Consider the following 144,179-nt stretch of genomic DNA (forward strand, 5'->3'; position numbering starts at 1 on the left):
CCTAACATTATAATGTCCCCTCCATTTTCCCCACAGTTCAAGCCTTAGATTGCCACCCAGAAAGACGGCTCTACTCCTGGCACTCTATCTGCCTCCACAGTTTAAAGTCCTCCTCCTGGTAACAAACAAATATAAAAAATCCTAATACTCACCTCTCCCCATTCCTCTGCTGTCTCTCGTATCATCATCACATTGCTCCTACTGCTCCTTGATCAGAAACAGGGTCCAAATGGTGAAGTTGGGACAGTGGGACTAGACCCGGAATTCGGGACTGTCTCACTGAATCCAAGATAGTTGGGAGCAGGGGCGTAACTACCGTGGTAGCAGCAGTAGCAGCTGCCACAGGGCCCCCGGCCATTAGGGGGCCCGGTGACAGCCGCTACCGCTGTGGATTTTTTTTTTTTTTTAAATAGTCAGTTACGGGCCCCATTCACTTGCCGATCCTGGCTGGGCTGGGAACGGCAAGTGACACCGCAGGCCCCACAAACACTATCATTATACTCGGGGGTCTTTGCAGACCCCCGAGTATAATGATCAGCGGACCGGGAGACGTAAGGAACATAACAAACAGTGTTACTTACCTCTCCACGATCCTGCCTCCGGCCTCCCTCATTCGTGTCTGACGTCTCTGACGTCACATGACCCGGGTCTGCTTCCCGGGTCATGTGACGTCCGACGTCATTAATGCAGGACAAGAGCGGCAGCTGGCAGCCTAGGAGCCGAGGAACAGGTAAGCAACTGGGTTTTTTTTAAGTGTTTTTATTCCCCCGGGTCTCCGATTATTATACTCTGGGATCTGAAAAGACCCCAGAGTATAATAATTGTTTATGGATGTCCACAGAGGGACATAATACTGTGTGCAGGGGTCACTATTGGGGTTAATACTGTGTGCAGGGGACACTATTGGGGCTAATACTATGTGTGCAGGGGACACTATTGGGGTTAATTCTGTGTGCAGGGGCCACTATTGGGGTTAATACTGTGTGCAGGGGCCACTATGGGACATAATACTGTGTGCAGGGACTCCGATTATTATACTCTGGGATCTGAAAAGACCCCAGAGTATAATAATTGTTTATGGATGTCCACTATGGGACATAATACTGTGTGCAGAGACCACTATTGGGGTTAATTCTGTGTGCAGGGGCCACTATTGGGGTTAATACTGTGTGCAGGGGCCACTATTGGGGTTAATACTGTGTGCAGGTGCCACTATTGGGGTTAATTCTGTGTGCAGGGCCCACTATTGGGGTTAATTCTGTGTGCAGGGGCCACTATTGGGGTTAATACTGTGTGCAGGGGCCACTATTGGGGTTAATACTGTGTGCAGGGGCCACTATTGGGGTTAATACTGTGTGCAGGGGCCACTATTGGGGTTAATACTGTGTGCAGGGGACACTATTGGGGTTAATACTGTTTGCAGGGGACACTATTGGGGTTAATACTGTGTGCAGGGGTCACTATTGGGGTTAATACTGTGTGCAGGGGCCACTATTGGGGTTAATACTGTGTGCAGGGGACACTATTGGGGTTAATACTGTGTGCAGAGGACACTATTGGGGTTAATACTGTGTGCAGGGGCCACTAATGGACATAATACTGTGTGCAGGGGCCACTATTGGGGTTAATACTGTGTGCAGGGGACACTATTGGGGTTAATACTGTGTGCAGGGGACACTCTTGGGGTTAATACTGTGTGCAGGGGCCACTATTGGGGTTAATACTGTGTGCAGGGGACACTATTGGGGTTAATACTGTGTGCAGGGGACACTATTGGGGTTAATACTGTGTGCAGGGGACACTAATGGACATAATAGGGTTCTGAGGAGGGGGTCGGTTGAGGTCTTCGGCGTCGGTTTGGGGGGGGGGGCATGTCAAAAGTTCACCACGGGGCCCCGCCATTCCTAGTTACGCCACTGGTTGGGAGGTATGTTATACTGCAATCTATGGTGCAAGATGAACTTAATTCAATAGTGAATTACAAGGTTCCCTATGTAAATAGGAAGGAAGAGTTATAGCATTATACTTAAAGAAAATGAATGTACTTGACAGCGTCTCCTCCAGGTTTGTGTGGGCTCTTGGGAACAGTGCCTCAGTGGGTCTCTTTGTGGCAAACGCATAGTTCATACGTAAATTACGTGTGGCTTATTTTGGTCCTGAAAAAAAAAGCTTCCTAAAATTTAGGAAGCTTTTTTTAGACCTTGCCGTGCTTTTAGTAGCTTTTTTGGACCTTTTTTTTGTAAAAATAGCTTTAAAAAAAGCCAGGCTGTTTTCCCCTCCCATAAAGTGAATGGGGCGGGAAAAAAAGCCTTGCTGTTTCGATCGCTTTTTTTTGCAAAAAAAAGCTAGGCGTTTTTCACCTCCCATTCACTTCTATTATTGCATTTTTCAGGCGGAAAACGCCTAAAGAAAGGTCATGTCACTTCTTTTTTTCTGCTAGCTATTGAAAGCAATAGGGAAACAAAGCCTCCCATTGATTTCAAGGGGAGTGCTCGTATGCCGGCACCCATTCAAGTCAATGGGAGCTGGTTTTTACGCGCTCATTCTAAATGACTTTTACGTTTAGAATGAGTGGAGCGTATACTCCGTGTGCAGGCTCCCTAATTCAACTTTTGATGTTTTGAATGCAAAGTTCGAAAACTATGGGAGAAATCTGCAGCTTATGTCCCCATATAGCCCCTGCTTTATTGGCTGGAAGAAGACACCAGAGCAGCTAAACCAGAGCACACTGGGAGCGACCGGAGCACTGGGCACAGGGGAGTATGTGGCTTTTTTGTTTTAAAAATTACTTTTACACTGAAGGATCTTTGTTACTTTTGAATCACAACCGATTGAAATACCTACTCCTCTTTTGCAGAAAATGTAGCAGGAGATGCTGGCTTTGTTTGGAGGCCTAAGGGCCCCTTCACACGGCGTATACGCTCACTGCTTTGGAGCGTGTAAACGTTCCGTAGCAGCGGCGTCTAAAAGCAGATCGCATTGTTTTCTATGGGAGCCGGCAGACGCGCGCTCGCCATAGAAATGAATGGGCTGCTTTTTCCATTCATTTCTATGGGGAGCGCGCGTCTGCCGGCTCCCATAGAAAACAATGGGAACTGCTTTAGACGCCGCTGCTACGGAACGTTTACACGCTCCAAAGCAGTGAGCGTATACGCCGTGTGAAGGGGCCCTAAGAAGAGTAGAGCGGCACAATCTGTTTTATATACTTCCAAAGTCAATAGCGGGTTAGGCTTCCCACAATTACTTGTTGTGGGGTATAGGATAGGTCATCAATATCAGATCAGTGGGGTCTGACACCTGAACTCCACAACAATCAGCTGATTCAGAACTTTTTTTTATTGTACTCAGCTCTTCCATTACATCACACTGGGTGCGTGCGTCACGTACGGTCACATTGTTCTGCTGGTAAATTTAGCTGACGTGATGTACACAGCCCAAACTATTCCTAGGCTGCCCTGGACCCACTGACTCTGTGGGGTAGACCCTGGTCCACCATTAATATATGCTTATAACTTATATGCTTATAACTAGATCGACATCTGCAAGACACCATTCTAGTTAAAACTCATGCTGTGACTATGTTTTGTAAACTGCAAGCTACTTCAGGCCTACTGTTTACAAGACACCGAGGATACAGACAGAAGATGTCTGCTTCTCGGTGCAGGTGGGCAAGATGATGTCATTGTGCCTCCTGCGCTGAGACACAGACGTCCTTTGCACAGGTCACGAAGAGAAGGCGGTGGCTCCATCAAGGGTTTGCAGGTATGGGGGAATATTTTTTTTTTTAGTGTAGTTGTGTGTATTTTAACATTATAAGGGAATTGTTAGGAAGTCGCATTTTACCAGGGGCACCTGAAAAGTTTGCAGCCCACCCATGAAATCATTTTCCCATGGTCTTTTTTGCGATGCAATATATGTACTCCACAGACATGCACCATGTGGAATTTGAGGCTAGAGCACCCGACGGCCCAAAACAGCCTCTTTAAATGGAGGGAAGGCTGAACCGATCAGCCAGCCCAGGTGCTTCAAGCCAGATGCTGATAGGCTGACACTAGTGTCAGTCAGCAGAAAGACCACGCCTATCGGCTGCAAGGGGATTAACCCCATGCATGCTGGACTGAACAGTTACAGTGGAAGAGGCTGCGACCCTGATATCATGGCCACACCTACTGCGCAGTCCTAATACGGGCTATTACTGAGAAGGGGGAACCATTACTGGCGTTGTTGGTATGTCAACATTTGGGGCACCACTTTCAATTTTGCCCAAGGTCACAGTTTGTCTAAAACTGCCCTAGTTGTTTTGCTTTGTTTTTTAATTTATTTTTATATGTAATCTTTATTTATTTATGTATTTATTTATTTTTTAGAGCCCTAATGGGCTTAAAGCTGGGTTCAATACTGTACATCTTTTATGCTTATACTGCAATACTATAGCATTGCAGTCTATGGTAAAATTGCTGTACTACTGTTGATTGTGTGATAATGAGTGGTCATATGCCTAACAATGTTGTAATATGTTACAGGTGCAGTGGAGCTGAAGCCTGGTCTCTGGCTCACAATATACTTCCATTTCATCTCTCACTCATAGAACATACAATTTTAATTCTATATTCGATATTTAAATTATCAAACGGGATCACCGGAGACTGGGACTATCTAACTATTTATCTATCTATCTGTCTGTCTATCTATCTATCTATCTATCTATCTATCTATCTATCTATCTCCTATCTATCTATAGGTCTAGCTAGCTAGCTAGCTAGCTAGCTATCTCTCTCCTATCTATCTATCTATCTATCTATCTATCTATCTATCTACTATCGATCTATCTATCTATCTATCTATCTATCTATCTATCTATCTATCTATATATCTATCTATCGGCTCTTTGATAGGGTATTTATGACCTAGGGATGTACACTGAGGAGAAAATACTTTCAAAAGTTTTCTATAGAGTCCAGTATTTTCTAGTTCAGGCAGTCACTATTTATATAGGTAGTGTATACCTTATTAAATCACATCTCTCCCTTATAGAATTAAACTAGTGTTTTACTTTTGGTAGTACATAAAGCAGGGATACAAGATGAAGAGTAATATTTAAAATAAATCAATCAGCACTGCAAAGCTAATCCACAGGAAATAATGTTTAGGAATGAGATGGAAATCCATTCATTACACAATTGACATAAAGGTGATTCACGATTTCTGTGCTAATGAAAGGAGCTGGCGCTACTGGTAGAAAGAAAGAAGTATCTATTCTGTTGTTATCAGGCTGTTTCCCTGATCCCTGATCCTTTAACTAAACTGACTTTCAGGTTGTGGCCCCACATTGGGGAAAGGCAGCATTTTTGTTGCAAATTTTGCTGTAGTTTTTAGGAAGTACTTATGCTTCTGCCTCTGCTAATCCACTCCTGACTTTGGCTCAAAGAAATCCAACAAAAAAAAAGCTTATTTTCTACAACGTGGGGCCCCAGACTCAATGTGGACATACCTGCTATTTCTAGGCTCAGGGTCGGACTGGGCCGCCGGAGCACCGGGGAATCCCCCGGTGGGCCCCGACTTAAAGTTTTCATTTTAACAATGCAGATGCATTGGTCGGGGCCCGATCGGGATGGCCAGGGGCCCCCAACCGGGTACCTGGCCAATGCATCTGTCTCCAGACACAGGGGCCCCTGTTAGCTGATGCTGAAGCTGTATACCATGTGCAGCTTCAGCCTCAGCTAACGGCCTCTCCCTTCACTTACCTGCAGCTGCTTTGCTGCTCTTCTGTGAGGTCTCATCCCTCCTGCCCGCACGCACTTCCTCTCTCCCCCTCCCCCACCTCCTCACACTGAATGCTCTTACATCGCAGCGTGTGGGGAAGACAGGAGTCGTCTGCTGAGTTTGCTACTGCTGGAATAGGTGAGTAAATTCTTTTTGTAAAATCTGTATGTTTAATATGTATGCATGTGTACATTTGTGTAAAGTATGTGTCCTGTATACTGTCTGAGTACTGTATGTTTGTATACAGGTATGTGTGAGTATATACAGTATGCTATAATGTGTATGTATATATGTGTGTGTATATATAGTATTCATACAAGTATATATGACTTATATATGGTATAGGAATGTATATAAATGTATATGTGCTATAGTATTGTATATGTATATTGTATATTGTATTGTATATGTGTGAGTATATATGGTATATGTATAAGGCCTGGTTCACATCTGCATTCGGTGAGTTTGGGGAGTCTGCATGGGAACCCCCCTTCCTCCCCCCCGAACGGATTATCAAACGCATTAGCAAGCGGTGTGCAGTGAAAGTATGCGGACCCCATAGACTATAATGGGGTCCATGTGCTTTCCACGCGGTGTCCGCATGAGTCATGTGGACAGGAAAGTAGATTGTGAAGTACTTTTCTGTCCGCATGTTCTTTGCGGACACTGCACAGAAAGCACATGGACCCCATTATAGTCTATGTGTGCTTTCACTGCATACCACTTGCTAATGCGTTCGGTAGTCTGTTTGGGAGGGTCCCCATGCGGACTCCCCGAATGCATTACTGAACGCAGTGAGTGCAATCCCATCCACACATTGCAGAAAAACACACACGGCGGACACACTGCAATTTCCAAAACTGTTGCGGTTTTGGAAATCGCAGCATGTTACTTATATCTGCAGAAACACCTGCAGTTTCCCTATAGGTATAAGGCTAAGTTCACACAGGGTTTTATGCTCCGGAACCTGAGGCGGAGGCTGCCTCAGGTTCCGGACCAAAAAACAGGTAGCCTTGACTGAATGCCGGTGCACTGCACCGGCATCCAGTCACGCACTCTGCTCCAGATTAGGCACAATAAATGGGCCTAGATGGGAGGAGGGAGTGTCTTCAGGCCGAATCGTGAGGCGAAACGACCTGAAGAATGAGCATCTCGCTTCTTTTTCCAGGAGCTGGAACAAAACGGCTTCCCGAAAACATTACGGGGGACCAGTGAAGTGGCCATAAAATATTTGTCCCAGACAACCCCTTAAAACAGGTTGTCTATAAACTGGAGTGATCGCTGTGGTGGCCACCAGGGAGGTGTAAAATATTTTTTTTTTTTTTAAAGCCTACTCACCTGTCCCCCGCACCCCGTTGTCCCCACCTGTGTCTGTTTGGTCTCATGGCTTCATTTCTGGAAATCCTGTACCTAATTGGTCTCAGCAATCACATGAGGTGCAGGACTCCCAGCATGGAGGCTCCGGCACGAAACCGAATAGACACTACCGGCGGACAACGGAGCACCGGGGACAGGTGAGTATTCTTTTTTTATTTATTTGTTTTTTATTTTACACCTCCCTCCCAGCACATGGGTCGCTCCAATTCCTGAACAACCCCTTTAAAGGATTTAGCCATGTTTCTAATATTGATGGTCTGTCCTTAGGATAGGCCATCAATATTACATATGCGATGATACATACAACAGCCTGGACCTCTGCAGATCAGCTTTTCCAGGACACTTCAGCTACGGGTAATGGTAACATTTCTAGGAGCCATGCTGTTCACTTGCCATACAGGCTGTAGCAGTAGGTATATGTAGTGCACATGGTATAGTGCGTGAGTAGCATGGCTCCCAACATGTTATAACCTTTAACCACCCTGTCTCGGTACCGCTGATCTGCAGGGTCCTGGCGGTGGGCCCCTAGAAACAATTCCACTGGTGGGCCCTAGACACCCCAGTCCGATCCTGTAGGCTCACACCTGCATTTGGGTTTCCGGTCTGTTGGGAACTCTAGGACGTTTCTATCTCCATGTTTAAAGCAGAAAGGGAAACGAAATCCCTGAGCACTCACCGAGTGCAGATGTGACCCTAGCCTATATCTGTTATTGGATAAATGTAAGCATGTTTTTGTATCTATTCTTTGAATCTTTTCAGATTGATAACACTTGTGCATAGTTATTTATAGCTTAGGGACAGCAACAGGTTGTAATTTTATACATATATATATATATATATATATATATATATTATATATAATATGTGCCAATAAAGAAGTCTCTTCACAGTTTTTTTTAATACTGGTTTGAGTGTCTCATTTATATGTACAGTGTTGGCTAAAAGTATTGCCACCCCTGTAATTCTGTCACATAATACTACTTTTCTTCCAGAAAATGATTGCAATCACAAATTATTTGGTATTATTATCTTAATTTTATTTGTCTTCAACGGAAAACCACAAAAAGAATTGTCAAAAAGCTAAATTGGATATAATTCCACACCAAACATAAAAAAGGGGGTGGACAAAAATATTGGCACTGTTTGAAAAATCATGTGATGCTTCTCTAATTTGTGTAATTAACAGCACCTGTTACTTACCTGAGGCACCTAACAGGTGGTGGCAATAACTAAATCACACTTGCAGCCAGTTGAAATGGATTAAAGTTGACTCAACCTCTGTCCTGTGTCCTTGTGTGTACCACATTGAGCATGGAGAAAAGAAAGAAGACCAAAGAACTGTCTGAGGACTTGATAAGCAAAATTGTGAGGAAGCATGAGCAATCTCAAGGCTACAAGTCCATCTCCGAAGACCTGAATGTTCCTGTGTCTACCGTGTGCAGTGTCATCAAGAAGTTTAAAGCCCATGGCACTGTGGCTAACCTCCCTAGATGTGGACGGAAAAGAAAAATTGATGAGAGATTTCAATGCAAGATTTTGTCCGGCCCATTTTTGGAGTTTTGTGTAAAATGATCAATGATTTGACTTTTTTTTCATTCTCTTTTGTGTTTTTTCATTGCAAGCAAAATAAATGAGGATATTAATACCAAAGAGTTTGTGCTTGCAATCATTTTCTGGAAGAAAATGAGTATTATCTGACAGAATTGCAGGGGTGCCAATACTTTTGGTCAACACTGTATGCAACTTTTTCTTGTTTGGTGGCAGTCATAATATAGTAGCATATGTGAGATGAACCCCATAACATTTTTGATATGTGGTGCCTACTCAATGGCTTTTACACTTCTAGTCACCTTTTAGTGCTTTAACATTTTTGTTGAAATAGTTAAAAAAAGACATACAAAAAAAGTGTCAAAATTGTTGCCAATCATTATTATAATCAAGCAGTGTGCAGTAAAATGACTGGAAAAATACAGGGCAGGGGGGAGGCAAAAGGAAGAAGAAATACACATGCAAGTATAGTACTGACAAAAACAAAGTGGGTGGCAGCAGTAACACCACTTCTAGTTTTGGTGGCACCGCCAGTAGTCACAGGATTGTTGTACTTCATGTGAATGGAAATGAAGATTTTTATTACTTAGCTCATTCCTCTCAGTTACAGGAGGATATTGCATTCGAAAGTGATATGAAGTGATACGATCTTGAGTCAGGTATCCGTTTGGTCCTCCTTCTTTAATGTTGTAACACATAATTTCCCGCAGGTTATTTCTGGACTGTCAACCATGAAACCTTCCTCTGCTTCATTGTCAGAGATCCCTGGCAGTGATGTAGCACATGCTGACAAAGTTATATCTCCTACTCAGAGCAGTCATCCTCCTCTTTTTGATGAACTGGATGAGAACAGTCAGCATTTTTTGCAAGTAGAGAAGGCAGAGGGGTAACAGAAAGACATGATTGTTGGTGATGGAGGCCTGAACTCGGAACCACTAAGACTCCCAGCTGCTCTGGGAAGGTGATTTATTGCACTTGATAAAGGGCCTAAGTGCCTGAAACACGTCGTGCCTTAATAAACATATTGTTATCCAATTGGATGAGCGCTTCTCCTTGCCAAACCTTCTGAAGATTTTGGTCCCAGTCTGTTGATGCCTCTACGTCCCAGTGACGTTTCTTCCAGCTGCTTCCCTCTCGGTTTCTAACATCTTTTTAACTGTTGGGGTTGTTGTGTCCTACACAACCCCCTAAGGTGAGCGGCTTTCCATTTGCTTACCTTTACTCATACTTGTGCTGAATTTACTACACTAGGGTCGGCTCGGTGCCGTATTTTTCTTCTTCTCTTGTCTGCAGCCTGGTTCATCACATTTCACTATACCATGCTGTTGGTACTACTGTGTGGGCATATAAAAAACACAAAAAAAATAGATTGAAAAAGGTCCCCAAGTAAAAAAAAAAACAGTGCCATTGCATCTTGCAATGTCAAAATCATTTTGATTTAATATCTGCTCCTATTAAAGGATAATTTATTATTTACTGGGACTAGTAAGAGCTTCATTGGTATACAAGTAATGCTCTTAGAGCTTGTACAGCTGTGATGTAATGTTTTGTGTTTGTACTGCAGCCATGGTAGTATGTACATGAACATATAATTCATATTGTTTGGCAGCACTGGCTTATCTTGTTTGCTGCATTGTGCATATTTTTCCCATGACATTTTTTTTATTAAAACATAATATGTCTGAACTATACTGTAAGATTGGGCTATGAGTAAGACACAGACGTGTCGAAACATGTCAGCCACAATGAAACCTATGCGGTTTTAATCACTTTTTTCCTACTTTTGCACTATTGTTCCTGTCTATGGAGTGTGTTTTAATCATTATGGATTAAAAGTTATTTTTTAAAGAAATATTCCTGGTAGAGCGGATCCTTCTATCAATTCATTTTGTCTGTACCTATACTGTAATTCACCTAATTTCATTTGGAGGCCTAAACCCAGAGAGAAGTGAGTTTTTTCACTATAGGGTCTCATCCAATTCAATCATAATATATGCCAAGAACTTCCTTGACATACAGTGGTGAACCTAGCCTCGCTGCTGCCTGAGGCAGATGATCAAGAGACACCCCCTCCCCTCCCCGGACTGAGGATGGTGAGTGCTAGTGGTAACATTACAGTGAATACAATGCAGTAACATTTAGTTACTTACAGGAGACGTCTGCTCACATTTCCTGTCTCTTCCCTTTGGACCGCCAAGACCACTTCTTCCAGCTGTGACTTGTCTCTGTAAAGTTTGCAACACAGACATCTTTGACATCTTCTCCACGCACCCGAGCCCCATATATATGATGCCCTTTCTATTCAAAATGTCTCCTGATGAATGCTTTTATAAATGTCCCTTGTACGCGGAATTATGTCCCACAGAGACCCCTGCAACCTCTATTATGCCTCACAGTGGCACAATAGACTGTGGGGCATAATAGAGGTTGCAGGAGGCCACTGTGGAGCATAATAGAGAATGTAGGGGCCGCTGTGGGACATAATAGAGGTTGCAGGCGCCAAAGTGAACACTGCAACCACTATTATGCCCCACAGTTGCCCAACCAACTATTATGCCCCACAGTTGCCCACCCAACCTCTATTATGCCCCATAATAGCCCACCCATAAACTATTATCCTTACTTATCTACCTTGCGATCCCTTGATGGAACCTCGCGCCAACGCTGCTGCTGCCTCCTCTTCTTCCACCAACCACACATAAGACGTCTACGTCTCAGTGCAGGAGGCGTGATGACGTCTTATCATTGACGCCTGTACTGAGACGCAGACGTCTAAGCTAGCTCAGGACAGGGCAGCTCAGATTTATTTTCAAAGCAGCTTGTCTTGGGCAAGTTTAGAAAAAATAAAATGGCTTCCCTCTGATAGTGCCGCCTGAGGCAGCCGCCTCACCTCGCCTCATTAGCAGTGCGCCCCTTTTGACATACCATAAAGAGAAAACTAGTAGTTGCTATGGGGCCTATGAAGAAGAATCCTACAACAATGGAGCACTTTTATTATTATTGTCTATCTTTGCACTGTCTTAAACTCTGAAGAGCAAAGTGTTTCTAGAAGCTTCATAATTCTGGCTCACCATGAGACAAATATTTGGCACAAAACATGTAACATGGAACAAATATAAATACGTTTTTTTCTTTGCTTCTTTCTCATCTTTTATATTATTAATAAATAAGTTAAATAACAGCAGACCCATCGTGGAACTGAAGGGTATACCATTTATAACAAAGGTCCAGTTTGAGCTTCAGTCACTGACCACAACTCTCCATGTATGATCCTTTAACTAGTTTCTAATCCAATTAGAAACTATATGTTCCAAGCCAATGAACCTGATTTTACCCATTAAACATCCGTCATGAACCAATTTAAAAGCAAAAAAAACCATGTGTGTCATGTGTCTTTAATCTCACCCATCATGACTCTAATATTCTTAGTTAATTTTCCACTTGGCATGAAAATGAATAACATGAGCTGTCCATAACTTGTAGGTCAGACACAAATATTCATGTATGCATTATGGCACACGCATATTGCATCCTAATCCTTATTACCAGACTGTAATTGCTTTTGTATTAATAATGAGATGTCTACAAAAGGAAAATCATCACTATTACAGACGATCCACCTGTTACACACTCACAATTTCAATCAATTATTTGGAGAGGGGAGAAGTATCTACAGTATTGAAGCTAATGGTACTTAATATAACATATGTGAACAAGACTTTGAAAGAGGTATTCCTATCTCAGCAATTGCAGTTAAAGCATACCTCCAGCTAGAAACAACCTTGCATAAATGAATATAAGAAACTTTGAAATATATTTTATTAAAGAAATATGTTTTTGTTTTTTTTTACTGGAGTTACCTACTACATATTAAGGTCATAACTGTACCTCTTCTCCGGTCTGCCATCTCGCCCTCTAATGGTGGTTCCAGGCCAGCCCACTGGCGGGAATACACCTTTATCTCCTCTACTTTAAGCTGTTGGCGCCCGGCTAAAGTTGTAGGCTGCCGGGCGCAAACGACTGGCAACAAAGCAGCAGCAGGTGTAACAGGAGCTCCAGTCGGAGTCCCAGGGGTAGCTAGCACTGCAGCCACAGATATCTCATCTCGGGCCTCCTCAGCTTATATTTTTTCACTCCAGACCCAAGCATCGGGGTTCTGGCTGACACCAGGTACTGGGGGAGTTGAGACATGTTGCGCAGCAGATAAAGTGCTTCACTCAGCGGGAGATACTCTCTCTTCACTACCATGACACACTCTGGAACTTTCCAGGAACAAACTTTTATAGAAGCTGGTGGGCGGTACTAACTACACACAGGATAGGTTGATGATCAGTCTCACCCAAGATGGCGGCGCCCAGGAGGCTCTGCTAACGCTATCCGTTAGGAGGGGCGGTCCAGCTGATGTTGCGGCTGCTGAGTAGCTTGATTTGAGTTCGAGGGCGGAGCTTGGCTGATGCGATAACGATGCAGGCCTTTCCCGCCTGACCGCTGGTTTGGCAGGCTGGCGGTTAACCTCTGCAGAGCTGTAGACTTTTGAATGGTGCAACTCCTGCTGAGGCTGGTCTTAACCCCTTGCAGGCTGGGCTCACGTGCACAGGCGATATTGCAGCAATAAGTACAGTCCAGTAACTGCTGAAAATATCTTTGGCTTGCAAAATGGTGGCACAAACTTAGCAAACAGTGCAACAGTCTACAGTATTTGCAGTTTTGTCCAGGCAGACTGGCGACATATAGTTCAGGGACATATAGTAGAATAGAGTCCACAGTATAATCCACAGGGTAAAGTCCTTTACACAGCCAGTAAAGATTTTTCAGTTCACCAGTCGTAGAGATGAGTCTCAAATTAGAGGAAAAAAGGAGGGGGGGTCTTACTGTGTTTTCTTTGGCTGAATAGCATGCACTGTAGTGGCCCGGAGCGATCCTCTGGGTCGACTGTAGGCTATGCGCGCTTACAACGCATGCACAATAGCCGACCTCGCAATAGGAGCGAGGCTCGCCTCGAAGACCAGCGATAACACGCATTTTTTTCATTTAAAAGATGTTGAGTAGCGTGCAGAAGCCCTGCATGCTATTCAGCCAAAGAAACCAAGGTAAGACCACCCCTTTTTTTCCTCTAATTTGAGGTGTTTTATGCTGACTCCTTGGCGTTATAGTTGTAATTAATGCTTGTATTAAGTAAGTCAGTATGTTAGTATTGGATAACAATGTATAAGGGCTTAAGTCACTTTGATCTATATTACAACAAAGATAAAATGTGTGACAGCTCATAAAATGTTCTGATTGCCAAATTGCATTTACATAACTTTAAATCTAGCATCATTTTGAATTTTAATTTGACTCAAGTTATTTGGGACTTGTGCAGTTATTAGTGTCATTTTCTTTCTGTAGATCTGATGAAGGAGTGGAGCTTATTGCTTTGCTCTATAATCCTGAAACGCGTTATCTTTTACAAATAAACTACTTGTTGAACAAAGCTCCATTTATCTGAACATCATTTGCTTCTGAGTGAGCGCAGAACTGGTGTGTTTGTTGGAATACCTCCAGTACCCATCTGTGCAAAATTTTATTTTGGGGTGAATAAGTTTGTCTCTTCAGACTCCAGAGTGTAGTAAGTGGAGGCCCAGGAAACATGATAAACAATTATACTCACCTCCCATTACCTCATCTGTGCATCTTTGAGGCATTCAGCGCTCCCTCAAGGTCTTTTACCATCCTCCTGGGTGATGTTATGTGTCCCAGGGTCACCGCTGAGGCCTGTTATTGGGTCTCAGATGTCACATGGGGAAGATGACACAATGATGCGTTAATGACCCTGAGAGAGCACAGGATGCCACAAGAATGCCCAGAGGAGGTGAGGGAAAGTGAGTATAACTGTTTATTATATTTGCAAACTTGCCCGAGTCTCCTGTTACTATACTCTGGGGTCTGAAACTACCTCAACATATAATAGTTGGTGAAGAACCCCCAAGGTTTCAGGTTTAAGGCTAGGGCATTGCATAGTTTAATTACTCTAGCTGTAAAGAACCATTTCCTATATAGATGTTTGAACCGCATTTTCTCTGCCCACAAAGAAAGACCTCTAGTCCTTTGTACACAATAAATTATGAACCAGTGATTTGTACAAATCATACATGTTTATACATATGTGTTAGATCATCTTTTTTTTCCAACAAGACTAATTTTTCTAGCATATAATTTAATAATCTTGTTGTCCGCCATTGAACCTTTTCTATATCCACTAAATCCTTTTTAGAAAGTGAAGTCCTAAATTCAAGCCAATATTTCAGGTGTTGTCCTAGAAGGGATTTATAAACAGGTAATATTACATTGAGATCCCAGGTTTTTATCTCTCATTTTATACCCTAAAATTATACTTGCTTTTGCCGCTGCCATTTCACACTGAGTTCTGCTGATTTAACAAAGACATTTAGAAGCTGTTTCATGCAACATGGTCCATCCTACCATTGTATTGTACACCACAGTAAGGCAGACATTCGGCGGCTCAGTGGTTAGCGCTCTACAGCCTTGCAGCGCTGGGTCCTGGTGTTCAAATTCCACCAAGGGTAAAAAAAACATTTGCAAGGAGTTTGTATGTTCTCCCCATGTTTGCATGGATTTCCATCCCATATTCCAAAGACATACTGATAGGGAAAAAAAAAATGTGCTGTAACTAAATACCATGGTCACTATGAAACAGACAACATGAGATGTACAGTGAAGAGACCATGGTTCCACAGCCTCTTGAGACAGCTGATCAGATACTCACCAATTTCTTAATGTTGACCTATCCTGACAATAAGTCATTAATAAAAAAAACAAAAACTGGACAACCCCTATATCAACAATTAAAACAAATTCCAATATCCGTAGCAACCCCAGTCAGTAAACAATACCTATACTGTTCACTCTTAACTTAATGCTTCACTCATCTCTATCATGATTTCCTAAAACTGTATATCAAAACCTGAACCTGCTCATATGCAATATTGTCACCTAGAACCATATTGTCTTTGAGTTTTCATTCTGTTTGTGATCCAATGATCGTTGGGTTTGGGCATGAAAGTCTTGTGGTGAGAACTTCAATTGGCCACCCCTAGTGGTGATACAAGAGACACCACCAGCTCCTCAATATGTGCAGGACATCCTGTGGTCACTTGAGTTGCCTTTCATGGCAGGGCTTCCAAATGGCATTTTTTCAGCAAACTGATGCTTAGCCACACACAGCAATGCCAAATGAGCATTTATGAGGCTAGCCGAGACACAGGCCCACTGCAACTTCTGTGGGCAAGTGTGACACAGGATACCATACAGCACCTGCATGTCTCCACGCCTAACCATGTGCCATCTTGATATCAGTATCAGTAGAGCAGCACCCCATCTACCTGGATGGCTTCAGACCTCTCTGGGCAGCAGAACACAGTGGTAAGAAGAAAGGAAGAGGAGGGCTTGTGATGAAAGACATTTGGGGCATTTTTTTTTTGTGGTTAATGGACAATAGCGCTGATGCAAGGTACCGAACTATCAGCTGTGAGCATGAGATCTCACCACCTACCACAGGAACTGCCACGTTATCATGATAGCTGACTATGTCCCCCACCTCTGCAAAAAACGTTTTTTTGCCTGTTATATCTACATGCTGTGACCCCCTCCTCGTGTCCTCCAACCACATTCGGCTGTATTATTAACATCACTCCGCACAGAGAACTAAATGATCCTGCAGTGTGTCTGTGCTTCTTTGTTTTTAGTTGCTCTGATTCCTAGGATTTCTCTATCTGCCATGAGCTTCTATGTGTTTTCTCTCTTGTTATATACTACTGTACCATCTATGAGACTGTATCACTGAAATTTCCCCATTGTGGGGCTATTAAAGGATTATCTTATCTTATCTTATCAGTGGAGGGAGGAATTACAATGACAGATGACAACTCTGTTATACTAATGAAGCTTCTGTTCGTGTAGAAACCCAGTGAAGGAGTGTAGGCAGGATTAGAGTAGTAGTCACATTTAGGCTCAATGTGGCTGTAGTTGGCTCCATTAGACATTTAATATTTCTCAGGGGTTGGTACAATGGTCACGAGGGGGCCTTTCGTCAAAGCGTCATAATGTTCGTGAGCCCCACATGCCTGCTAAGGCACAAGCACAGATATCAGCAGTTTCCTGGGAAGCCGCAAAAGGCCAAAAGAAGACTCACACCAGATGCCACAATTTAGCCCAGGAGAGGTATGTTTACACACCATCAAAATCATCTCAAAGCTTCATCAGCTCCAGTACATCAAATAGTATAGAAAGATGTTAAAGGGGTATTCCCATGTACATAATCATATCTATATTTGTAGATAATTAAAAAGTTAAACATTTTTGCAAATATAAGTAATTAAAAATTCTGCAGCGTTTTAAAGATTTTCTCTAACTTTCTTAGTGGTGACATCTTTTATCTTGATCAGTTGCCAGTGGATACGACCACTAATGCAGAAACTTTCTATGGTCTGGGACTTGTCAGGAACTCAGCTATGATTTTCTTATTGTAGCTGGGATATCAGGCAGGGACACTACATGTATCAGAAGATATCCCGGCCACAATAAAGAAATCATGGCTGATTTTCTGACCTTAGAAAGTTTCTCCATTGGTGGTCGTATCCATGGCAAACCGATCAAGATAACAGACTGTCACCACTAAGAAAGTTAGAGAAAATCTTTAAAACTCTGCAGAATTTTTAATGACTTACATTTGCAAAATTGTTTAACTTTTAATCATCTACAAATTAAAAAATAATTATGTTGATGGGAATACCCCTTTAAAAGTGCAGGAATACAACTAAATGCTACCGGTAGTGAATTCTTATAGCAGTCATCCCACCGGCACACTGCATTTCCAGTCTATACAGTAAAGATATATTTTTTTTTTAAACATACACAGTAAAAAGGAATGTTTTTTAATATGCACTCAGTCCGCCATTTGTTATCTAGTAGCCTCTGCCTTTATAATAGCTAGACACCCCTCTCATAATAGTGAAACAGCCAGGCAAAGCTTCTCCCATACACATCTTGGTTTTTGTGAGATGAATTAAGGAGTAATTTTTACTATTTTGGGCTACACATAATTTATTAATAATTTTGGATGATGAAAGGTTAAAAGGGGGTAAATCTTCCTTTATTATTCTAAGAATGTTTAGGCTATGTAATATATAGTACTATGCAAACGTTTTAGGCAGGTGTGCAAAAAATGTTGCAAAGTAAGAATCCTTCTAGAAGTGTTAATAGTTTATTTTGGTAACTAACAAAATTAAGTGAACGGACAAATGAAAACCTAAATCAAATCGATTTTTGGTGTGATCACCTTTTGTCTTTAAGGCTTTCCACAAAACCGCAACGTGGGGCCTTAGCCTAAACAGCATTGATTCTTCTAGGAACATTTGAACACAGTTTTTGAAGGAACTTGGCAGAGAGGTTGTTCCAAACATCTTGGAAAACTAACCACAGATCTTTGGTGGACGTGCACTTGCTCAAATCCTGCTTTGCCTTCATGTAATCACTCAATGATGTTGAGATCAGGGTTCTGTGTGGGCCCTGTCATCAATTCTAGGATGGCCACATCAAATCATGATTCAATTTAGATGCTTCTTCTCTTCATTCATTAAGTTTTGTTAATTGACAACGATAAACTATTAACATTTTTAAAGTAGTTTTTAAATTCCTAGTTGCTAGGAATGCAATAACCTGCTAGAGGTGTGTAATATCCTAAACCCATGCCCGTGTAACCTTTGCTTAAGGGGGTTGTCTAGGATTAAAAAACACAAAGCTCAGCCACTTTCAATTCAATGGAGCTTTGCTGCAATACCAGAGGTCACCTACAGTATTGACAAATGTGGCACTGTTTTTTTAATGAACGTGGTCATGTTTTTATAATACTGTATAACCCGCTTAAGGTGAATATTTACTATTGAATTCTTTTTTTTCATCTTAATGGGTTCAACATTTTGAGCAAATGTATTTGCTGATATATCTTTATAGTAGTTGGAGTCCTGATTCGCTGATCCAGAGCTTTAACTTCCCTGCCAGCTTAAGATCTTACTGCATACTGTTTTATCATTGAATTTAACACATAAGCAGTATGCGGGAAGCCTCCCTGATGGCTGCAGGCTGGCAGGATTTTATTCTTTATTTTTTCTGCAGTGAACTGGGTGCTCAAAAAAAGCTGATAACCTTAACTGTTATATGTTTATATCTTGGCCCTAAAATGACTTATTATTAAAATATGGACATTCATCTTTAACGGGGTTGTCCAGTTCCAGGCCAATATTAAGAGAAAAATATTACTGTTTTTTATAATAAAAAGTTGTACAATTTTCCAATATACTTTCTGTATCAATTCTTCACAGTTTTCTAGATCTCTGCTTGCTGTCATTCATTCTGCTTACTTTCAGTGACTAAAAAAATCAGTCCATGGTCATGTGATTAGCACACAGGTGCACAGCTTGTTACAGTCACAGCACAGTAAACATCTGCCCGGTAATGAGCTGTGCACCTGTGTGTCCATCACATGACCATGGACTGTATATCACATGACCATGGACAATTTTTATCCCCTGGAAGTAAGCAGAATGAATGACATTAAGCAGACATCTAGAAAGCGGTGAGGAATTGATACAGAAAGTATATTGGAAAATTGTAGAACTTGTTACAAACAATAATATTTGTTTCTCAATATTGACCTGAAACTGGGCAACCCCTTTAAAGGGGTTGTCCCGTCACAAGGATCCTATCTATAATGCTTGATAATGTGGATGTAAGACTTCCTAAATACATTACTTCAGCAAAACTGCTTTGTTTGGCCACTATCTCACTTTATTCATTTTTTTGTGGCCACAGCCCTGACCTAGCTGCTCCTGAGTCAAGTGATGTGTCTGCTGCTCTCAGGGGGGAGGGAGGAGGGGCTAAGTACACGGGAGCGAGCCTGGAGGGGGGGGGGGTAGTTTACCCTTTGGGGGACAGGTGAAGCCAGCAACATCGCTATGCTTCTGCCCTGCATGAAGCCAGCAGCGGCAGAAGCGATGCTGCTATTCCGAGGCGGGGGGGGGGCGGAGGAGCGGAATAACAGCATCGCTTCTGCCGCTGCTGGATTCATGCAGGGCAGAAGCATAGCGATGTTGCTGGCTTCACCTGTGCCGGCGTCTAACTCCCCGGCATCCGCTGTAATAGGCGGATGCTGGGGACTGTTATACGCCGGCACAGGCACATCGCTATGCTTCTGCCCTGCTTGAAGCCAGCAGCGGCAGAAGCGATGCTGTTATTCCGCTCCGGGGCCACATATGCAAAGCCAAGCGGAGCGATGCCTCCAGCCCTGCGTGCACACTCATACACCAGTCTAGCCTTCACAATGCAAATACAGACCCGCAGGGTGTCGGGTCTGTATTTGCACTGTGAAGGGTAGACTGGTGTATGAGCGCGCACGCAGGGCCGGCGGCATCTCGCCGCTTGGCTTTGCATATGTGACCCCGCCCACCAATGACGAGACAAAGCCGGAAGACAGAAGATTTTAGAGGAATGAAGACGGGTAAGTATGCGACGTGGGAGTACCCCTTTAAGTAATATGTTTTCTAAGTCTATTTGTTATACCATTACTATTCTTATCTATTTTGGTTCTTGGGTATTCTGCAGCATCTGAAAAATATCTACAGTTTGGTCCTGATAGATCTAATACAAATATATTATTTTTTTTATCTCTCTGTTTGGTTGGACAAGACCAGATCTATAGAACTGTTGAACAGGAAGTACTCTGTACCTGGAATGGAAAAAAAAACAGACCCTACCACCTAAGGATACGACACTCACCTCCTGATGCACTAGTGCTGACTTCCAGCCACTTACTGATGCAGAACATCATTGTTTGCTACCAGTATTGCAAGGAACCTAGCCATGTTACAGCTGATCTGCAGGAGTTCTGGCTTTTGGACTTTCACAGATGTAATATTGATGGACTATCTTAAAGATGGATCTCCAAGGATCTGGGACTACCAGTAGTATTAAACTTATTGCCAAAAAAGGGTATCCCCCACCAAAATCAAAGGTTTAAAACCTAACTTTTATTGAAGTACAATTAAAATAATAATAATAAAAAGGAGCCGTGTACAGCCCCTATGTTAAAGATAGTGTGTACCGGATACTAAAACCCACACACTGCTCCTCTCCCTAAACACCAGATATTACACATCTGTAATGTAATACACATTACACATCTCCGTGTGAACAAGAGGAGTCTTAGGGCTCCGTGTGAACAAGCCCTAAGACTTCCTCAGACTTCCCAATGATAGCATAGTTGAGTGGAATTTGCTGCTACGATCTTTTGGACTGTTTTAATTGCTGTACAGTGACTTTGGAAGAGACATCTAAAGTAGGCAGGGGCGGATCCAGGGCCCGGTCGGCATGTCCCGATTCCAATTGAGCTCAGCGTTAAAGCAGGAGCTGACAGCGCCTGCTTTAAACGCCTATGTATTCGGCTCATCGGCGGTAGGACGCCGATGAGCTGAATGCATAGGCGTTTAAAGCCGGAGCTGTCACAGCTCAGCTCCTGCTTTAACGCTGAGCTCCGGGCCTCCGGCATTTGTAGCCGCGATGTGATGACGTCATCACATCGCGGCTACAATATGTGTATGAGGGAGAGAGCTGCGAGGGAACGAGGAATGGTGAGTGTGTGTGAGAACGGCATGACACTGGGGCAGATGGAGGGGGGAGAACGGCATGACACTGGGGCAGATGGAGAGGGGAGAATGGCATGACACTGGGGCAGATGGAGGGGGGGAACGGCATGACACTGGGGCAGATGGAGGGGGAGAACGGCATGACACTGGGGCAGATGGAGGGGGAGAACGGCATGACACTGGGGCAGATGGAGGGGGGAGAACGGCATGGCACTGGGGCAGATGGAGGGGGGAGAACAGCATGACACTGGGGCAGATGGAGGGGGAGAACGGCATGACACTGGGGCAGATGGAGGGGGAGAACGGCATGGCACTGGGGCAGATGGAGGGGGGGAGAACAGCATGACACTGGGGCAGATGGAGGGGGAGAACGGCATGACACTGGGGCAGATGAAGAGGGGGAGAGAACAGCATGACCCTGGGCAGATGGAGGGGGGAGAACGGCATGACACTGGGGCAAATGGAGGGGGGAGAATGGCACGACACTGGGGCAGATGGAGGGGGGGAGAACAGCATGACACTGGGGCAGATGGAGGGGGGGAGAACAGCATGACACTGGGGCAGATGAAGGGGGGAGAACGGCATTGCACTGGGACAGATAGAGGGGGAGAGAACAGCATGACACTGGGGCAGATGAAGGGGGAGAATGGCATGACACTGGGGCAGATGAAGGGGGGGAGAACAGCATGACACTGGGGCAGATGGAGGGGGAGAACGGCATGGCACTGGGACAGATAGAGGGGGAGAGAACAGCATGACACTGGGGCAGATGGAGGGGGGAGAACGGCATGGCACTGGGGCAGATGAAGAGGGGGAGAACAGCATGACACTGGGGCAAATGAAGGGGGAGAGAACAGCATGACACTGGGGCAGATGAAGGGGGGAGAATGGCATGACACTGGGGCAGATGAAGGGGGGAGAACGGCATGACACTGTGGCAAATGAAGGGGGGGGAGAACGGCATGACACTGGGGCAGATGAAGGGGGGGATGGCATGACACTAGGGCAGAGACAGGGGGGAAATGAAACTGTGGGCAGATAAAGGGGGAGAATGGCATGAAACTGGGGACAGAGATAGAGGGGAGGACATGAAACTAGAGGTAGATGAAGGGTGTATATTAAAATTGGGGGGGGGGAGATATAATTTACGGGTGACTGTAGGAGGATTATACTGTGTGTAATCACATGAAAATTGAATGAGAATGGGTGGAGTCAACATAAAAGTGGGCGGGGCCTAATTTGTTGCGGCGCGCACCGCACGTTTTGTTCCCTCTTTCTAGTCTTCAACAGTTGGGAAGTACAGGTTAGAAGTGCAAGACCCCCAGTAAGTAGGGCCCCACCAAAGTCAATTGCCCAGGGCCCCGCAAACCCTGGATCCGCCACTGAAAGTAGGTGAATGGACCATGAATCTCAGTTGCAAAAAACCCCCCAAACAATTGAATGGGGGTTCGCAAGTGTGCCATATACACAGAAATTGGTATGTATGCTTAGAATTGAGCAATGGCAGAGCCTTTCCAGCAACCCAATTGTTCTGATCAAACGGGGTCCCCAGTGATCACACTCATAAGAGAACCCCTTTAAGTGTCTTTAAGTGTCGCACTTATCCATTTCTAGATCCATTACCATTTTGATAACTAACCATTTAACACTTACACTTAAAAAGAGAACCGACTGCACCTACATAAATACACTTAAATCTTTCTATTGTAATTTGAGACACTTCTAACTAAAGAAGATATAGCGAAACCTCACACCACATTTACTATGTAAATTCGGCCAAATAACTTTTCATTAAAGGTACATCTGTGCAAATTAATTAAACTGTAGTATGAGAAGATGATCCCTTTAACCCCGACTTGGTTTCTCTCCTAAATATGCATGTTGGAAAATTGAAAATCCCATGTTTCTGATTAATGTGGTTACCATGTTTCTGATGTCATTGGAAGATGGAAGGTATAAAAGGCTATGCTTCCATTGCACTGGACATGAGCAGGTAACCCTAAAGCTATCTAATACCAGCGCTACAATGACTACCACCAAAGGAGCTTCTTTTACAGGTAAGAGCAATTTAAAGAATAATGTGGTTACCCATTAATTTGCCAGTAATGATCACAATTGATGACTGCTGTTCTGTCCTTCCCAATATATTAGAAGATGAAGATTAACCTTAAAGGAATTTTGCAGCATTACAAGAGATGACTGATAACATTGTATCTGTTGGTCACATGGCCATTCTGCACCTCACTCCCATTCTTTTTAGTGTCAATGAGTTGCTGCGTTGCCTTGTGATCAATGGACATGAGGTCACTTACCGAACATAAAAAATCGTCCAATGTTTCTAACATTCAGTGAGAGGCAGAAACATGTCTCAATACAGGAATAAGCGAAAGAGTGAAAAAAAGGATTTCACAGAAAGGATCCAAATTTTGTAAATAAAATTTATTAGTGACACAAATATTGCCAGAAAATCTAAAGTTGGACGAAAGTTTAAATTAGGTTTTAAGTAATAGACTTTACCCAGTCTGTAATACCAATTTTACTATTGCTACCTATTTTGATTCATTGGTATTCTGCAACATCTGAAAAATCCCCTGTTGCTATATGAAAATTGTCAAATAGCAGATTGGCTCCTGATAGATCTAATACAAATATGTCCTTTTTTACCTCTCTTCTTGGTTGGATTTGTCCAGGTATATGTCTTAGTAGAATATGCAGCATTCAATTTTTGATAGATGGCTGCACAATTCCAAGGGGGACTAGCAGGACTCCTCATGTAGAAATTGTAAAGATTAGAAATTGGACAGCGCTCAAAAGATTTTTAAAGCGTTTGCCTTTTGTTGTGTCATATACCAGAATCTATAAGTTTCATATCTCTCACACGCCATGCCTGGCCATTATCAGGACCAACATCCTGACACCTACGAAAAAATGTAAAGGATCAGGTGGCACTACTGCATGGATATAAACTATGCTATGGGAGGTCAGGGGTAAATTCCATATACTTCACTGGTGGTGCTCACAGCAAGTAAAAAAGTCCATATGCAGTCCAATGGTGAGTGCCCAGCTTTTTCTATTTTCTGGACTGTATATCCTGACACCCACACCTATTTCTTTTATTTGCCAGATGACGGGCAGTTACATGTGAAATGTAGCTTCTCTATACCAGCCTCTGTATCCAAGAGATTATAGAAGCTGTTTTGAAATGTACGGATATTGCTATTTGACATAATGAAATGCAAGCTCTCGAAAAATCCTTTGGAAAGCTTTCTAACTTCTCCTCTATATAATGTCCAGTCTATGTCTATGTCCAGATATGTGTGTCACAAGATGACCAGGTTTTCAAAACAATACTCTGTCCTAAGAGGTCCATCCTATTTATGTTTCTATAATGACATCCAGTGGTTGTCTTGTGAATTGCAGCTTCATATGCATTTTGCTAGCATATTGTGTTATGGTATTGTGCAGTATTTTTCTCTTCACCAATTTTACACGGAATCTGCGGCAGAATCTCCTACAGAGACTCCAATGCAGATGTGAACATGACCTTAAATAGACATATAAAATAAGTTTACTAAAATCTATCAGTGCCTGCTTGTAGACAGATCCTAGAGGACTTAAAGCAGAACTAAACTTTCAAGCAACTTTAGAATCTCTGATAGCAACTGTCTCTTTAACAAATTCTGGTTCCTTTCTGTGAAACCCTGGACTGCAATTCACTTTATTTTCCTTATTTCTCTACTTCTAGCAGAGATCTGTACACTGCTTCACAGTGTAATGGTGGGTAGGCTCTTAAATAATGTGAGGCTAGGGGGTGGTCACATCAATCAGTTTTATCTATATCTGGGGACGGAGAGTCTCATATAGTTGTTTGGGTGCCAAGGAACCCTATACTGAGAACTACGGCTAACTAGAAAGAGGTAAGGGAAAGAGGAGGAAGCAAAAAGAGGGGTAGAGGGGTGAAGCAATCAGGGTTGTTTGTACTAGAGGGTGCAATCAACCATTACCACTATATGGAGAGCAAGGGGCTACCAGAAGGGGATGAAAGAGGATAGTCTAATCATCTATCCATGGTGACCAGCTCCTTAAATACAGTAATCTCCATGTTTCTCCAATAAAATTGAAGAAAGTTTCTCATTAATCATGTAACAAATTAGTCTCCATTTTCCTTCTGAGACATCAAGGTTAGATTTTATCTCCAGTTATAGACGTTTCATAAATAAATAGTACAGGTTAATATATGAAACGTTGTAATATATCTTAGTAAAGAAGTTCTTTTCCTCTTCAGGGAGAGTTACTTTCTCCATATTAGTCTGAGAGGAGGGGAGATTAAAAAGACACTCAGATAATTGCTGCTTCTACTATTCCTTGCTTTTTTTTTTTTTTTTTTAACTCTGTTGGGTTGGAAATAAGAGGCTACTAGTACACAGAGAGAAGCAATAAATCATTTAACCAAGGGGCAGGAGAATCCTACTCATCCCTTTCCTGCTCTATAGAGTTGTATGTGTGAGGTTGAATACGGAGGTAAACAAGCAAATGTAAAGGGGATCTATCAGCAAAATTATGCTGTATGAGCCCCACAGGCCTGAAGGCTATTCAGGCACCGTTAATGTTATTTTAACCCCCCCCCCCCCCCCCGTTTTAAAATAACCATAAGAACATATATGTAAATCATACCTATCGTGCACGCTGGGCGGTGATGCACAGTCCGACGTCATCTTCTGGCACGCCTTCCTCTTCTTTCGTCGACGCCCTCCGGTCCTGGCTCTTTCCCGTCTTCATAGTCCTCTTCTTCTGGCGGGATTGGTTCAAATCCGGCGCGTGCGCAGTAGCGCTCCCTCGGTGCCATTTTTCTCAATGGCAGTTCTCAATGGGATACTGAGCATGCTCAATAATTCCCCTTAGAACTACGCGAGCATACTGCGCATGCGCAGTGCGCTCGCGAACTGCCATTGATTAAAATGGCGCCGGAGCCTGCGCAGTGCTACAGCGCATGTGCCGGATTTGAACCAATCCCGCCAGAAGAAGAGGACGATGAAGATGGAGAAAAACCAAGATTGGAGGGCGTCGCCGAAAGAAGAAGAAAGAAGAGGAAGGCGTGCTAGAAGATGACGTTGGACCGTGAATCACCTCCCAGCGTGCACGATAGGCATGATTTACATTCATGTTTTTATTTTAAAACAGGGGGGTTTAAAATAACATTAGTGGTGTCTGAATAGCCAGAAGATGATGTTGGATCGTGCATCACCGCCCAGTGTGCACGATAGGTATGATTTACCTAGGTAAATATAGGTATGATATATGTTTTTATGGTTTTATTTTAAAATGGGGAGGGGGTGTTAAAAAAACATTAAAGGCTATTCACGTATATGTGAGCCCTTTTAAGATAAGGAGAAGTAGTTCAGCTTGATAAGAGGTGAAAGAAAAAGATCTGCTTAAGATATATGTCAAAGTTTCTTATATTCTACTGTTCTATTCATTTATGAAAAGTTGTTTAGAACTGGAGGTGCGCTTTAAGGTAAGATGGAACTTTAGTTATTATTCACTTAAAAATTGTTTTGTTGTACACTACACAGGAAAGCCACTGCTTGTGCTTTTGGTATTGAACATGTGCCTGACCAAAGAAGTGGTCTCCAGCCCAATCTGCACTCCGGGGAGTTTCCAATGTCAAGTTCTGCTCAGTGATCTATTTGAAAGAGCCATCAGACTTTCACATTATATCCATTCACTATCTACAGAGATGTTTGAGGACATTGTAAGTATTGGTGGGAACAAATATATGTGAACTTCACCTAGTTTGCCTTTCATACCAAATATAACCTTAGTTTTCAATACTATTACTTTTTCAAATAATGAGCTATTCGCCAAACTCTCTCATATTATATCCTTCTCAATTTTTTGATGTCAGCTCACCTTCTTGTTCTGAAATCCAACACTGGATGTATATGTTCTTACGTATACTGAAAAACTTTGCCTGGAGGCTTGAGTTGGATGCACGGAGGTTTTGTTGCCCTTCAGCCCAGGGTGTGGTTCAACTAGTAGAAGTAAACATCCAGCACGCATCTCCTTCGTTTATATAAAACTTAGCCTTTATTCATCCATATTCAAAAATAAGAAAGCATCCAAATTTAAATGTAAAAAACGCTCAGTGTGGCCAGCATGGAGGGAAAGCAAGCAGCGTCCGGCTGACGCGTTTCGGAGCCTCTAAATCAGCTCCTTACTCATAGCCTGACCCTGTGTGAATGAATGTCTCCATAAATAGTGGAGACTTACACATACACACCTGCGCTAATTAAAAAACATACCTGACTGCTTAGAGAAAAGGAAGTAAATAGCATGAAACATACATATACATATAAAATTCTCGATCACAAATGCTTGTTTACATAGTGGAATATTCTACATATAGTTATAAACAAAATAATAAATATAAACATATATATAGTCCTGGAGAATCCAATAATGGATCTGGTCAAATGCTGCCCTCAACAAAGATGGACAATATAGTTTCAAGATCCCTCCCACACCACGTGACACCATGAACCTATCAGGTGCTTGATACAGTTGTATGGGGAAAAGGAACTAAAAGACAAAAGACACAAAAAAACAGATAACCTGCATGATTCAGTATAACCTGATAACGGAGAAGCTGCATATATCAGCAAAACACATATAATCTCACCAAGCCATGTATGAATAAATACTAGAAGAACAGGATCCAACTAGATGATATCCCGTCTTAAAGGTAAGTAACGTGTTGGTGTCGTACATCCTTCTATAATGATCATATGTTTTCCTCACTACGACATTATTATAACTATTGGTTTGTTGTTTTTGATGTTTACTTTAGTTCTTTATGTATACTAATATTTTTTATTAATATTTTTTGATTTAGTTTATCTCTTATTTTTTATTTTTCATTTTTTGTTTTTTTATTTTTTTATATCTTATTTTTTTAGTGTATTTTTCTATCCTTTTGTGTTTTTTTAAGTTTTTTTTGACTTGTAGTGAGGAACAAGTACTATATGTCAATAAATCTAAATAAAAGGACATGATGTACAGTATTAAGTCCAAAAAGGACACAAGAGACACATAACCCAGGCCCTGCCTATCACTAATTCTTGTAAATGTAAGATAAATCACTTCTGTGATTCATACCTGCAGGTATCCTTGTTCCGAGTTTGAGAATCCAGAAGGCTTCTCTTTCTCGTACCAGTTGGTCCCAATTACCACCTCTTTTAGGCTTTACTACCTTTTCTATGGCTTTGAATGTAAATGGTTCTATATCTCCTTTATGAATGTCTCTAAAGTGTCTTGTTACCCCTGTGATTTTGGTTGAATTTTCGTTCAAAATAGACTGCACATGTTCCGATATTCTCAATTTAAGAGGTCTTATTGTGCTCCCAATATAATGTAAACTGCAAGTGGTACATGATATCATATATACCATATGATCTGTAGTACAGTTCATGTACCTATCAATTTTATAGTTCTTAGTTCCTGCAGAGTTAGTAAAATTAGAATTTTTATTTACATGTTTACAGACCTGGCATCTGTTGGTGCCGCATCTGTAAAAACCTTTTATATGTAACCAAGTTTCAGAAATAGAATTGTTGTTACTCAAGAATAGGCTTGGAGAAAGATGATTACCCAGAGTTTTCCCTTTCTTGGGTATGAAATTAACACCCTCCGAAACTATGTTCTTTAAAGTTTCATCCTGGTTAAGAATTCCTAGATTGTTTTTGATCACTTTCACAACTTGTTTAAAATCTACACTATACCTGGTAGAAAAATGTAACCTATTTCTATTTTGATTTCTATTTTTATGTTTATTTTTATTGGTTGTTAACAAAGATTTTCTGTCTATTTTGTTGACTATCTGTTTAGCTCTATTTATGGACCACTGTGAGTAGTTCCTCTCCTTAAATCGTTCACACATGACCTCCGTCTGTGAGATATATGTTTCGTTATCACTACAAGCCCTTTTCAATCGAATTAACTCTCCGACTGGTAGGGAACGCTTTGTATGTTCCGGATGAGAACTTCTAAAATGTAACAAAGCGTTACCTGAAGTCTCCTTGCGGTACAAATGTGTTTTAACACTTTTTGTTTCAGCATCTCCTATTAGCGTGATGTCTAAAAAGTTTATGGTATTCAAACTGACATTATGTGTGAACCTCAAATTGAGATGGTTGCTGTTAATATAATTAACGAATTCCTGTACTTTGTCTGAACCACCTTCCCACACAATCAGCAAGTCATCAATATATCTTCCATACCAGTGTATATGATCTCGAAAGGGGTTACTGGCATGGAAGATACTGTTGTTTTCCCACCATGACATCACCAGGTTTGCCAACGAGGGCGAGAACCTCGCCCCCATTGGCACCCCCCGAACCTGCAGATAGAAGCTGTCATCGAACATAAAGAAATTGTGATGGAGAAGGTACTCCACCACATCCATAACATATTGACAAATTTCTCCCGAAAAAGTGGAATGTTTTTCAAGATGGTATCCCAATGCAAGTAACGCCACATCATGTGGTATAGAGGGATACAAGGCCGACACATCACACGTCAGCCATTGATATTCCCCCCTCCACTCAAACCCATCAAAAATTCTCAGTATCTCCTTTGAGTCTCGTATATAGCCTGGTGTACGTACCACCAAAGGCTGGAGAATCTGGTCAACCCAGTCACACAATCTCTCATTTAGAGACCCTATACCTGATACTATGGGTCTGAGTGGAGGGGGGAAAACCCCTTTATGAATTTTAGGTAAGCCATGCATAATTGGCATCACTGGATTTTCATTAATAAGATATTTCGCCTCTTTGGCGGAAAAAACTCCCAATTGTTCACCATAAATGACAAGTTTGTGGAGAGACATGGCAAATTGATCAGTAGGATCTTTTGACAATTTTTTGTATGTGGATGTGTCCTCCAAAATATTGAGGATTGATTTTAAATAGTCATCCTTGTTAAGGACAACTATTTTTCCTCCCTTATCCGCCATACGAATGGTCAATTTGTCATTTTTCTCCAAACGATCAAGTGCTGCTCTTTCTCTTTTGTTCAAATTATCTTTATACATAATGGGAGTCTCCTGTAATTTTGTTAAATCTCTTTCCACAACCAAACGAAACTGTTCAAGAATAGGGGCTCTAGAAGATGAGGGATAAAATTGTGGATTTTTCACCCTCATTTTCATGTCCACCACATCACATGTTTTTGAAAAATTTCCTTCTAGTTCTTGTAGCTCGAGGAGACAACATTGTTCCCTGAACTGTAAGTTTTTATACTCATTGATATGAGACCTATTAATTGGAATGGAATAGTCATCTGGTGCTTCAATAAAATGTTTTCTTATTGCTATTAGTCTGATAAATTTATTTAGATCCATCAAAGTATTAAAAAGATTAAACCTGTTATTAGGCACAAAATTCAGACCATGCGATAAGAGACTTATATCATCAGCTGAAAGCATTGCATCAGATAAATTTAACACATTATGTTCATTTGACACATCTGAACTTGAGGATATAACCTTCTCATCCTCTTTCTCCCCAAGAAAAAACATCCCCTGATCCTGACTTAATGAACAGTCCTTTAATTTCGATATTTCCGCGTGAAATAACGCGGATTTCCGCTTGTGCTTGCGACCTCCTCTGTGCGATTTGCGTTTCCCTTTTTGTGTCCATTGTCCTGTCTATTGATTTCTCTGAGACTATGTCCCTGTGTCTGTGTTTGTTGACATCCTCCACTTGTAAAAAACTGTGAGAATCATGAGAGATATTATCATTATCCGAGAAATCCGTATCCTTGTCCGTAGAACTAAAGGATACTCTCCTTCTTGTTTGTTGAAATTTACGTTTCTTGTTCCTATGATTATTGTGGAATTTAAGAATTGATTATAACTGTGTTCAATCAGCTCTTAAAGGGGTATTCCCATGTATATAACCAATTTTAAATGTGTAGATAATTAAAAGGAAAACATTTTTGCAAATATAAGTAATTAAACATTTTGCAGAGTTTTAAAGATATTCTTGAAAATATCTTGTGGTCACAAATTGTTGTCTTGATCAGTTGCCAGTGGATACGACCATAGATGCATTTTCTAAGATCAGAAAATAATCCATGACTTCCTTATCATGGCCGGGATATCTTCTCATACATGTAGTGTCCCTGCCTGATAACAGCTACAATACGGAAATCATGGCTGGGTACCTGATAAGTCCCAGACCATAGAAAGTTTCTGCATTTGTGGTCGTATACAATAGCAACCGATAAAGACAATAGACTCTCACCACTAAAATAGTTGGAAAAAATCTTTAAAACTCTGCAAAAATGTTTAATTTTTCATTATCTATAAATATAGATATGATTATGTTCATCTGAACACGATAGAGGAGAGGTAGACAAATCCAAATGCTGCTGGAAAGGGTGGCTCAAGCTCTTAAAGAATTGGCTTAGCATATGGTCACCCTGTGATACCACATTTCCCCTATATTGACCACTGCTTTTATGATGGACATCTTTATGAAGGAATAGAAACTAGGAATGAGGTTTGTCATGACTTTTTGCTGTATAAGTATAGTGTCAGGGTGGTACAATAATCAATACTGTTGCCCATAAAAACTGGATTATTCTTGAAATCTGTCTAGAAGATGGAAAATGTTTTTTGGGAGTCAAAAGCCAAGCCTATGCTGTATTCATAAGCACTTACTTTTCAATAATGTGATTCCAGTATCCTGGAAAAGTGCTGCTATGCCAGAAAACAGCAGAAATTGTAAAGTGCCAACTTTTGTGCCATACCTACTTCGTTGATGTATGAGTTCCAAATGTGCACAGTAATATTCTCAGAGGTATCATAAAGAAGTAAAATAGTGAGTTCTACCTTTCACATAAAATAAGTAATATTACATTAGAAGTAGTTTAGAACCACTTTAGGGTTTACAAAAATATTACAAGTATGTTTTATTGTAAATTATGTTTTAGGAATAAAGAGCAATATTCTGTTCATTGCAGCTACTCGGATTAATGTCCTAAATATTCGTCAGTTATTTGTTCAAATTTTTTTTTTATAGGAACAACAATATGGTGAAGGGCGGCAGCTTATTATTAAAGCAATGAACAATTGTCATACCTCAACTCTAAATACTCCAGAGGACAAGGAGCAAACACTGCAGATGCAAGTAAGTGATCAGCAGTTTATTTAGAACTCCATAGTAGTATCCACTGTATTCTAGTATTAGGGCCTAAGAACAGTGTAATACAGTGTATGGACATTTAGGGTATGCTCACAGGGTGGCTTCAGACATCTGCCTAAAAAAAGCTAATTCAAAACTACCCCATGTAATGCACAGCAGAAAGGTGGTCGATGTGTTTCTAGTACAGGTTTGCCCATGTAGCTACAGTAGTGATTCTGCCTCTAAAGTTGTAGCAATATTGGGCAAAATATGTTCATCGTTGCTTCACATTGACAATGATGGGTGATAAATCGGGGCCAATTTTTGTACAGCATTTTGAGGTGGTACAGCCCCTTTAGAGAGTACCTTTCATTGATTTGGGCACAGGCAGTTCTATATACTGCTGGAAAGCCGACAGTGCACTGAATTCAGTGCACTGTCGGCTTTCCCAATCTGTTCCCCGGGTGAAGAGCTTTCAGTCCCGGTACCGTAGCTCTTTACAGTCAGAAGGGCGTTCCTGACAGTCAGTCAGGAATGTCCTTCTCCACAGCAGCACCTATCGCGCTGTACAGTGTGAGCGGGGAGGAACGCCCCCTCCCTCCGCTCACAGTGCTCGTCTATAGACGAGTATTATCAGGAGGGGAGGGGAGCGTTCCTCCCCGTTCACACTGTAAGGGTGCATGCACACTGAGTAACACCGGGCGTGTATGAGAGCCGTACACGCCGGCATTACAGCAGACTGCCGAACACTTCCCATTCACTTCAATGGGAGCGCTCGTAACAGCGGCGTTTACGAGCGCTCCCATTGAAGTGAATGGGAAGTGTTCGGCAGCCCTGCTGTAACGCCGGCGTGTACGGCTCTCATACACGCCCGGCGTTACGTAGTGTGCATGCACCCTATAGCACTATAAGCGCTGCTGTGGAGAAGGAGATTCCTGACTGACTGTCAGGAAAGCCCTTCTGACTGTAAAGAGCTGCGGTACCAGCACCGCTAGCTCTTCATCCAGGGCACAGATCGGGAAAGCCGACAGTGTGCTGAATTCAGCTCACTGTCGGCTTTCCAACAGTATATAGAACTGCCTGTGCCCCAATCAATGAAAGGTCTTCTTTAAGGATAGGCAGCCTACATTCTAGTTCCTTTAGTTAAGCTAAACTGAAGTATAAGACTCATTGCCTTTATGCTTTATGACTTCATGTGTGTTATCTTATCTCATTGCACATTTTTACTGTCTTGAATTGGTTTAACAGCACGAAGACTTGCTGAGCCTTGTAAATAAATTACTCCGTTCTTGGTCCCAACCTCTGCATTACTTATCAGCGGAGGCCCCAAATAACATAATGCAGAAAGTCAAAGAAGCAGAGGAACATACTAGGATCCTTCAAGGAGGAGTTGACAGAATCTCAGGAAGAGTAAGTACTTTTACACATTACTAGTACATACACAGTATGTTTTTTGTACTTTTAGACACAGATTCTTATGTACTTTAGCAACTCTACTAGACCCATTATTCTGAAAGCTGCCGGAAATCTTAATCATAGGTTAAATGTTACATTTCCGCTTACACTTGGTGGTAAACATCGACTTTTAGTTATTAAAATACTTATTTAATGTTCCACAAGGGAAGAAAATCATTGTGTGACAATCACAAGATTGCCAACATAACAAGCAGATGAATTTCATCAAGTTCTATTCAGACACATCTGCAGCATGGGGAGGTTCCCTTACAAGTGTCCCAGTAGAGCCCTAGGCTATAAGACAGATATTACGGTCATTTTGCTCCTACAGTATATTCTGTACTCACACTAACCCACTTTTGGTTTCAGATGCTGACTGATTTAGAAGACTTTTATCCTCAGTGGCTTGGTCCTGTCGATGTTACGGCAGCGCAGGGAGATCCCTACCTGTTTCCTGTCTACCATTTGCTTCACTGTTTTCGGAGGGACTCTCACAAGATTGACAGTTACCTAAAGATCCTCCGATGTCGCATAATAAATGGCAACTGCTAGGGAAAACAGTATCCTAAATTATATGCCAACGATATTTTTCTTAAAGAGTATTTTGCTTCTAGTATACGTCATAGCACATGTGTATAGCAGGTTAGTAATAAACTAGCCCTAAATTTATTATTATAGGCTGTTATTCCTACATCACTAGGGTACACCAGATCATTTTGATCAGTGCAGAATGAAGGTATCAAGGCTTTTAACCTTTCACTACCCACTGTACTGGAAACACTGTGCCATAGCACCCACTCACAGCACAACTTTTATCTCCTATAGTGATCTTCAACAATAAAACATGCACAAAGATAGTTGTTTCATCAGTGCTACAAGTGGTGGTTGGGAATCACTGTTGTGCAAGGCGTTACAGCCAACAATGAGGTCCAGGAAGTCAGACCCCTACAAATAAGGGAGTTGTGACATATCCTCGCAATATACTATGACTTATAATGGTAGCAAAATACTCCGTGACAGAATATTGGCTTTCAATTTTAGTATATTTGATCCAAAATAATTGATACATTGCATTATGTACACGGCAGGACCTAATAGAGGTTGTGCATGACACAGGGATTCAGAGAACAAAGAGAATCCATGTATTTTGCTCCACACCCTCAAGTGTTCATGGAAAGAAGATCTGTCTCCTCTCTGGACATGTCTGCTTTTAGGAAATACATGTAGTTCCCATGAAAAACCATTTCTAGAGTATACTTTCTAAGAGCTCTACATTATGCTACTCCTTTTTTATTCCTCCTGAATATACAATAAAGTGACAGGTGGGTGCTACCAGTCTCCTTATGAAAAGCTGTGCCCCTAAACTGTTTGGGTAGAGACACAACCTTACCGGAGAGCACTCAGTTACCACTTTATGTTAAATTCACATCTGTCCTAGGTGACCATCAGAATAATGGAAGTAAAATTGCAATTTCCGGTAGGAATAGAGGAACAGCACAATGTAGGAACACTGCTCCAGGATTGTTATTTCATGGGGAATACAAAAATTTACCAAGCATGACAGAGAGATGACAGGTCCCCTTTAGGATTGCAGTTATTGCTGACCGCTAGAGATGAGCGAGTACTATTCGAAACTCCCATTTCGAATAGCATGCACCCATAGGAAAAAATGGATGCAGCCAGCATACAGGGGGTTAAGCGGCGGCCGCCGGCAAAGTCTGCGTGCCGGCCGCTTCCATTCATTCCTATGGGTGCGTGCTATTCAAAACGGCCGTTTCGAATAGTACTCGCTCATCTCTACTGACCACACTTCATGACCTAATGATCACTAGCGGGTCAGTAATATTATGCCATATGAAGCAGATTACCAACACATCTTTCTTTTTTAGTGTACTTACTGCAATTTTGCAAGTGATACATCTGTTTTTGTTATAAAATAAACCATTTGCAATAACCAGTTTGTCATTTATCGAGTTTAATGTAATGCCCCAGGTTGGTGCCCATGTTAGGGAACTTCAGTTCAAGTACCTGCCTTATCTGGAAGCCATTTCAGCTTCTTCTGCCAATAAAACCAAACATGTGAACCTGAAAAAACGAGTATCTGTATAAATGTTTAGTTTCATCCTAAAGAATTGGGTTTCTAAAATCTAATCCATTTGTCCAGGAACTGAGGGCATCCTGTGAATTATTATATCTGCAGAATGCTTTGTTAATATTTTGCAGCAGATTTGCACCAATGTTCTGGCAGAAAAAATATGTTTAATCTCACCGAAAGAGAAAAATTTAATCTTGAGTCATATTGTAATCCACACAATATTACAGCAATACAACGCTTGAGAACATTTCTAAAGCAACAATGTCCGAAGTGGATCCACTGGATCTATATAGAGGAACGGTTTGAGGTGCTGATCTTCTCAGTGCTATGCTGGTTGGACTGGCATTGTGATAGTGAGCACCTGTAATATACAATCAATTTTATTACACAGCAATTAAACAATATCATATACACCGAAAAATGCTCTGTATCCCACCATACACAAAATAGCTTTCAACTATCTTTCCAAATTACTCCATATATATGTGCAGTGCTGGCCTAGTATGCGTGTTTATTTTAACAAAGGGAAATGCAGTGAGAAGTTGGCAGCCTAGGACTAAGTAGAATCCAACATGGCCCATGTAAGTCTGCTATCACGCAGATATTATCAAATGTATATGGTTAACTTAAAGAGGACCTTTCATGGGTTTGGGTACAGGCAGTTCTATATACTGCTGGAAAGCTGACAGTGCGCTGAATTCAGCGTACTGTCGGCTTTCCCGATCTGTGCCCCGGGTGAAGAGCTAGCAGTCCCAATACCGTAGCTCTTCACCGTCAGAAGGGCAATTCAGACACTCTGTCAGGACCATCCTTCTGTACAAGCAGCGCCAATAGTGCTGTGTTCTGAGAACGGGGAGGAACGCCCCCTCCCCTCCTGATAATACTCGTCTATGGACGAGCACTGTGAGCAGAGGGAGGGGGCATTCCTCCTTGCTCACACAGTACAGCGCTATTGGCGCTGCTTGTACAGAAGGACGTTCCTGACAGAGTGTCAGGAACGCCCTTCTGACTATAAAGAGCTACGGTATCGGGACCGATAGCTCTTCACCCAGGGCACAGATCGTGAAAGCCAACAGGGCGCTGAACTCAGCGCACTGTCGGCTTTCCAGCAGTATATAGAAATGCCTGTGCCCCAAACCATGAAAGGTCCTCTTTAAATACCTTAAAAGGGTTTATCAATGGGTTTTTACAATTAGTGGCTTATTCTTAGAACAGACCATAAATATTAGACAGGTGGGATCCTGACTCTCAGAACCTGCACCTACTAGCTATTCCATTGGCAGAATAGGCCAACTATTTGGAGCCTTATGCTATACAAACAGATTGACATGTAAATGGTCAGAAGTCCCCTAAAACAGTTGTGTGGTTAGTATTTTACTTTTATTTGTCCACTATTTGTGGACATTTTTGGAATCCATCTCCATATATATATTTTCTTAGTTTCTTGGTTAGTGTTTTAGTCTAGGGTAGATTTACTAATATTAAGATTTAGACAATGAAAACTTAGACTTGACAGCCTTAAGATACTCCATATTTACTAAAGCTGTAGATGCACCTTTCCACTATTTAGTCTATACTTATATCACCGATTGATTGGATTACTTTGAACAAGAATTTTGGCCTACATATGTCCTGTAAGTTCAATCATTTATTTTACATTGTTGATCATGTTTGGCTATGAAGTAGTTAAAGGAGAGAATTTTATATAAACCTCAGTAGAATATAAGTCATGGCTACTTCTTCAGTGCTGTCTCACCTTATTGTCCTTGTTGAACTGAGCGCCACTTTGTTCTTGGATGATATTATAAGGAATGAAGATGTCTAGATAATACAAATCTGGACGTCCAACTAAAACAATTCTGTCTTCACCCAAGTCTAGTACAAGAGATCTACTAGAAGACTGAAGAGAATACCAGATTAGTAACACAGTGGTCTCTAAAGTTGCAATGAACTCAGGATACAATATTTTCAACAATCGTCTTTTCTGAACCATTGTAACTTGAAACTGGACTACAATATACAATGACACATTAAAGGATTGTCTTATTTTAAAATCTCTTTGATCACAGCGAAAAGGACTGACTAATAAAATGTATATACAGTATATACTCGAGTATAAGCCGAGTTTTTCAGCACAGTTTTTGTGCTGAAAAAGTGCTCCTCGGCTTATATTCGGGTCATTACGGTAATTTTCTGCTAGCAGGACAGGATAGCAGACCCCGCCCTGGAAGGAGCGTGGTGATGCTGTGGGCCCCGGCACCCGCCCCGGTGTCTGGATGCCCGGTCTGTAAATGTAATGGTGCCGCTCTGCAGAGCGGTCGCCATAGAAACCGGCACCTCCGCTGTATTGCTTTCAGCAGAGATACTGAAGCTTATGCCTGCGATCTCTGATTGTAGGCATAAGCTATGGCATCTCCGCTATAAGTGTTACAGCGGAGGTGCCCTCCGGAGATGTTCTCCCCCCTCCGGAGATGTCCTCCCCCCTCCGGCCTGCCCCATACCTTTAAAGTTGCAGGCCGGCTCCTGCGCAGCGAGCTCGCAGGAGCCGACCTGTTCCGACGACAGACGGGAGCCTAATGAAGGCTCCCAGGCCTGTCATCGCTATATTACTATTACGGCTGGTCTATGACCAGCCGTAATAGTAATGTAGAGATTCTCCCATAGACGGCAATACACTTGTATTGCCGTCTATGGGACTTGCAATCAAATGACCGGAGGTTCAAGTCCCCCAGGGGGGGGGGGCTAAAAAAATTGTAAAAAAAAAATAAATTAAAACAAAATATATATAATAAAATAAATAAAAGTTCTAAATCCTTTCCCTAGAATACATATAAAGGCGGGTTCACAGCACCTGATCTCCGTTATGCAGGTTTCCGTTTTCTGTCGGCAGAGGACAGAAACAGACATTCAGTGTCTGTCAGTGAGCGTCTTCTGCTGCCCATGGCAAAACCGTTATGCATAACGGAGATTGGGCGCTAGTGTGAACCTGCCCTCAAAGTAGAAAATGACTGTGACACACATACACATTAGATATCCCTGTGTCTGAAAGTGCCCGGTCTACTGAATATAGGGTACCTGTAGTGCTTCTATTCCGTCTGGAAGGGGTTAATAGGCGCACTGCAGATACCCTATATTCAGCCAGGCTGAATTCCAACTGGGGGTAAAAAACCCAGTCCTCAAGCTCAGGGAAGGGGCAGACAGACAACCAAAACACCCCCTCCCCTTCCCCAGCATTTACTGCACCCAAGAACTCGGCCATCTTAATTCTTGAAATTTTCCAGTAGCTGTTGCATTTCCCCCTAGGCTTATACTCGAGTCAATAAGTTTTCCCAGTTTTTTGTGGTAAAATTAGGGGGGGGGTCGGCTTATATTCGGGTCGGCTTATACTCGAGTATATACGGTATGTTAGAAATCTGTTTTATCTCTGAGTTTGCGTTTAGCATGTGATATACAAGGGTTGCAATATAAAACAACACTTGTAATTGCTCACCACTTTAGGCAAGGAGATTTCAGCGACCAAAAAACTGGGGTGTCCTTCAGAAGGTTCTGCCACTATAGTGTAATCTGGTTTCACTGGAGAGCTGAAAAGTGGACAAAAACATAATTTCTATGAGATTTGTAAAAGTGAAGAAATCAATGGATTGTAAAAATGTATAGTACATAAACACAAACCTTTCAATTTCTGAGATAAGAGATTTGCTTGGAATGAGCTGGGCAGGTCTGGAAAGCAGAAATATAATGTGCCATAAGAATTACACAGTAGAATTATTGCATTGACAAAAGAGAAGTTGCTGTTTGGTTATGACAACCCCTGCAAAATGAAGCTGACAACTTCTCCCTGGAAAACAGTTGGAACACAAAGTCATCCCTGTAGGGAAAATATAGGCACCTTCTCAAAAAACAGTGTGTTCATGTACTACATACAGTAGGCAAATCTCTAGTTCAAAAAGGTGGATTTATGTTTACATGCCCTAAGAGAGAACAGAGAAATGAGTTGTCCGGTCCCTTTGTAGAGGATATTATGCTGAGCACCCGTTCATGCCCTTAGATATTCCAATGCATACACTATTTCCTTAAAAGAAGAGCTGTCAATCAAATGTACAGGGGTGGCCACTAAAACCTGGAGAGGGGCCTTTGGAAGCTCTGGCACACCTCCCCTGCAAAAAAAACCTTCTTTTTTAGGGAAAAATTGTGTTTTTGTAAGTTGACTCTCAATGGTACGATGGCGCCAGAACTTTGCCATGTGCTGTCAGAGAGAGAGAACAGAAATCTGACAAAATTCTGTAAAGTAGTGGGTCTAGTACACACCTATTATCCCAGTCTTGTAATCCTACTTGTTTACTTTGTACTTAGGGACAACATAGTAACCTTTACCTAAAACACTATTAAAATAATGATTTAGTCAAAACTTACCTTGTGTCCACTTCCTGGATCATAGGTTTGGACTTTGTTCTGATATTCTGCTCAAAGATAGAGCCCATAAATTTTCGATTTTTCAGCATTCGCCATTCTGAAAGAAAACCAGAGATTATTATGTATGTTTCCCCTTAATACTTCACAGTATCAACTGAGTTGTCATATAGTAAATAAACCAAGAGATTTAGAATCTGCCATACTTCAAAGTAGTTTCACATGCACTAAGAGAGTACATTTGAGAAGGTTTCATCTATAAGACCATAGAAAGGTCCTCTTTTAGCTGTGAAAACATAAGGGACGTGTTCAGGGGTCATAAAGGGGTAGAACAGCGATGAAGTGAATTACCTCTAGACAGTTCCATCTCATATTTGTTCTCTAGTCCTTCCATGGCCACAGTTATAAAGAATTCCCTGAAAAGTTCATTGTCCTGATTTAAAAAAAAAAATAAAATAAAAAAAAAACAGAAACTCACAGTAAAAATCAATCAAAAGAGGACATCATAGGAGACAGCAGCTTCTAGCCAAGAAATATTTGAGAATAAAGACATTTTTAGCTAGATTTTGTGGCTATGGGTTACCTTAATTTTCTCAAAGAACGTGCTGTGTATCACTATGTCATAAGCCGTGCAACCACTTCCACCTGTAAGAAATAATAAAAAAGAGCTAAGACACTCTGAAGATGTAAAGGGACCACATTCTACTATGCAAACTCACACAAAAAGCGATATAAGCATTCCGGAACTTTGCAAAGGCGGTTGACACTGTCCCTCATAGACGTTTAATGGGTACAATCAGGGACATTGGCTTCAAAAATATAGTTTGTAAACTGGTTCCAGAGAGTTGTGGTCAATGACTGCGTCTCAGTTTGGTCCTTTGTTATAAGTGGTGTACTCTAGGGTTCAGTGCTGGGTCTGCTGTTATTTATTAATGATATAGAACATGGGATTAAAAGCAATGTCTCTATTTTTGCAGACGACACCAAGCTACGTACCGTATTTTCTGGACTATAAGGCGCACATAAAATCCTACGATTTCCTCAGAAATCGTAAGTGCGCTTTATAGTCCGGTGCGCCTTATATATGGAAGCGGCGGCACACAAGGAGTTAAGCGGCGGCCGCCGGCAAAGTCTGCCTGCCGCTTCCATACATTGCAATGGGAGCGCGCTATTCAAATAGTATTCGTTCATCTCTAACTTCAATTGTAACTTCTTACAATTGAAGTTAGAGATGCGCGAATACTATTTGAATAGCGCGCTCCCATTGCAATGTATGGAAGCGACCGCCGCCGGCAAAGTCTGCCTGCCGCTTCAAACGATTCTACCATTAAAATAAGTTCTTTCCTCAGACCATGTCGGAATAGCCTTAAAGGCTATTCGTCTCCTACCTGTTAACATAGCCAGCCGCCGCCTTCTTCCCGAGCTGCGTCCTCCCCTTCTGTGTTGTATTCTATGGCAAGTGTGAGGTAAACTACACGGGTATTACTCCCATCAATAGGATAAAGATTACAACAGTGTCATTTCCAGAGAAATCCAATATTGGACCATAATCACACTACAATGCAGCCTAAGCTATACAAATATAGAATGCCAATAGCTCCTATAAGGCAATAAGCCAAATACCTGAAGTCATGTCTCCAACTGGTAAAGGTCAGCTAGCAACCACGATAAAGTACTGACAGTTAGGTAGACGGACCACCCCTATGCGTTTCGCCACTACAGTGGCTTCCTCAGGAGGTATTTGGCTTATTGCCTTATAGGAGCTATTGGCATTCTATATTTGTATAGCTTAGGCTGCATTGTAGTGTGATTATGGTCCAATATTGGATTCCTCTGGAAAGGACACTGTTGTAATCTTTATCCTATTGATGGGAGTAATACCCTTGTAGTTTACCTCACACTTTACATATTTTTTTGCCTCCTCCCATATGTCCTCAGCTATTTATGCTATAATTATAAAATATCAGTATATAGATATACATTTGTAGGGACATATTTTTGGAGGGGTACTGTTTGCCAACAGTATTTTATTGTTGGTACTAATATAGCCTTGCTATACTTATATAAGTATTATCCTATGCTATTATACCTACCTATATTCATTTTATATGGTCTAGCATAAGCACCCACGTTCTTTATTCTATGTGTCTATTTTTGTATGTCTTTGGCTTAAATCCATCTGCCCTGCTGTACATTATTGTTTTTAATAATAATTTGTTATCTAGTGTGTAATAAAATATTTTGATATTTTTTTATATTGATTGGATTACTGTCTCCTTGTATTAGCTTGTGCTTTTTCCATGTTGTATTGTGAGTTTTTTTCAAGCTAGTTTTTTGCGAGAACATGATGTGAGGTCTCTTTGTATGAAGTGTTGTCTTCTATGGGCCTCATGGATGACGCATGCGCAGTCGGCTCTGGCTGCGAGAGCCTGTTAGAGCCGACTGCGCATGTGTCATCCACGAGGCCCAAAGAAGACAACACAGAAGGGGCGGACGTAGCTCAGGAAGAAGGCGGCGCTGACTAAAGGTAGGAGACGAATAGCCTTTAAGGCTATTCCGACGTGGTCAAGAGGACAGAACTTTTTAATGGTAGAATCCCTTTAACTCCTCGAGTGCCGAGCGCTTCCATTCATTTCAATGGAAGCGTGCCATTGAAATGAATAGAAGCGGCTGGCACGTGGGGGGTTAAGCGGCCGCCGGCAAAATCGGCGTGCCGACGCTTTCCATCACATATAAGGCGCACCGGACAGCGCTGCGCCTTATAGTTCGGTGCGCCTTATAGTCCGGTGCGCCTTATATATGGACCTAGGCAGGACTATAAGGCGCTCATGGGCAATGCGCCTTATAGTCTGGTGCGCCTTATAGTCCGCAAAATACGGTAATACAGATAAGTCCATAGAGGATGTACGTAGGATGCCAGCAGACATGGACAGACTGCTTAGGAATTCATATGGCAGGCAAGGTTCAATGAAGATAAATGTAAAGTTATGCATCTGGGTAATAAACCTGTATAAATATACAAATGGCCCCTAAAAGGAATATGGAGAATAGCTGTTCCATATAAAATCCCCTCAAAAGAAGGGGACAATCTGGAGGAAAAAAGGGTTTAATCTCAAGAGCTGACAAGGACTGTATATCTGTGGAATAGCCTACCCCAGGAGCTAGTCACTTCAGTCACAGCTGACAGCTTCAAAAAGGATTTGATGACTTTTTATAGTAAAATAGCATTGATGGTTATGGAAATGTATATAGAATGTCGTAACGTTGCCCATTCCCTGATTGAACCTGATGGACATATGTCTTTTTTCAATCATACTAACTATGCAACGATGTAAAGATCAATTTTGCAAATACATTATTTACTGATGAATTACAACATGCATTATAGCTCAGAGCTGCATTCACAATTTTCAGAGCTCAAAGTTTTCAGCATTCCTTGCAAGATTAAACTGTTGTTCTCTATCTACAGAGCAGTGAATAAGGGTCTGATTGTTGGCAACATGACAACTTGTACTCGCAGCATTCACGAGAAAGGGATCCTCCGAATCACCTGTGAAAGCAAACAGTAGTGCACATGTGCCCACTGCTCCATTCATGTTTATCTGACTGATAAACTATACTTGGCTATCTCTGTTAGGGTAAGTTCACACGAGTTTTTTTGAACGGTCAAAAAAACGGATAGCCGTGACTGAATGCCGTTGCAGTGCACCGACATACAGTCGCGCACTCCGCTCCATATTAGGCCCAATGAATGGGCCAAGTTGGGAGTGTCTTCAGGCCATATCGGCCTGAAGAATGAGCATCTCAATTCTTTTTCCAGGAGCCGGAAACACCTGCCCGGCTCCCATTGATTTCAATGGGAGCCGTCTTTTTGGTCAGGATTTTGAGGCGGATACGGCTTTAAAATCCCGACCAAAAAACTCTGTGTGAACTTAGCCTTAGTCTCACCGAAGTGAAAGGAGTGGTGATCACAAATTCACAGTGATGCTCCATTCAAACAAGGGAAATGGCAACCCTCTTTTTTGTGATTAATGGGAGATTAAAGGGGTCAGCCACATTCAAATTCAAAATATAAACTGAACACTGCTTTCAAACTCAAAACACTTGAATGGGTTGTCCAGGGAAAAACTTTTTTTCTCTGGTGGCCGGGGAAGGAAATGTATGGCATTAAAAAGCTATTTCTATAGAGCTCAGAACGAGATCAATGATGGAGAGATGGACCGCTACAACAGCGGTTACACACGGATACCAGCGGACCCCATTGACCATAATGGAGTCCATCATTTCCAAACTAAAAGCAGTGGAGAAAAAAAGTTCTCCGCGTAGGATTTTTTTTCTCTGCCGCCGTTTGACAGGTTTCTGCAATGGAGTCTCCAGTGCAGATGTGAACCTTGCTTTAGATACGTGCTGCTTCTTTGAAAAAAAAAAAAAAAAAAAAAAAAAAGAACCCTGAGCATTACATAAAGAATTTCTCCCCACCAGCAATCCCCTTCAATATCACGCCGACAGAAAAATGTTAAACAAACAGTGTCTTACATTAAATACTGTATTAAAATACTTACTATTATCAACTTCAACATGGGGCTCTCCTATGCTCATGGGGACTCGAAACCCAGAAGGATCATCAGATTCCAGAATGCTGACTAGCTCCTGCTCAGTCAGGTCTGGGGGTGCGGGGATCTGGTTTGACTTGCAAATATTAATAAATATTTTTGCATTTTTGGAAGTACGAGTTTTAATGCAGAAACCTAATAAAAAAAAAAAGTAAATAAAAATACAATACACGATTCTAAAGTCATGCAGTATTTCCATGTACACTATTAAAATAGTAAAAACAGCTTATTATGAGTATTAGACCTGTCACTAAATCATGCTGACCACTGTCAAACACCAATATGAGGTTTAAGTCACAGTGCCCACTGAACCCACCAGGTTGATGACACTGAAGTCAAAGTGAGAAACGCTCTGTGAGGACTAACAGGAAGGACAGGGATATAAGGGACAATAAAACTTTTATTATTAAATAAATAAAATGTGTAAAAATTGTGAAAAAGTTATATAACATACAGTATACGATGCCACAGTGAGGTAAGGTGGCCTAGTGTTGATATGACCTCATGATATATAACCTAAGGGGTTTGTCTCTAATCATACATCCAGACCTTCTTACCTCACTGTGGGATCGTATCTCCTGTGGCACGATTCCTTTTCCAATGAATTATTTAATAATAAAAGTTAAAGGTTTTTTGTCCCATATGTCTCATTTCTTTCCTGTGAGTTCTTTTGATTTATTACCCCTGCTATGATACACCGGGAAACACTCTTTTCAGCAATTCTCAGCTCTGCTTCAAGGGAGTCTACCCCGCGTATATTCAACTGCCACCCCCGTGTTACAGAGTACTCTGCAATGATAAACACCATACCTTTGTTATGTATGCTGCTTTTGTAGATTTAGAGAAAAATAACTTTGAAGCAGTTTGGAAATGGGGAAGTTGGTGCACTCAAGGCATGCCTTCAGCTCCAGGACTACTGCTCTTGCTGGACAATGCCCCGAATGCACCATCTGATTCAATTGAATATCGCTTCAAACTTGATTTTCTCCAAAGTTAAAAAAAAAAAAAAAAAAAGTGACATACGTAACATCGGTATATTCTTGATCACTGAAATATGCTCTGTTACTGGGTGGTGATAGTCGAATTTTGCGAGATGGAAAACTCTGTTTAAAGTACGGTGATATTAACATAGTGCAGTAGTGTTCCCAATAATCATTCTTCTAGGCACGTAGCATATCACATTGTGCCTCTAAATATCCATAGTAGGTGCTGCTGCTTGGTTAAGTCTTTGCACTAGCAGACATGATGTAATGCGATTCATCCGTGCTGGCTCTGTCTCCTATTGCACAGAAATGAGCAGTCCGCAGCACAGACCATCGCCCGTCCGAAGTTGCTACGAGACACAATATGCTATGAAATGTTTTTACAAAAATTATTAGTTTGCACACGGAGGGCTCCTTAAAGTGCTAGTCCCTACCAGACCCCTTCCAGCATATATACATACAATCTAATCTTAATAAGTGAACACTAGAGACACGTCTTACCTGGCTGGGGTCTTATCTGTCTTGTTTCTTGAAAGTTTGGCAATCTGCTTTGGATTTCCTGTTTGGCCTACAAGGAGGTAAGCATTATAAATGAGTGAATAACATGACATGATGATTCAAGGACTGCAGGAACCAGCTTAACTTCAAAGCTTCCCAAATGTGGCCCCTGAACCTCTCTCCAGTTGGGCATGTGTATCATAGAAAAAAATATATATTGTCTTGTGCCAGGAATGGTCACTATGGCAAATATGTATTAGTTATTATTATTAAGCTTCAAACTGCACCTATTCTTCCATCAAACTTATGAGACTGGGAAATCTAAATGTGCCGGCTGATCCAACCAATTTTTGTCAACCAGAATCTTAGCAGAAATTTTGGAAAAGAATAAATGTACGCTGAATTACAACATACCTGATGCTATGTCCCCATAGGAAATCGGCTACTGGCAGATGGGTCTGACAACCATTGCTTTTCTCTCCCCACTGACAAAAAGCAAGCACACTTGGCCAAACTGAGTGTGAGTGTACATTGGAAAGATTATAGGAACAGCAATTGGTCAAGTGAGCGTCTTGTTGACAGTTCCCATAGCACCTGGGACCAAAACTCTTCAAAAGAAAGTGTCACCCTCCCCTGTAATAAGCTGGCCGGTGAGAGTCCAGATATTGTAAACCTTGGTGATCAGCCGATATACAGTAGACTACCTAGTGCCAAGTACTTCACTATTGCAAGAGCCAAAATCAGAGCCCAGTTATGTAGCAATTTGGCAACAGATATTTATGCAACCGGCAATAGGTATTCCTCATCTGCATAAACATCATATACATAGAATACGTAAACCCAGCATCTTATATAAAGTGTCACACACAGATCATCAATCAGCTTTACTAGATTCTTGAATGGCAAATCAACTGGGTGAATATTAATAATCTAACAAGGAAGATATCCCTTAGTGTGTGTTCATATCTGTGTCCTGTGTCATCTGGCCTATTGCAGGTCGAGAATAAAGAAGAAATGGTTAATCTAATGGCAGACAACATCAGATTGTAAGAGACCCCACTGACTATAATGGTGTCTGTTATTTTCATTCTGACTCCGCACCAGACAGACATGGAACACAGTTATGTTCAAGACTCTTAAGAAATCTGTCAATCCCAGTAGGGAAAGTAAAGTGAACATACTCGATATACCCAGCTTTCCCAAACACAAATGAGTGCCAGACGGCAGACTTTTATTCTAACAACTAGAAAGACAACTGGTAACTAGTAGGTAATTACTTCTGTACATTAAATGTGAGAGAAGTGACAGGAATGTGAGAAGTGTTGACCCCAGGAGTTATTCCAGCATATCACACCCCGCACCTTCATTAACATCTGTTCATACAGAGCTTCTTCCATATTTGCGTTCAGCTCTGCAGAAAGCAGCGACTTGTCAGACGCCATCTTCTCAGTTCAGTGATCTGGAGCTCAGAGATTATTCTTTCACAAGATGGAGCCTGAAAAACAAAAACTTGCAACATTCTTAGGGTGCATGCACACTACGTAACGCCGGGCGTGTATGAGAGCCGTACACGCCGGCGTTACAGCAGGGCTGCCGAACACTTCCCATTCACTTCAATGGGAGCGCTCGTAAACGCCGCTGTTACGAGCGCTCCCATTGAAGTGAATGGGAAGTGTTCGGCAGTCTGCCGTAATGCCGGCGTGTACGGCTCTCATACACGCCCGGCGTTACGTAGTGTGCATGCACCCTTACCATTCTTAAGGTATGCGTGAACTTTGTCCGTTTTGTATTTGGCAAAATAATATTCCTATATACTGTGAACTGTCTATACATTGAGTAATCGAAACGCATACATATTGGGGTAAATTTATTAAGACTGGTGTATTGTATGGCAGACTTACTAAACGGCCCAACTAGTGCAGGGAATCAGAGATTTACAAATCTGTTGGCCGTCCATGTACAGAATGGAAATCTCAACAAATTAGGAACTGGCGGACATTCCTGGTCTAACTCATGCCAGGAAACTGGTGCGAGTTATAATAAATCAGTCGGAGAATGTGGCAGGTGAGGCACGGATCGATGCTTGATGCGCAACGTTTGTTGCAAGAAAGGGCCTTGCACCAAAAGTGTACCTTAATATCAGAACAAAATGGCAGAGGGAATGATGACCTCCCCCATTGCATCTTCCCAGAAGATGCCTAAAGATAAGAGCAGGGGGTAGTAGTGTGCACCAATAACACGGGGTACTGCTGATCTCTGTCACCTAAGCACAGGGAATGCTGGATCACAACAGTTACTACCGGTAGCACCCAACAATACCGAGCAGGTTCAGTCTGCTTATGGCAGAGGGGTCTCCACTGCACGCCATTGCCACAGTATCTGGATCTACCTTCCCCTCAGACACAGCCCATGAAGCATTATATCTAAAATGACTTACCTGGAACCGTGTAGCACATGTGACCTAAGCCACAGCAACAGCAACAGCCTCAATAACCGCGCATGCGCAGACTTCCGGGCAGGACAGACACTTCCTTTTGACCTTCTTCCTGCAGACCTTACGATTTTTGTGTCTCTCCAGAATTCCACAGCAAGTTACAAATTAAAATCCCAATGACACATAAAGGAGCCACGAGGTGGCCAACAATGGTAAACAGCAGATGGATCGTCCGTGTAGTGTGTTATAATCTGACCTTCTTCCTGCGGAAGTGAAGTACCTAGTGCGCAGAGCAGGCGCGCCCCCTTGTGGCTGACAGTAGGCTGACGGGTTGTCACTGATTACTGGAAGTCATGGCTGCCTCTACAGGCTCTGATAAGCCCACAGTGAGGGAGATCTTCACTTCTATGCAGTATGGACCTGCTCCTGAGGCTGCCAATGTTGTTCAGGTGAGGAGTGATCGTACAGATCTGATCTATAGTGAGTGTTGGGGTCTTCTGGGATGGCTGATACCAGTGCAGTATATGACAAGTAGAGCGTGTTATACTGAGCATCACATGTACATCTATAGCTGGCCACAGCAAAGTGGCAGTAAGCTTCATATTCAGGACTAGCCAATTCTCTAATGTGACAGTCACCCCATTACATTAGATATGTCATGCCGCTGAGAGCTGTCATGTCCATTATTTTACACCATTATTTCCTCCAACACATAAGGTTCTGTTCACACTGGCAGTTTTCTGTAGTGTTTCCTTCTGCTGCAGCCTGTCACTGCTATGATATTGTTCATTCATTTATGTGAACAGAATATACCCTGTGCTACAACATATCCCTTTTATTTACCATACCCATACTATGCTCACAAGTGGTGCCTCCCCTTCACCCTTTGGAGGACCCGTCACCAAATGGTTGTTTTAGTAAGGGCTCATTCACATGTCCGAATGCATCACCAGTGTGCTGGCTGTCGTGTAGATTTTAATGGATCTATTTACACAATTCTGAGAAAAAAATAGAACAAGCTATTTCAGTGCCCGATGTCACAGATCCCTCAATATACTCATGTCTATGAGAAATCTGTGAAAATGGGTTACCCTTGGGTGCCATGAGATGGGTGCTTGGCACTGCCGTGCAGATATAGCTTAACTAAGGAAGTGATGACATATCCTTACAATATGTTATATATAGGTAATTGCTATGTACAGTGCAGCAGCTGAGTGAGGGACGGGGGTGACATGGCAAAGGGAACCCAGAGAAACCATCCTGGTGTCAGACACTGCCCCTCTGCCCTTCACTAAATATAACACTGGGAGATTGGACTAACCCATCTACACTTGTTTTCTGGAGCTGACCCAGATTTCATGTATAACTCACCAGCTTTCTGACCTGAGTTATGATAAGATAAGATAATCCTTTAATAGTCCCACAATGGGGAAATAATAAATTTGTTGGGCCGAGCGTCCCTGCCCCAGCCTGCTTTAGTGTCCCCTCACTTCACAAACGTTCACTAAAAGTGTCGCGTAAAGGATGGAATTAACAATATCGCATAGATGGATTGATAATTCTTCCAATATGGCTGAATTGCATTTCCCATGAAATAACAATTCTCAATGATCCTTATCTAAAGCCTTATTCCTGAATTCTTCTGAATAAATGACAAGTATGTACCCCAATTCCCCTCACAGAGAGAGTCCTTACATCGTCTGGACAAGTGTTAGAATGTAACACCTAATTGTTAATGTATTCATGAATTTCCAGGAGGAATAGCAGAGGAATGGAGCTATGTAGTCCTACTAAAAGATACTCCAGAGGGATAAGGATTTACTTATACAGATGGGAGGAATAGGTGACAGGTCCTCTTTAATTGTTTTGAGTTTTTCTATGGCTCAGTGGTTAGTATGGTAGCCAAAAATATACTGTTGGTAAATTGGATTCCCGTAAAAAAAAAAAAAAAAAAAAGAAAAAAAAAGACCCTTTTGGGTGTTGGGGAGTTATTGGCTGCTCATCCCCAACGCTGCCTGCGGTTTGAGTCCCTTGTGTGCATTACAATGTTTGTCCTCATCATCATCGGAAGGTCTTATTACCCAACTTGTAGTTGTACAGCTGTGGGGGAACTACAAATCCCATCATGCACTAACAGGCATCTCTAGGTGGTGCAGACTCAAGTCACGGACTGCTGCACTGACTGTTTCCATCTCTTGCTAGTTACGTTACAGTCTTGTGACTAGTTTTCTATTCTTTCATTCGCCTATAATGCGGACATGTGTAATACGTTCCCAGGTAGTCAGGGCTGTGGGTACAGTCTGGTGACATAGTAGTGTATCCGCCTGTGACAGAGCTGCAGGGTGCGTTCACTCTCAGGTCAGCAATGATTGGCTGGGGGCAGGGGCACGGCCTCCCATATACATGGCAGCTATACATCTCTGCATTCACACTCACTGGGACTGCTGAACAAAGGTTCATTTCTTGTTTGCTAGGACATGCTACATTTTAACAAGATCCTCGTGAATCCTCTAACCCAGTGTAACTCTGTAACCCACTTAATATGAGCTCAAGGTTATTCATTGTTAGTTGTCTTCAGTCCTTAGAGAGAATTTCCTTTTATTTAAAAAAAAGTTTTTATTTTTAGGTTACATTCATTATTTTTTTATCAAAATATATAAATATAAGGTTGTATTTCCACCTCGCAACCAATTACCAAAAAACAGAACCATGTCATTCATAAAAATACACCCTTTTTCCGTAGCTTAAGGCTGGGGCTCCAAGGGATGGAAACGCTGCAATTTGCTCGCAGAAACGTCACGGGAAAAATTGCGGTGTTTGACAGTACAGGTAAAGCGGATGGGATTCTAGCGAAGCCTATGCCTACTTTGCGGTAAAAACCGCGATGCAGACACACTGCAATTTCCAAGATCGACGTGGTTTTAGAAATAGCAGCATGTCTATTATACCTACATAAATGCTGGCAGTTTCCCCATAATTGTAAAAGAAAGTCCACAGAGGAAAACGCCGCAAACTTTCTGTTTAAAGCGCTGTGGGAAGCGCCACAATGTTCTCACGCCACAGTTTTTCCTGCAGCGCTTTATTGCTGCGGGATGTCCCATGGGGCATTATCCTAAAGGATACTTGTCATCAGCTTCATCCTTGCTGACAACTTTAATACACTGTAGGATGGGTCCACACCTGCGCCCCGGTTTCTGCTTTCAGGTTTCCGTCTTCTGCCCGAGAAACTGGACAGGAGGCGGAAATCGGCAGTCACTTTTCAAACCCATTCATTTGAATGGGTTTGCAAAGTGTCCACCCGTGAGCGTCTCTTGGTCTCCGCGGCAAAACCATTTTATTTTTAACTAGACCCAAAGTCGGAAATGCAGGACTTTGTATCCAGTTAAAAAAAAAAAAAACATTTCGCCGCGGAGACCAGAAGACGCTCACGGGCGAACACTGTCTGCCGGGTTTCAGTCTCCTGTTAGCAGAAGACGGAAACCTGAAAGCGGAGACTGGGGTGCAGATGTGAACCCACCTGTAGTTGTATATTAGGACTAAATAAAAGTGTCAATGAAAAAATAAAAACGATTTTTCCATTATGAAAAAAAAAAATACACTCATTGCCTCAAAAAATAAATAAATTAAACGCACCAAGAAGTAATTGTTGGAATTTTATGGCGCAGGTTTATGACAACTGTCTAATGGTATGTTCACACTGAGTATTTTGCAGGCTGATTATGAAGCAAAATCTGCCTTAAAATAAAATGGATTCCATTCATTTCAATGGGAGTCAATAGCAGTTGTCTTCCTCTCGCTGATTTTTTTTCGCATAGGTCATGCCGCTTTTATTTTTTTTTTCTTCTATCTTCCAACCGATGGCACTTTGAAAAACCTATTGAAATCATTTGGTGGCAGAAAATCGACTTTAAAAACCACAAACATTTTTTTAAAGGGAAGTTTCCAGATCCATACAGTGTGCTGGCAAAAACCACAACTAAAAACGCAACAAAAAAACACAACATAAACCGCATCATGTTAAAAAAAAAAAAAAAAAAAAAATGTTCCTAATTCTTGAAGCAGATTTTTTTCAGCTTGCAACTCTGTGTGAACATACTTCTGTGCATATCCGTTTCTGCTGTGTGAACCTAACCATAAAGTGACAGTGTGTTTCAGGCATTGTAACTAGAGTGACACAGCAGTGTAGGGCGCCATTTTGAAAACGATAGATGTATGTGGAGTGTCATGTGACCTCTGACCAGATAACACTTGTTTGGTCAGTGGTGTTCTCTATCTCTAGTACATATTTAGGCCTGTACTTGTGCATGCGGGCTCTTGCTCTGCCTCTATATCCTCTCATGTTATATGTGTGAGCTTTAAAAATTCATCTGTAGTCCAAAAGGTCATTGCCCCATAGAACGGAGGACTTCGTAATACGTGACATTCACTCATTGACCTCCATGTTTACCATCTAACCTCATACTTGTGGATATGTGACTAAAAAGTAGTAAAACACTTCATAAACATGGCTGAAAAAGCCCCTCTTGGCTTATACTCGACTCGCACAAAGAAAAAAAAAAAATAAACATTTTTGGAGGGGGGGTCTATGATCAGCCCCAATAGTAATGTATAGAACCTCCCATAAAATAGTGAAAAGAAAAAACATGCTTTAAAAAAATAAAGTAAATAAAAGTTGTAAATCCCTCCTTTCCTTAGAATACACATAAAAGTAGAAAATTACAGCGACACACATACACATTAGGTATCCCTGTGTCTGACAGTGCCCGGTCTACTGAATATAGGGTATCTGCAGTGCTCCTGTTCCGTCGGGAAGGGGTTAATAGGAGCACTGCAGATACCCTATATTCAGCCAGGCTGAATTTCAAGTGGGGGGAAAAAAACTCAGTCCTCAAGCTCAGGGAAGGGGCAGACAGACAACCAAAACACCCCCTCCCCTTCCCCAGCACCCAGCATCTACTGCACCCAAAATCTCTGACCATTTTAATTTTTTAAAATTTCCAGTAGCTGCTGGATTCCACCCCCCCCCCCCCCCACACACACACACACACTAGTTTTTTGTGGTAAAATTAGGGGCCTCAGCTTATATTCAGGTTGGCTTATACTCGAGTATATACGGTATACCCAAAGTCTTGCATATTTTTTGGGGATGAATCTCCCCCACTGTATTTTTCCCTGTTTTGGCCTAGTCAGAGTCCTAACCTGAGCCCAGTGTTCTGAAATAATCTCTTCATGAATAAAATCCTGCACGTTTCTGAAGTAGAGTAGTCCAGTTCCGGAGGACTGCGGCGAATCCTTGGAAGTGATATCAGGTTATAGGAAGTAGCTTTTGCGCCAACAAATATTCATCTTAAAGAGGCGGTTACATGGATTACCTGGGTGATGAATAAGGATTACCTTGTCCTTGATCTGACTACAATTTATATAAAGATCATTCAATACGTTATGTATGTGGTATATATAATAATCTGGGAAGCGTGCAAATAAGCTTTTATACATTTTGGTTATTTACACTTTGTATTGTCCTCTCTAGGCTTGGCTTGATGCTCATGAACGAAGCTTTGGGCATTATATTGGTGGCAAATGGGTAAAACCAGATGGACGGCAGACTTATGCTACTAAGAACCCAGCAACTGGTAAGTGGACAACACAAGACATAATATGGGTTACACTTTTTTTTTCCACTGACTACTCGACTATAAGCCCCAGCAAAGAGTCACTGACTAGCAGAATCTTTGTTCTGGTGGCCCCTGGTCATCCACATTTCACATATGTATACCATGTAATAATATACTTCCCCTGCAGGAGCTGCTGTATACCTGTAGGGGACTTGTGACCTGCACCTGCAGTGATCCATTGATCATCTCCTGACATATGAAAGGGGTAGTGGCCAGTGGTAGGCAACCTTTGGCACTCCAGCTGTTGTAAAACTACAACTCCCAGCATGAATATTTGCTCTGCTGTTCTTGGAACTCCTATGGAAGTGAATCGTGTATATTGAGAGTTGTAGTTTCACAGCAGTTGGAGAGCCAAAGGTTGCTGACCCCTATGATGAGGCAACTCCTTTGAGGCCAATCTCCTATGGGTGTATTCTATCCATGAAAGATGGTTGTATTTCTCAAACCGAATATTGAGCCTGGACCTGGATTCCAGTCGTTATAATCATCTATGATGCTAGGAGTCCCTACCACCCTAGGGGGCTACTGTCCTGTACTGAAAATATTAATTACGGGGAGGCAGGGAGTCTTAGCTTCATGGATGATTATAAGATTTGAAGTCCAGGCTTTGTGTTCATTCTGGGAAACATGATAGATTGAATATTCCCATGTGATTCCTAGCTGATTTTTCTACCTGAAATGTTCAACTTCAGGAATTTTAAGCTGAATTTTTGCACTTGACCAAATTCTGGATTAAATTCTGCACCTCCAAGGCAGACTTTTCCACCTCATATTTACTTCAATGGGAGTTATCAGTCAGATCCCACCTGAAGATCTAAGGGCTCATTCACACGGGGCAAGAGGGGGCGGATTTTGGCACTGAATCCACCTCAGAATCCGCCCCCTCACAATAAAGATCTATGCAGACCACTAACTTCCTATTTTCTGTGAGCGGTATGTTCCCGCTGCCCTTTCTTCAGGCGGATTCTGCCTTGCGGCAGCACCCTCTGGACTAGGCCCGTTCATTTAGGCCTACTCTGGAGCGGGAAGCCACGACTGTCGGAAGCCGCTTCCCACGTCAAAATCAGGACCAAAACACGCCTGTCCCCGTGTGAACGTGGTCTAATGGTCAGTTCTCACGGCAGAAAATGAGGATATTCCTCTTCATTTTCCACCATCAACTTTTTTTGCGTGGCTAAGCCACGATGGGATGCCGATGCAGTGCATCAGCATTCTGTCACGGCATTCACTTAGGCCTAATCAGAAGGGAGTCTCGAGCCGCGGAATCCGCCTGAAGATAGGTCATACTGCTTGTTGTAGTTTCACAGCAGTTGGAGAGCCAAAGGTTGCTGACCCCTAGGGTAGTCTATGATGAGGCAGCTCCTTTGAGGCCAAACTCATATGGGTGTATTCTATCCATGAAAGATGGTTGTATTTCTCAAACCGAACATTGAGCCATCCTCCTGAAGATAGGTCATACTGCATTTTTTTTTTTTCCGCTAGATGAAAAAAATCGCTATCGGAAAAAAAAAATGATAGTGACTCCAACTGCAATGAATGGGAGGCATTTTTTTGGGTGAATTTTGAGGCAGATTCCGCATCAAAATCCTGCAAAAACCTCCATGTGAACTGATCCTAACATGGAGCTGACAAAATCATCTAGAGCAAAAAATCAGCATCAGTGGAAGCTGGTTTTAAATGGAATTTAGAGCTGAATTTGAGGCAGAATCTGCTTCCACCTTGTGAAGCTACACTTACTGTAGGCTTGAGAAGTGTTATTTTTCAGTTACGATAATTAGAATTGGCGTTTTACTGAAATGTTTAATGGGATACAACGGCAGTACTACCACACATGTAACTATTGGTGTGTTCATCTTGCAGTACCACCATCAACCACTAGATGTTGCCAGATACTATATTATCTGTATTCATCGAAAAATCACCAGTAGCTGTAAGCTGGAGTCATCTTCTTACGTCAGCATATCAAAGATTCTGTCCATTTGTTTCTCAGAAACCTGAGTGACAACTAATATGGCCACCACTATGTTTCCAACAGAGGTTGTTGTTCGAAGTGTCTTTATGCTATGATTGGGAAGCATAGATATCTTCCAATTTAGCTGGGCAGCTTATTTTTGTGAAATCTTATTTTTGAGAGTTTTCCAAGAAGATGTAGCTAGGGAAACAACAGTCAAATGTGCTAGAAAGAATAAAAGAAGGATCCCTGTACGGTAATTACAAGACCCAGGTCACATAAATGGCATACAAAATGTAGCCAGCACCACTGTTTGGAAAGTATATCCCTATAGATTATTATATGGTTTTCAAAGACTCCTAAGGCATAATCTGGGAATGAAAGCCAAACCAGAATAACTCATTAATGAGAAAAGGTACATGGACTTTTAAGACTACTAGTTCGAGTTAAGAGTAAGAGTTATTCTTGGCTATTATTCCCAGATTATGCCCTAAGGTTTCTTTGAAAACAATGCATCAATGTATAGGGAGCTGACTTCCAAAAGGTGGCGCTAGAACAAAGTTTCTCTTTTTCATTATTGAGATCTTATTGCATATTCCCTACTCAGAATTCTTAGCAGGGCATTCATGGGTTTATAAGTCCCTGTATTCTCTCTTCCTAATGAGACACATTACCCTTTATATAATCTTGGTCATGGGGGTTTTATATGACCTTCCCCGAAATGAATACACTTTCACTTCAGCAATTTTGTAGTTTTATCTGCTTCTGGTAATGACTAGTATGTCTGTGATTATAACTGGCACAGCAGTTGCCACCCAGCTTTCCCCGGATATTTTTCATTAAAAAATTTTATTTAAATTTCCAAGGAAATTTGCAAAAGGATGATGTACAACACCATAAAAGAGGGGTCAATAGGGGAGGGGATGGAGGGTAAGACGAGTGACAAGGTAAGTGGGGATAAAAGGCTCTGTCAGAGCAACAACTACAGTACTAAATATACAAGAAAAGTAACACAGGAAAATATAAAACTCCATAACAGAGAGGAGTGCAAACAATAGTCTATGAGCAAAGAAATTTGGGAAGTGTAGAGAGGAGGACTGCTGAAGTCTGAGGGTACGTAAAGAAAGGGATGGGATGAAAGGGGCAAGTTAAAGGAGGAATGAGAAGGGTGATTGAAAGGCGGAGGAGTAGTAGAAAGAGTTCCATAGGAGCCACACTTGTTAGTGTCGTCAGGCCTAAGTTCCATGACCAGGTCCGCCATGCGTCCGATGTAGAAGAGCTCCTGTAACCAGAAGGCCATAGATGGAGTTAATTTAGATTTGCATATCCTGGATATGATTGACCTTACCGCCACCAGCAAAAAAAACCATATGAGTTTACTTATCTTTCATTGGCTAAAAACATTTTTTTTTTTAAACTAAACACCATGTATTGGATTTTTTATATAGGCTTTTTTAGCAGTACCTTTGTTTTTCAGAGGCATCCTGTAGATTTTTAATAAACTCAGTTTTCCTCTTTATCTTCAGCCTTCTCAGAGAGCACAAGGGGCGTATACTTTCACCACAGAGCACCGCTGCATCATCCTTCTGGTCCCACCTATGTACTGTTATGCGCCATCCTATGCTCTTTTCTAAACCTTCCCCAATCTTCATCCTAGTGTCGTCACTAGCATTCCTGCTCTGCTCTGACCTCCTCCTTGCTCCAAATCACACGCGTGTACAGTACACATGGCCACTTCAGGTCCCAGCATACTGCACATGCTCAGTTTCTAAAATATACTTCTACTGTTTAATTCATAAAATCCAAGATGGTGCACGAACGCCAAAAGTGGCCATTCATGCTGCACATGCGCGGGATTTGGAGCAAGGAGGTGGTCAGAGCGACGCTGGAATGCTAGTGACAATACTAGCATGAAGGTTTACAAAAGAGAAGAGGAAGGCACATGGTGTTTAATTAAAAAATCGTTTTTGCCAATGATAGATTCTCTTTAAGTTTATGGGAAAGATAGAAAATGAGAGCTATTCCGAATCATCCTTCATGTCAACCCCAGTAACAGTCCTAATAATTTTACAGATCTCATGCCAAAAGGGACGTAAAAGGTGGCATTTCCACCAGATGTCTAACATCGTACCCATATTGGTGCCACACCTTCAACAATGGTCTGAGGTAGAGGGAAAAATCTCATGAAGGACAGAAGGTACTCTGTACCAACGAGAGAGGATTTTGTACTTCACTTTTTGAGCTTTGTCCTGCGTCAACATTAAGGACAATAAATGATGTGAAAATCTAGGTGGAGAGCCTGGGAATTGGAAGGACAAAACGCACACTTAATAGGCAGGGTTCACAGTCATGTTAGCTTGGTAATGGATTTTCTTTTTATTTGATAAAAAGCACAATGCTAACATTAACATCTTCAAGAGTTTCTTTAAGACCAGCAAGGATTTTTTATTGAGAATGCTTGTACGGTTAGGTATGTTATCTGGATCATGGTCAATGGGGGTCACCATAAATCCCTCACAGATGCGATTTTGGTAACATGAAGCATGTCTAGAAACACTGTGCTCCATGTACCCATTTACTACATTCGAACAATGTTTATTGAGGCATTATCGTAAGGACATAATCCTTCTGTAGAAGGTGGAACAATTTTAGAAAAATTTCATCTTCAATTTCTCCCCTGTAGAATTACTCATACAAGTGTTTCTGCGATGATTTATGGACAAAAAACATTTACATTTAGAGCGGTTGCATTTAAAACTGCTTTTAATGGAGTCTGTGGTGGAGAATATTGCTTGTTTCATAGTTGGTCTTAGTCTACTTGGTGCTGGAATGTTTTTGAGAGTCTTAGCTCTCCGGTAGGTTATGTTAAAGGGGCTCTATCAGCAAAATCATGCTGATAGAGCCCCATATATGCGTGAATAGCCTTTAAAAAGTAAAAGTTATATTAAACTACCCCCCCCCCCCCCCCCCGTTTTAAAATAATAACCTAAAAAAGAATGTGCTCTACTTACGGATCGTGCACGCTGGGTGGGCAGTCAGGGTGTGTCTTCATCTTCATCCCCGCCTCTTCTTCCTCCGACGTCCTCCGGTCCCGTCTTCCTCCGGCGCTCGCGAATGGACACTGATATAAAAAAAATAGCTTGGGCACATGTGCAGTAGCATGCGGCTTCTACTACGGCTACTGCGCATGCGCCCAGGCTATTTTTTTTTTATCAGTGTCCGCGAGCGCCGGAGGAGGACGGGACCCGAGGACATCGGAGGAAGAGGAGGCGTGGATGAAGGAGACGGCGCACCCTGAATGCCCGCCCAGCGTGCACGTTCGGTAAGTAGAGCACATTCTTTTTTAGGTTATTATTTTAAAACGGCGGGGTAGTGTAATATAACTTTTACGGTGCCTGAATAGCCTTTTTAAAGGCTATGCACGCATATGTGGGGCTCTAGCAGCATGATTTTGCTGATAGAGCCCCTTTAAGTCTACCAGGTAGAATTTTCTTCAAAAATGGATTGGTTAGAATGAGTGGCCAATGTTTCTGTAAAGTTTTTCTAATGTAATGATAAGAGGAACTGTATGAGGTGATGAAGTTGTACTGGTCATTGTCATTCTTATTTTTGTACCCTGACTTTAAACCTTCCTCTTGAGATCCAGCTTGGGATCTAGCTGCTTTTAGAAGTTTTCCGGGGATAGCTTTTTTCTTGAAATCTCTGGACTAGTGTTTTGCTTTGTATTGTAATCCCTAATACATGTACAATTTCTTGCGATCCTGTGCAACTGACCGTATGGTACGTTGGATTTCCATTTCATGTAATGTAAACTGTTAAAGTCTTACTGACTATTGCAGTCTACTGATTTAAAGTAAGTTTTTGTGTAGATCTGACTATTGTCTGTAGTCACAAGTAGTACGAGATACTGAATGACATCAGTAGTTGATTTTCATTCTATTGCTAATATGTTTTTGATTAAGTCTGCTGAATCTCTTAGATAGGAGGGAAGTGAAAGTACATATTTCTGTAAGAATGTGTCAGTGTACTGGAAAAAGTTTCTTATGAGTGAATGAATTGGTCTCCCAGGCGGATTATGGAGATCTTTAATCAAAAACATATTACCAATAGAAGAGAAAAAAAGATCCAATACAATAGAAAAAGATCCAAACTTATCTACATTCCAGAAAAATTCCTTCTTAAAGGAGCTCTATCAGCAAAATTTTGCTGTATGAGCCCCACATATGCGTGAATAGCCTTTAAAAATGCTATTCAGGCACCGCTAATGTTATTTTAAACCCCCCTCCCGTTTTAAAATAAAACTATAAAAACATATATGTAAATCATACCTTAGCATGCATGCAGGGCGGTCATGCACGATCTGATGTCATTTTCTGGCACGCCTTCCTCTTCTTTCGGCAATGTCTTTCGTTCTGGCTCTTCCCCGGCTTCATCGTTGTCTTCTTCCGGCGGTTCAAATCCGATTGGATCAAATCCGGCGCGTGCGCACTGCCATTGAGAAGAATGGTGCCGGAGCGTGCACAGTAGGTCTAGAGGGAGCGCTATTGCGCATGCGCCGGATTTGAACCGCCGGAAGAAGATGACGATAAAGCTGGGGAAGAGCCAGAACCGGAGGGCGTTGCTGAAAGAAGAAGAAAGAAGAGGAAGGTGTGCCAGACAATGACGTCGGATCATGCACGACCGCCCAGCGTGCATGCTATAGTATGATTGACATATATGTTTTTATAGTTTTAGTTATTTAAAACGGGAGGGGGGTTTAAAATAACATTAGCAGTGCCTGAATAGCCTTTTTAAAGGCTATTCACGCATATGTGGGGCTCATGCAGCATAATTTTGCTGATAGAGTCCCTTTAAAGGAATAAAATTTGTATTAGAACATATTTCAATTTGGATCGAAAATATACTGTATATTCAAACATGGCATACAGCCATGATAAGATATCCCAACAATTTGATAGTTTTTATTGTATACCTTACATATTATTTGTTATTGTTAGAACTAATCCATGCACTTGAGAAAGGAATATGAATCTCTAAATGCATTGTGCTTTTTAACGAATAAAAAGGAACTCCATTACCAACCTTATGTGACTGGGAACCCCACCTATTTAGTGCGTGTGTTGTCCTTCCGATTCTGGATATTACACCCAGGTTTTTCACATGTCCCCTAACTGAGGACCTTTTTGTAGTTCCTATTATTGCTGGGCAAAGCTAATCTTATGCACTTAAGTGAAATCCTATGAGTAGTAAACCCAATACACCACTGCACCAGTCTCTGCCACCCGGAAGCAATGACATCGGATTAGTCATTTACATGACCCCTACAGTCTCCAGCCTCAGCAGTGTTGGACCGCTGGAACATTTAAAAGGTGAATAGGGCTTATTTCATTACTTTACAAGATTTCGTGATCATTGCCTATTTTAATATCTCAGAAGCTCCTTTAAGACTTTGCCATTGATTTTTAAACCTGGTACTGTAAGCGGTTTCTGCCATCTCAAGGGATCTTGTGTAAAGCAATCGGGAAAATTGAGCGAGAAATGTAACATCCCAAGGACACCCACTGCCAGTGTAAGGATTAGGCATGCCGTGGGTTTATTCCAAGGTTAATCTGTAAGCAGCTGTACTGCGAAGATGTAGGACACAGGAACACGGAGGTGAAATCCTGGCCACAGACTCTCTATCATCTAATAGAAGTAAATCATGGAGAATCCTATTATATTTAGTGTAAGATACAATTCTAGGATGTATATAGATCTACAGTGTGTGGTCTTATTATTTATTAAAAGCATTTGAGCAATACCCAGTCAGTCTCTTATTCTATTATTATTATAAATGTCTTCGAGTCCATTTACAGAATACAGACCCTTCCACACTTTACGTTCTGCGGCTCTGCCTGTTTAGATTGGCTGATTTATATTAGCACAACTCCACCAATACATGGAGATCTGATTTTCCACAGCTAGGGTGTGTTAAACATAACATATGTATATGGTAAGCAATAGCTGAGATTTACTAACAATTAGACTACAGTCATGGCCAAAAGTTTTGAGAATGATACAAATATTAATTTTTACAAAGTCTACTGCTTCAGTTTTTCTAATGGCAATTTGCATATACTCCAGAATGTTAGAGTGATCAGCTTAACAGCAATTACTTGCAAAGTCAATTTTTGCCTAGAAAATGAACTTTATCCCCCAAAACACATTTCAACATCATTGCAGCCTTGCCTTAAAAGAACCAGCTAACATCATTTCAGTGATTGCTCCATTAACACAGGTGTGGGTGTTGATGAAGACAGGGCTGGAGATCAATCTGTCATGATTAAGTAAGAATGACACCACTGGGCACTTTAAAAGGAGGCTGGTGCTTGGCATCATTGTTTCTCTTCTGTTAACCATGGTTATCTCTAAAGAAACGCGTGCAGTCATCATTGCACTGCACAAAAATGGCCTAACAGGGAAGAGTATCGCAGCTAGAAAGATTGCACCTCAGTCAACAATCTGTCGCATCATCAAGAACTTCAAGGAGAGAGGTTCCATTGTTGGCAAAAAGGCTCCAGAGTGCCCAAGAAAGACCAGCAAGCGCCAGGACCGTCTCTTAAAAGTGTTTCAGCTGCGGGATCGGGCTACCAGCAGTGCAGAGCTTGCTCAGGAATGGCAGCAGGCAGGTGTGAGTGCATCTGCACGCACTGTGAGGCGGAGACTCTTGGAGCAAGGCCTGGTCTCAAGGAGGGCAGCAAAGAAGCCACTTCTCTCCAGAAAAAACATCAGGGACAGACTGATATTCTGCAAAAGGTACAGGGAGTGGACTGCTGAGGACTGGGGTAAAGTAATTTTCTCTGTTGAATCCCCTTTTCGATTGTTTGGGACATCTGGAAAACAGCTTATTCGGAAAAGACGAGGTGAGCGCTACCACCAGTCTTGTCTCATGTCAACTGTAAAGCATCCTGAAACCACTCATGTGTGGGGTTGCTTCTCAGCCAAGGGAATCGGCTCTTTCACAGTCTTGCCTAAAAACACAGCCATGAATAAAGAATGGGACCAGAATGTCCTCCAAGATCAACTTCTCCCAACCGTCCAAGAGCAGTTTGGCGATTAACAATGCCTTTTCCAGCATGATGGAGCACCTTGCCATAAAGCAAAGGTGATAACTAAATGGCTCAGGGAACAAAACATAGAGATTTTGGGTCCATGGCCTGGAAACTCCCCAGATCTTAATCCCATTGAGAACTTGTGGTCAATCATCAAGAGACGGGTGGACAAACAAAAACCTACAAATTCTGACAAAATGCAAGCATTGATTGTGCAAGAATGGACTGCTATCAGTCAGGATTTGGTCCAGAAGTTGATGGAGAGCATGCCAGGGAGAATTGCAGAGGTCCTGAAGAAGAAGGGTCAACACTGCAAATATTGACTTGCTGCATTAACTCATTCTAACTGTCAATATAAGCTTTGGTTACTCATAATATGATTGCAATTATATTTCTGTATGTGATAAAACCATCTGACAAACACACATAAAAACCAGAGGGCAGCAGATCATGTGAAAATATAATATTTGTGTCATTCTCAAAACTTTTGGCCATGACTGTATGTAAACTTAGTCTGAAATTATGCCAGATTTATCACAGTGACTGATGCTGGATGATATATCTGGCTTGTCTTTAGACTAACTTTAAGTCTATGGTATATAGATGGTTTACTTTCAGACAGAATTTTATGACGTTATTTTGGTGCATTGAGTCCACACTAACATGTCTAGGGAGTCAACAAATTATAGCCCAAGCTATGTGCACAAAGATGTGCCGTATTGCACCAAAGATGTGCCACATATACACCAGTATCTAGTCATAACCACAGCAGTAAATCTGGAGAGGTGAGTTTCACTAAGGAGATTCTGACAGTAAACTTTAAGATATTATATTACGGTATATTATATTTACACAACCAGGATGTGTGTTCCTGTCATAAACCATAGGCAGGAAGCCACTAAGCAGTACACCTACTAATACCAGGAACTTTGTCTATCTGGTAATGTCTTGTCTCATCTTTCTTAGGAGAGGTCCTGGCCACCACCATTCAAGGAAATGAAGAGGATGTGGAACTGGCAGTCAGCACAGCACGGAAAGCCTTTGAAAGTTGGAGCAAACTTCCTTGTCATGTTCGGGCACGATATTTGTACAGGTGGGTATGAAAGGGGAACCAGTGTAGGAGGGCATAGCAAGGACAGGTCATATTTTAGTGACCTTGTTCAAATTGGGCAATCCTACATTTTTGGACAATCCTAAAAACTACATTTTTGTTAGCGCAAACTGAATACAAGTGTTCTACCTGTACTTGGCAGCAAGTGTTCCCCTGCAGCGCCACCACAAGGAGATATAGTACATTGCACAGTTTTTCTTGAAGTCTCTGGTCTGTCTATGTTTGCATGGTTGTGCAGGCTCCAAAGAGAGATCTTTTTTAGGAGACTAAACCAACCACAAGTGTTTATGGACCAGGGGTGTAGTGTCCCAAAGAGCCCTATTGTATCGCCATCTGTGCCCACATAAAAAATAAGAAACCTTTTATGGTTACCCAGAGGCTGTACTCCCAGCTCCCAGTTCTTTAATGAAGCCGGGGTAGTTCACCTTAGCTTCAGTGCGTATGTGTTGGCTTCATTGAATAACTACACAAGCACCAGGAGCACCAAAGTTGAGTCTGAACGGACTCCGATGTCTAAGCAAGTATAAAGGTTTGTGGTTATTAATGTGGTTATTTACAATGTTTCAACAGGGCTATTTGGGACAATAAATCCTCAGTCCATATGGGCCTATAGGTGATTGTGTCCCAATCAACCAGACAGATTTCCTGTTACTAAGATTTGTCTTTGAAAATGGAATTTCTAAACTTGAAAACTCCTTAAGGCTGAGACTACATGGTGACTGTGGCTACGAATCCCATCCCACGACCAAATGTTAGTGCATGGAGTGGCGTTACATGGCACCATCAGTTGCAGTGCGATGCCATTGCCTTAATGTAACTTAATCTGTTGAATTTTGAATTTATAGAGCATGTCCGTAATGCCCGTGAATTGTGGCACTGCATGGACTCGCCCATAGAACTCTATGAAAGAGTGCGGCAGGACACGGACATCTGCAACATGTGGACCATAGAATCATTACGGTCGTATAAGACCAGCCTAATACAGTAATATATTACAAGAAAGAACACATACAAGTCATAGCAGATAGAAAAAGACACTATGAGTCATAGCAACTAAAAGAAAGACTTCAGGATCATTCAATTCTCTGTGCGGAGTGATCTTCGCTTAACCTGATGTTTATTATATAGCCTGACCGTGGTTCAGAGAAAGGACTTCCGATAGCGCTTCTTCTCACACTTGGGGTGAAGCAGTCGGTTACTAACAGTACTGCCAATTGCTGTCACGGTCTCATACATGGGATGAGACATTGTGGTCCTCTATTGAATCTTTTCCAACTCTAGGATGTCCTTTCTATGAACTGTTGCCCTGAACTGAATAATTCAGATGCGGCTGCACCAATGACTTATAAAGTTGATTGGCATTGCATGCTGTAATTTACTCTACAATCTACAAGAAGACTTTGGTCCTTCTCCTCCAGTGACTCTCCCAGGTTTACTCCCCCTATGACAGATTTATTATTTTTTTTAATCTAAATCCATAACTTTACATTTATCAACATTGAACCTTATTTGCTATGTGGATGCCCAAACACTGAGTCTGCCCAAGTCTGCTTGTAACCTACGTACATCCTCTTTAGACTATACTACATAGCTTGGTGTCATCTGCAAAAATAGAGACCGTGCTATTAATTAATTCCATCTTCTATATCATTAATAAATGAGATAAATAACAGCAGACCCAGCACTGAACCCTGGGATACACTATTTATAGCATTATAATTTATAGCTCAGATCAATCAGTTCAGCTAATTGCAGTTTGTTGATAAAGCCAAGTCTGTTACCTCTCTATGTAAACACACAGATAACACTGAGTCCATTCTCTACAAGCATGTGTATATTATTTAATCTGAATAAGTATTGTGATACTTCTTAGTGTTACGTTCAGCAAGCTGAGAGGGAAGGGGAGAAATACAAGAAGTGAGAAGAAGAGAGAGCAGGAAAACTACTGAAATCAGGAGATGAGAAAAACCACTTTAAGGGTTTTTTTCCCTCCCAATTTTTGTTTTTGTATTTTACAATTTAAGTAGAATCTGATTAGATTATGGTCACTTTTACCGAGGTTTTCACCAACAGCGACATTTTCAACAAGTCAACATTTTATAATTTTTTTTAGTGTAAAAAAAAATATTTATTTGTTGAAACAGCTCATTCCTATTAAAGTTAGAACTATACATTGTGTTTTTTTTTTTTTTTTTGTTTTTTTTTTTAAGGAAAACCTAAAGATAAGTTTTGTGTTGAATTGTTAAATTGTTGTCTCCCAGCATAGCCCGCACTGTACAGAAACACCAACGGTTACTGAGTGTACTAGAAAGCATGGACAACGGGAAGCCCATCCGAGAATCACGTGACTGTGATGTACCACTGGTGGTTCGCCATTTTTATCATCATGCTGGTTGGGCTCAACTCAGGGACACAGAAATGGCAAATTGGAAGCCTCTTGGTGAGAAAGATATTTTATGTTGTAGTGGAATGTTTAGTAGTTGCTTCTGGTTTCTTTATAGTTACAATTTTCTGTCTTGGTTTAGGTGTTGTTGCCGCCATTGTGCCATGGAATTTTCCGCTCATGTTACTTACCTGGAAGATATGTCCTGCTCTGGCAATGGGTATGGTCAACATATTATGGTTCTGTATTTGTACATGAAACAATATGCAATGATGCAAATGTAATTTCCAGTTCATATATGTTTGGTATTCCATTTTCTGTAATCCAATAGTGAAAGGGATTTTCTACACATGAATAGATTAGATTATCCAATAGGGATTTAGAGGCATCATTTGACTTTATATGACGTATCCTGGATTTTTCAGCAGGATACAAGTCTGACTGTAGTTTGCAGTTCTCTGTAACCTGGTGGGTGGAGACTAGCTCTCACATTAAGTAGAGGAGAATCTGCTCCCTGACGTTCTCTATCACTGAAAAACAGCCTCAGGATCATGCAGGGCATATGTAGGGAAGTACTGAATTTACCCTGTGGGTGACTGGGTAACAGAATAAGGAGCCCTTTGAATGGTACTATGGCTGACTATTGTTGATCTTGGATACTTTCGGTGCCAGAAGCTTAGCATAGTATAGAAATGCTGCACGCAGCTACTGGATTTAGAAGCAGAATCAGATTTCTTTTAGTTTTTGGCTTGAGGTATCATTTTTGACACTGAAAAGCATTTTTGGGAAAACGTTGTATCCTCTTGCAAAAAAGGCATTTCTGATCTGACAGATCTATCTACATGGGCAATGAAAGATGATGTGTCATTTGACACCCTTGAAATGTGAATCTTTTTGTCATCAATTGGCACAAACTGGTGATTTTTTTTTTTTTTTAAATGTAGATTGTGAGCCCCATATAGAGCTCACAATGTACATTTTTTCCCTATCAGTATGTCTTTTTGGAATATGGGATGGAAATCCATGCAAACACGGGGAGAACATACAAACTCCTTGCAGATGGTTTAATGCCCTTGGCGGGATTTGAACACCAGGACTCCAGCGCTGCAAGGCTGCGGTGCTAACCACTGAGCCACCGTGTGGCCCCTTAAACTGGTGATTTTCTCTTGTTCCAGCAATTGTATGTCCACCTTTGAAACTTTCCTCTTGAACTACCCGTATTTTGACAATTTTTTCTTTTGGAACAAAAAAAAAAACAAAAAAAAAAAACAAACCTTGATGCCATGCAGTTGCTCGTTGCAAAAGTTGAATAAATCCACCTGCGATAAAGAGACCACCTGTGGCTGGCCTTGCACGGCTATCGGCCATGGCTCCTAGGCGTTGGGGCTGCCAATTCTCGAAAGACAGCATTATTACAATTCTTAATAGGATTATAATACCAATTCTTAGGGAATTGGTAGTGGTATAACCACCATGGACCAACGCAAGGGTTTGAATAGTGCAGTTACCATTCATTGCGTATGATTAAAAAAAAAACATGTTCAGTGGCATTTTTCTTTTCTTAAACTGAGAGACTACCAAAAAAAAAAAAACGATGATCCTTGTAGAGAAAAATGTGCTCTTTCCAATGATATCAGAATTAATAGATTTTAGGGGTACCCTTTTTGAGAAATTTGACCTAAAAATAGGTAAAATTTGAATTTTATAAGTTTTTCATCATATGTGGGTGTGAATATCTCCACAAATACATATCCTTTGACCATGATATTGTAGCAATGCAAAGTCATGTAGATGTTTGGTGTACAGGGCAAATCACCAGTTATTATTGGTTTTTGGTCTTGAGTTATATTTGGGCAAAGTTTGGCATAAATGTCATGCGGCGTGATTTTCAAGCTACTTTGACACAAAATTGCGCCTGATATATTGTTTTGTGATAGCCGGTAATAATTTTATCGTGTTTAGCAGCAAACATTGAGCTAGTATGTCAAATTTCAGCATCATAACCAGTAAAGAACTCTAATGGCTATGTGCCAAAGTTTGCAAAATCCTCTTAGCTGAAGCCGCGGTCTTGGTGGAACCTCCGGTAAAAGATCAACAGTGCCCCAGGTATTTGATATCTGGCCCTAAAAATTTACAGAACCTCGTTTCAGATATACATGTACATCCTCATAAATTTTGAGTGGGGACGATTTTAAAAACTGGTCCACTTGATGTGGAATGACCCTATATGAAATGGAGTTGTCCCGATAAGACCAATAATCTCCTATAGTTCCAGAGATTTTGCTGTGCTGCTTGGTAAAGCGCTGCTGAGTACAGAGTTCTGTATGCCATTCAGAGGAACTGCAACAGATGAATAACCATATTGTTCATAATTCAATGTATTCTTTCCTTCTCATTCTCTTCCTCCAGGAAATACTGTAGTGTTAAAACCTGCCACATACACACGGTTGACAGCACTTCTCCTGGCGGAGATCTGTGCCGAGGCTGGTCTACCTCCAGGAGTCTTTAATGTGGTTACCGGTAATGGAGCTTTTGGGGAGAAACTGGCTGTTCATCCAGATGTGGATAAAGTTGCATTTACTGGCTCCACTGAGGTAATGACCAAGACTGGATGTGTCATCATTCATAGAGATGGAGTATGTGCTGTCCCAGAGGACCATACACCCTATTAAAATGTTATACAAGGTGTCACATAACTTGAGATCTCCTGAAACGGAACATAAGACATTTGCCATTCCAGCTGGCTCAATACAGTCCTGTAATACATGGTCACTTATTTCTTTGTATGGGTTATATAAAGCAATATTTCTTTTGTGGTGAGAATGAGTGGCTGCGTAGTGCTTATCTCCTCTATAAGAGCCGATATCTTAGAGTAAGAGATGGCCCGTCTGGATTAGAGATTGCCTTATTTTTAAGAAAAGGTTGGATGCTGAAATTCCTTTAAAAAGGGTTGTTCAAGATATTTCATCATTATCAGGTTGCTGACTCCTTCATCCCCCCCCCATTGATCTGCTGTTCCCAGTTCTGTATCTTGTACCAAGTCAGAAGTAGATAGCGCCATACACTGTGTAGTGGACCTCCACCAATCTAATATCAATATCTGCATTTGAACAAAACATTTAGCCTGAGACCCCACATTGCAGATTTTGCTGAGTTTTTTTGTTGTTATTTTTTTCAGCCAAACCCAAAGGTGGCTACCGAAGGAATGGGAAATATAAGGGAAGTTCTTATACTTCTCCCTCCTGCTCAATCCACTGGCTTTGGCTCAAAAAAACGCAGCAAAATTTGTAACAAAAAGAGCTTTTCCGTAATATGAGGCCTTAGCCTTCAGTTTAGCAGAATAAATAAAGAGTTACTTACAGACAATACTTCAGTTTTTGCTGGGGTGTTTTGTTTTTTGGCTTTTTTATTTTAATTATGTTGATCTTGCTTTGGTGAACATACAGTTGAACAGTCTGAATGTGTACACTGCAGTTTTCTGTAGTGTACTCCTATTGTTGTTGTGATACCACAGCGGCCGAAAAGAGCATAAATATAATATTATCTGATGCGTGTGGTGCTTCATAGATTGGAAAGATGACATATGTGTCGATTATAGTTGCTTTCTTCTTCTATAATATTGTATTACTCTTACGACAGGTTGGACGCACTTTACGTAAAGCAACAGCTGGCACTGGCAAGAAGTTGTCTCTGGAGCTTGGTGGCAAATCTCCATTTATTGTGTTTGATACAGCGGACCTAGACGGTGCGGTGGAGGGAATTGTGGATGCCATTTGGTTTAATCAAGGCCAGGTAGGTTTAGATACTAAACTGCATATTGTCCTTTCTCAAAGACACTTACATTCCAGCGATGGGTTAGAGAACTGTACTTTTGGGGCAGCCATGTGTGTAAATGGAGAGGGAAAGGCAAAATAACTCCAAAAATCTGGTAGAAAAAGATTTGAAATCTTGCAGATTTTACACTTACCAATGAGCTTAATAATAGGGTCACACCTCCGACACTGTAGAGATCACTTTATTCAGGCTTCTCTTTATTAGGAAAAAGAGCATTACATTGACAGGTGACACCTAACAGGACAACATCATTACTTCTGGCTCTCAGCTGTATTACACAGCCAAGACCTGGGACTAGTCGGAGTATTTTTTTTTTAATGTAGATTGTGAGCCCCACATAGAGCTCACAATGTACATTTTTCCCTGTCAGTATGTCTTTTTGGAATATGGGATGGAAATCCATGCAAACACGGGGAGAACATACAAACTCCTTGCAGATGGTATTTTGCCCTTGGCAGGATTTGAACACCAGTGATGCAAGGCTGCAGTGCTAACCACTGAGCCACCGTGTGCCCCCCCCCCCTAGTCAGAGTATTTTCTGACTCTCAGATGGCATGATTAATAGCGATCATGGCATCAGGTGGGTCAGGGTAAAATTGTTTTATTGGTAGACACGGTAAAACAATATAAATATTGAGTCGCTGTAATCATAAAAATAAAAAAACCTGCAAATCTGTTACAAAGTAAACAAACATGATGGAAAAAGCTTCCTTCATGTTGTTTATATCAGAGTCAGTGGGAACAGACCCAGAAGGGATCTACTGTCTCTGACAGATGTTAGCAATGCCCACATCACTGCTTTGCACTTTTCAGAACGGTTGAAAACGGGGTTTATCAGGATCTGCAGAAGTTAGATTAAAGAGTGTAAATAGTGTAAAATAAAAATAACCTTTATTGACCTGCTGAATCCCCTGGCTCCTACAGCAGACACGTGTTGTATACTCACATGACCGCTGTAGACAGTCACTGACCTTATCGAACATGTACAGCATAAGACCACTGGAGCAGCAGCACTGAAATAGTGGGGGTTTATGGGAACTGCAGTTCTGCTTTTATTTTATGCTATTTCCTTCCATTATCCTAATTTTAACAAGTCCTGGAAAACCCCTTTAAATTACATAAGTTTTTGTATCTGTACAATGAATCCTTTTTATTTTCTGAGGCTGAAAATCCCTTTGATTTCCTCTTCTGGAGCGCATTGTGCTACATCTAAGACCTCCTGCAGCAATACAGTAATGAAACTTGCTTAAAACAATTCATCTGTGGGTTGCGTATGTTAATGATACTTCCTATTTTATTTGCCGTCAAGAGCAGAAGCAGCAGCCCTGTGGTTTTATCTTTGTAGAGGTCACTGGCCACAGTCTACATCTGAGTTCTTAGCACATAGGAGGTTATACAGTTGGAGCTGCACTAAATTACAAATTATTCTGGAGACAAACCAGAAGTGAGGAGTTCTGTTGACTTATGTGCAACCAAAGAAATGTTCTGTCTAACCCCTCTTTCAACTTTAGGCTTGGCCATGTACTCTTATTTAGACGTGTGAGAACAATCTGCTCTAAATTTGCCTGAATACTCATATTCACCTATGCTAACCACCCAGTGCTGCCCCCTAACATAAAGGTTGATAAGTCCCGATTTGAAGCAGATTTTGGTGGTGATAGATTCCCTTTAAAGAGGTTGTTCAGGCTAAAGAATATTTGCTATTTAGGCTGGGGGAGGTAAAAAACCAAAAACCATACCTGTCCAAATGCTCCAGTGTCCTCGCAGGGTGGTCCGGTCCTGCAGCTCAGCTGCCTTCTTGCTGTTGAATTTCTTGCCGGCTGTGACGACCTGGTTCCCTTCTGCTGAGGTCAATCAGGATCACGTGACGCCTGGACCCTGCTTCAATCAGCGGTGCCTCTAGTGCTGGAGGGTATACAGTGGACAGAGCTGGAAGCAGAAGGCACTGCCCATTGTATAGCAGAGGTGTCAAAATACTTCAACTCTGCTCCTATTCAAGTGAATGATGAGAGAGATTAAGTATTTTGGCACTGCTGCTATGCAACAAATGGCATTTGTCACGCGCGGACTGTCCTAGCACGTGACGCGACTCACTCAATCTTGCACTCACCCTTCACTCGAGCGTAACACCCCATAAACCTTGCTAATATATACAGGTGTTTTGCTAACCATCAGACACAAACTCGCCTCAAAAGATAATGGGTTCATGGAGCAAAGTTATCTTAAATTTAAAGGGGCTCTATCAGCAAAATTTATGCTGTATGAGCCCCACATATGCCTGAATAGCCTTTAAAAAGGCTATTCAGGCACCACTAATCTTATTTTAAACCCCCCCGGTTTAAAATGATACCCTAAAAACGAATATGCAAATTATACTTAACGTGCACTGTCATCTGCTGTCACGCTCTCCTGTCCTGGCTCTTCCCCGCCTTGATCTTCTGTTCTTCCAGCGGGTTTGGTTCAAATCCTGTGCATGCGCAATAGTGCTCCCTTCGGAGCGCTACTGCACACGCTCCAGGGCCATTTTTGTAGTAGTCCTAATTTCCCCTTAGAACTACGCGAGCGTACTGCGCATGCGCAGTACGCTCACAAACCTCTTCATTTCGGAAGAACAGAAGATCAAGGCGTGGAAGAGCCAGGACAGGAGGGTGTTGCTGAAAGAAGAGGAAGGCGTGACAGCAAGATGACGTCGGACAGTTTACGACTGCACATCGTGCACGGGTAAGTATCATTTGCATATTTGTTTTTAGGGTAATATTTTAAAACCGGGGGTGTAAATAAGATTAGCGGTGCCTATTCAGGCATATGTGGGGCTCATACAGCATAATTTTGCTGATAGAGCCCCTTTCACCCAAAGGGTGAATACCCAAAGGGTTCAGTGCTATATATGAAAGACAAGATAAATTGCAAAAATTGCAAACAGCCTTTAAGGGGTGTTGGATAAATGGATATTTTAATCATAAGGCCTCCCCCCCCCCAATCTTTCTAAGTTACATTTATTAACAATTTTTCTTTGTTGTACTGTAATATATATGTAGATCATGTGACCTACATATGTATTACATTTTTTAGCCTTCCCACTGACATTGCAGGGGCTCAGTCTAATTGATATCCACACACATCAAAAAGACCTGCTCTCCAGCCCCATTATACTTACCTGTTCTTCCTGGTAGTTCCTGGTACTTTTTGACAGCTTATCTGTGCCTACCATCTGGGCATGGAGAACGGTGGTTTTTACTGCCATTAATGAACATTTAGGCTGTGCCATTGTAGCAATCTTTCAGACTTACGGTAACAGGCTGGTGGGTGGTGGAATCTGCTTTGGGAAATATTCAAAGTGCAGTTAGCCTCAGCTGTGTAGGAGTCCGTTTACTGGTGCGGTACCGCATTAAGACCGCAGTAGACACATTGCAGATTTGTGTCCTGAGGAACCCCGATAATATAGGGGGAAAACGCGTAGAGACGTTTATTTATGATATATTTGATATATAAATATCTAAGTAATGCTCCAGCTCCCTCTATCAGTCTGGTAGCACTTGCTTTAGAGGCATAGTAATTAAGCACAGGTGTGCTGATAAAGTACGAGGGATAATATCGCTCTGAACAATTCTATGCCATTTTTGACTAGATGAGAGCAAAGAAGCAGTCTTTTTATATCATAAACTCGGCAGTTAATCAGTTTGGGTTATTATGTACAACTGAATCCTTGTCCAGTTAGGAGGAGGATTGAAGCTAGCACCTACTTTGCAGCATGTGTAATATTGAGATGGTAGCTGCATGACTCATAAGTTAGGACTGCAGATTTCCTGATAAGCGCCCACTGTCCAGGGAATGTGTGTAGAGACGTATCATTCACATATAAGATCCCTTGGTGGTTAGGAATAGAAGGTGCAGCAAAAGAAACAAAATATCGTTTATTATGAATAGTTTTTGTACCAGGTTGAATATTTTTATAATTTTTATATGTTTAAAACCGCATATAGTAAAACATATGGTTAGTTCATACGTTTTTGGCTCTGGAAGCTGTCTGCTACAGATGATCGGGGCAGTGTCCAGGTGTCAAACCTCTCTGATCGGATAGGTCATTGGTATCAAAAATGTCCCTGGGCCCAAACAACCCCTTTAAAGCTGAAACATTGGTGTTGCCCAGCAGTGTGTCTAAGGTCACATGATGAGCAGAATCAACAACAGCTGCCAATTTATTTGGGCTTTTATGGGTGTTATAGAGGTGAATCCGTCTCTTAATGCTGTTGACCCTTTAAGAGACACAAATGTTATTCAGGAGGATCAGAATGTAAGATATTCACCCTCTCCTTTCAAAACAGGTTTGCAGCGCAGGATCCCGTCTGCTCATGCAAGAGTCCATTGCTGAAGATTTGATTCGCAGATTGAAGCAGAGGATGTCACACCTGAGGGTTGGGGACAGCCTGGATAAATGCATTGACATGGGAGCCCTGGTGGATGAAAGTCAAAAGAAAACAATCAGTGAGTTTGTGGAGGAGGCTCGTTCAGAGGGGGCAGAGGTGAGTGATGGTATTAGGAAACGCTATGCTCTTCTTAAAAAGTAATCCATTTAAGGGGTTATTATTGATAGTGTATTAGGATTATATGAGAGCTAATATGACTGGATGTATATTGTATTATACCCTATAGCTGGAAAATGGTATCTTCATCTACCAGCTGTTTCCTCATTCCATGCTTGCAAGCTCTATATAGTATATATGGTGTGTATATATATATATATATATATATATATATATATATATATATATATATATATATATACACAGTGGGGCAAAAAAGTATTTAGTCAGTCACCAATAGTGCAAGTTCCACCACATAAAAAGATGAGAGGCGTCTGTAATTTACATCATAGGTAGACCTCAACTATGAGAGACAAAATGAGAAAACAAATCCAGAAAATCACATTGTCTGATTTTGTAAGAATTTATTTGCAAATTATGGTGGAAAATAAGTATTTGGTCACCTACAAACAATCAAGATTTCTGGCTCTCACAGACCTGTAACTTCTTATTTAAGAGTCTCCTCTTTCCTCCACTCATTACCTGTAGTAATGGCACCTGTTTAAACTTGTTATCAGTATAAAAAGACACCTGTGCACACCCTCAAACAGTCAGACTCCAAACTCCACTATGGTGAAGACCAAAGAGCTGTCAAAGGACACCAGAAACAAAATTGTAGCCCTGCACCAGGCTGGGAAGACTGAATCTGCAATAGGCAACCAGCTTGGATTGAAGAAATCAACTGTGGGAGCAATAATTAGAAAATGGAAGACATACAAGACCACTGATAATCTCCCTCGATCTGGGGCTCCACGCAAAATCTCACCCCGTGGGGTCAAATTGATCACAAGAACGGTGAGCAAAAATCCCAGAACCACACAGGGGGACCTAGTGAATGAACTGCAGAGAGCTGGGACCAATGTAACAAAGCCTACCATCAGTAACACACTACGGTGCCAGGGACTCAGATCCTGCAGTGCCAGACGTGTCCCACTGCTTAAGCCAGAACATGTCCGGGCCCGTCTGAAGTTTGCTAGAGAGCATTTGGATGATCCAGAAGAGTATTGGGAGAATGTCCTATGGTCTGATGAAACCAAACTGGAACTGTTTGGTAGAAATACAACTTTTCGTGTTTGGAGGAAAAAGAATACTGAGTTGCATCCATCAAACACCATACCTACTGTAAAGCATGGGGGTGGAAACATCATGCTTTGGGGCTGTTTCTCTGCAAAGGGGCCAGGACGACTGATTCGGGTACATGAAAGAATGAATGTGGCCATGTATCGTGAGATTTTGAGTGCAAACCTCCTTCCATCAGCAAGGGCATTGAAGATGAAACGTGGCTGGGTCTTTCAACATGACAATGATCCAAAGCACACCGCCAGGGCAACGAAGGAGTGGCTTTGTAAGAAGCATTTCAAGGTCCTGGAGTGGCCTAGCCAGTCTCCAGATCTCAACCCTATAGAAAACCTTTGGAGGGAGTTGAAAGTCCGTGTTGCCAAGCGACAGCCCCAAAACATCACTGCTCTAGAGAAGATATGCATGGAGGAATGGGCCAACATACCAACAACAGTGTGTGCCAACCTTGTGAAGACTTACAGAAAACGTTTGACCTCTGTCAATGCCAACAAAGGATATATAACAAAGTATTGAGATGGAATTTTGTTACTGACCAAATACTTATTTTCCACCATAATTTGCAAATAAATTCTTACAAAATCAGACAATGTGATTTTCTGGATTTGTTTTCTCATTTTGTCTCGCATAGTTGAGGTCTACCTATGATGTAAATTACAGACGCCTCTCATCTTTTTAAGTGGTGGAACTTGCACTATTGGTGACTGACTAAATACTTTTTTGCCCCACTATATATATATATATATATATATATATATATATATATATATATATATATATATATATATCTCGCCACACCCAAAAAATCCATGTGTAAATATTTAATATAGAGAATCCAGGGAGGAGGGGATGCAGCTGCTGTGAGAGGGAGCAGGAGTGAGAAGATTCCTGACAGTAGCTTGACAGTCTTTGCACCACATCAGATCCTGCAAACTTTTGATATATTCTTCTTTTATTTTATATAGAATCATATTCATACAATATAGAAATGATCTTCTTTCTTACCTTCAGGTTTTCCAAGCTCCTGGCCCACTACCTAAGAAAGGATTATACTACCTGCCAACCCTGATCACTGGTGTGAACACTACCTCGCGTTGTGTCAGAGAAGAGGTATGGATGTCACTACTAATTGCTTGGTAATGGTTTATGTTCCTTGCTATATATTGCACAGATATGTGTCTACATGTTGTTAGAATATGCGTGTGTAAATACTAATGTATTGATGGTTTTTTTGTTCCAGATTTTTGGACCGGTCTTGGTTGCGATGTCTTTCCGCACAGCTAAGGAAGCCATTTCTCTGGCCAATAACACCCCATATGGATTGGCAGGAAGTGTCTGGACAGAAAATCTACCCCTAGCATTGGAAGTAGCTTTGAGGTGAATTATTTGTTTTTTTAAATATTGTCCCGCCTCTCTCCCGCTTTATATTTCTACCTTTTTGTTTATGTCCTCGATATCCGCTACCTTTTAGCATTGGTGCTGGATATTGAAACCGACCCCAGTTTCCTCCTTTATCCTCCTTTCCTTGTTTGATAATCCCAAGGGTTGAGGGTTTCTACATCTCGGCTCCTTGGAAGGTCTTTTAGAGGGAAGGGAGATACTGGTGTTAACTGCAGTCAGCCATAAAATGACATTGTTACTATTCCCTAGGCTAATCTACACTATCTGTGTTACATACAGCGGTTCAGGAGGTTTACAGTATACAGTATATAGGTGGTTGCTTTGATATGACAATACAGTGTGGCTAAATGAGTAACCATTTCCTCAGCTTTCCACTTCTCTACCCCTCTCTTTACTAGATTTCTAGATGCCATTCTTATGTATAAGGAAAAATATATCTTTGTACCGTGCTCCCTTTTTGCATAAATATGCTTCCTTCAGAAATTGTGTTATACCATGCTTGACAAAGAGGCCCAAGTAGTCTTGAAAGCTTGAAATCTGTCATCATTTTAGTTAGCCATTAAAAAAGGTATCAACTATTGAAGACTCAATTTTTATGTTCTTATATGTGTGTTTTATGTAGAGAGTTGTTTAAAGAACATATACGGGGAAAAAATCAAACCACTCCTTGCACTGGATAAGCTTCTTATCTTACTAACTAGAGATGAGCGAGTAGTATTCGATCGAATACTACTATTTGATCGAATACTCGTGTCGGTCGAATACCACACGGGAAAATTCCATTGAATTCAATGCAAAAACCTCCTCGTGCTCCTCATCCTGCTACTTCCGGAACTTGGAGGATCCAAGGTGTCGATCTTTGGTTTCCATGGAAACCGGAACAACATTCCCGTTTTTTCCCATAGACTACAATAGGATTCGATATTCGAACTAATACTACTCGCTCATCTCTATTACTAACATATATGTCTGTCCCCCAGAACCCCAATAATAAGCTTTGCAGAGCAGGAATTCTCATTCCATCGCTTCCCCTGCTGACACTCCAAATTTTGGTCACATGGCCAACTCTGCTGTATTCTAAGTACGTGAAAGAATAGAGCCGAGTCGGTGACGTCATAGCAGAAGAGGTTGAGCACTTCTTACCCCATACTTTGCTCTGCATGTTATGATTGGGATTCACAGGGACTGCCATATTGGTAATGTAGCTTATTCAGGACTGGCAATGCTCTGGTAAGATTTATTTGCCTGCATAACCCCTTTCATAACTTTCTTTGGTGTGAGCACATGAATGAGTGAACAGTGCTTCCTGGAACCAGGCTGCTCCTGTTTACTCTATAAGATACCTAACCAGTAGGGAAGGATGGCAAATGTTACAGTACATTTCTGACTGGCACAATATCTTTATTTTCAGTATTAAGGCTGGCACTGTGTGGGTAAATGGACACAATATGTTTGATGCAGCCGCTGGGTTTGGTGGATATAAAGAGAGTGGATTCGGCCGCGATGGTGGAAAAGAGGTAAGAGCAAGGTATCCTGCTTTAGGCTCCAGGCACGCAATTGTGTGCTTTATCAGTGTGCTAGCCTCATTTTTATTGTATTCCAATGGCCCAGACCACAAGTCCATGTATTATCACAGGTCCGTTTATGGGGCAGTGAGCTATATTGTCCTATACTTGTCTGTTTTGCAGCTTGGTCTCACTGAACTAGATTAATAGGTCCATGTAGGAACTGGCGGCACATGGGTATCATCCCTTTGTAGTGCCATTTTCCCAGACAGCCTTTTACTCTGTATGACTGGTATAGGACAATTAATATGCTGATAGAGTACTATTTATCTTGTTTTTTTATTATTTCTTAGCCGCTCTATGGAGAAGGAGGGGGTTGCTGCCAAGTAGTTAATTGATTGACTCACTGGTAGCCTCTTATCTACAACTTAGTGATGTTAAAAGAGCTCAGAGTCGCAGAGTGTAGCAGCAGCAATTACTTGACTGTTGTTTTCTAGTAGCCTGTTAATAGACTAATATGTAGAAAGTAACTGCCTAAAAGGGGAGAAAAAAAAGATATTTAAAAGTACGCTTTAAACTAGCTGGACCTCTGTTTTCTGCCTTATTACTGGTGCATTTTGAGTCCATTGTGATAAAAGCATAATAGAAATGTTTGTATTGATCATTGTATTGTTACTATGTTTTGCCGTTGAATGTGCTGGCAGCAATTTATATCTTATTGCAGATACAATTGCCCAGACCTGTTTCAAAATTAGGCTGATCAGTTTCTTAATCTCCAGTTAACAATTTGATTTCGTTAGAAGAATGTGCTGGCAACAATTTGAGTTTTTGCAGAGGTAAATGCCCAGAACACACAATGGAGCCGAAACTATAATGTAATCTAAATTACTTGTTTTCAGGGCCTGTATGAGTATGTAAGACCATCTTGGGAGAATAGAGCCAAACCAAATCCAGGAAATGTGAATTGTAAAACATTTGCTGCTACTTATGGGGCTGATGTCCCCCCGATTCCTGGGCAAAAAGACATCAGCGCATCTGTCATTCAGATTCAAGATTCTCAAATTCCAAGGTATGATGAAATAATTTCTGTCAGCTTTGTTTCACTGGCTTAAAAAGGATCTGTCACCTCTCCTAACTAGAACATATCCTAGTTAGAGATGAGCGAACACTGTTCGGATCAGCCGATCCGAACAGCACGCTGCCATAGAAATGAATGGAAGCACCTGTGACGCTGACTTTGCCAGCGGCCGGCCGGCGTCACAGGTGCTTCCATTCATTTATATGTCAGCGTGCTGTTCGGATCGGCTGATCCGAACAGTGTTCGCTCATCTCTAATCCTAGTAAATGTTTACATTTGCCTTGAGTCCATTCTGAATCATCTTTCCTTGTAATTCTATGTTACCCTGTTCCTCTTTTATGTGGCTTGGGAACTTAAGAATACCTTTCCCCTTGTTAAAGGGATGTGTCCTTACAGTGTAGTTGGTATAAATGTTTGCAGGTACAAAATGAAATTGTGATGTTTGCCTGAGAGAACACCTTTAAAAATTGTTTTTATTTTTGTCATAACAAATATAAAATGGTATGATCCTAACCAACCGAGTAGGACTACGCTGGTGGTTAGTCAGGCTAGCTAAAGAAAGATGTCTGTGGATTCTATTGTTAGAGAAGAAATGCCAAGAGTGAATAATATACACTCACCGGCCACTTTATTAGGTACACCATGCTAGTAACGGGTTGGACCCCCTTTTGCCTTCAGAACTGCCTCAGTTCTTCGTGGCATAGATTCAACAAGGTGCTGGAAGCATTCCTCAGAGATTTTGGTCCATATTGACATGATGGCATCACACAGTTGCCGCAGATTTGTCGGCTGCACATCCATGATGCGAATCTCCCGTTCCACCACATCCCAAAGATGTTCTATTGGATTGAGATCTGGTGACTGTGGAGGCCATTGGAGTACAGTGAACTCATTGTCATGTTCAAGAAACCAGTCTGAGATGATTCCAGCTTTATGACATGGCGCATTATCCTGCTGAAAGTAGCCATCAGATGTTGGGTACATTGTGGTCCTAAAGGGATGGACATGGTCAGCAACAATACTCAGGTAGGCTTTGGCGTTGCAACAATGCTCAATTGGTACCAAGGGGCCCAAAGAGTGCCAAGAAAATATTCCCCACACCATGACACCACCACCACCAGCCTGAACCGTTGATACAAGGCAGGATGGATCCATGCTTTCATGTTGTTGACGCCAAATTCTGACCCTACCATCCGAATGTCGCAGCAGAAATCGAGACTCATCAGACCAGGCAACGTTTTTCCAATCTTCAATTGTCCAATTTCGATGAGCTTGTGCAAATTGTAGCCTCAGTTTCCTGTTCTTAGCTGAAAGGAGTGGCACCCGGTGTGGTCTTCTGCTGCTGTAGCCCATCTGCCTCAAAGTTCGACGTACTGTGCGTTCAGAGATGCTCTTCTGGCTACCTTGGTTGTAGCGGGTGGCTATTTGAGTCACTGTTGCCTTTCTATCAGCTCGAACCAGTCTGGCCATTCTCCTCTGACCTCTGGCATCAACAACGCATTTCCGCCCACAGAACTGCCGCTCATTGGATGTTTTTTCTTTTTCGGACCATTCTCTGTAAACCCTAGATATGGTTGTGCGTGAAAATCCCAGTAGATCAGCAGTTTCTGAAATACTCAGACCAGCCCTTCAGGCACCAACAACCATGCCACGTTCAAAGGCACTCAAATCACCTTTCTTCCCCATACTGATGCTCGGTTTGAACTGCAGGAGATTGTCTTGACCATGTCTACATGCCTAAATGCACTGAGTTGCCGCCATGTGATTGGCTGATTAGAAATTAAGTGTTAACGAGCAGTTGGACAGGTGTACCTAATAAAGTGGCCGGTGAGTGTGTATATAGGTATATACCACGGACTGAACTCTTTTCAGATATAATATTGAATATACACAGCTAGTTTAATATGTTCATAAAACGGGTGCTAGATGTATTGACCTCTGCACCAACTATGTCAAATATAGCTAAGCTGAAACCATGCTGGTGAATACATAAAGGATGAAAAATATAGGTAGTGATATTAGCTCTACGCACACATGTTGGATATCACCAAGTGATAGCACCAGTGAGTTTCCACACTAAAACTTATATGAAACTAGGCAGAAAAGGAAAACTTTTAAAGGGATCCTATCATTAAAAGTCATTTTTTTGTCCCTAACTCGTAGAAATAGCCTTAAGAAAATCTATTTGTCTCCTACCATTAGAGGTCTTCTCCACCCTGCCGTTGGTATATAATCCGGTTTTCGGCGGTATGCAAATGTGTTCTCTCACAGCACTGGGGGCGTCCCCAATGCTGTGAGAGAACTCTCCAGCACCGCCTCCATCTTCTTCTGGAATGGTCTTCTTCTGGGGGTTGGCGTCAAACTTCTAGGCCTCGGACCTAGGGCAAAGCCGACTGCGCATTCCCGCCGGCCACAAGAAAATGGACGCTTGCACAGTATCGGAAGAAGACATCGCAGAGGACACGGCAGAAGATAGAGGCGGCGTTTGTGGATCATGGGATTCTAATGATAGAATCCCTTTATTCCTGTCAATGCACAAGGATCAAAAACTGGCCACACTATACCATATAAACCTAGTTATCAGATGTTTGTAGTAGAGTGACTATTCTTCCCGTCTCCTATACTGGTTGAAGACAAAGGTATGGCACGAGACTAAGATTCAATGATTCAACCCTTGTTCTTTTTTTTTTAAAGGGGCTCTATGAGCAAAATTATGCTGTATGAGCCCCACATGTGTGAATAGCCTTTAAAAAGGCTATTCAGGCACCGCTGATGTCAATTTGATCCCCCCCCCCTTATCATGCACGGTGGGCGGTCATGCACGGTCTGATGTCATCTTCTGACATGCCTGCCTCTTCTTTCGGCGACGCTCTCCGGTCCTGGCAAGTAATAATGCCCCCTTAACAATTAATATTGTCTCCAGTAGCCCATCCTAAAGATACCGATGTAATTGAAAGGGGACGTGTGGCCATTTCCCCACCGAATTGTTGCAGCATCCTGTTTGGGAATTGGTGCTATATGGACTGAATCTGTGGAATTTCTTTTTACTTAATGATGAACCATACTGTACGTGTTACTAACTAGGTAACCATAAAAGCAGTTCCTAAAGAAAACATATAGTATTCTTAGGAACACCATCTCTTCCTAAAATAATACACTTTAGGGGCCACACGGTGGCTCAGTGGTTAGCACTGCAGCCTTGCAGCGCTGGAGTCCTGGTGTTCAAATCCCACCAAGGGCAAAAAACCATCTGCAAGGAGTTTGTATGTTCTCCCCGTGTTTGCATGGATTTCCATCCCATATTCCAAAAAGACATACTGATAGGGAAAAATGTACATTGTGAGCTCTATGTGGGGCTCACAATCTACATTTAAAAAAAAAAAATACACTTTAAGACAATTTCCCTGGAATCTGCCAGTCTTGTCCCTACTAGAGACCCTGAGATTGACTGTGAAGAATTACAAGCCATAGACATCCCAATGTTACCAGATAAGTACTGGATTTCTATGGTCTGTCTGCTTCTGGGACTCCAAGAGGATCTGTTATCGTACGTCATATTATTTACTTCTGCTCACCATCAAATAACAATTTTGGAGCATTTCCTTCTTACAATTCTACTTTTGTTATGCCTCCTAGAAATAAACTGAAAATTCGCTATTACCATTCCTCTAGTCCATGGGGCATGTCCCTACATAGTCTGACATAGGTAGTGATACATCACTACGTGGGTTACAGTTTTTTCTTAAATTTCGAGTGGGAATGACGGAGGAACAAAACAGTGCTGTAGCCTCTTCAAACGGCTGATCCTTTCGATCCCCACTGATCTCCTGAGAATAAGTATGATAATCCTGGAAATCAAACCTTGAAGCTTTTTTTTTTTTTTTTTTTTTTTTTTTTTAATATAAATAATTTTATCCCCAGTCAAATGACCATTCTGGTCATAAAGGGGTTTTCCATGAGTTGAATATTAGGATAGTTAATCAATATCTATTCAGTAGGGGTCAGACACTCTCACTCCCACAGATCAGCGGCTCAAAGCTCTCTAACACTGTCTAGTCAGCACTGCCTTCGTCCTACTAGGGAGGGACATGCCTCATATATTCGCAGAATAGTGGACTACTTGCGCCCTTAGAAGTAAAGGTTTCTGGAAGTATACCAGACAGACATGTTAGGAGAGCTGAAAGATCCCCTTTAGGCTAAGGCCCCATGTACTGAAATGCAGAAAAAAAATGCTGCAGAAAAAAAACTGCGGAAACACCATGTTTTTTTACACAGAGTGTTTCACTGTGTTTTCGCACAGTTCTCCTCTTCGGACTTTCTGCTCTTATTATGTCTATATGGAAAATGCCAGCATTTCCACAGGTATAATTGACATGATGCGATTTTCAAAAACACTTGGTTTTCTGCTGCAGATTTTATTCTGCAGTGTGTGGATGGGATTAGCCAGAATCCCATAAACTTTGCAGGTACTGTAAAATGCTGCGTTTTTGCAATGTGGGGCTTCAGCCTTAAAGGGATCTTCCCATCTCAAGGATCTTCTCTATACTTCTAGCTTATGTAAATTGAAGAGTTTTCCTAAATAGATTGCTTTTAGAAATGCTGCTTTGTTTTCCTGCTATGTGAAATTATTCCTCCCATTGTTTACACATGCCTCCATGGAGCTGGACCTGTGTGATAAGACAGGAAAGATGAGGTCACTCACTGTTCTCACACTTATGTACAGCTTTGCAATTCAACTAATTGCAGTTTGCTGATAAAGTTCCCCCCAGTCTGTTATCTCTCTATGTAAACACACAGATAACACGGAGTCTGTTCTCTAGAAGCATGTTCACTTTATTTGATCAGCATTTATTTTAGATTTCTAGTCATTACAATAAGTATTGTGATACGTCATATGGTATGTTCACACTAGCGATGGGCTTTCCGTTAACAGAAAGCTAACCCAAGGAATACAAGAAGTAAGAAGAAGAGACAGCAGGCAAAGCTGTTGAAACAGGGAGATGGGAAAACCCCTTTAGGCTAAGGCCCCACCTTGCAGAAACACAATTTTTTTTTTTTGTTTCAGGTTTTTTGTTTTCCTGTGTGTTTTGTTTTTTTTAACAAAAGCCAAGAATGGCTACAAAAGGAATGGAAAATATAAAGAAAGTTCTTTATATATCAATATTTGGTGGTGTTTCTCTAAGTGGAAATAACAGATCATTGTCTGGGCCAGAGTTACATATGACATGATATAGTGGAGAAAACAACTACACTATTCTAACCATGTGGTGTGACAGATCTGCAAAACCACAAGACTTGTGGTAATTACATTCTAATTTTGGGCAGTAATCTTTACCTTACACATGTCCTCCATATTATTTAACCCCTAACCTCCCTCACTTAGGTTTCATTCACATTTGTGTCGGAGTCTCTATAAAAGACTTTATAACACTCCATCGCAGATTCTGCCGAAAATCGGCAGAGAGAAAAGTCCCCATTATAGTCTATGGCAGACCTGGGCAAATCCCGACCCGCGGGCCATACCCGGCCCTCTGACTGATTCAGACCGGTCCGCACAGCTTGACTAGGGAGGCGTGTCTTAGTGCTGGCAGGACAGTGCAAGAAGATGGAGACATGTGGTGTGTCCTAAGGTACTGAGAGGGGAATGTGAGATGCAGGGTGGAGAGTGTGTGTGTTTGTCTGTATGTGTGTGTGTGTGTCTATATCTGTGTGTGTGTCTATATGTGTCTGTCTGTCTGTGTGTGTGTGTGTCTGTGTCTATATGTGTGTGTGTGTCTCAGTAACCTAGGGGCAGAGATGGAAAGGGAATGTTATATTAGGGCAGAGATGGCAGATGGAGGGGGGGGGGGCATGAAACTGGGGGAGAGATGGAGGAGGGACATGAAATGGGGCAAATGAAGGGGGATATGAAACTGAGGGAGAAATGGAGGGAGGGGACATGAAACTGGGGGTAGATGAAGAGGGCACTTAAACTGGGGGGATATTAAACTGGGGACAACCGGAGGGGGAATTAAACCGTGGAGGTAGCTGTAGGGGGACCTGTCTGCTTCTAGTTTCCCCCAGTTTAATGTCACCCTCCAGCTACCCCTACGGTTTAATGTCTGCTTCCAGCTTCCCGATTTTAATGTCCCCCTCTAGTTGCCCCCAGTTTCACCTCCTGCTCCAGCTGTCAATTTATTGCCCTCCTCCAACTACCCCCACTGTTTATTGTCCCCCTCCAGTTGCCCCAGTTTCATGTCCCCTCTAGTTTCCACCAGTTTAAACTGGGGCACCAGGAGAGGGACTTCATACTGTGGGGCAGTTGGAAGGGAACATTATAATGTGGGGGCATATAATGTACGGGTGACTGTAGGAGGATTATACTTTGTGGGGGCACATGGAAAGATGATTGGGAATGGGCGGAGTCAATGTAGAAGTGGGTGGAGCTAAACTTGCCATGGCGTGGCCCTCTAGCATAGTTTCAATTTCTTATGTGGCCCCATGGAAAATTAATTGCCCACCCCTGGTCTATGGTGTCCACAGGTAACTGCTGTTATAGTGGACAGGCTTTCAGTCATTCGGGTCTCACGGCGAATACAAATGACGGCGAGCACGGCACAAGTGTGAACCTAGCCTTAAAGAAAAAGACAATCTCTAGTCTATGGACGAGTACTGTCAGGAAGCGAGGGGGTGTTCCTTACCATTCAGCGTCATTGTTGAGTGGTAAGCAACGCCCCCCTCTCGCAGTACAGCACAATAAATGCTGCTGTGAGGGTGTTCCTGACTGACTGTCAGAAATGCCCTTCTGACACTAAAGAGCTACAGTACCGGCAGCGATAGCTCTTCACCGGGGGCACAGAACGGGAAAGCCGACAGCGCTCTGAATTCAGCACAGTCAGTCAGCTTTCAGTCAGCTTTCTACCTTTGTATTACAAAGCATGTGCCTGAGGACACGAAAGGTTCTCTTTAAGGAACATGCTTCAGTATTGTTGTGTCATGAATACAAGTATTTATTATAATGTACATTGAGAAGAACTAAGTTTCATATTTAAGAAAGATTCATGTCTAGGACAATGTTTGTTTTGGTTTCTTTTTTAAATACTTTGCCTTTGTTTCCCTTCAGCGTGGATAGGACCTACAAGTTGTATTATGGTGGAGCCCAAAAACGTCCAGATGGTATGTACTCCCGACCCATCTTAGGATCTGATGGCTCAGTCATAGCATATGTGGCTGATGGCAACAGAAAAGATGTGCGCAATGCTGTGGAAGCCGCCCACAAAGCTGCTCCTGGGTAAGTTCTGACTGAACGTCACAGATTATTAGGCATTCACATATTTATACAAAAATATAAAGCACCATAAATAGAGCCAAGGAAATATTATTGATCCAACTGACTTTTCCTACATACATTAAGATACTGTAATTTCTAGCATGGTCTGAATTATGCTGCGGACAGCTCAGATGTGGTGAAACTTTTAGCACAGGAGGGAGAAGTACTACTGCCCCAAGATACAACCTGCTGGTTTGGATTGTTCTGGGCGACTTGAACAGTAACCAGCCCCGCAGAGCTGCCACATTGAACTAGACAAATTATTCTACTCAACTACGTTTTACTTTGATTTGTCATTCTTGGATATACTATAACATTGAATTCAACTGGGAAATAGAAATGTCCAGCAGACGATGATCTAAACCTCAAAACGTGTGGCTTTTGTTAAGTTTCTGTAAAATTCATCAAGACAGGTCAAGCAACATTTCAGAGAGGAAAAAAAAAAGAAAGACATGGACTCTCCATCCCATTATTAATAGTAATCTATTTTATTTATATAGCGCCAATATATTTGGCAGCACTTTAGAAATTGTAGGGTTAAAGTACAGTGCAAATGAGATATTACAGAGTAATAAGTGAATAGGATTGAGAGCGCTGCTCACAAGAGCTTACAGTATTGTACATTAATCTGATGCTTCTCAGCAAAATCTACAAAATGCACTCAGGGTTCCTAGTATACATATTGATCAAGGCGTAGAAGTCCACTAGCCACTTCATGGCGACCTCTATATAGTGGGTTTAGCAATACACAGCAACCACCATCACCACAATATAGCACCCTCAAGAGAGTGAACCAGCGACAACCCTGCTTCCAGGCTCTGGGCCACACCACCATACCACAGCATCAGAACATACAGTTATGGATACATTGGGATATTTACAGAAAAAAAAAAACCCACAACCAATCATACATGTAGCACCTTAGAGAACAGAAGATTTATTATGTAGATATTTCTATATGATATTGCAAATATGCTGGTATTCCATGCTTCAATTGGTGCTTCTGGTTAAAATTTGACTTGCTTTGTTCATTTTTTTTAATTATGTAAAACTTAATTAAATTTAATACAGGGTAATATAATATATTGATATTTAATATTTGTAGTCTGAGCTAATTGGGCAGCTATGGTAACATTTTGCACAGGCGGTATTTTTTTTTTCTCCATTTCTTTTAGGGGTTATTTTTTTTAATTGTGCATGGAATGTAATGGTGCTATATAAGTAAGATCAATAAAAAATAATAATGAATATTTATGTTTCATAGTATGAATAGTTCATGAAAGTCCCAGTTACAGAGGAAAACAACCAGCTACAGTGTTAGGGGGCGTTTACACTACCGTTGCTAATGTCCATTGCTGTCATCCGTCATAGGGTGACAGCAACCGCCATTAAAATGTCACAGACCGATTTTGTGTCCATTCTCAATGATACAAATGTAAACAGATTTGGATCCTTTCTGACAAATGTTGCATTTTTTCCCCCCTTGTTTCTGTATTAAGAGCTGTTTCTGTCTAACTGAATGCTAGGCACAGTTCACACAGAGTCTTATGGTGAGGATTTTGACGCTGAATCCTCCTTCAAAAAAAGCCTCCCAATAGAACTGTGTCCAGGAGTATGGGGCTGTGTAACATATAGAGAAAATGAGGGTGGGGGAGGGTCACTTCAAACAGTTATAGCTCGGAGATTATAAATTATACAAACTTGCTTTTGGTGTCATATGGAACAGGAGATTCTGATCTGGTTAAAAACAGTCAGGACTGGGGTATTTATATGCAGCTGCATAATATATATGATAGAAATATCCCAATCCCACCTGCGTTTTGAATTTTTCCATAGTGATATCTCTGGAAATAATTTAGATAGCAATGCAAACTTAGTGTCTTAGAAAAGAAGAGAACCCCCTCTCTCAGGTGACTCCTGTAGGCAAACAAGTTTTCCTAAAACAAGTTTATTTAAAGATGGTCAAAAAATGACTATAATCACACCAGAACATTATAAAATAATAAATGTTTAATAAATGAAAAGAGATAATACTTAGCTGTGGTTACAAATGATGTAATCGCTCACTGGATCGTTCACTGACTTCCAGAGTTACTCGGCACGGACCTATTCATTCATCGTCCATGCTGAGACCAACTAAAACAATTGGGAGAGGGGCTACATGGTCAGTTTATAACATGATCATTTGATGGTATACAGTAGTATACAGAAATACAGACAAAAGCTACAGATGTACAAGAAATACATATAGACTGATCAGTAAGACATTAACCCTGTCATATCACATCAATAAGACACTATGATTTTGTGGAAAAAAACATATCCTATCATACATCAAATGTTTGTACATTTTATAATGTCCGAGATATCACTGTTTGCGTGACCCTTCCATACCCTCATTTTCTCTATATGTTACACAGCCTCATATTCTATACACAGTAACATTCAGTGAGAGGCAGGAACAGCTCTCAATACAGAAGCAAGGGAAAAAGAGAAACCATGTACAGTTTCACAGAAAGGGCCCAAAATGTGTTAATAAAGTATATTACAAAATGTACTAATGACACACATATTGCCAGAAAATCAAAAGTTGTCAAAAAGTTTAGTTACACTTTAAATTACTTGTGGCATAGAAAATTTAGTATGGGCACCATGTCTGTACTCCAAAGAAACAGGAGGGCATAAGCGTAGTGGATAACACCCTACAATAGATAAAGGGATCAGCAGGGCCAAATGGGTAATTTTTCGCCACTACACCATATTGTAATTGGTAGTAAGAGATGGGAAAAACTTGGTCCATATTGTTGTGCAAGTAATTTTAATTAAAAAACAGTTGTTAAACAAGTAATGACCAGCTGAATGCCGTCCCCTAGAACCAACGTGTATGATGTATGTGAACTGTAGGTATAATGTACAGACAAGAAAAACTCTATAGTGCAGAAAATGTTGCTCACTTAATCCAATTATAATCCAAAAAGAGCAATCAAGATATAAGACTTAACGTTTAATGATATAAGTTAAAAGTATTAAATATACACAAAAATATAAAGTCACACATCTGACATGTCACCTCATAGAAAACAATGGAACAACTCCAAGCATGGGGTCATGCTATTTTGTTTGAATACTATTGTGTGTTTTACTAGCCTTTCTTACTTTGGCATATACATATTGTTGGAAAGGGCTAATCAGGGACAGACCCTGAATTAGGATGAAGTTCCGGTAAGAGCACTGGCTATGTAGGGCGGTGACCCTGTATTAGGCTTTAGGGTGATTTTAGTCCCTTCCCAAGACTATCCTATAGGGACTGTCGTTATTCTCTATATTTCACTCTATTTTCACATGAAATGGCCTCTTTTGGAATTTTCCCTTTCGGTCTTTTTTGGAATTTTCCTACCACGGATTGAAGTCGGGTAAGTGTGATTGGTTACCTTACTTGGGACCGCCGTGTCCACTGTAAACTATTCCGTGGTTGTGGAGTTGTTCCATTGTTTTCCATGAGGTGACATGTCAGATGTGTGACTTTTTTATATTTTTGTGTATATTTAATACTTATATCATTAAACGTTAAGTCTTATATCTTGATTGCTCTTTTTGGATTAGAACTGTAGGTATACAAAAAACACTTTGGCATAATAACAAAATTACCGTATATACTCGAATATAAGCCGAGACCCCTAATTTTACCACTAAAAACTGGAAAAACTTATTGACTCAAGTATAAGCCGAGGAGGGAATCCACCATTGCAGATAAAAAGTCTAGTCATGTGCATTACAGCTTAGTAACTCCATGGGGATCATAGTAATAGCAGTTAACCCCATCATGTTCCTCACATTAACCCCCTGAATGCCTCAATTACTGATATGTGGGACATATGGAGGTAATAATTAGGTACCTTCATAATTAAGGTCCTTCATTAGTACCCTCATGTGTCTCACATAGTAGTAACCCTTATATGGGGCACACAGGGGTTAGTATGAGGGACATGATGGGGTTAACTGTTATTAATGTGAGGCACATGGAGTTACTGAAACTAAATTAATAACCCGAAATGCCTGACATTAATAGACAGAGTAACTAAAGGAAGGCACCTGTGTGTGTCACCTTACTGTAGCTTCCTCTCCTCCATACAACAGACATCTTCCATAAGACACAATGAATCCTGACCACTCATCTGCAGGGTAGATGCTAAATCCTAGTGTGCTAAAGGACCTCTGATGGCATCATGACCATGTGATCGGACTCTGGTGTGGGCGGAGCTACTAGGATTTAGACTCCACCTTATCTGCAGATGTTACATACCAGTGGCTACAGGACCTTTGATAACATCACAGTCATGTGACCTCATGACAAGCCAATCACAGAACAGCAGCACTAAAGGACCTTCACTTTCCAGGTCCTTCCAGTTTTCTGTGCTCCATGGACCTTGATTCGTGTATAAGCCGAGGAGAGTTTTTTTCAGCATGAAAAATGTGCTGAAAAAGTCGGCTTATACTCGAGTATATACGGTATGTGATATTGACATATGGGGCTGTGTATACAGTGCAAAAGCTTTAGGCAGGTGTGGGGAAAAATGCCACAAAGTAAGAATTGTTTAAAAAATAAGTGTCAATTAGCTTATTTTTACGGGTTAACAAAATGAACCCCTTAATGCTCTGTGTCATACTATTATACATTCAGGACCCGGTGCTTGCTGCAGGAGTTGCAAAATACCCTGACTTCTGCAGCTTCATCTTATCAATAGCGATAATGGCTTCTGGGTGGCTAGGGAAAGATTACCCACCCTACAGACAGTATAATGTTCACTTATGTCCCCATTAGCATTATGCCCCTCCACTGCCACGGGAAACACCAATTCCTCAAACCATAACATGGCAACTGTCCCTCTGCCCCTCCACTACGTCTACACAAGTTTGCACAGCACAATGGGGCAGATAAAATAACAGGGATGGGAGGAGGGGATTTATCAAACCCTGCACTTCAGAATTCTGGCATAAAAAAGTTGCAAAGCAGAAATTTGTGAGGTTTTTTTCTAAGCCCATTTGCGTAAAAATTTAGTTTTATTTTTGACTTCTTCACCAACAAAAGTGGGCGTGGTCAGCCTGTCTAGTTTTCTGTACTCCAAATGTATTAAATGCAACTTTTTCTGGAGTAACATTTCAGGACGGATGTGTCAGACTTATAGATGCATCTAATTTATCAAACATCATGCACAATTTGGCACAAATTAACAGACTCCAAGAAAGCTTATTAGCTAGCTTAGTTTCCAACAAAATTTCAAAACAATTCCTAGCTCACAGTTTAGGTTATTAAGCTACATGGCAATTAGAAAGCTATTACAAAGTGTCTAAAACACATAGATAATGAGAAACATTAAGGCTATGTTTGATGGTGAAAACTGACCATGTAATGTCTGTTATTTAATTTCACAGTAAAGTCAGTGAATGGGGGCCATTCTCATGTCTGTTATTTTGAGGCCATCCATATTAGAGCTGTCGAGTCCGACACCCAGGACCTCTGCACATCAGCATCTCTGTGACACTATGGCTCCCAGTAATATTTACATGTGTTAATGTTTACATGATGGTTCTAAATAGCTGACTCCCAGGATCCCCACAGATATAATATTAATGAGCTATCCTAAGGATAAGCCATCAATATTAGAAAGTGGATCACCCCTTTAATACTTTTAATAGTGACAAACTAGGTAAGGATATGTTCTAAATATTAAAGTTCCAGATTCCCTCTTTTAGGAATATTGCTGTTCTGTTCTTATCTGTAGTGTAGAATTGTGCTTGTGTTTTGTTTTTTTTTCCATGTGAAATAAGTAGATTTTTCATCAGTTTTGTGTTCTTAATATTAATAGGTGGGGCAAGAGGGCAGCACATAATCGTGCCCAGATTGTGTACTATATGGCTGAAAACCTTGAGCTACGTAGAGAAGAGGTAGCCCAGCGGCTGAGTTCTTTAACCGGACAGTCTAAAGAGAAGGCCTTGCAGGAAGTAGACCTCAGCATTCAACGACTCTTCTATTGGGGAGCATATTGTGACAAATATGGTGGCACAGTACAGGTAAGACATGCAAGTGACTTGTACCGAAGAAGAATATATAATAAAAAATGACAGCCACAGCTCAGGGTGGTTGTCACTTCTCACATTACATATGTTAGTGATAATAAACCACATTCATGGGACCTCAACAGAAGAGATGACCAGACTAAAGTCACACATACTCATAATGTAACTGTAGCTGCCAGAGAGATGGTTATGCTGTCATACAATACTATGTGCCCATTACACATTGACTTAACAACCTGGCACAAAGCATCATAGGTTTTATTTCAGAACTATGAAATGGATTATGGTTCAAATTTATTTGTATTTTATTTTTTTAAGGAAACTTTGCTTTATGGAGCTACTGTTCTTATTCGAGAACCTGTTGGCGTAGTAGGTATTGCTTGCCCTGATGAAAACCCTCTCCTAAGTTTCGTGAGCCTCTTTGCTCCAGCAATTGTTCGTGGAAACGCTGTGGTGGTTGTACCAAGTGAAAAGTTCCCGCTGCCCGCTCTACACTTTTACCAGGTATAATTCATTTATTTACTATTTTGGTTGGAATCTCAATGGATTGTTGGGTATTCAATGTTTTGTAGTGTAACAGCTTGGTTTACTCAACGCAAAGGTGAACAGACTTACTACCAATGCAGTTAATTTATGACTGTTGTTGCACAATTTCTGAAGTTCTTATACCCTGCCTGCAGACTCTCACCAAACTAGATTAATTGAAGTTAGTGATCTTATAGGCATTGTAGTTGTTATTAATTAGCTGTATTGAATATAGGATATTTTCTATTTAGTTGTCAGCATCAGAAATCATGTCACCGAGAGGATATATTGCTTTCACTGGGTTCACACCAGCATCTGGACTCCGTTATGAGGTTTCCATCTTCTGCCTGCAGAAGACAGAAACCTGTCAGACAGTGTCCGGCCGTGAGCGCCGGTGAGCGTTTTATGCTTTCCGCGGCGAAACCGTTCTTTTTTAAACCGGACACAGAGTCCTGCATGTCTGACTCTGTGTCCAGTTAAAAAAAAACTTTCACCGCGGAGAGCATAAAACGCTCACCGGCGCTCGCAGCCAGACACTTTTCAAACCCATTCATTTGAATGGGTTTGAAAAATGCCTGTAGGTTTTTCGTCTCCTGCCCAGTTCCGTGCAGGAAACGGAAACCTATATAATGGAGGCCGGGACGCAGATGTGAATGAGCCCTGAGGAGTCTTACTCCTTAGTCTTACTTTGCTCCTGTGATGAGGACAGTAGAGTGGAAAGTTCAGGCATTGAATATGTACTTGTTGAAGACAATGATACCTTAACTGCAAGTTTAGACAGTTATTCAGATGATGAAATTACTTCAGAAGGGGCCAAAATGTGTTGGCAGCAGCGAGCAGTATACAGCTAGCACCAGCACACACATCCAGGGACCCCTACTACCAGCCAAGTCAGTGCAGCTACTGATATCACTAGTGAGTGGTTGCACAGACAGCAGAACCAAATACCCCAGGCTCCTATGCAAAGTGCCCCATCAGAAGTACTCCACCCAGTGCGGTTAAGTTCTGCAACATACACACCTGCTATACCCCCTTTATGGCATAAGCTGGTGTAAATGTGCCAACAGAAAATTTTGGCTCCATTGAGTTTTGTAACGGAGCAACTGCTGGAGGATATAGTGCTCCAAACAAACCCACAACTGTGCCAGAAATAAAATCGTTTCTAGCCCTAGTATGGGTTACGAAAAAACAATCTCAAAATCACTTTTGTAAGTTAAATCATCTCAAAGTTATTGCCATTTAAAGTGACACATGTCAGTTTTGAAAAAAAGAGGGTTGGTCCTTAAAGGGGTATTCCCAACTGGCTTGATCAGCAACCTGCATGCTGTGTGCTCTGTTCACTTCCTGGTTTTCTCGGTACATTGGTGAGCGGAGTTTCACTTTCTGTCTCCCATGTACTCTCTTCATAATAGTACATGTTTGCAGTCAGTAATGAGGGATTGGTTGTACATAAATTACCACAGTATCACTGGAAGATGAACAATGTGAAGCTGATGTAGCAGAGCTGGATTTGTGTCAGTTTGCAATAAACTTGTTTTAGGTCTGTGTTTACATATAGAGGTAATGGACTCCCTATCTTAGCCCTTATCAGCCAAATTCAATTAACCAACTGATACCTGGAAGAGCAGGAGATAAACAGCTCATAAATACAAGCTGTTCCCCCCTCCCCTATTTGAGAGCAGGCCAGTGGTTATGGGGGAGGTGTAATCAATGAAGTGAATCAATTAAGATAGCGGCCAAACAAAGCAGTTTTGATAAAGCAATGTATTTAGGAAAAGTCTTAAATCCACATAAACTAGCAGTATAGATAGGATCCTTGAGATGGGACAACCCGTTTAAGGCACTTTTGGGCTGTGTCCTTAACCGGTTAATGCAGTAGCATGCAAGTTGACAATATAGTAAGTGTTACATCTGTTACCAGTACTGCTGTACTGTTTTCGGACTGTACCAGATGCAGTGCTCTTTATATGTACTCCCTATGATTTGCTATTCTCTATCTTTAATCCACATTTTTGACACGGAGTGCTTTTGATGTTTTTCACAGGTATTTGACACTTCAGATCTTCCAGGAGGCGTAGTAAACATACTTACTGGTGGACGGGACCATTTGTCCAAATATCTTGTGGAGCACCAAGATGTACAGGCTATGTGGTACTTTGGATCTGAAGAGGTAAAAAGTCTATTCTTCTGTCTTTTTCTTTTCAATAATAAGTTATTGTCACTAATGTTGTGGATTATGTTTAAAGCAAAGCTGTGACAATAGTCTCCATTTTTGACAACAGGTGATGGACACAGCTCACACAACACCTCTGGGCAGGTCATAGATCATGCTCACAACACTGTTCTATAAAAGTTGCTAGTGAAGATTGATAGAATATAGAACAAATTAATTTGTTCTAAAATAGGTTAAAGGGGTTGTCTGGGATAAAACTATCTTTCTACACTAAGCTAAACACCCTTCCCCTGCCTAACTTCTAACTTACAAGAAATCTCGTTTTAGCTAGATTGCTAGAGCAGTCATGTGAAGTGGAAATGGAATGTCGCTAATACTAACACAACACACACAGACCCAATCATACTTGCCTGTCTTCCTGTCCTGATCTTTTGTGAACGGGAGATAACTTCCTTGTACGTGGCAAGCTTCTCCTCTTCATGACATCCGCTGATCTCCCACGGCTGCGCAATAGAACCGGGGTGCCAGCGTTGCGCAGACACCAGCAAACTTCAAAAGGAGAAGGAGACGGCCCCACAGAAGGATGTGTTCTCCTGTTCCCAGAAGATCCAGACAGGAATGTATGATGGGGTGGGGAGGTGGGTGGAGTTAGGAAGGGGTAATAGTGGGCAGCTAGCTAGGGAAACAGGGAGGGGAACTCAGTGTGAACTCGGGGTACATTTATTATCCCATTAATAGCACTAACAGACTTTTAAAAAAAAATTGCCTGGAAAACCCCTCTAATCTTACTTCATAGTTTATGTTGGCGTTCATGGTATCTAGCCGCTAAAGTTCTGTGGCAGCCTGAGATGACGACCTTCCATTGTGTGCGAGCTGGTGCTGTGCCCATTTTTAGTTTTGTTTTTAATCCTTTGAATGCATTTCCCATATTAGTCATGTCTTATTAACATAAACCATTGGACCTGTGCATTAGAAATTCCTGGTGGACTTTGTTGGAGGGGATACATGTGAATGAGAACAATTGTGTGACTACTCCCTTTGCTTGTGCCTTAGGAGTGTTTGGAGACTATATTTATTGGCACAAGACATTTCTTTGTTCACATAAATGTCTTCTGTTTTAAGTGTTCAGGAAAAGGAAAATTCTTTTGTGGGAACACAAAGTCTTGTAAAGCACCTTTTGAGACTTTTCTAAGGTCTCATGCAAGTGTGCAGGGAAAACTGGGTTCTGATACTCCAATATTTACACAGCAGGTGCTATAAAAGATCAGAACAGAGCCTTGGCTGCACAGTGTGTGTGTGTGTGTGTGTGTGTGTGTGTGTGTGTGTGTATAGGGCCTTAATTTAACTTTGGAAATCAGCAATGCTATTCGTGGTCTTCTCACAACCGAGACCCTGCCAGTAAGCAGAGTGAATGGTTTCTGTTGCGGGTTGCCATGGAGAGGTTCTCTAACAGGCCTGATCTTCACTCCATTATGTCATTGATGGGAAAAGCTGCCAAATGCTCTCACGCTCAGAGGATTTTGAACGTTACTGCTCATACTTCTGATATATGAGCATGTGACAAAAGTAACCACTCCTGCTCACCCATGTAATCATCAGTCATCTCTATTATCAAAGTATATAGGATCCATAGAAGTCCACAGTCGCAACGTGACACGGGTGGAGGCAGCTGCTTATGCGGTTCAGACACCACTTGCATCTCCAATCATGACAACATACATAATCACGGATATGCAATGATTAAGGACACAAGTGGTGTCTGAAACGTGTAGGAGGCTGCCACCACCCGTTTCACGTTGTCATTGTGGATGTCTGTGTATCTTGTATGCCTTGATAATACAGTGGACATGTTTTACTGCGCTGGAGACTCATGTAAGATACTAATATGTGGCCACTGAAATGAGTGAATTTCCTAAAATTGTCCCAATTGCCCTGAAAAGTCATTTATCAATCGAATAAATGCAGGGTTTAGAAAATTCATTATGTAAATGATATACTGTATTTTCTCAACCCCATCTTTGATTAATTTGAACAATTTGTGCCGGACAGATCCCAGAAGATTTGGACTCATTGGAATTCGAAACTTATGGAAAATTGATAACAAACTTGATTCTCACTGAAACGTTTTGTCCTTCTCTAGTGGAGTCATGTAAAATGGAAGTTGTCTTTCTAGTCCATGGACTCTTGTGTTGACACCACCCAGTCCAGTTTTGTGCCACTTGTTGTTATTTCTTCTAAATATGTATGAATTTGTAGGTCACCATTGACATACCTCTTTACCAAAAAATAAGCTAACGCCCAGTTGTCAATATATTCATATATTTTTAGGAGGTATAACCCCATAAATTACACTTATGTAGGTATAAACCATACACATTCTGATCTTTTGTTTAGGGGAACCTGTTAGTGTGCTGGCCTTGTTCCATTTATGTACAGTTATCACAATGTTCAAAGAATAGGTCAGAAGTTACCATATATACTCTAGTATAAGCTGAGCTTTTATGCACAGTTTTTGTGCTGAAAACCCCCCCCTTGGCTTATACTCAAGTCAAGAAAAAAAAAAATAATATATACATATATATATAATACATATATACATATATAATATATACAAATAAAAAAAAACAGTCCTCAAGCTCAGGGAAGGGGCAGACAGACAACCAAAACACCCCCTCCCCTTTCCCAGCACCCAGCATCTACTGCACCCAAAAACCATTTTAATTTTTGACATTTTCCAGTAGCTGCTGCATTTGCCCCCTAGGCTTATACTCGAGCCAGTTTTTTGTGGTAAAATTAGGGGGGTCGGCTTATACTCGAGTATATACGGTATGTTTCATGAGACCTGTTAAAAGAAAGCCAAATATACATACAGTCCTTCAGTTTTCTTTCAGGACTCTGTGTATGATGTCTGTGCCTCAAGCACTGGATTTCAGTGCCTCTGTGTAATTTTGTCCTGTTTCACTTTCATCAGGGATCTAAATTTATGGAGTGGTCATCTGCTGAAAATTGTAAGCGAACCTGGGTAAACTACGGGCTCACAAGGGACTGGGAAAACCCACAGCAAGGAGAAGGCGAAGAGTTCCTATATCATGCCACCCAGTGCAAAAACGTCTGGATACCCATGGGTGAAATATTTGCAAACTAACCTGGTTAAAGCCTTACTACAATCAGGGGACCGTATACATTCTGCTCATACCTCAGTGCATTTCCAAGGACCAGTGAACCCTTCAGAGATTATGTGCCTATTATTTCTTAAAAGGGTTTAATGAGAGTAAAAAACATGGCTGATTTCCTCCACATACAGTGTCACTTTTTTGTTGTTGTTTGCAGTCTAGCAGCTAACCTTGAAAAATATTTAGTCTCCGGCCTGTAAGGCAATGTTCACACTGAGTTTTTTGCAGGGAGAAAAAATCTGCTTCAGGAATTATAATTTTTTTATTTTTTTTTTTATAGGTTGCAGTTTATGACTTGGAAAATCAGCTAAAAAAATGCTAATAGCTTTTGCAAAAACACGTCAAAAAGCTGTTGCATTTTTTAGGGGGCCACATGGTGGCTCAGTGGTTAGCACTGCAGCGCTGGAGTCCTGGTGTTCAAATCCCACCAAGGGCAAAAAAAAAAAAAAAAAAAACATCTGCAAGGAGTTTGTATGTTCTCTCTGTGTTTGCATGGATTTCCATCCCATATTCCAAAGACATACTGCAATCTACATTTTATGCCTCCCCTTGATTTCAATAGGTTTTTCAAGGCGGAATACGCCAGAAGATAGGTCAAGTCATGTCCCAAGGAAAAAATTACTACTACTAATGGGAGGCATTTTTTTTCCCATGTCAAAATCCTCCTGCAAAACCTGTGTGTGAACTCACCCTTAGAAAGGTACATGGTGTAAATGATAGTGAAGGTAACCTTCTTACTGGTCACTGTATTTGAGAATTATTTACTCTCTTGGTCCCTAGTTGTGTTATGTGACTAACTCTCCTAGTGACACAGTGGGGGAAGTTTATCAAGACAAGCATTTGCTATGTTAGTCTTGATTCTCTGTGTTCTGGAGTAGAAATGTGCCTCATTTACTAAGACATGTGCCTGGGAATTGACTTAGATTTGAGCTATAACTTACATGAATCTTAATAATATCTGCCAGGCCATGCCCCTTCCTGCTTTTTAAGAAAAGTGGTGGATGGAATATAAAAAGCCACAATTTTTGACACAAAATCACCATGCGTCAAAAATTTCAGCCTTTTCCCCCAGTATCTGTGTGTGGATCAAAGTCCAGTTGCTCTTTTCATTCCCATGGGACTGGTATAAAGTCTCTCTAGGAATAAATATAGAAACTGTCTTCCCATCCATACATTAGATGCTGTCATTTGTAGAGTCATATTGATGCTCACATGACACAGTTGAACACCGGAAGGGATTCCGTGATGGTGAACCTATAGGTACACAGAGCCCTCTCTGCTGGCACGCATGCTGTCACTCACATCGCTCACTAACTGGGAATTCAGTTCAGTATGTGAAAATGCTACTGTAGCGCATATAATGTTGTTTGTGGTGGGGGCCTACTGTGGAGCATATAATACTGTTTGGGGGGCTATTGTGGAGTATATAATACTGTGGGGGGGGACTACTGTGGCACATATAATACTGTTTGTAGGTGGCCTGCTGTGGAGAATATAATACTGTATCGGGGCCCAAAATGGTGCATATAATACCGTGTGGGGGGCCTACTGTATACTATATAAAACATGTCTGGGGGCCCAAAGTGGAGTATAAAATACTGTCTGGGGGCCACTGTGGGGCAGATTGTACTGTGTGGGGGCCCCGTCACTATTTATATCGCACAGTATCTATTTTATAGCGGATGTGATATTAGTAAAGGCTGTAATAACATTGCACGGTCACTATAAACTAGATCTTGTGTGATATAGTGAACATCAATTGTTCAAAAGTACCAAATGCAGAGACCTTTACCTTTCAGTACAAAGTTGTGTGTATTATTGAAAGCCCTGTAAAGCCCTACTTAGACAATTGTAATTTCTGAATCCGCAGCGTATTCAGATTAAATTGGCGTGTTGGCACTTTAGATAATTTAGTGGGTTTTGGGTTGCAGTTTGGGCCCTTGGTCTCTAAAAGGTTAGCCATCGGTGGATTAGGTGATACAGCCACAATTAGGCCGAGGCCCCACATTGTGGAAACACAGCTTTTTTTGTAGTTGCAGATTTTGCTGCAACTTTTTGAGCCAAATCTAAGAGGCTCCAAAAGGAATGGGAAATATATAGGAAGTACCGTATTTTTCGGACTATAAGACGCACTTTTTTTCCTCCCAATATGGGAGGAAAATGTGTGTGCGTCTTATAGACCGAATGCAGCGTGTGCAGCGTCTGTGTCCTGTCTATGAGGAGCAGCACGGAGAGCAGCACGGTGCCTGCCTGCTCTGCCCCTCCTTCCCTGTCTGTGTCGCATGTTTGCAGGAGCGAGATCTGAGAGGCAGCGAAGTAAGGGCGGGCCAGACAGGTGAAGGAAGCCTGGTTTCAAGCTTGCCGAGAAAACCACGCCTCCTTCTCCCGTCTGGCCCGCCCCTCCTTCACTGCCTCTCAGATCTGGCTCTTGCAATGATGCCACACAGACAGGGAAGGAGGGGCGGGCCAAACGGGAGGAGGAGGCGTGGTTTTCTCGGCAAGCTTGAAACCACGCCTCCTCCACCCGTCTGGCCCGCCCCTACTTCCCTGCCTGTGTGGCTTCATTGCAAGAGCCAGATCTGAGAGGCAGTGAAGGAGGGGCAAGCCAGATGGGTGAAAGAGGTGTGTTTTCAAGTTTGCTTAGAAAACCACACCTCCTTCACCCGTCTGGCCCGCCCCTTTTTCTCTTCTTGCATAGCTTCACTTCCATGGATGAGATAGATTAGATATAGATGGATAGAAAGACAGACAGACACAGACAGATAGATGGATAGATAGGAGATAGATAGGTAGATAGATAGATAGATGGATAGATAGATAGAAAGACAGACAGACACAGACAGACAGATGGATAGATAGATGGATAGATAGATGGATAGATAGATGGATAGATAGATGGATAGATAGATGGATAGATAGATAGACAGATAGATATAGATATATGTTCAAATCACCCCCATATCCCTAGAATACATATAAAACAAAAACATTACTGTGAAACACATACACATTTGGTATCCCTGTGTCCGAAAGCCCCCGGTTCTATTTACATTGGTGAAATATTATATTATTAGGTTATTAAATATTTCACCAATTTTTTTTCCTTAAAATTTTTTTTTCCCTATTTTCCTCCTCTAAAACCTTAGTGCGTCTTATGGTCCGGTGCGTCTTATAGTCCGAAAAATACGGTACTTCTACTTCTACTCAATCCATTCTTGGCTTTTGTTCAAAAAAACATAATAGAATCTGCAAAAAGAAAAAAAAAACTGCCTTTCTTCAACATGGGGCCACAGCCTTAAGAAGATTACCTTCACAACATTGACATGTACCTTTCTAGCAGACTAGAAAATATATATTTTTTTTTATATTGAGGGCCACCAAAAAATTACTGTATGTGAGTTTATTAGCCCGTCAATGAAGAATTGTGACAGAAATGTTAGATTTACAATAAAATAACACATTTCAAATAACTTGGGCTAGTTGTGTGTTTTATATTTTCCTACATTCCCCTTATATGCATCTCAGCACCTCTCAACTGTCTGTCATTCTCCAGGCTTCTTTCATGTACACGGTCCTCATATCCCTGCAGTTCACCTCACCTCAGCTCCTGAGCAGACTCCATCAAATATAATTGACTGTAAGACTTCATGCACACATCCGAGTGTGTCTTACAAGGGTCAGTTCCGTTCCGATGAAAATAGAGCAAGTCCTGTTCTGCTCGCTTTCATCGGAACAGAATGGATTGGAAGCCCCCATATTGGTAAGAGCAAACGTGAGTGCACTCAGATGTCACTGCAAGGGTCATCCCACAGCTTTATACTGCAAAATCAGCCTCAACTAGGACGCTCAATTGGTTGTGTGCATGGGACCTAACAGATTGGAATGAGTTCTCCAATAATGTACTGTATGTTCTTTGTTACTGTGTATGTGTGCATTTATCCTTTAGTTTGAAACAGGGATACAGTTGCTGTCCCGTTGGTGGAGATAGGGTCCCACCCCGTCAAAACTGGTAAGTAATAGAGCTCCACACGAAAACTGTGTTCAAGATAATTTATTGTAGCGAATGAGTGAGTACTTTCGGTCTATTTTTCGACCTTCCTCAGACTCTACATAGAACATAAAGAGACATTCCGTCATAACAATGCAACATGTTGTAACAGCACATGCTGTAAAATGAAACAAAGGAACAAAATATAGACATTTATAACATAAACAAATCACGAACATAAAGCCATGTGTCAGCCAGAAGTGAGTATACATCAGCAGTAGAGTTAGGGCCTGGGTAGTAGTAGTATATAGTGATTAAGGAAAATTGTCAAGTCAGAACAAAAGCCAAAGCAGAAGTTAAAAATCTAACATTCCAGTAGAATGATCCATAGATAGAGGAAATGTTGAAGTATATTATATTAGAATGAAGCTGCATGTGTTAACCCATAAACAAGAACATATAGACATAGCAGAACAGAGGTAGTCACCTGTTGTTTCAGTAGTCCAGTATACATAGGGAATTAACTTAGTTCTGCCTATTTAAATTAAAAAGTGCATAACATAAGTACAGTTGCCCCCCATAAGAAGGAAGTATACATGTGATAGCAATGCTCGTTGCCAGGGGTTCTTACCTCCCGCCCGTCCGGGCCCGCACAGGGTTAATGAAAATGCCAAAGTTCTGCAGAGATGCGCAGCAGGGAAGTGCCTCTGGCGAAATGAAAATGCGCGCCTGTTAAATATAATATATATTTACAATATTCTCTAGCAGACATGGGGTTAACACTCTACTGACATCATATCTGTTGTATTTTGGGTACATGGGTGCGGTTAGAGTACACCATTTTAGAAATCTCCTCACATAGCTACAAGATGGAAGGTAACACCCACTCTCATGAATATAAATGAGTAAGAAATACACATGTCTGGGTCTGTCTTTGGGAAGACCAGGGGAAGACCAGGAGGTCTGTCTTTGGGAACACCAGGGTGGGTGGTCCAGGCAGATGGACATCCATGGACGTCGTAACCAGCCCAAGTCCACCAACCAGATGACAAGCATGAACCAAGCTGTAACTACAAGATATCCAGATGATTTAACTTCTCTGAAGATGTAAGCTATTGACAATTGACTGATATTTGTGTTATTTGGACATTTTCCCTGTTCCTGTGTTTTCCTTCAAGATATTAATAAACCTCTACACTGATTTATAACAAGCTGACTTCTTCCTATCGTGGACAAGGCCAGGTCCGGATATTTAACAGTGGACACAAGTCTCACCGGCAAATACAAGATATTTAACAGTGGCGAGCCAGCCTTCCTCCGTTACTTCATGGCTATTTAACAGTGGCGAGCCAGGCACGGTTGGTTTTTTTTTCCTGTTTTTCTTGTTCCGTTCACTTGCAATTAAGGGGGAAGAGAGGAGTATTTTGCAAGTTGTATGAATTGCAAGATTCAGGAAGACTTCGAAAAGAAACCTATATTGGTGAGATACAGATGACTGTTGCACGTGTTATATGATACGGAAGCCTGTGTGAGGAAAGCCAGTGAGGAAACACAGAAGGACCACAAGTGCCAGACGTACTGAGACGTTCTGATGACAGGGACCAACTGTTCCAAGGACAAGCTAAAGGTGAAGCTTTCTACAGTGGTGAGTAAAGATTTTACTTTTAAAGTATGGAAAAATTTGAGTCATTGTCTAAAAAATGTAACGTTGAGTTTAAAATTGTGGCTAGTGACAATTTAGCGAGTATATGGCAAGATTTGTATACACAATGTGAGCAGGCAAATTCTAAGATTGAAAATAGAATTTGTTCTACAAAGGAGAAGCAGGTATTTAGGAATATAGCTTCTTTGGTAAAGATTTTTAATGACATGGTAACAGAAAAGAAATTAAGTAATAGTATGCATAAATCTGTTCAGACAGATGAGAAATCTCAATATGTTGATAAAGAGCACCATGTGGCAGTAATGGCCATAGATGGTGAGGAACAAATGATACAAGAAACTAAATTGAAATTAAAATCTCAGGAATATTTGATCAATCTGAGTAAAGCCATTCCCACATATGATGTAAAGATCCATGTGTGTAGAAACTCAGAAATTTTTGAAAGCCATGCAGAGAAATTTGATCTAAATATTGAACAGAGAAATAAACTGTTTAAATTATGGCTTCCTATTGATTTTACAGAACGTTTGTCTGCAAAAATGTCTTATGATAATGAGTCAGATGAATGGTTAAAAGACAGTGATGTGGAGAGATTAAAGAAATTAATCTGGTGCACTAGAGGTGACAGCATGCCAACACCTGATATACTGAATGAGATAAAGATTGGCAGAAAAGAATGTACATTTGCATTCATGTCTAAATTTGAGAGAACATACAAAACTGTCATTCCAAAGGTGAACTCTTCATCTATGGTGAAAAGTTTTGTTAAAAAGTTCAAATTCTTGGATGCAGTCACCCTTGCCAGTGCGTCAGATAAGAAGACTTTATTTGAAGCTGCTAGTTTATTGGACATGGCCAGAAGACATCAGAAACATATGTCAAATGTAAATCGAGTATGTCCAAAGCAAAAAGCAAAGCCTATTAAGAGACATCTGTCAAATCATGTTAAAGTGTCCCCTATTTATAGGAGGGAAAGTGACAAAATCTATGAGAAACGTAGGAAATTACATGTTGCATATAAACCATATGCCATGCAAGAAAATCCACAAATTGAAATTCCATTATTAACTGAAATTAAAGAATTGCAGCCAGCCAAATCTATTGAGTATCTGCAAAAGAATGTATCTGGGAATGTACCAGTTGTCTCCAAAATGTCAGATCTTCCCAGTAACCAAGAGGAATTTGAGCTACCTAATATTTTTAGGAAAAGGGCAAGCTTGGCATTCTCTAATGACCTGGTGGAGTTATTGTGGGATGTGATTGACAGGAAGGTCAGGGGTCGAGTTTAAAAGTATCTCTGAAGGAATGACTGTCTATTGAGATTTACTTACGTACTATTTGGCTATGTAAAGAGAAATCCCTTTTATATGAGGAGAAGTCCAATGATCAGGTATAATCCACATTATTATGTGATGATGTTCATAAATAATCCTAATTATGCTATTGTGAATAATACTATGGATCATATCATTATATATATATTTACACACAGGAGGAGAGCCTGATGTGTGGTGAAGACTTTTTGTCATAGCCCACTCTCTGGAAGCAGGGAGAGGAGGAACATGTTATGTACAATATATGAAGATATGACATGTATATGAATATATGTACAATATATGATCAAATAGTATTAGGAATCCATAAAGTTATTAAACTGTCCATTGGTTAAAATCATTATTGTATTAATTTGGTTTTTGCTAAAGTTTATCTATTTTTCTCTTCAGATATAGATATATGGAAAAATGCAGCAGTTCAATCAGTGATGTCCATTCATCATTCTTTCTTCTAGCTAAAAGAATGCATGGAGTGTCTAACTATTAATGAGTAAAGAGATTAACATGGTGTGACTAATAACAATGCATGATAAGTGATAGAAGTTATAACTTACCTTAAGCATGTTTTTCAATAGTTTCATGTAAAGTCCATGTTTTTAAGATTTTCAAGTTATAATCCATTTTGTTTAAAGGCATGCAACTAGGCATGGAGCTCTTACTTACTGTGAGAATAAGTGTTCGTTCATGTGGTCAGTTGATTGACAGCAACACATTGTGACCTGTGACCCTGATGGGCTGGTCAGTATAAGTGTTATGTGTGTTATGTGTCCACTGGTGTATACAACAGATCTGTGACATCACAAATAGGCCTAAGAAAATCAGGATGCATCCAACAAGGAAAAAAGGAAAATATATCCAACAAAGAGACGTCTATTTTCTTTTTATTTTCTATTTCTTTCTATTTTCTATTTCTATTTTCTTTTTCTATTTCTTTCTATTTTTTATCTTATATGATCCTCTATATTAAATTGGGAAATTAGCAAATATATGTGAAATCCATCAAAAGGAACCTCATATGTTTATACCTACAGGAAAACCAAGTGTTTAAGTCACATGAGCTGAGAGAAAAGGTGACAGCTGCACTACAAAGCAAGGTTATTTTAGGTGAACATTCTGTAGGAAAAAGTAGCTTTTGAAAAGATACAGATAATCTTCAATATATTTGTTCAAACCTGACAAACAATAAAGGTTTATTGGGGTAATTGGATCATGGGATAATAAATATATTAGGTATGGTGGAAAATCTAGTTAGCTATAGCCAGTATTGATTTATTGTATTATTATTGATTATGTATTCTTACATGTACGCACACACTTGCATACACTTACACACATCAACATCCACAAACATTGGGAAAACAACATTGGGTAAACATAAATGTCTTATATGCAAATAAGATAAGCTAATCATCTTCATGAAAGGAGAAGCATAATATCATCAAAGGATATGGGATATCAAGAGAGATAGTCTCTGGTTTATTCTTCAAACTTCTGATTATAGGATGTGACATATTTTGAAAAGTTTATGTTTATATACTTATTTCATATGTATGGTGTTCACATACAGCCAGTACACAAGAATATATACAGTTAAGTTTAAGACAGAGACAAGAGTGTGTTGGCACAAGTGTTGTCTCTATTCTTGGTATTGGAGGTATCTGAAAGGTTAAAAAAGGACACAGGAGTCTGTGAAGAGACGAGGTGTTAAGAGGAAACTTTAGTCACATAAGTTTTTATGAATAAAGGGTTAATATTGTGTCTCAGATAAAGAACACAATGATATTTAATAAATGAATGTTTAAAATAAAATTATTTCTTATTAAAAAGGAAAATAAAGTGACTAAACTTTAGAAAATGTATGATAAGTATGATAACACAATCATATAGGAACATATGTTTAGTATAATTGGTGAAAAGTTCTAACTAAAGAATAAATATTGTGATTGTCTATAGAATGGTAATTAATAATCACATTATATTTCAAAGTCGTGTTGCAATTTGTCATCACAAGTAAAGTACACATACATATTCATACATATAGATATAAAGATATATATATGTTGATATATGATGTTTATATAGATTATTGTATCCAAAGTACTATTATCAGATAGTTTGATAAATGTATTGAATATCAATATTTTATAAGTCAAATATAAATATTGATACAATATAAAGAGAAGTATGATATATAAATGAGTGGTATGGTACACTGTGATATTATAGTTTAGTCAATTGCCTAATTTGGCTTAGTTATTAGGGAAAGAAAACTTATCTTCAATCAAGTCCAAGATTATGAGAAAGTTTGATATCAAATGTTAATAAAAAGACTTTAACAGTTACAAGAAGAAGATGTGCGGGAAAAGACAAAATCTGAAGGTATGATGCTATATGCTTAAGCTTATGCCAAGGACTGTGTTTAAAAATTATTACTGGAGGTTGGAACCTTTGATCAGCTGATGATTGGACAGATATAAAGACGTCCTCATCAATGTTTGGTGGAATCCTCTCTATTTCAAGACTTCAAGTTGTTTGGTGAGCAAAAGGGTTGTGAATGATAGAACCCGAACACAGATATTGTGTATCCAAGAGACTGAGATTCCAGGACTGAACCTTACTGACAAGCAGCAGGGATGATGTCAGAATTCACACTTGCCTTGCTTTTGCAGTATTGCTCCAGAAGTGTCACATGATTGTACAGTGACAGGTGGTCAAGGGAATTACCAAAGGAAACTCCTCTACAGTCTATGTCTTGGTGAAGTGAAACATATGGACTTTGTTGTTATATCAATATCTTCTCAATATGAACTTTAATGGACAATGTTATAATATCTGCACAACACGGAGGAAATCTAAAGGACTTTAAGTCAAGAACTACATTTGTGGTAATAAGCCTTCTATTATGACGGAAAAAGAGATGACCAGAAGACCAGACGATGAAAGAAGAGCCTTCATCAGGTGTAGGTTAGATAGTGGATCAAATTGTTTTCATCTTTGATCACAGTTTACCATAACATAACATAACATTTATTAATGTCAAAATGTATTGCAAATTGATGAAATTATTGTTACATGGACAATCAATGAAAATTAAGTTCCAGCAAAGAAGAAAGAAGATATAATCTAATTGTATGAATATTGTTGTATGGTATATCTTGAGAGTTCAAACAGATATTTCACTCTCAAAAGGGGGAAATGTTAAATATTATATATTTACAATATTCTCTAGCAGACATGGGGTTAACACTCTACTGACATCATATCTGTTGTATTTTGGGTACATGGGTGCGGTTAGAGTACACCATTTTAGAAATCTCCTCACATAGCTACAAGATGGAAGGTAACACCCACTCTCATGAATATAAATGAGTAAGAAATACACATGTCTGGGTCTGTCTTTGGGAAGACCAGGGGAAGACCAGGAGGTCTGTCTTTGGGAACACCAGGGTGGGTGGTCCAGGCAGATGGACATCCATGGACGTCGTAACCAGCCCAAGTCCACCAACCAGATGACAAGCATGAACCAAGCTGTAACTACAAGATATCCAGATGATTTAACTTCTCTGAAGATGTAAGCTATTGACAATTGACTGATATTTGTGTTATTTGGACATTTTCCCTGTTCCTGTGTTTTCCTTCAAGATATTAATAAACCTCTACACTGATTTATAACAAGCTGACTTCTTCCTATCGTGGACAAGGCCAGGTCCGGATATTTAACAGTGGACACAAGTCTCACCGGCAAATACAAGATATTTAACAGCGCCATATCAGCGTCCCTGCCCGCCTTTTAAAAGGGAAGTTCCGGCCTCTTCCTATTGGGCCGACGCGCGCATGTCTATGGACGTTCAGACCTGATAGTAACTGCGCATGCGCGCGTGCCCGACAGGCAAAGAGACTGCCGGCCGCGGCAGAAAGTATCTGCCCAGAAGCGCATGCGCACTGGGGAAGTGCGATATAATAGAAGATCGCAACAACGTGCGTAGAGAAATGAGGAGAAGAGAGCAGGGCTGTCATGAAGGAGACAAAACCCGGTTCCAACATCATCTGTATCAACTAGATCGCAGGTAGGGAACGAATCCCTTGTTGTAAATATCTCCTCCAAAATATTAAGCCCTGCCCAAATCGAGCTCCTACAGCGAGGCCTATCCTTCTGCCCTACATATGGTTATAATTTATTTCAACTTGACCTAGACATGCAACGATTCTATCGGTTGCTTAGACTCAAAGCTCATTTCTCTAAGACATTTCCACCTACTGAGGTCATTGACAGACCAAGTCTGGTATCATGTAAAGACCTAGGTCTTAAAATTAAAAGCACTTTTTGTGCGCCCAAGAATTCACCAGGTATTGAAACAGTTATTTCACTCATACAGAATGAAGTCAATGACTTCAGAAAGACGGTGGAAAAAGATTCTTTTACATGCAGATCCAACCTCTCTACTAGCGATAGAATGGCCCTGGAGCAACTTGTCAAAGATAGCACTCTGGTTATTAAACCAGCTGACAAGGGTCATGTATACTTACTTACTTCCTTCTTATGGGGGGCAACTGTACTTATGTTATGCACTTTTTAATTTAAATAGGCAGAACTAAGTTAATTCCCTATGTATACTGGACTACTGAAACAACAGGTGACTACCTCTGTTCTGCTATGTCTATATGTTCTTGTTTATGGGTTAACACATGCAGCTTCATTCTAATATAATATACTTCAACATTTCCTCTATCTATGGATCATTCTGCTGGAATGTTAGATTTTTAACTTCTGCTTTGGCTTTTGTTCTGACTTGACAATTTTCCTTAATCACTATATACTACTACTACCCAGGCCCTAACTCTACTGCTGATGTATACTCACTTCTGGCTGACACATGGCTTTATGTTCGTGATTTGTTTATGTTATAAATGTCTATATTTTGTTCCTTTGTTTCATTTTACAGCATGTGCTGTTACAACATGTTGCATTGTTATGACGGAATGTCTCTTTATGTTCTATGTAGAGTCTGAGGAAGGTCGAAAAATAGACCGAAAGTACTCACTCATTCGCTACAATAAATTATCTTGAACACAGTTTTCGTGTGGAGCTCTATTACTTACCAGTTTTGACGGGGTGGGACCCTATCTCCACCAACGGGACAGCAACTGTATCCCTGTTTCAAACTAGAAGAACCCTTTACAGTGGAAATCCCTACAGCCATGGATCAACTTGTCTTTTCCTATAATCAGGTCGAGACAGCAGACATATTAGCTGGGGTTACCTTCAGCAGTGAGTTCCTGGAATCTGCTCCAGTTGAAATTAAAACACGGGACTTGGAACGTGATTGGAGAAAACTTATCAGTATGGAATTACATTGTGTTACCCTTGCCGAATATATAAAAAATCTGAGAATCCCAAGGGGTCTCAGGATGGGGGTTGTACCAACCTTATTTAAAGATAATAAGGAATATTGTCAACAATTTGAGTTTATTCTGAACAAATGTTCATTTGATTTAATGACTCTTACCGTTACTTTTTTACAGAAAAACATAGTGTCTTTACGGAAACAGGTAGAAGCGGCGGAACAACAACTCCGTAACTCATGCTCTAGCGATGAGTTTTCTACCCTTAAAGGGAAAATGGATACTAACCTGGCACAATTCAAGAAAGACTTACAGGCCCAAAAGAGGAAAAAGTTCCTGCGCGATCAGGAAGATTACAAAAATGATAGGGTATATAGATGGAAGGATGGGTACCCGAGTAATAGACCTACCTTTCGTCTACGACAAACATCACCAGAATCATCTGATTCAAGCGCTGCCAGCGACAGATCCTTTAGGGCCCCAACCTCTTTTCAATTTCAGAGAGGAACCAACAGGAGACGCGGGAGACAAAACCCGGTTCCAACATCATCTGTATCAACTAGATCGCAGGTAGGGAACGAATCCCTTGTTGTAAATATCTCCTCCAAAATATTAAGCCCTGCCCAAATCGAGCTCCTACAGCGAGGCCTATCCTTCTGCCCTACATATGGTTATAATTTATTTCAACTTGACCTAGACATGCAACGATTCTATCGGTTGCTTAGACTCAAAGCTCATTTCTCTAAGACATTTCCACCTACTGAGGTCATTGACAGACCAAGTCTGGTATCATGTAAAGACCTAGGTCTTAAAATTAAAAGCACTTTTTGTGCGCCCAAGAATTCACCAGGTATTGAAACAGTTATTTCACTCATACAGAATGAAGTCAATGACTTCAGAAAGACGGTGGAAAAAGATTCTTTTACATGCAGATCCAACCTCTCTACTAGCGATAGAATGGCCCTGGAGCAACTTGTCAAAGATAGCACTCTGGTTATTAAACCAGCTGACAAGGGTGGGGCCATAGTTGTCATGGACAAGTCTAAGTACACCAAAGAAATTAAAAGGCAACTTGCAGACCCTGAAGTATACACTTTACTTCCCAGGAATCCTGTCTATAGAATCACAGACAGGATCCAAACGGTTCTCCGTAAACACCTAGAATCCAAAACCATTGACACTTACACAGTGAATTTTTTAACTAAACAGGACCCCATTACGCCCGTAATTTACGTGTTACCCAAGATCCATAAAAATCTAATAGATCCACCTGGTCGTCCCATAGTGGCTTCCTGTGATTCTATTTTGTCACCATTATCCATTTTTGTAGAAAAACTCTTGACTCCTCATATCAAAAACACACAATCCTTTCTTTTGGACACTTCAGCCTTCCTTAAACTAATACATGAGACCACGAGACTACCCCCAGATACTCTCCTCGTAACTCTAGACGTGGTAAGCTTATATACCTGTATCGAGCACTCTAAGGGGCTGTTGGCCACAAAGACTTTACTGGAGCACAATGGGGTAAACCAATCAGTTATCAGTTTGGCATTGGATCTCCTCCAAATAATTTTGGAAGAAAATTATTTCTTGTTCCAGGATGATTTTTTCCTGCAGAAACGTGGAACCGCGATGGGGTCCAACGTCGCGCCTCCATATGCGAATGCCTACATGGCATTCTTTGAGGAGAGCTACATCTATACCAACTGTCTCTTCCAGGATCACGCAGTGACCTGGAAGAGATACATTGATGACATCTTCTGTATCTGGAAGGGATCAGCCTCAAGTCTCAATGATTTTACCCAATACATCAATAACGTTTGGCCTGAACTCAAATTTACGCTCCATTTCAGCACAGAAAAGATTAGTTTCCTGGACACCATGATCTCTAAAAAACAGGACGGCACACTTTGTCCAGACCTTTTCACAAAAAAGACAGATAGAAACAGTCTTTTGCATTACGAGAGCTGCCACCCGACATCAACAAAAAAATCCCTTCCTAAATCACAGTTTTGTAGAGTGAAACGGATAGTTCAGGATCCCGAGATCAGGGAAAAAAGATTCAAAGAGATGGAAAACAAATTCAGAGCCAGGGGTTATCCTCATAAATTGCTTTCGGATTCACTGCAACAAACTAGGCAGGATCGCCCACAAGAACAAATCTCTAATCGTGACAAGGATGACAGTAGAATCACACTAGTACACACTTACCATCCCTTTATCTACAAAATTCATGGCATCATTAGAAAACACTGGCCACTTTTAGCCAAAGCTCACCCCGAGATACCATCATTCCATAAAAACTTTCGCCCCTGTTACAGACGCCCACAGAACCTCAGAGATAGATTGGTTCGAGCCGATCTAGGCTCTGAGATTAAGATGTCACGTCAATCATTTCTTAGCACACCACGGAAAGGTACTTTTCCGTGTTTATCCTGTCATCAATGCTCTAATGTGTTAAAAGGGGAAAAGATTTATCACCCACAAACAGGGGAAACAATATTATCCAGGGACTACTTTACATGCAATTCAAGTTTTGTCGTGTACCTGATAAAATGTCCGTGCGGTCTCGCATACGTTGGGGAGACAACCCAACGTGTGCGAGACCGCATTAAGCAGCACAAGTCTAACATTCGTTGCCGCAACCTACTGCTGCCCTTACCAGCACACTTTGATAGAATGGGGCATAACATTTCGCAGTTAAGATTCCAGGTACTCGAGCAAGTGAGCATCCCTCGAAGGGGTGGCAATAGAATATTGATGTTAAAGAAAAAAGAGGCGTACTGGATTTATAGGCTCCAGACTATGGAGCCTAGGGGTCTTAATCGAGAATACGAAGTACAGGCATTCATTTAAGGTGTTCCTACTTGTTCTCGTAACACATTTTATTGAAAATCTCTTTATTTGCATGATGTTCCCATTATCTTGATAATCCATTCTTCTTCTTTCTTCACAGGCTCGTTAAGATTGCCCCCCGACTACCGCCTGGGCCCGCATGAAAAAATATATCCTTTTTACTAATTTTTATTTTTTATTTATTATTTTTTATTTTATATTTTTTATTTTTATTTTTATTATCTTTTTATTTTTTATTTTTTATTTTTTTCATTCATTCCTTTATTTTTTATTTTTATTTTTTCAATCTTTATTTTTCATTTTTGATTGCTTAAATCTCTTTAGTTTTTTACTACTTTTCTAATACTTGATAATATTCCTTCGTTCAGTCATTTCCCATCCCTGTCCTATAATCCTTCATGACAGCCCTGCTCTCTTCTCCTCATTTCTCTACGCACGTTGTTGCGATCTTCTATTATATCGCACTTCCCCAGTGCGCATGCGCTTCTGGGCAGATACTTTCTGCCGCGGCCGGCAGTCTCTTTGCCTGTCGGGCACGCGCGCATGCGCAGTTACTATCAGGTCTGAACGTCCATAGACATGCGCGCGTCGGCCCAATAGGAAGAGGCCGGAACTTCCCTTTTAAAAGGCGGGCAGGGACGCTGATATGGCGCGCATTTTCATTTCGCCAGAGGCACTTCCCTGCTGCGCATCTCTGCAGAACTTTGGCATTTTCATTAACCCTGTGCGGGCCCGGACGGGCGGGAGGTAAGAACCCCTGGCAACGAGCATTGCTATCACATGTATACTTCCTTCTTATGGGGGGCAACTGTACTTATGTTATGCACTTTTTAATTTAAATAGGCAGAACTAAGTTAATTCCCTATGTATACTGGACTACTGAAACAACAGGTGACTACCTCTGTTCTGCTATGTCTATATGTTCTTGTTTATGGGTTAACACATGCAGCTTCATTCTAATATAATATACTTCAACATTTCCTCTATCTATGGATCATTCTGCTGGAATGTTAGATTTTTAACTTCTGCTTTGGCTTTTGTTCTGACTTGACAATTTTCCTTAATCACTATATACTACTACTACCCAGGCCCTAACTCTACTGCTGATGTATACTCACTTCTGGCTGACACATGGCTTTATGTTCGTGATTTGTTTATGTTATAAATGTCTATATTTTGTTCCTTTGTTTCATTTTACAGCATGTGCTGTTACAACATGTTGCATTGTTATGACGGAATGTCTCTTTATGTTCTATGTAGAGTCTGAGGAAGGTCGAAAAATAGACCGAAAGTACTCACTCATTCGCTACAATAAATTATCTTGAACACAGTTTTCGTGTGGAGCTCTATTACTTACCTGTGCATTTATCCTGTGCCTCTGCATGGCAAAGTCTCTGTACACAGCCATCAGCATCATACAGCTCCTATCACATGTGAGCAAGCAGAGGCTTTTTTAACAAAGTTTGAACACAATAACATTTGCTATGAAATGTATCTATCATGCTAGAACAACTACAAGTGCATTCATAGAGATATCAGTTGTACGTAGAAGTCTATGGAGAGAAGTGAGCAGGAGCTAAGTGAGAGGCAGAGAGCCAAAGCTGCAGATAACAGTGAGTGTTTTGGGCACATTGGTACAGGCAAGTGCTTCTCTATAATGTACTATATCACCGGTTTTTCCTATACAATCCTGCTGACTCTCCAAGTTACAGAAAATGATAACACGTTTTCATCTTCTGTCTGTGTGTAGCAGCTAATCTTTACCTACCAGCTCAGGGAGAACTGAAAATTACAGAATGAGTCTATAGTGGGAAAAATTAAGAATATCAGAATGCAAGTCATGTAATAACCAGAAATGGCGTTCCTCATATACACACTGATCTATTGATGTATGCGAGTTTATTAAAGGGTTAGATACGATTTTATGGTATGTTCCTCATCCCAGACAATTTTTACGCATTTTTAAATTTATAAAATGAACATCAGTCAGACTAGGTTAAAGTCCCACGTTGCAAAAACGGGGCAGTTTTTGCTGGGGAGAAAAAGACTGTGTTTTACAGTACCTGAAAAGTATGGCTAATCCCAGCCACACATTGCAGAAAAAAAAATCAGTTGAGGAAAAAATACATCTAGAAAATCGCAGTATGTCAATTATACCAGCAGAGACGCTGGCGGCTTCCCAAAACACAATAAGAGCACAATGAAAAATGCTGCAGAAAAATAAATACTTAATGCGCTTCCACTTTTTTTTTTCCGTTTTTTTTTTGTTTGTTTTTTTTAAGCTGTGTCTCACTATGAGGGACCTTAGCCTCAAAGAGAGTCTGTCCTTGTCACCTATGTCAAATATTCACAGTGTAGTTTCCATTTCTCAGGAATGACAGCTGTGCTGCAGTTGCTATGTACCGTCCTTTCTATAAGTAACAAGGGCAGTTTCTCCTATAGACAGTTGTACAGATCTTCTGTTTCATCCACTGTAGGAGATTTTTAAGTAAAAGCATTGTCTTAAGATGAGAAAAACATGGACCCTTCTTTTCTTGTCTGACTTGTACATGTGTCATGTCTGATATTGCAGTTCAGCTTCATTGAAATGAAAGGAGCTAAATTGCAATACCACACATAACCTGAAAACAAGAGTAGTGCTCTTTTTGGAAAAAAGCACCAATATATTCTTATTCTGTACGACCACTATAAGCTCCGGCTCTGCTCTTTTGTGTTACATTCAGCAATTTTAGACCTAAAGTGATCTTCACAGTATGGGGCAGTGGAGGTAAGTAACCCCTCATTCACATCGGCGTTGGTATTCCGTCCGGGGGAGTCCGCATGGGGACCCCCCCCCCCCCCCAACGGAATACCAAATGCAATTGCAAGTGCTGTGCAGTAAAAGTACACAGATCCCCATAGACCATAATGGGGTCTGTGTGCTGGCCGCCAGATCTCCGCACCGAACATGCGGACAGGAAAGCAGTTCATAATCTACTTTCCTGTCCGCATGATTTGTGCGGGCAGCGCGCGGCAAGCACACAGACCCCATTTTAGTCTATGGGGATCCGTATGCTTTTACTGCACACTGCTTGCAATTGCGTTTGGTATTCTGTTTGCTTCTTGTTCCTAGCCATAGTGTGGTATCCTCATAACCTTATTAAATTTTGAGTTCACTGTGAGTTTCATAATAACAAAAACCACAGCAATTGGTCTGCTGCCAGACAAGTCTTGTGCGGAAGTTTGCTGAAACTGGTGCCAAGCCTGAGTGACACAGTAATCCTCATATAAATGAGCTTCTGTCTGTGCTAAGATCTTTTGTTATATTATTACTGACTTCAAGGGGTTTTCCAGGATTTGAGGATGGGTCATTATTTGAAAATCAGTGAGGGTCCAAGACCCGGGACCCCGAGGATAAGCTGTATGGAGTGAGCGCAGTTCTCCCTGAGTGCCGCTTCTCAGGCCACATGGCTTTCATTGAATGGGCTGAGCTGCAATACCAAGCACAGCCGAAGCACAAATGTACATTGCTGTGCTTGGTGAGTACTGAAGAGGCTGCAGTGCTCATGTGACACTCTACAAATAACTGACCGGGTCCTGGGTGTCGGACCCCTGCCAATTCTTAATAAATGACCTATCCTAAGGATAGCTCATGAGTTAATATGTCTTGGAAAACCCCTTTCATTCCTGTGTCAGCCAAGTATAGTTTGCAACTTGAAATGCTGGAGTCTTGGGTTTGAATCTGACAATATTTGGACTTTATATGTTCTAAAAACATATAAACTGATACTGGTAGTTTGGAAGTACTGATATAATTGATCATCAGATTGTACCCTGTCTCTTAGTGGAACATAAAACAGTAAAATATGTTTCTGGTGATCTTTTAATTTCCTGTCACAATGTTCACCTAATGTGCCCAATGTGGGTGAATGACACTTGTTCAATAGCTCAGTGTCATCGCTGAGATGCCAGGACATAGTTATTGGAGTGGTTCCTGCTGTCGTACAGGTCAGCCCATAATATTCATCAACCCAGAAGCCACAAACCTTCTTAAAGGGAATCAACGGAAGACCAGAGGGCATCACAACAAGCAATAGCAAAACAGAGTAGAATTTCTCATTTAAATGATTCCAATTGAAAAATTATATACTGCCGGAACTAATAAAGTAAAGTGTTAAAAATTTGGAGAACCCTCTTTTCTATCACTGCCAGAGGTTTTGGGACTTTTGCCTCTTTGGTACCACGAAAGCTTTCATACCCATATATTTTCTGAAGATATACACAAGGCACATTGTCAAAATGCCACTTAATGCTTTTTACACAAAGTTTAATTAAAAAATATTAGTGGCTAAAAGTGTGACGATGCAGAAAGTTTACACCGCAATATGGTCACCGAAAAGTGGCTGAAAAAATAATAAAAGATACAAACTTTATTGATATTCTTTAAAATAAAAAATTCGAGGTAAAATATAATATTGTAGACTTCTAATCCCACACTACTTTGTCTAGACCGCTGTCATGGGATAACATACAAAGGGAATGGGGAAGGGAAAGAAAATCTCAAGTAAGCAGTAAGGTAAGGAAATGTATGTTATCCCAGAATAGAGGTCTAGACAAGGTAGTGTGGGATTAGGTGTCTACAGTATTATATGTTATCTAGGATTTATTACAGCATATCAATAAAGTTTGTATCTTCTTTTTTCGGCCATTTTTCGGTGACCATATTGTCTGTGTATTGTAACAAGTTCCCAGTGATAAGAAAGTTACACCACACATCCTAAAAGTAGAACTTTAACATGCAGAGTTCATACCGTACATATCACCTGTGATTAGGGTTGAGCGATCGGGATCGGAAAAAATCGGATTTCGATCGGCGATCGAGTAAATTTCACAATCGCGATCGGAATTCTGACCCGATCTTTTCCAGCAGGATCGAGATCGGAGGTTATCTCAAGATCGGCTCAACCCTGAAAGTGACTTTTCCCATAGAGAAGCATTGAGAAGGGTTGAGGATCGGGTTCGGAACGGATCGGATTCCGATCAGTGATCGAGCAAATTTCAAGATCGCGATCAGGATCGAGATCAGCTGGAAAATGATCGGAAATCGGATTTTAAAATCGATCTTGAAATCTCAAGATCGGCTCAACCCTACCTGTGATCTGTTATTATATCTTCATAAAACCAGACCAAAAATCTGCTTTAATCTGGAACTGTTAAAGAAGAAACAACCTATAAAATATAGGGATTACACACCTTAACCACTTCAGTACCGGGCCAATTTGTGGTCCAGGACCAGACACATTTTCGGGTTTTTTTGTATGTGTGGTTTTGAGGGCTGTAACATTTTTCTCGTCTCATTCAACTAATTTTTGCATCTTTTTCAGGGACACATAGGGCTTTATTTTTATGTTGTTTTTATTTTCGAATGTGTTTTAATTTTTTTTATATCCAGGAAAATATAAACCTAATAGGAGGGTTATTGTGTCTGGTTTTCACTTTATTTTATTTTTTTTATTTAATAACACAGAGTGCTACTGAAATACTTTATAAAATAGTTTTTCCTCTCCATTACGGTAGTTTTTATTTTCTATGGTGTTGTCGGGGGTGGGGCTATAACCTTTAATAATGTCATTTTATTGCACAGTGTATTGTATTTTTATTTTTTATTTTATTTTTTTTTCAGTTTTTTTTTTAATTTTTATTATATTTTATTTTTATTTTTTTTTCAGATTGTGTCTCCATAAGGTCATAAGAGACTTTTTTTTCTTTTTTTTTGTTAGGGAGGCTGATTTCCCCTACAACTGTTCTTTACACTTACAGAGCTGATCTGGGTCTTGTAGGACCCAGCAGCTCTTGTAAGACACTGAGCCTGGCGGATCACGTGACCGCTGGGTCAGAGGGCGGCTGCATCATGGCGGCGCCCATAGCCATGTATACAGCGCTCATTGAGCGCTGTATACACAGCGATCGAGAAGGCAATGAAGGGAATAAACCTTCCCTGCCATCTCTCTGGGAGCTCCGGCTGAAGTTACAGGCGGCTCCCAGCTCCAGCCACTGCACGATCTCCGTGCAGCTGCTGTGTTCTGATTGGACGTCACGTACTGGTACGTCCTGTCAGAACTAGGCAACCACTTCCTGGACGTTTATAGTCTATGGGCGGTCCGGAAGTGGTTAAAAAGAAACTGAACCCCTAATCCCTATAGATGTCCTGCAAACAAACCGATGACTACTGTCTTAACCGGTTGTAAAATTGTAAACATTGTACAAAATGCATTAAAACATATATTTGTTTGTAAAATTTACATCCAAGCTGAAGGTTACACACAAAAACAATCTAAAAATCATAGATCAAGGTATACAAAGTGCATATATACAATTGTCTACAGCAATAAAATATGTGGCTATGCACCCTGGCGGATCCAGGGTTTGCGGGGCCCTACTTACTGGGGGGTCTCGCACTTCTAACCTGTACTTCCCAACTGTTGAAGACTAGAAAGAGGGAACAAAATGTGCGGCGCGCGCAGCGCCCACTTTTATGTTGACTCCACCCATTCTCATTCAATTTTCATGTGATTCCACACAGTATAATCCTCCTACAGTCACCCGTAAATTATATGTCCCCCCCATCTCTCCCCCATTTTCATATACACCCTTCATCTACCCCTAGTTTCATGTCCCCCCCTCTATCTCTGTCCCCAGTTTCATGCCATTCTCCCCCTTTATCTGCCCACAGTTTCATTTCCCCCGTCTCTGCCCCAGTGTCATGCCGTTCTCCCCCCTTCATCTGCCCCAATGTCATGCTGTTCTCCCCCCTTCATCTGCCCCAATGTCATGCCATTCTCCCCCCCTTCATCTGCCCCAGTGTCATGCCATCCCCCCTTCATCTGCTTCAGTGTCATGCCGTCCCCCCCTTCATTTGCCCCAGTGTCATGCCGTTCTCCCCCCTTCATCTGCCCCAGTGTCATGCCATTCTCCCCCCTTCATCTGCCCCAGTGTCATGCTGTTCTCTCCCCCTTCATTTGACCCAGTGTCATGCTGTTCTCACCCCCCTTCATCTGCCCCAGTGTCATGCCGTTCTCCCCGCTCCATCTGCCCCAGTGTCATGCTGTTCTCTCCCCCTCTATCTGTCCCAGTGCCATGCCGTTCTCCCCCTTCATCTGCCCCAGTGTCATGCTGTTCTCCCCCTTCATCTGCCCCAGTGTCATGCCGTTCTCCCCACTCTATCTGCCCCAGTGTCATGCTGTTCTCTCCCCCTTCATCTGCCCCAGTGTCATGCCGTTCTCCCCCTTCATCTGCCCCAGTGTCATGCCGTTCTTCCCCCCTTCATCTGCCCCAGTGTCATGCCATTCTCCCCCCTCCATCTGCCCCAGTGTCATGCCGTTCTCCCCCCTCCATCTGCCCCAGTGTCATGCCGTTCTCCCCCCCTCCATCTGCCCCAGTGTCATGCCATTCTCCCCCCTTCATCTGCCCCAGTGTCATGCCATTCTCCCCCCTCCATCTGCCCCAGTGTCATGCCGTTCTCCCCCCCTCCATCTGCCCCAGTGTCATGCTGTTCTCCCTCCTTCATCTGCCCCAGTGTCATGCCGTTCTCCCCCCTCCATCTGCCCCAGTGTCATGCCGCCGTTCTCTCCCCCTCCATCTGCCCCAGTGTCATGCTGTTCTCCCCCCCTTCATCTGCCCCAGTGTCATGCTGTTCTCCCCCCCTTCATCTGCCCCAGTGTCATGCCATTCTCCCCCCTCCATCTGCCCCAGTGTCATGCTGTTCTCACACACACACACACACTCACCATTCCTCGTTCTCCCGCAGCTCTCTCCCTCATACACATATTGTAGCCGCGATGTGATGACGTCATCACATCATGGCTACAAATGCCGGAGCTCAGGGTTAAAGCAGGAGCTGATCTGTGACAGCTCCTGCTTTAAACGGCTATGTATTCAGCTCATCGGCGTCCCACCTAGAGCTGTCAGCTCCTGCTTTAACGCTGAGCTCAGTTGAAATCGGGACATGCCGACCGGGACCATTTTGTTAGGTCCCAGCCGCGCCGTGGGGCCCCGGGCGGTTGCCCGGCTCGCCCAGCCCTGGATCCGCCCCTGATATTTGGCTGACGTGCATAAGTGTGTTACATAAATATACTGCACACAACTTCTACATTTGTTGAGAGTGCACAGCTTACTGTGTATAAAGATACAACTGTGGCGTCTATAGTATGGATAGAAAAACAGCCCCATTTAGACCAGTCTGACAGCGGCAAATCATTTTGTTATTAAAAAAACCCAAAACAATTGTTTATGGCCACATTTGGTGGGTGACGATGTCTTTTCTAACTGAAATTTGTATATTAGACATTACTCTCTAGTGATAATGACTGCTACGGTAGCGTCTATAGAAGCAGTCAGCATAAAGGCTGGGGATGGGAAAGGCAAGGCCAGCGTGAAATGTAAACTTTATTAGTATGTATGGGACAAGTGTCTGCTTGGAATTTGTTGGAGCCACAATCCTGACACCAGTAACAACTGCTTACCACACAAACACACACACACTGCTGAAGGCTATGTCGCTATGTTGAGAGTCTAAAGCTGGAAGTGGAATGGCTCTATTTCAGGGCTGTATACCACCTAGAAATAACTTTTGTACATACAGCTCCCAATCCTGACTCCTCTGTTGAACATTCTATATTTGTAGCTGTGTCTTGGCTCAATGAACCTCAGCTTCAATATGACACACAGCTGGAGTTTCCAGAGACAGAGTTGTTAGCAAGGATGTATTTCATATATACATCCTAATAAAGACTAAATGAATATTTCACTGTACTCTGCCTTCTTCGCAAGTGAAAAGATAAATCGACGACAGTTGGGAGATTGATAAATATAAAACCTGCTGTTACACGTTTCACCATATAATGGTCAGATACCAGTTATAATCATTGAAGAGTCTTTACAGTGCACTTATACAGTCCTATGAAAAAGTTTGGGCACCCCTATTAATCTTAATCATTTTTAGTTCTAAATATTTTGGTATTTGCAACAGCCATTTCAGTTTGATATATCTAATAACTGATGGACACAGTAATATTTCAGGATTGAAATGAGGTTTATTGTACTAACAGAAAATGTGCAATATGCATTAAACCAAAATTTGACCGGTGCAAAAGTATGGACACCTCAACAGAAAAGTGACATTAATATTTAGTACATCCTCCTTTTGCAAAGATAACAGCCTCTAGTCGCTTCCTGTAGCTTTTAATCAGTTCCTGGATCCTGGATAAAGGTATTTTGGACAAACAATTCAAGTTCAGTTAAGTTAGATGGTCGCCGAGCATGGACAGCCCGCTTCAAATCATCCCACAGATGTTCAATGATATTCAGGTCTGGGGACTGGGATGGCCATTCCAGAACATTGTAATTGTTCCTCTGCATGAATGCATGAGGATTTGGAGCGGTGTTTTGGATCATTGTCTTGCTGAAATATCCATCCCCGGCGTAACTTCAACTTCGTCACTGATTCTTGAACATTATTCTCAAGAATCTGCTGATACTGAGTGGAATCCATGCGACCCTCAACTTTAACAAGATTCCCGGTGCCGGCATTGGCCACACAGCCCCAAAGCATGATGGAACCTCCACCAAATTTTACAGTGGGTAGCAAGTGTTTTTCTTGGAATGCTGTTTCTTTTTGGATGCCATGCATAACGCCTTTTTTTTATAACCAAACAACTCAATCTTTGTTTCCAAAATGAAGCTGCCTTGTCCAAATGTGCTTTTTCATACCTCAGGCAACTCTATTTGTGGCGTACGTGCAGAAACGGCTTCTTTCTCATCACTCTCCCATACAGCTTCTATTTGTGCAAAGTGCGCTGTATAGTTGACCGATGCACAGTGACACCATCTGCAGCAAGATGATGCTGCAGCTCTTTGGAGGTGGTCTGTGGATTGTCCTTGACTGTTCTCACCATTCTTCTTCTCTGCCTTTCTGATATTTTTCTTGGCCTGCCACTTCTGGGCTTAACAAGAACTGTCCCTGTGGTCTTCCATTTCCTTACTATGTTCCTCACAGTGGAAACTGACAGGTTAAATCTCTGAGACAACGTTTTGTATCCTTCCCCTGAACAACTATGTTGAACAATCTTTGTTTTCAGATCATTTGAGGGCGGGCTGTCCATGTTCGGCGACCATCAAACTTAACTGAACTTGAATTGTTTTGTAGAAAGAAATGGTCCAAAATACCTTCATCCAGGATCCAGGAACTGATTAAAGGCTACAGGAAGCGACTAGAGGCTGTTATCTTTGCAAAAGGAGGATGTACTAAATATTAATGTCACTTTTCTGTTGAGGTGCCCATATTTTTGCACCGGTCAAATTTTGGTTTAATGCATATTGCGCATTTTCTGTTAGTACAATAAACCTCATTTCAATCCTGAAATATTACTGTGTCCATCAGTTATTAGATATATCAAACTGACATGGCTGCTGCAAACACCAAAATATTTAGAACTAAAAATGATTAAGATTAATAGGGGTGCCCAAACTTTTTCATAGGACTGTATATATGGCGATCTCTTCTCTGACTACAGTGGTGGGAATAGATAGAATCTCCTATAGCTCAGCAGTCTCTTCCATACAGACATCTGCTATGAGGACACTGCACTCCACCAGATTGTTAATGTGAACCTGCCAGGTGCTTTATACTGCTCTATATAAGAACAGACTGTAATAGAGGGAAAGAAGAATTATCAGTAGAGATGAGCGAGTAGTGAAATATTCAATATTCGTTTCGAGTAGACCCTCAATATTCGACTATTCAACCCAATATCAAATCCCATTATAGTCTAAGGGCAAAAAATGCTTGTTTCAGGGGAAACCCAAATTCGACTAAGGAGAGTCACCAAGTCCACAATTACACCCCAGGAAATGATGCCAACACCTCTGGAATGCAACTGGGACAGCAGGGGAAGCATGTCTGGGGGCATCTAACATGCCCAAGTCCCAGTATTACCCTACTATCATAGCCTATCAACTAGACACTTTCCACACTCAATATGAAAGTGAAAAAATACTTGGAAACCTTCTTTCCTCAACATTAATATGGACAGAAACACAAATTTTAAGCTAAAGAAACATTAGCAAGCACCCCTTTAAATCACGTTACCCATGACAACCACAGATGGCATAGGCAATGGGAAATCCAACAGCCCGCACCCTTAACTGTCATTGTTTATGTGTGTGTTCACGTGAGCCCTTCCAAATTAAGTTAGAGGCTCTTAAGCTGAGCTATACAAAAATTTACTTTTCAGGCCCTTGAGGTGAGCCCTCCCAAACTTAGCTTCAGGTCCATGGGGTGAGTTGAGCCTTGCACCAGCAGAGTATTAGGCCCTTAAAGTCAGGTGAACCTTAATTGGGTTATTTTAATTGCTTTTTAACGGTGATGATGGTGGTGTTGGAGGAGGATGAGGAACTTGTGAGCTGGCACAGAAACATGGAACTGTGTCTCGTCATTATCATTGAGGACGGGACATGCTGGTTGCAGGTCCACAGCCACTACATCGCCAGGAGAGGCAGACTGTTGTGTTACTACACGCCTGGAGGTAGTGGCTGACTGGCTGGTGCAAATGCCGCTAGAAGCAATATCTGCTATCCACTGTAACATCGGTTACTGGTGCTCGGGCCTCGTCAGCGGGGTACCCTGCACCCTGCTTGACGTTGTGGATGAGGGCACTGATGGCTGCCCCTCTCCAGTAGCCATTGGATCCGCAGTAGCTCGACTGCGGCCTGGATCCCCAGCTGGATTTCCACGTCCCCGTCCTTGTCCCTTTGTGATACCCTGATGCATCTTCAGATGTGTACAGGTAATGACAGTATGAAGCTTTCTTCTCACCCCTATGGGACAGGTATAGAGTGTATACCACTTGTAATCAATTTGAGCCCTAAAAAGGGCTTTTGTGAAATTTTGGCAGGTTGAGTGTATATACGTTTGAGTATATACAATCTTCTGCAGTGTAGCTCTGAAAAGAGCTGTTTGTTTTCAGTTTTCATGCCTAGCAGAAGCTAATCGCTATCTCACCCTCAGCAGTATGTCTCTCGCTATCTCACCAAACTGCGTCTGACAGGAATATGGCTGACACTATTCTTATAAATCCGAGGTCACCTGATTTAGCCAGCCAATGACTTTTTCCTATTTTTTTCGATGCCTACGTTTTCCTGCTTCCTGTCCCACCTTCCCTGCACAGTTATTGGTGCAAAAGGGGAAGGTGGGAGGGGATACGAATTTTGACTGCGTTTACCACGTGGTATTCAATCGAAATCGAATATGTTGAATACCTTAATATTCAATCGAATACCTAATAGATCGAACGGTATTCACTCATCTCTAATTACACTGGTCAACAGCCAAAATGTTTCGGCCATCAAACCAGTTGTTCTTAACTAATTTTGGGGTGCTGAGATTGAAATTGATGCTAAAATTTTAAAATTGGCTTTACTTTTCATGATATAGAAGTGCATTTTATATTTCTATTTATATTTGGTTAAGAAAGGCTACCACCTGTATTTTGGCTGCAAAATAGGCGACCAGGACAAGAGTTGGGCTCCACACATATGCTGTAATACATGTTCTTCAAATCTCAGACAGTGATTGAACCGGAAGAGACAGTCTATGCCGTTTGCAGTGCCAATGGTCTGGAGAGAGCCATCTGACCATAGTGACAATTGCTACTTCTGCAAGGTGCCTCCAATTGGGAAAGGAATTTCAAAAAGAAAGAAGTGGCCTTTACAGTATCCGAATATTCCATCTGCGATACGCCCAGTAGTTCATTCTGAAGAATTGCCAGTTCCAAATGCTCCAGAAACATTCTTGCTTGATTCCACTGACGAGGAAGAAGAAGGAGTTTGTCATGAACCATCTACCTCGTCAGATCCAGACTTTCCTGCATCACTCTCCACTGAACCGCACCTTATATTGCAGAGTGAACTTAACGATCTTGTTAGAGATCTAGACCTGCCCAAGAGTAAGGCCGAGCTCTTAGGTTCCAGACTTCAACAGTGGAATCTGTTGGCAGATGATGTTCGAATTTCTTTCTTTAGGAACCATCAACAGTCTCTTGTCCAATTCTTCTTCATGGAGGGTGATCTTGTTGTATGCAATAACGTTTGTGATTTAATGCATGCTCTCAAAATCAGCTATAACCCTGATGAGTGGAGGCTATTTATCGATTCATCAAAGCTAAGTCTTAAAGCTGTCTTACTTCACAATGGCAATGCACTACCATCAGTTCCAATTGGTTATGCTGTTCACATGAAGGAAACCTATAACAACATGAAAGAGCTCTTGAGATGCATAAACTATGATCAACATCTGTGGTGCTCTGTGGTGACTTGAAGGTGGTAGCGCTAGTGCTTGGTCTACAGGGAGGATACACCAAGTACTGCTGCTTCCTATGTGAGTGGGACAGTCGTGTAAGATCAGAACACTACAAGAAAAGAGACTGGCCACTCAGAAAGTCACTGCAGCCAGGGACTAAAAATGTTATGCATCCAGCACTTGTTCAAGCAGGAAAGATTCTGTTACCTCCTTTACATATCAAGCTTGGTCTTATGAAGAATTTTGTAAAGGCAATGGATAGAAATGAAGAGGCATTCAAATATCTCCTCTGTAAGTTTCCAAGGTTGAGTGAAGCGAAGCTAAAAGCAGGAGTCTTTATTGGTCCTCAGATTCGTATGCTTCTTCAAGATGACGAGTTTTACCATTTGCTGCGTGGCAAAGAAACGACTGCATGGGAAGCATTCAAGTTAGTCGTGACTAATTTCTTGGGAAACACCAAATTATGAAGAGTTGGTTGAAAATCTCCTGAAGGCATATAAAAACCTGGGATGTAACATGTCTTTAAAGATTCATTTCTTACACTCTCATCTAGACTTCTTTGCACCAAACAGTGGAGCGGTGAGCGATGAACATGGTGAACAATTTCATCAGGAAATTGCGACTATGGAAAAGAGATATCAGGGTAAATGGAACCCATCAATGCTTGCAGACTACTGCTGGACAATTATCAGAGACAATCCCATGTCTGAATACAACAGACGTGAGTAAAGGAGCCGAATAGCAATTCAATAAGGATCTACGTTCCAAAGTTCAATAAACATACTTCATTTGTAAAAAATTCTTAGATATGACTATAAATTATAGTTGATTTTAGATAGAACTAAGTTTCCTAAGAATATATTTCCAAAATTTTAAAAACAGTAAACTTGCACCTCTATTATTGCAGAAGTAATAAATATGTATCATATTCTATACAATTCACAAAACAGTAAAATGAGAACTCTTCGATATCATAGAAACTAGAGCCAATTGACAGTTTTCCTTGTGATATTTGAATTCAGCACATAAAAATCATTAGGGAATGACTCATTTCATTTCAGAAACAAACAACTTTTGAAAATTTGTTGACCAGTGTTATCAGCTCTGTGATATACAGGTTTATGTTATTCATAAATCCTGCTGCAAATAAGAAGTAAATACATCCTGGCCGGACTCTTAGTTGAGACTGTTACAGTCCTGCTATCCCTCCCACAGTGACTGAGACATAGAAAGCGGACACTGTGCATGCCACCTAATAACTGAGTATAAAGCTACATATCTGAAAATGAATCCACATATTATCTTGGATGCTTTTAGATTTATGAGACATTAAACATAGGTCTATTTGAATTGTTTCAGTGACATCCTGTATTCTTTCTTCACAAAGGGGCTCATTATTTTTTATCTGTACATATGTATATTTAAGTGAAGGTTATTTCCTGTGTGGGAGATCTTACCAAGAAGTAAGAGCACTGTGCTGCATAGTAAATACTGTATCTTTCAATGATGAGTGGTTTGTGGTCTGAATTAAAGAGCAGGAGCCTACAGCAATGTAATGTGTTGGAACAGTATGGTCAGTACTTTCCCCTATATGGCCTCCTATATGGTCAGTATTTTCCTGCTGTAGTGGAAATTCAGAGATGTTCCATTTCATACTGCATGAAACCTACAATCTACAGTCTAAGTATAACTCATTGCACGTATGATACTATTTATATTTTACCGAAAATTTTTTTTTTTAAATTGTCTACATAAAGAACAAAGGTGCAGACATTACACGGCTCCCCTGGGTATAATAAATAGTTGATTTTAAAAAGCTCATATGCTATACATATGGGCATACAGCACATATCAGGTTAAAAGCAGGACTAGTAATGCTACTCTGTGTGGTAACTAGCTGGTTAGGAAACAGGGGAAGACTACAGTGTAATTTTTCAGTTATTTTCTATTAAAAACGATATTGGGTCCCCCCAATTTTCATGACTGGCCAGATATAACCAGCAGCGGCCTAGTAATACCAGGGTAGAGGAATGCCTATGGTTTCTCCCCTCTCCAGCCTGATGTTTCATAACAATGAGGCTTCACAATGTGGGAACCTCCAGAGACTTCACTATTTGCCTATTTGGGTCTCAGGGGATTGACCTGATTTTATCACTGATGCAGAGTGTCAAGGTAATGTTAGAGTTTTTGGTTTTTTTATCCCTTGTGGGAAAAGGTATTGAAATTAGTTTTCTTAGTTGATAAAAAGAAAACTTGGGTATATTCGCGGCCTTAAGATTGTTGACACTTGTAAGTATTTGGGAATTCACATCTCGACTGATCATAAACAATTCCTGGGTCTCAATGTGTTCCTACTCCTTGGTCATTTTTAGAGCAAGTTTCAGGTGTGGCGAGCTTTACCTTTGTCAGTGGCTGGGCGGATTAACCTCATCAGAATGGTGGTTCTTCCGAAATGTCTGTACGTTTTAGAACACGCGGCTGTACCAGTGCCGTGGTGATTCTTTAAACAATTGGACTCCTTATTTATTCCCTTTATATGGGGTAATTCAAGATCTAAGGTACGCCTCTCCACTCTACAAAGGCCTAAAGCTATGGGAGGGATGGCTCTTCCTAACATATTTTTATATTACCTAGCCAGCCAGCTTCGCTATCGGAGGTCCTGGGTGTTAACGGATCCTTTACCTGACTTGGAGGCCCATTTAGCATCTTATCTGCATATTTCCAATTTATGGCCAGTATTGGAACACCCCCACTTATATAGAGGTAACTTATTGCCAATTCATGACTTGGCATCGCAGATTTGGCGGTGGGCTAAGCAAGTAGCAGCTTACACTGAGGTCCCTATTGAGACCCCGATGTGGGATAATCTGGGTCTGACAGAACTATTTGCCCTCCCAGAGGATCTTCTGTAGTCAGCACAGTTTGTTTCCCCTGCTGCTAATAATAAGCTGATACAAGTTTACATCCTGCATCAAAGCTATCTTACTCCTGCACGCTTACACAAAATGGGAAGGCTGAGACACCCTGAGTGCTTGCGATGTACTGGTATGTATGCTTATTTTTGGCACATGATCTGGGAGTGTGCGATCATTAAAGGTTTCTGGTCCAAGGTCGTAGGCCTGTTATCTGATATACTGGGCACTCCGATTCCACTCTTACCTGAAGTATGTCTGTTCGGAGTTTTAGTTGAAGAGGTATGGCCGCACCACTCAAGTATCCTTTTACGGGAATCGCTTTTCTTAGCCAGGAAGGCGATTGCCCTGCGATGGATGGCTCCCAGACCCCCCTCCCTCCCCATGTGGCGGAAGCTGGTGAACTCCATTCTCCCATATAATAAAGTGGTATATAAAGGCAGGGGCTGCCCTCAAAAATTTTGTAAGGTTTGGGGCCCGTGGTGCGACTCTCCCTTGATCCTGTATACTGACCATTCTTTTTGCTCTGCCCTGAATGCACTTGTGCCTTAGATGTTCCAGGGGTGACTCTGGGCCATGCTTATACTGCATTTGGAGTAATGTGTATGTTCCTGTGCATGTTTTTCTGTTGTCTCTTGTTTTCTACTCTCATACTCTGCAGGTTCGATGGAAATTGATACCTCTCTCGACTTTCTGTATTTGGACTTTCTACTGGATGATTTTTGCAAGCCTCCAATTACTAATATGGACTTTGCAGCATGGTTTGTGGTTCTTGTTCTGTTTGACAAGATTTTTTGGTCCAAGGTTGCTTTGGATTGTGTACCCTTTGCCATCTCTTATGTCTTGTTTTTTCTTGTACTGTTATTTTCTTATATAATTTCTCAATAAAATGAGTTTAAAAAAAAAAAAAAAAAAGAAAACTTGTTCTTCTAGTGCCCCATATTAGAAGGCATCTCTCAATAAATCAGCACTTAGTGTTCAAAGAAGCCTTGTGACATGACCTGGGCTATAAACCAAACCAGAAATTCTCTTCCAAAAAAAAAAAGACACCCATCCACAGAAGCTGCTTTGGGGTTCTTGCCCAATTATTAATGCAGAGCAGAGTACTGTTTGTCTAGGTGAGGCCTGGTTGACATCTGTGTTCAGTATTCCGTATAGGCATACCTCCCAACCGTCCCGATTTCCGCGGGACAGTCCCGATTTGGGTGACATGTCCCGCGGTCCCGGTTGGAGGGAGGTATGTCCCGATTTCAACTCAGATCTGCGTCCAGAGGACGCAGATCTGAGTTGAACACACATGTGGCTGAAGGAAGGAGCTGACACAGGTCAGCTCCTCGCTTCGCCGCTGCCCGCCTCTCTCCCTGACACACGCGGCTGAAGCTGCTCGCGTGCTCGCTTCGCCGCTGCGTCTCTCTCTCGCTGACACATGCGGCTGAAGCGAGGAGCTGACCTGTGTCAGCTCCTCGCTTCGCTGCTGCCGCCGGCTCCTGGCTTGTAGACGCGATGTACAAGCCAGGAGCCGGCGGCAGCAGCGAAGCGAAGAACTGACACAGGTCAGCTCCTCGCTTCAGCCGCATGTGTCAGCGAGAGAGAGAGACGCAGCGGCGAAGCGAGCACGCGAGCAGCTTCAGCCGCGTGTGTCAGGGAGAGAGGCGGGCAGCGGCGAAGCGAGGAGCTGACCTGTGTCAGCTCCTTCCTTCAGCCGCATGTGTCAGCGAGAGAGGCGGCGAGGGAGCGGAGGAGAAGGTAAGTTTAATGTGGAGGTGGAACGTGAATCTGGGGGCAGATGAAGGAGAGGACGGCATGACATTGGGGCAGAGATGGGGGACATGAATCTGGGGGCAGAGATGGGGGACATGAATCTGGGGGCAGAGATGGAGAGGACATGAATTTGGGGGCAGAGATGGAGGGACATGAATCTGGGGGCAGAGATGGAGGGACATGAATCTGGGGGCAGAGATGTGGGACATGAATCTGGGGGCAGAGATGGAGGGACAGGAATCTGGGGGCAGAGATGTGGGACATGAATCTGGGGGCAGAGATGTGGGGACATGAATCTGGGGGCAGAGATGGAGAGGACATGAATCTGGGGGCAGAGATGGAGGGACATGAATCTGGGGGCAGAGATGTGGGACATGAATCTGGGGGCAGAGATGGAGGGACATGAATCTGGGGCCAGAGATGGAGAGGACATGAATCTGGGGGCAGAGATGGAGGGACATGAATCTGGGGGCAGAGATGGAGGGACATGAATCTGGGGGCAGAGATGGAGGGACATGAATCTGGGGGCAGAGATGGAGGGACAGGAATCTGGGGGCAGAGATGTGGGACATGAATCTGGGGGCAGAGATGTGGGGACATGAATCTGGGGGCAGAGATGGAGAGGACATGAATCTGGGGGCAGAGATGGAGGGACATGAATCTGGGGGCAGAGATGGAGGGACATGAATCTGGGGGCAGAGATGGAGGGACATGAATCTGGGGGCAGAGATGTGGGGACATGAAACTGGGGGCAGAGATGGAGGGACAGGAATCTGGGGGCAGAGATGTGGGGACATGAAACTGGGGGCAGAGATGGAGGGACAGGAATCTGGGGGCAGAGATGTGGGGACATGAAACTGGGGGCAGAGATGGAGGGACATGAATCTGGGGGCAGAGATGGAGGGACATGAATCTGGGGGCAGAGATGTGGGACATGAATCTGGGGGCAGAGATGTGGGACATGAATCTGGGGGCAGAGATGGAAGAGGGACATGAAACTGGGGGCAGATGAAGGGTGTATATGAAACTGGGGGAGAGATAGAGGGGGGACATATAATTTACGGGTGACTGTAGGAGGATTATACTGTGTGCGGGCACATGAAAAATTAACGAGTGGGCGGAGTCAACACAAAAGTGGGTGGGGCTAAATTTGCCGCGCCGCGCTAAGCGCGCCGCTCATTTTGTCCCTCTTTCGGTTCTTCAAAAGTTGGGAGGTATGCGTATAGGGAGTCCACTTGGGGACCCCCTGAACAGAATATCAAACGCATTGACAAGCGGTGAGCAATGAAAGCACACGGACCCCATAGTCTATAATGGGGTCCATGTGTTTTCTGCTCAGTGTCCACACGAGTCATGTGGGGAGGAAAATAGTTCATGAAGTACTTTTCTCTCCACATGTTTCGTGCGGACACTGCGTGGAAAACACACACCCTATTATAGACTATGGGGTCCGTGTGCTTTCATTGTTCACAGCTTGTCAATGCGTTCGGTATTCCGTTCAGGGGGTCCCCAAGAGGACTCCCCAAACGGAATACCAAATGCAGATGTGAACCAGGCTTGAGAAGCTATGAAATTGGTCAGGAGGAGTACTTTGCCTCATTGAAGAGACTACTGTATCAGCATAGCAAGACTCTAATTTGGATATCTTTTCTCAGAATTCCAAGGGGAGCATTACTTCTAATTCTTCCTACACTGAAACAGCAGTCTCTTCATTGTGAATAAGATCTCTTCTGACCCATGTTAAGAGCCTCTCACCTAGTCAGTTACCCTCCACTGATTTATACAAAGTTGCCTTCCAATAGGTGGCAATAGAGGCATAGCTTTTCCTTTATCCGATTAGGAAAACGGAATTGTATGCTTTTTCCCAGAATTCCTAGGGGAGCAAACATGGCTTCTAAATTTCCCTACTCTGACACAGTGGTCTCTTCAGACCCAGGGCCCAATATAACATTTTTGAATACATAAATGTCTGCAGATTTTTTTTCTTCTCACAGTGAAATTATCTTTATTATATCTTGTAATAAATGTCATAGACACATCCCTGCATTTTGTACTCTATTTTCTTTGCTAGCACAGATTCTTTCCTATCTATATTACCAATGCGCTTCTCTGCTTCTTTTGGATAGTGTTTCTGCTGTAGTCAGGTAGTAGATCAACTAGAAATAGAAAAGGCATAACTTTAGACATGTCTGTAATAAGTAATAACCTAATGATACATGTGGCTTACTACAGAAGCACAAATTGGTGTCACCAGACTCATGGTTACAGGAAAGACTCAGGTACTTCCTTTTCCCCCAGGATCTGCCCTGCAGTGCAGGCTCTGTGACCTTTTATGGCCCAATAATGAGTCTATGATACACACCTGGGGATGAAACCTATACCTATTGCAGATCCGCACTGGACCACACATGAGTCAGGAATCTAGGACTGATATAGTGGGCCTCCAGCACTTTCACCTGTCACCTTCTCACACAAAAATATAAATACATATAAATATATATATCCTACTAATATTATAAAGGTGAAAGTATGTGTGTTTGGATGTTTGTGAGTTTGGATGTTTGTTCCTCAATCACAGCCAAATGGCTGAATGGATTTTCTTGAAATTTCACACACACACACACACACACACACACACACACACACACACACACACACACACACACACACACACACACACACACACACACACATTGGCCAGGTAAGAAGGATAGGCTACTTTAAATGTGGGTCGCTCACCCCAAATCGCCACCGTCACCCTCCAAGAACCCTCCGGCTCGGCTGTAGCAGCTGGCATTCTGCCAGCAATGGTCTGTCCATGTGTCTCCTATTGGTGCATGGCTGGGTGTGGGCGGGCTATGGAGCCAGGGCTGCGGCACCATGCGTTGGGGGCTGCATGTGGGCGTGCCGATTGAGCAGGTTCACAGTGAGGAAGATGGCGGCAGCCCACATGGTCCTGGCGCCGCAGTTATCCCACACCGCCTACACACTTTACGGACGGCTAAAATGGAGGCTGCTGCACCCGACACACCACATAACAGGTTAGTGCAACGGGTTGGGTGGTGGTGTCCCCAGGTCGATGTCCCAGCCGGTGTCCCCAGAGATCAAGCACATTTCCCCTGAACACGTCATCCATCGGCGCAGCCATGTCCCCTCTCCATGCCGGCACCCGGACGAGTCTCCGGGGCCGGCGTCAGGTTGATATGACAGCCGGAAGCCTTGCGCTGGCTCCCCGGCCTGTCAGTCTTGCGCTTCTATTGCAGCATTGGCTGCGTAGCCTGCAATAGTGGCGCCGGTATTATGCAGTGCATTGCATAACACCGGCGCTTCCATTGCAGTCTACCTGCCATAGTCTGCAATCGAAGCGAAACACTGACAGGCCGGGGAGCCAGTGCAAGGCTTACGGCTGTCATAGCAACCAAACGCCGGCCCCAGAGACTCCTCCGGGTGCCGGCATCAGTGGAGTGAGCGAGCGGCGAGGGAGCGTGAGAAGGTGAGTACAACTATTTATTTGTGTTACACATCCAAGGGGAACATAATCTAAGGGGCCTATGAAACTGAGGGCAGATAAACTGCAGGAAAGAGAACAGCATGACACTGGGGCACAAAACTGGAGGCAGAGATAGGGGACATGAAACTGGAAGCAGAGATGGGGGGACATGAAACTGGGGGCATGAAACTGGAAGCAGAGATGGGAGGACAAGAAACTGGAAGCAGACATGGAGGGACATGAAACTGGAAACAGACAGGGGGGACATGAAACTGGAGGCAGAGATAGGGGGACATGAAACTGGAGCAGCGATTGCGTGCATATAAGCAGTTCAGCGCCACCGCCAACCCGCAGATGAAGTCGCGGGTAACTGCTTTTATAAATATATATATATATATATTAGCAGTTACCCGCGACTTCGTCTGCGGGTTGTAATATTGTAATTACAAATGTGAAAGTTTGGATGTTTGTGTGTTTGTTCCTCAATCACGCAAAATACACTTAATGGATTTGAATGAAATTTGGCACATAGATAGATTGTAACCTCGATTAAAACATAGGCTACTTTTTATCCCGGTAAATGACATGGCTTCACAACTGTTATGAATTTATGTTCACATACTATATTACACTGCTCCTGCAGCAGCATTATCTCAGGTCCCAGGTCTGTTATCTCCCTGTGTAAACACACGCTAAAGCCTTCTGTGGATTGTGTACACATATTTGCTCCAGGCAGTGCAGACAAACTGATATGGGCAAACACCTTTAATACAAACGCTGGATCAGGTGGATCATCAACTCCAACAACACGATCATTATATAGCTTCCCAGCGAGCTGCTGAGATGCCGGAACAATCCCGGTCACAGCGTGAGGAACGCGTTCAGCGACAGGCCAGCTTGACAGCTGTCAAAACGCCGGAGCAGGTGGATCATCAACACCAACAATACACTCATTATATGGCATCCCAGCAAGCTGCTGAGATGCCAGAACAATCACAGGCACGCTGTGAGGAACAATTTCAGCAGCAGGACAGCTTAAGAACTGCCAAAACGCCGGAGCAGGCAAACCATCGATGGCAGCAATTTGCTGAATATAGGCGGATCATCCACTACAACCCGTAGACGAAGTCGCGGGCAGAGGCTAGTCTTATATATATATGCAGCACAGCAAACTTCAAGATACATCAGGAAGGACCCACTATTCCTGAAGATGGCAGAAAAGAATAAAAGGCAGATTGCAGTGCTTAAAAGATATTGGACACTGTCATTGAATGGCACCTTTGAACCAAATTTAGTTTTCGAAATTGCTCTGAGAATGTTCCCATTTTGATCTTATTTCCAGAGTAGACTGATATTAATGTTGCAGCATACAGTACGTTTTAGCTGTTTCCAATTTGAAATTTTGTGGCAACAGTTTGGGGAAAAGCCTAACTGTTCTCCCGTACACAAAGTAAGGTACATAAGGCATGGTGTGCAGGATTTTGTGTTTCGAACTGTTTTGTTGTGTTGTCCAGTTTCAGACCAATATTAAGTGACAAATGTTATTGTTGTATAATAAAAACAATATACTTTCTGTATCAATTCTTCATGGTTTTCTAGATCTCTGCTTGTTGTCCTTCATTCTATTACAACTACTGGATAAAAATCAGTCCTTAGTCATGTGACATACAGTCCATGGTCATGTGATGGACACACAGGTACACAGCTCATTACCAGGCAGATGGCAGATTACTGTGCTGTGATTGTAACAGATGAGGTAGGTCACTGGGTATTCAGAGCTGGTAACAGTACAAGCAGGGGCGTAACTACCAGGGTAGAAGTGGTAGCAGCTGCCACAGGGCCCGGGACACTAGGGGGCCCTGTGACAGCTGCTACCGCTGCAGATTTTTTTTTTAATAGGCCGTAGGAGGTGTAACTCCGGCACGTAACGGGCCCTATTTACTGCAGTGCCGGGGGCTGCCTGAAGATGGAGAGGAGCTGCCTCCTCCACAGTCCATCTTTTAACAGTAGTAAAGCTAGCAATTGCTGCCTTTACTAATGCACCAAAGCAGGGGCCGCCTGCTGTCCGGGCCCCTGCTGCCTCCCGGCACTTACATAGTGACAGCAGGCAGGAGAGACTTCTATCTCCTGCCCGCTGTCCCCAGGCCCTGTGCCGGCATTTATACTAGTAGATTGAAGGACCTGAGATATGACGTCATCAAAGGTCCTTTAATCTACTAACATAGACTCAGTGTATTTTGTGGGCGGAGCTACCCGGATTGTACAGGTCAGTGTAAAATGGGGGGGAATGGGTTATAGGCTGTGAGGAAGAGGGGTACATGGGTGTGCAGGCTGTGTGAGAAAGTGAGCACCCCCATTCCTTCCTTTCTCACATGCAGCCTGCACACCTATGTACCCCTCCTACTCACAGTCTGCTCCCCCCATTCTGCCCTATGTGAGCAACAGGGGTACATGGGCATGCAGGCTGTGTGTGAGCAAAGATGGTGACCTGGGTGTGCAGGCTGTGTGTGAGAAAGTAGGGGGAATGGGGGTGCAGGCTGTGGGTGAGCAAGAGTGTGGTGGAATGGGGGTTCCCCCCTCCAGATCACCCTCTTGCTCTCACACAGCTTGCACCCCCATTTCCCCTATTGCTTATACACACCCTGCACCCCACGTCACCCTCTTATTCACAAACAGCCTGCACGCCCATGTACCCCTCTTGGAGGGAGCCCCATGTCAAAAGTTCGCCACGGGGCCAACGCCATTCCTAGTTACACCACTGAGTACAAGGTCATGCTCCTCACCTTATCTATTGGAGTACTGTATCGTGCTGTGTCGGACAAATTGTTGCAAAAGTGGGAGTTTTCTTTTTGTACCTGCGCTAGAACATATTTGGGATTCCACAAGCCTGCCTGCTAATAACACTTAAACCATCATAAAGTCCATGTCACTTTATTAGACATTGGTGATAGACACTTTGTCATATCTTTATTATTTGCTTACATGGTTAAGCGTGCCAGCACTAGATCGCTGAGGGTAGCTAGATGCTATGTTGTAAGCCGTAATTGGCCGTGTGACAGCTGTTTATTTAATAGTCATCACATGGCCATATAACAGAGTTTGGCCACTTTCAGACAAATATTGGCAAACAAATGTACAATAAAAAGATATATAATTTTCCAATATACTTTCTGTATCAATTCCTCACGGTTTTCTAGATCTCTGCTTGCTGTCATTCATTCTGTTACTTCTAGTGGATAAAACTCTGACCGTGGTCATGTGATTTACGGTCCATGGTCATGTGATGTCACACAGGTGCACAGCTGATTACCAGGCAGATGTCTGATTACTGTGCTGTGACTGTAACGACTGTATCCTCTAGAAGTAACAGAATGAATGACAGCAGGCAGAGATCTAGAAAACCGTGAGGAATTCATACAGAAAGTATATTGGAAAATCATATATCTTTTTATTGTACATTTGTTTGTCAATATTGGTCTGAAAGTGGCCAATCCCTTTAATATTAAAGAATAGAAAGGCTATTCATCTCTTAGTTTTATCTTGAAGGTCCTCACCTCCATTTTTGAATTTCTCTTCTTTTCTTCTTTATGCTAATTAAACACAGGGGGCATTTCCTCTTTACTCTCAGCACAGCGTTGTCATCCATCCAGTGCCGCCTTTCTTCTGCTCCGTCGTCCATTCAACTCCTCTAACAGGAGACCAACGCAAAATGGGAGATGGAACAGCCGACTGCACATGTTCCATTGCCATGTTGTGGTGGTCTCCTGTTAGAATCCCTTTAAGGAATGATAGAATCCTTTTAAGGTCCCCTAGTAGTCATTTGAAGGAACACTCTAGACAAATTGGATAAACTGTATTAGGCCAGGGCCCCACGGGCAGTGATAAAGCACTGCAGAAAGAACCGCTGCGTGATCGCATTGCGGTTCTTTCCGCAGCGCTTTGAAGAGAAAGTTCACAGAGTTTTCCTCTGCGGACTTTCTCTTAACATTATATCTATGGGAAAGCCAGCAGCATTTCCGTAGATATAATTGACATGCTGCGATTTACAAAGCCGCAACGGCTTTGCAAATCGCAGCATGTCCGCACTGCATTTTTTTCCGCAAAGTGGGCATGGGATTTGCATGAATACCATCCTCTTTGCTTGCACTGTAAAAAGCAGCGATTTTTCCCCGCAGGCCGAGGGGTCCCGGCCTCATGCTTTGCTGGGTTGATGAAACCAGAATTCAAATAAACAACAGAGAGAGAATTTTACGCCAAAGGCAAAGGGCATATTAAGTAACCATAGAGTGACATTGCAAAACGTGAAAAGAGAACCCACTCTATCATAACCACTTTAAGCAGCAAGTTCGCAACTTGAAAAGTGTATCATTATTTTGTTCTTCTTTATATAAAAGGATAACAAATCTTATGGTTTTACAGGGATCATGCGCTCATTGTTGTCACAGTATAGAGATAATGTACACAAATATGATACAGAACAGGTGTAATACACACAGTGATGTCACAGTATAGGAATAATGCACACAGTGATGTCATAGTACAGGCACAATATACACAGTGATATTGTGGAATATTGCATGCAGTGATATTACAATATTGGGATAATGCTAGAGCTGGACAATTAATCGAAAAATAACCAAAACTTTAACCCGGATAACTAGAGATGAGCGAACAGTAAAATATTTGATATTTGATATTCATTTCGAATAGCCTCTCAATATTCGACTATTCAAACGAATATCAAATCCCATTATAGTCTATGGGAAAAAAATGTTCGTTTCAGGGGATCCCACCATTCGACTCAGGAGGGTCACCAAGTCCACTATGACACCTCATTAAATGATGACAACACCTCTGGAATGCAACTGGGACCAGGGGTGAACCTACCCTTTTCGCCGCCCGAGGTGGACGACAGAAAGCCCCCCCCCCCCCGGAGGAGGGGCGGAGTGGAGAAAAGGGGCGCGGAGAAAAGGGGGTGTGGCGGAGCAGCGTTAGCAGGTAGAGAGCAGGCAGGGAGAGGACCTGCTCTCTGCCTGAGCATGAGGGGAGGCCGCTGGAGTAGAGCTGCGTCCACAGGGCCTCCCCAATTCACCGCTCGGTGACGCTAAGCCAGTCCAGGACAGCTTGTCCTGGACTGGCTTAGGTAAGCAAAAATGCCGCCCTCCCTGGGGCCCTGGCATAGCGCCACCTGAAGCGGTCGCTTCAGGTCGCCTCATGAGAGGTGTGGCACTGACTGGGACAGCAGGGGAAGCATGCCTGGGGGCATCTAACACGCCCAAGTCATAGTTTTACCCCACCATCACAGCCTATCAACTACACACTTTCCACACTCTTTAAAACCTCTATGAAAGTGGGAAAATACCTGGAAACCTTCTTTCCGCCCCAATTGTATGGACAAAAACCCAAATTTTAAGCTAAAGAAACATTACCAAGCACAACTTTAAATCACGTTGCCCATGACAAACACAGATGGAATAGGCAATGGGAAATCCAACAGTACCCACCCTTAACTGTCATTGTGTATGTGTGTGTGTGTGTGTGTGTGTGATGTGGTAAGACCTTCAAAAATTCACTTTTCTGCCCTTAATGTGAGCTACCAGTTAGAGGCCCTTAAAGGGGTATTCCCACCTCACATACTCATCAGTCTTTACTGCTGTAAAATCTTCTTTCTTCCTGGTTTCTTGCATCATTTGGTGAGCGGGGTTTCACATGCAACCTGCCGTTTAGCTCCGCCCCAAATCCGTGTGTAGCTCCGCCCACCCATATTGGACTATGAAGTACAGGCAGCAGCAACTCCATTCTGTGTTACATACAGAGACTGTCTGTCTCTGCCATAATGAACACAATTGTATTAGCTAGCCTGATAACTGGGAGAACAGAAGAAATTAAAGCAGCTCCTCTCCCCTATCTGCTAACACGAAGCTAGGTCACGTGGTGTAGACACAGGAATAGCTAGATACACAGGCTTGCTCCCGTGCACTTAGCCCCTCCTCCCTCCCCCCTGAGAACAGCAGATACATCACTTGACTCATGAGCAGCTAAGTCAGGGCTGTGGCCACAAAGAATTGAATAAAGTAAGATAGTGGACAAACAAAGCAGTTTTGCTGAAGCAATGTATTTAGGAAAAGTCTTACATCCACATTAACAAGCAGTATAGATAGGATCCTAATGATGGGACAACCCCTTTAAGCTGAGCTACCAGCAGAGATTGAGGCCCTTTAGGTGACTTCAGCCTTGCACCAGCAGTCTTTATGGCCCTTGGGGTGAGTTGAGTCTTGCACCAGCACGTGTAACATCAGGCGGGCCCTAGGTTCTGCGCTTTGCACAAAGTTCCACTTGACCACCAACACGTGGACAAGTGCATGCGGCCAGGGATGCTACATCTCAATCACGGCACACTGACTGAATTTAGTTGAGGCTGGGACCGGGTCGCAAACTGTGGCGGCCTGCCTTGTCTCCCCGCCCAATATTCCTGGCAGGAGTGCTGAAACACCACCCTCCTCCGCTGCCGTTAAATCAACCCCAGCTACGAGCTGGATCATCAGCTTCGGGGGACAGACAGCACACTGCCTCCGAGGTGAGGGATGCCATCCTGGATGAGACGGCAATGTGGTTTTCGCTGCTGCACCTGGGCCCAGGCATTTTTTCGTGTGTGATAATGGCCAGAACCTGGTAGCAGCTCTGGAGCTTGCGAGCCTCCAACACGGTCCATGCCTGGCCCACATTTTTAACTTATTGGTGCAATGGTCTTTAAAAATGTACCACAATGTTACCACAATGTTCTCAAGCTACTGGTGAAAGTGCGGCTCTTGTGCATCCACTTTGGCAAGTCTACAGTAGTTGCTGCTAGCTTCAATACACTCCAGCAATGCCTACATCTGCCTGAAGCATCGGCTGTTGTGCGAGGTCACCACACGCTGAAACCCTAGATACCATATGTTGAGCAGGGTGTGTGAGCAGCAGAGACCTTTGATGGAGTTCCATCTCCAAAACCCAAGGGTTCCTCAAAGTCAGCTCCCTCAGTTTTTGCACCATGAGTGCCCATGGATGGCAGACTTATGTGAAATCCTATCCCATCCTTCTTTCCTCTACATTAATATGGACAGGAACATAACTTTAAACTGAAAGAAACATTAGCATGCACTCATCACAATTCCTGATATGACAGCTGCGTTAAGCAGGGTGCAGGGTACAACACAGACCAGGCCCGAGCACCAGGAACAGGTGTTACAATGGCTAGCGGATAATGCTTCCAGCTGCTTTTCCACCAGCCAGTCAGCCACTACCTGCAGTCGTGTTCATACCCAAGAGTCTGCCCACCTTACTCCCAACATGCCCAATATTACCAACAGAGTCATCCCACCCGTGCCCCCTCCCAGGATCTCTTTTCGGGTCATTTTACTGTCTCTCCCTCTGTTGAACCACTTCCCGAATCCCAGGAGCCACCAGACGACTTTGTGTGTCTTGATGCCCAAATACTGAAGCATCT

At 41.9% G+C, this 144,179-nt stretch overlaps 3 protein-coding genes and 1 long non-coding RNA gene across 4 annotated transcripts; 2 read left to right on the forward strand and 2 right to left on the reverse strand.

Moving 5' to 3' along the window:
• The first annotated feature begins 26,991 nt into the window (after positions 1–26,991).
• Positions 26,992–34,613, forward strand: LOC142209563 (prolactin-like). The gene is made up of 4 exons (XM_075278574.1): positions 26,992–27,138; positions 32,471–32,578; positions 33,821–33,982; positions 34,397–34,613. Exons 1-4 carry the CDS (start codon positions 26,992–26,994, stop codon positions 34,577–34,579), a joined length of 600 nt encoding a protein of 199 aa, XP_075134675.1. The 3' UTR covers positions 34,580–34,613.
• A 1,382-nt stretch (positions 34,614–35,995) lies between these two features.
• On the reverse strand, positions 35,996–49,141 carry PIH1D1 (PIH1 domain containing 1). The gene is made up of 11 exons (XM_075278575.1): positions 49,064–49,141; positions 47,988–48,121; positions 46,630–46,696; positions 45,095–45,280; positions 41,116–41,177; positions 40,884–40,965; positions 40,536–40,632; positions 39,795–39,842; positions 39,613–39,703; positions 37,879–38,022; positions 35,996–36,483 (listed from the first exon to the last, which is right to left on the reverse strand). Exons 2-11 carry the CDS (start codon positions 48,066–48,068, stop codon positions 36,448–36,450), a joined length of 894 nt encoding a protein of 297 aa, XP_075134676.1. The 5' UTR covers positions 48,069–48,121; positions 49,064–49,141; the 3' UTR covers positions 35,996–36,447.
• A 240-nt stretch (positions 49,142–49,381) lies between these two features.
• ALDH16A1 (aldehyde dehydrogenase 16 family member A1) lies at positions 49,382–100,287 on the forward strand. Its single transcript, XM_075280184.1, has 17 exons — positions 49,382–49,509; positions 54,591–54,693; positions 64,744–64,870; positions 67,150–67,328; positions 67,414–67,491; positions 69,681–69,865; positions 70,911–71,063; positions 75,431–75,628; positions 77,777–77,875; positions 78,006–78,142; positions 79,578–79,683; positions 80,571–80,740; positions 87,852–88,019; positions 93,926–94,130; positions 94,455–94,640; positions 96,706–96,831; positions 99,806–100,287. Exons 1-17 carry the CDS (start codon positions 49,414–49,416, stop codon positions 99,977–99,979), a joined length of 2,490 nt encoding a protein of 829 aa, XP_075136285.1. The 5' UTR covers positions 49,382–49,413; the 3' UTR covers positions 99,980–100,287.
• Positions 75,487–107,653, reverse strand: LOC142210787 (uncharacterized). The gene is made up of 4 exons (XR_012716997.1): positions 107,547–107,653; positions 104,627–104,702; positions 104,483–104,530; positions 75,487–75,559 (listed from the first exon to the last, which is right to left on the reverse strand). It is a non-coding gene; the product is annotated as an uncharacterized LOC142210787 (long non-coding RNA).
• Between the last annotated feature and the right edge of the window lie 36,526 nt (positions 107,654–144,179).

Source organism: Leptodactylus fuscus, chromosome 6 (assembly GCF_031893055.1).
Source record: "Leptodactylus fuscus isolate aLepFus1 chromosome 6, aLepFus1.hap2, whole genome shotgun sequence".
Lineage (NCBI taxonomy): Eukaryota > Metazoa > Chordata > Amphibia > Anura > Leptodactylidae > Leptodactylus > Leptodactylus fuscus.

Coding starts and splice junctions, on each gene's coding strand:
- LOC142209563 (XM_075278574.1), top strand. CDS start 26,992: ATGTGCCTGACCAAAGAAGTGGTCTCCAGCCCAATCTGCACTCCGGGG. Junction 27,139..32,470: donor CAGAGATGTTTGAGGACATT/GTAAGTATTGGT, acceptor TTTTTTTTATAG/GAACAACAATATGGTGAAGG. Junction 32,579..33,820: donor AGCAAACACTGCAGATGCAA/GTAAGTGATCAG, acceptor TTGGTTTAACAG/CACGAAGACTTGCTGAGCCT.
- PIH1D1 (XM_075278575.1), bottom strand. CDS start 48,068: ATGGCGTCTGACAAGTCGCTGCTTTCTGCAGAGCTGAACGCAAATATG. Junction 40,966..41,115: donor CGTTCTTTGAGAAAATTAAG/GTAACCCATAGC, acceptor TTTTTAAATCAG/GACAATGAACTTTTCAGGGA. Junction 36,484..37,878: donor AGTTCAACAAGGACAATAAG/GTGAGACAGCAC, acceptor TGTATATTACAG/GTGCTCACTATCACAATGCC.
- ALDH16A1 (XM_075280184.1), top strand. CDS start 49,414: ATGGCTGCCTCTACAGGCTCTGATAAGCCCACAGTGAGGGAGATCTTC. Junction 67,492..69,680: donor ATGTCCTGCTCTGGCAATGG/GTATGGTCAACA, acceptor CTCTTCCTCCAG/GAAATACTGTAGTGTTAAAA. Junction 88,020..93,925: donor GCCCACAAAGCTGCTCCTGG/GTAAGTTCTGAC, acceptor TAATATTAATAG/GTGGGGCAAGAGGGCAGCAC.